Source organism: Moschus berezovskii, chromosome 8 (genome assembly GCF_049115385.1).
Source record: "Moschus berezovskii isolate FMDL1 chromosome 8, NW_MosBer_1.0, whole genome shotgun sequence".
Lineage (NCBI taxonomy): Eukaryota > Metazoa > Chordata > Mammalia > Artiodactyla > Moschidae > Moschus > Moschus berezovskii.
The window spans coordinates 15,275,855-15,420,033 of record NC_142467.1 but is presented as its reverse complement, the minus strand read 5'-3'; the positions used below and the strand labels follow the sequence as shown (position 1 = coordinate 15,420,033).

The following is a 144,179-nucleotide window of genomic DNA, read 5'->3' as shown; positions in this document are numbered from 1 at the left end:
GTACTGGGATTGGAGAAAATGAAAGGATTCACATTCTTTCTGAGTGTGTGTGTGTGTGAATTTTATGTATGTATTTTATGTGAGAGGGGGGGAAATGCCCACTGACACTTGGCTAAGTAATAGGTTATAATTGACCCCAGTACATCAGGGCGGTAGAGAGCAGTAAGGCCACATACACACGTACATGCACACACACAGGTTGTCTATTCTGCGTGATTTTGGAAATGGGGAAATGGAAATTCCTAGAGAACTTAAGTGAATCTCTCAAGACCGTAGTATGTCAGAGGTGCAACTGAGTCTTCCAGTTCACGTCTTTAAACTTCTGTCTTTGGTCCTTTGTGAGGTGCCTGGGGGTGACCAGGTGCCTGTCTGATGCGTGCCACATTCCGTTTTCAGAGGAGCTGTGATCAGGTACCCCTGCCAGTCCATCCTAAAGGAGATCAGTCCTGAATATTCACTGAAAGGACTGATGCTGAAGCTGAAGCCCCAATACTTTGGCCACCTGATGCAAAGAACTGACTCACTTGAAAAGACCCTGATTGGGAAAGATTGAAGGCAGGAGGAGAAGGGGACAACAGAGGATGAGATGGTTGGATGGCATCACCGACTCTATGGACATGAGTTTGAGCAAGCCCTAGGAGTTGGTGATGGACAGGGAAGCCTGGCGTGCTGCAGTCCATGGAGTCGCAAAGAGTCGGACACGACTGAGCAACTGAACTGAACTGAACTGACAATTCGAGAAGGCTTGAAGGGACCACCATTCCCCAGCACGCTGGTGAGTATCCTTCTCAGGAAGATGGCGCCTGAGGAGCCTGGCATTCGTGAGGTATGTGGGCTGGTGTGTTGCTCAGTCTTCTCAGGTTGACAGCATTGGTTTTCTGTAATTTGAGAGGAGTGTGGCGTGTCAGCTTGGCTTTTATCATGCACCCCTCTTCTCTTCCTGAGCATTGCTGGCCTTGTGGAGACTTCCTGGCGACATTTTTAGAGTCTGAGCCTCTGTGGTTGCTCAGGTATCTGGGGCCGTGGTTTAGCGACTTGCACAGATGCACCTGATAGAACCGATGACTGGAAAGCCCAGGAATTGTCCGACAGCTCGCCCTATTGCTTTCAGCTGAGTTACCACAAGTTTTCTGATAACTGGCCTTCCAGAATTACAGGGTTTCATTAGCTACCCATCTTCATGCTGAATCAAGAAAAAAAAAAAGAAAAAAGGATATGTTTTGGGGTAAAGCAAAGGGGATGGATGCAATGAACATTCATGCACCATTTTTTGCCTTGGTCCCCTCTCCCTGTCTTTTTTTTTCGTGCCGGCTGGACTTCCCCAAGCCTTGCGTCTGTGGGCAAGGCTGCCTGGGGAAACAGCTGAGTCACAGCTTTGCTGCTTCTCTGTAATTACAAATTTTATCACCTCATCTGACATAGAAAGGGTGTTGGTTGGAAATGAAATACACATTAGGAATAAGCTCTTTAGAAACAGAAAAAAAAAAAAAGCCTTTCATAATACGAAGGCTATTTTTTTAAGAGTCTGGAGCTAAGGTTATGACGAGACAGAGGAGTCATCTCTCCTTCCTACCCCTACAATCATGGAGCCCAGAACATTCAAATCAACAACACTGTACGTTTTCCATTCTGTCAACTCATCTTTTGCTTCATGTCCTTAGCACACGGGTCCAGCTAATGCACCATACCAGCCACCACCACCCCCCCATCTCTTCTCACATCTTCTTTGCTGTCCTGTCACTCAAGACTCTTCAAGATCACCTTCACTATGAAATCTTCTTGTTCCCCGCTTCCGTCCCCACCCCCAATGTAGACACTCCTTCACGCTGTATTGTTTTGCTCCAGGAATTTAAAAAGCAATGTTCTTGGGTCATTCTCTGTGTCCATCACATCTCCAAAAGGTTTGTTGTTTTGTCGCTCAGTCATGTCTGACTCTTTGTGGCCCGATGGACTGTAGCCCCCCAGGCTCCTCTGTCCATGGGGATTCTCTAGGCAAGAATACTGGAGTGGGTTGCCATGCCCTCCTCCAGGGGACCTTCCCAGTCCAGGGATTGAACCTGTGTCTCTTGTATCTCCTGCACTGGCAGGCAGATTCTTTACCACTAGCCGCACCAGCGAAGCACCTTTTTATTCTCCTCGTGGTTCTTCCTTCCACGGGGCAGTCTTCAGTATGATCTGATCTCAGATCACCCTCGTTTCCAACTTAGATCAACCAGGTGCCTTCCCAGCCAAGCTAAGAACAAGGCCCCCCGTCTACATGTGAACCTTCCCCTGTATAGCCAGGGCCTGCCTGCTAGTGATGTTTCCTCTTCCTCCTCTGCCCAAATGTGACCTTGCTGATACCATCTCCTGTTAGACGAACGATCCGGATGTTTCTGTTGCCTGGCTGCTATTTTGCCACATGCTTCCTGGACAGGTTTCCAGGTAACCTTAATGGCTGTGCTTCTGGGGAAGGAGGAGTAGAAAATAACTCACCTCTCCAGTAAGTGGCTTTCAAAATATAACAGCATTTAAAAGCTTTCAAAGAGCAGCTCTCTTCTTCCGGCTGCCCGGGCCCTGTTTGCTTTGTGATAGGAGCCCCCCGTAAGGCTCCGTGCTTGGCAACCTCTGACTCGGACAGAAGGCAGATTTAAAGGCCAGGGGAATGATTTTTCTCTGGAGGGCTTTTCCATGAGGGGCGTGGAGGGGAGTCTCTCAGGGAAGAGGAGGTCAGTGAGACTTGCCTCTCCGTCTGCTGTGTGAGGCTGAACACACTCTTTGTCTCCATGAGCCCACCCCAAACCACAGAGAGGGGCAGTTTGTCCCAGAGAGGCTGAGAGGACCTGGACCCGGAGGGCAAGAGGTCGGGGCCATCACAGCCTCTCCTCCCACTCGCGTTTCCATCTGAAACTTGCAGGGGAGACGGCCCCAAAGTTGTCTGGTGTTTTGCTTTGATGTGGCCACAGTGTGGCCATCCAGGCTTACTGTGGTGCGGCTGGGTCCCTGGGCTCAAACATGGCCTGACTGTCCACTTTTGGAAACTGGGAGGCGTTTTGGCCTCTGCCAGGGCTTGAGTTTCCTGTCTCTAGAGCCTTGAGCAAGACTCTCAAGTTTACCAAATCCTAGCCTCATGGTTTCCTCCTGTCAGGGCTGGAGGAGAAGTAGGCTCATCACATCAACTCGACTTGCAGCTTCCATCCCTTCCTCTGCCCAGCATAAAGTCATGAGGGGGAGACTAGGTGGAGAGGTGGGGTGTCAGGGGTGAGGGGATGGATTGGTCATGTGAGCTCTGAAAATACCGTCTGGAAATTCTCACTGCAAATCACATCATTACATCTTCTGTATATAGTTTTTTTTTCAAAAGTGAAAGAAAGTGAAAGTGAAGTCACTCAGTCGAGTCAGACTCTTTGCGACCCCATGGACTGTGGCCCACTAGTCTCCTCCGTCCATGGAATTTTCCAGGCAAGAGTACTGGATTGAGTTGCCATTTTCTTCTCCAGGGTATCTTCCCTACCCAGGGATCGAACCCAGGTCTCTCTCATTGTAGGCAGATGCTTTACCATCTGAGCCATGGGGAAACCCAAACTATTATTTAGTTCAAATTAAAAACCTACACTGGTTTTTAAATGCTCCAGACAATGTAGTGGATTTTTTGTGGTTGTTTAAGAAATGCTGTTTTGAGTCCTCTGAAAGAGGTGCAGTCTCCACTTGGTTTATTTTCTGTGCAAATTTATATATTGACATACCATATCCAAGCATTCCAAAATCAAACGCTCACAAGTATTTAATGGTATCTGCTGCTGCTAAGTCACTTCAGTAGTGTCCGACTCTGTGTGACCCCATAGATGGCAGCCCACCAGGCTCCCCTGTCCCTGGGATTCTCCAGGCAAGGACACTGGAGTGGGTTGCCATTCCCTTCTCCAATGTGTGAAAGTGAAAAGTGAAAGTGAATAGCTGCTAAATCAAGCCCAGATCTTCTCCAGATTTATTTCATCCTTTGGTGTTGCGTTGAGCAGAGAGCGACTTAAGAACAGCAGCTGCTGCCCATCCAAGTTCATGCTCATGGACACAGAGGTGGTGGGCTTTTCCACTTTGGTGTATGAACTGCTTTTCAAGGTTTAGGGAGAGCTTGGTTACATAACGTCTCCTAGGTCTTAAAATTAAAAAAAAAAAATCAATGTCCATTTTATGTGTTGGGTCTTGGGGGACCTAATTAAAATATGCACATAAGTCTTTCAGGAGACAGGAGAGAAGAGTCATGCACCGTTTTACATGTGTGAAGAGATAACCTGATTAATTTTGGTGTTCATCAACTCCTCGCAGATAGATTGCAGACCACCATCGCTAAAAGTATCATTTGGCTTTAAAGACTGAATGTACTGCAGTTTCCTTGTGTTGTTGGCATGGAAAGGTGGAACCAGAGGAGCTAAATAGTTCATCTTAAGACAGATTGAGGCTCAACAAGTCCCTGTTTCCAGCAGGATTAACTCCCTGGGTCACATAAGCTTTGGATGGAAGATTCACTGGGGGGTGAAAACCAGTCTGTCAGACATTAGAGAGCAGGGCATGATGATGACTGTGGAGTTCCCACAAATCAAAAATATTAAGATTCATTCTCCTCTAGCATAAATAATTCAAAGCAAAGCCTGTGCAAAGCTACAATGTAAATATAAAAGATTCTCCTATGGTAACTTCCCGATTGATTCAAATACTTTGAATTTTTACTTGCTCTTTGGAGTGCTACCGTCCCAAGCACATGCTCAGTCTTCCTGTTATCTTGGCATACCTGGCAAGGTGGGAAAGGGCAGCTATGGAGATGGTCATTTGAGAGAGCGTAGGTGCGCGGAGAGAGCAGGGTCCCAGCCCAGTCACAGGGCAAACAGAGGAAAGAGAAGACCCGGCGTGGCTCTGGAGTGGGTGGGTTTCAAAATGTATAGAACAGCTCCTTGTAGGTCCCGAGCACTGGGGACTCAGTGTATGATCTGCACACATTCATTTTCTGGCTGGGAGGCTGGAGGCAAACAGACAGCTCATTAGGAAAATAACCGAAGAGCTAAATATAATGGAGGAAGTAGGCAGCGGGTCCCAGACAGATGAGCGTGGCTCACCATCCTTCATGGGAGAGCAGAGACCAACGTGTCTGTCCCTCAAAGGTCAGTCATCTAGGGCTCTGTCAGACTGGGAAAGGAAAGGAGTTTTTTCAAAGGACCTTTTGTGGAACACACACAGCTCTGGCCCCTGAGAATCAAATCAAGATCTGGAAACCTGTGTAGCAACCGCTTGTATGCATGATGCTTAGAAACCAACCCAGGGCCTGCCATCCTTTTTCATTTTTTTCTCCCCTTTTCTTTTTCTGAGTGCTAAGATCTCCCTGTCCTTGGGAAAGAGATCATGGAAAAAAAAAAAAAAACAGATTAAAAATCACCCAAAGCTGAAGTTATTCCCTTAGTTTTGAATAAAATCAAAGACTGTCACAATATTTTTGTTAGAAGAGATTATTCAGAAAACTCTGTAGGAAGTACATTTTACAAATTCGAGACATTATTATTATTTGTGTCATAGATCAGACTGTTTAGCGGGTAATGTGATATAATGTTTCAGCCTGTATATTGAAATAAACCAAACTTAGGAATAGATCAGCAATAACCTTGTTAAAAAATTGAAATGTAACTTAAAGTAGAGCCTCGATTGTCTCTGATGTCTGGTTTCTCTTATTGGATCCCATCTTCCACGTTTATTATTGTTTCTTTCTTTTGCTCAGCGTGGTCAAGAGTTCTTCTCTGTCCTTTTCTGTCTGCAGTCAGTCATGTTATAAACATTAGGAACTTCCTCTCTCAAGAAAATGTGGTATTTCTGCCTGTATTTGCAGTTTTACCACCCCCACCCCCCCACCCCCCCCACCCCCTCCCCACCCCCCGCACAGTGTCATTTAGTTTTCAGCCAGCACACAGTACTCGTTTGTTTTGTTTACTTAGTTTTCCTAGATCTGCACCCTCAAGGGCTCTGGGCTCTTCAGATTTTGTGTTGCGAGAAGCCCACGCCCCAAGGGCAGAAAGCTTAGTTCCCTGCACTGGCTGGGGTCCTGCTTTCTAGTCTAGGGCCTATGGCTGATCCTTCAGATTTTCTGAGCTTCAGCTTCTGTAACTGTTTACAGAGTTGTTCTGGACACTGAACAAAATAATGACTATAAAAGCACTACTCAGATGCAAATTATGCATTGTTATTAGTAAAGTTTCTATTTTATTCCGAGACAGAGGAGCGGTGGGAGTCATTCATCTGGTATTTCTTTTATTCCTGTCCCTCCTTTTACATGCTTTCCTCTTCTATTCCTGTCCCTGGTTCTCTTCAAATTTCATGAGCTGAAAATGATGTCATCATCATTGAGTCATGACGCTGAGTCAGGCGTTGAGAATATGAATCAGCTGAAATTAAGGGAAGAGTCATCTCAAGTCCAGAAGGACCTAACACCGTGGAGTCAACTTCTGTGGAAGACAGAGAACTGTCTTTCATTGTAAAGTTCTAAGTGAAACCATAAGTCAGAGTAATAAGCTAAAGCTTCTAGGGCAAAGAACTGGGGAACTCAATAGGCAATGAATAAAGAGTCAGAGGAATTGACAAATAGCTGCAGAGGGCAGTTTTGAACCTGTAGGCCTAGTAACCTATAATCATCCTTGAAGACAGGAATATCATCATCTCAGCAAGCTGAATAAAGGCGTCCAACCAGTGAATCAAGGCAGTAGTTATGCAATGGCTTGCCTTGCAGTTCCAAAGCTTGCTGACAATAGGTTCTCTTTCTCTCCACCCTTTCATTGAAGTTTCTTGACCCAAGAGGGTTGAACACCTGGTCGGAGCCCATGCCTAAATCAGATTCCTTAAGCACTGGTTGTTATCATCCACCATGTTTCAGTTGTGATTGATGTATTTATAAGTCAGCAATTCAAGTTTATCTTTGACACTGTAGTGCACAGAGTCTCAATCTTTGATTTTATGCCATAGCCCCTTCCTAAGTCTGGTAGGGCCTCTGGATCACTTCTCAGAATGATTCTTAAAAGTATAAAACAGAATACATAGGAACTAAGGAAACCAATTATATTGAAGAAGTGATAAAGTAACATAGATGCTTCTTAGTACATTAAGTAAGATGTATTGGTGGGTTTAGTAAGTGTTGTAGTTTCAAAGTAGTGATGAATGTTAATGATATTTCAAGATATTGACAACAATGGTTGGTGACTGTAACTCTTATGGTTTGTTACCTATTTCATAATTGAAAGAAATACTAAATTTCAGTATCAGGTTAGTGAAAATAAATGAGTCTTTCCCCAATCCAAATATATAGATCCCTGGAATACCATATAGACACCCCATTGGATGTCTGTGGACCCAAGGTAAGCATCCTACTGGAGTGGCCTGATTACCTCTGGCCCAAAGGACAGGCCCATGGACTGAGATGAATAGCATTACTTGTATCTTCTTGGTGTATCTGTGTATAAACCCAACTTTCACAGCTCCTCTCCAAACGGCATTCATCTGTTTAATGGCAAGAAGAAAATGTAAAATGCATTTGGGAACTAGAGGCAATGTGTACCTGCTTTATGCTTTTGTTCAGGTGAGCAGGTATCCTTACAACAGGTAGTCAGGGTTTTAGCTTACTTGTCAAAATAAACTTCTGGAATCATCTTGACTTTAGGTGAGGGTTTCCAGGGCCTTCAGGAAATCCAAGAAGGCTCGTACAAAAGTGGGCTAACATCAGGATCAAGAAAAGCTAAGGCCCACACTGGCGTGATGTGAGTGGGAGCAGGAAGAGGCAAGGAGTGTTTGGGCTCGGGCATTGGAGTAAGCCCAGGTTGGGCAGAGTTTAGCACAGCTTCAGGCCTGGGGTCTGGGGCAGCCGCAGAGCGTGGGCCGAACAAGCTGTTTATTTTACCAGTTTCACAGGAAACACATTTTTCAGTGATTCCCCAACATAAGTAGACACAGAAGCAACACCCACTATTTTGGTTTGGGGGAACTAGTTTTGTTTTAGAGGCTTAAAGAGGCAAAGAATGTACTGATGTCCACAGTTAGGCAATCTTGATATAGAATGTGTGCTCCAGGAAGCAAGAGGATTAAAAGAGCTTAGAAGTAATATGCTTTAATCTTTCAGTGACATAGATCTTTATTTTGGCATCTTTTTTTTTTTTAAGGGGAAGATGTTGCTACAGTGTTTTTCTTTTAACATGTACAACTTTTGCAGTAAATTGCATTGGCGTGAGCCAGATTTTATACACATACATGTGTTCAGTTCAGTTCAGTCGCTCAGTCGTGTCTGACTTTCTGCGACCCCATGAATCACAGCACGCCAGGCCTCCCTGTCCATCACCAACTCCCGGAGTTCACTCAGACTCATGTCCATAGAGTCGGTGATGCCATCCAGCCATCTCATTCTCTGTCGTCCCCGTCTCCTCCTGCCCTCAATCCCTCCCGCATCAGAGTCTTTTCCAATGAGTCAACTCGTCGCATGAGGTGGCCAAAGTATTGGAGTTTCAGCTTTAGCATCAGTCCTTCCAATGAACACCCAGGATTGATCTCCTCTAGAATGGACTGGTTGGATCTCCTTGCAATCCAAGGGACTCTCAAGAGTCTTCTCCAGCACCACAGTTCAAAAGCATCAATTCTTCGGCGATCAGCTTTCTTCACAGTCCAACTCTCACATCCATACGTGACCATGGGAAAAAACCACAGCCTTGACTAGACGGACCTTTGTTGGCAAAGTAATGTCTCTGCTTTTTAATATACTATCTAGGTTGGTCATAACTTTCCTTCCAAGGAGTAAGCGTCTTTTAATTTCATGGCTGCAGTCAGCATCTGCAGTGATTTTAGATGTGTATGTGTATGTAGAAACTCCAATACTTTGGCCACCTCATGCGAAGAGCTGAGGAAAAGACCCTGATGCTGGGAGGGATTGGGGGCAGGAGGAGAAGGGGATGACAGAAGATGAGATGGCTGGATGGCATCACTGACGTGATGGACATGGGTTTGGCAGTTGGTGATGGACAGGGAGGCCTGGCGTGCTGCGGTTTATGGGGATGCAAAGAGTCGGACACAACTGAGTGACGGAACTGAACTGAAGTCTAGTTTTATTTTTGTACGTGTTGTTGTCTGTTACCTGGAGAAAGAAGCATTTGGAAAACAGAGGGAGAGTGAATCAAAGGGCTGATGCCTGCATGCTCATTTACGTACTTCTTTGTTCCTGAGTCACAGGCACAGTATTTCCAAACAAATGTCAGAGGGAGCGATGCCTGCCCTGATAAAGGTTGCGTCAAAACTGGATGAGGGAACTGCTACGAATAGAAAAATGGACTTCAAGCTGTATGGTCGGTTAAGAAATGAAGACATGAAGCCATACTCAGAGAACGACAGATTTACTGATGACAATGCCCGTGTTTCTGAAGCGCATGTGGTCTGTCGGTGGATGGTCCTCAGGCTGACGGAGGAACTGCTGGTGTGTCTGGCAGATGGACCGGGTTGGCTGAAGGTGGAGATCTGGGAGCAGCTGCTGCTCCTTTTAAGCAGTGGGAATGCCAAGAGGGCAAGGGGCAGCTCTCCAGCTTAGCCTCGCAGGTATCTGTGCCCTTTGCTTGGGGGCACATACTTCACGGCAGCCTGAAGCTGCCCCAGCGCATCTGCAGACTTCCTTTTGGTTTCTGTGTTTTCTGAGCAGCAGCATTGTCTCCCTTCGACCCCAGCTCAGAAACTCTCAGGCCATGCTACTGCCGTTCTCTGCGCTTGTGTGTGGTGACCCTGGCCCACGGAGTCCTCTCCATTTTCCATCCCCTTTCTCAAAAGGATGATGGTGAAAGTCCCAGCCAAGGTTCTATCCAGGGATGTGGTCTCAGAATTTAACTATAGGAAAAACACCACCTTGAATTTTCCCCAGAACTCATCTTTGCAGGGTTTTAAATGGAATTGTGAACCACTTGGGGGTCCTTTGCACTCAAGAGAAAAAATGTGTTCCCTGGTTTTCTTTATGGAAGCCATTTCCTTCCTGGAATTTTTTTTTTTAAACAAAACAAAACTTTGCACACTGCATTCTGGGAGCTGCTGGAGGATTAAGAGTGACCTTTAGATGAGGAACCAGGCAGCACAACTACAGAAGATTCTGACCTATTTTCTTTTTATGTGTATAATAGTGCACCTCTGTGGAAAACACTGGCAAGGTTCTAAGCCAGCCTCAAGCAGATGCTAAATATTCTCAGAGAGATGACCTTGAATTAGTAGAGAAATTGTCTAAGTACACACCAGGGTAAACCCAGTTCAAATCTGTTACAGGCACCTCCCTCTCAAAGGAGGGGTTAGGATTTCTGTTTATAAGACAGGATAAAAGGTAAAGTGTACATTGTGGTAATACCATTTCCTTATACCAGCTTTGTATTACTTGAAAGCTGGTGGCTCAAACCAGGTAAAGAATCTGCCTGAAATGCAGGAAATCTGGGCTGTATCCCTGGGGTGGGACGATACCCTGGAAAAGGGAATGGCTACCCACTCCAATATTCTTTCTTGTCTGGAGAATTCCATAGACAGAGGAGCCTGGTGGGCTATAGTCCATTGGGTTGCAAAGAGTTGGACTAATACTTTTAGAGATAAGGTTCATAGAGCAGTGATATAGTTGAGTTATACAATTACATAACAGCTGTAATAAACACAGGTTGATAAGAACATTCGTCTTTAAAACAAAATCTTCCTTTGTATTAAATAGTTAATACTATAGAATAAATACGGCAATCAAAGGATGAAGCGTAATAAACAAGTAGAGTTAATTCAGAAAGAAAATAAACTTTTATGAAATAGCTACTATGAGCTGGGCACTGTGTAGGGACTTTGGCCTGCATTATTCCACTTGATTCAGACAACAGACTGGAAATATTAAGTATTTGAACAAACAGAAAACTGACGGTCAGAGAGGAGTGATTTCATTGAGGGCATAAAGTAATTGTACCATCTGAGAGGTGAGCCCATATCTGTATTGAAGAGCCCACTGTCTTGTCATCCTAATCCTGTACCTCAGGTTACTTAGGATAAATGTGGTTCATCATTTCTTTTCTTTCCTTTTAACTTTTAACATGACTTCAAAGGGAATGGTCACACTCTCCATAGTGCTTTTTTTTTTTAAAAAAAAAAAAGATTTATTTGGGTACACTGGGTCTCAGCTGTAGCATGCAGGATCTTTTTAGTTGGGGTGTGTGAACTCTTAGTTGCAGCTTGTGGGACCTGGTTCCCTGACCAGGGATCAAACCCAGGCCCCCTGCATTGGGAGTGTGGAGTCTTAGCCACTGGACCATCAGGGAAGTCCCTCCATAGTGACTTTCATCATCGCTATCACCATCATGATAATGGTGACCATTCACCGACCCCATTTAATGCCTTTAATTAATACTGTTGTTGCTTAGAGATATCTCAACTTACCCATGTTATACTATATGTTTCTTGAAAGTTGATCTGGAGTCTGGCTCATTTTTATATCTTAAGCAGCCTGTTACATACTGTTCTGCATCTCATATCTACTCAATAAAAAAGTTTGAATGAAACTAAAGCAAAATGCTCATAATCCAGGAAGACTATGAAGTTAAGAGTTCGAAAAAATAATGTTCTAGCTAAAGAATAGTAAAGTTGTGTATTCTTTACCCACTTCCATGAAACCTACAAAAGGGATGCTATGTAAAAGGATGAAATTTTGAAAAAGTCCATTTGCAATGAAACTGGGAAGTAGCCAAAATCTCAGACTCACATTATCTGCCAAAGTTAGTGAATCAGGACTGAGTCAAGGGAGGCTGCAGAGAGCTGAGACGCACCTTCTGGGTTCCAGTGAGGATTCAGACTCCTCTCAAAGCTTGAAGGGGTCCAGGTGATGCTCTTTTCCTCAGAGCAAGGGCTGAAGGTGGGGTTGGGACAAAAGGAAAATGAACCCTTTGGTGGGGTTGTTCTTCATAGTAGAGAAGAGATGGTGAGGCAGATGGAAAGACACTATTGGGCAAAACATATTTATTTCCCCCTTAATAGAATTCCTATTGAGAAGGCGACGCAGAGAGGATGAATCAGTGGTAATGGCAGCCAGTTTTGCAGTGGCTGATGAGAGTCAAACAAGGAACTACAAATAGATGTAAACAACCAAACAAAAGATTCACGGGCCACAGTCTCTCACGATCCTTCCTGACGTCGGGTTTCGGGGACCCACTTACAAGGGAGGTCACAGAATACGATGACTGTGGCCAAATTACTCTTGAGTCTGTTGAATCAGACCCAGTTTGAAAACTGCAGCTGCCCTAGCTTACCCAGGACTCCACTCCATATTCACCCTCTTCTCCAGGCCTGACAGAACAGCATTCCCTTCAGAGCAAAGTCCGTGTTTCCATGTAGACAGAGGCATACTAGTAAGACCAAGAACGAATTTAAAAAGAAGCAAAAAGGAGGAAAGAAACTCAACGATCAAGGCTGCTGTTCAAAAGAATTATCCCAGTGAACCACAGACTCTCAGATGCACATTTATCCCTTCTCCCAAAGAAATAAAAGAAAAATACATCTTTCAAAAACAATTTGAGAATAAAAAAGAGATCAAAGAAGAATAAGGAGAAGTATATTCAGAAAACTAAGATCATGGCATCTGGTCCCATCACTTCATGGCAGATAGATGGGGAAACAATGGAAACAGTGACAGACTTTATTTTTTTGGGCTCCAAAGTTACTGCAGATGGTGACTGCAACCATGAAATTGAAAGATGCTTGCTCCTTGGAAGAAAAGCTATGACCAATCTAGATAGCATATTAAAAAGCAGAGACATTATTTTGTCAACAAAGGTCCGTCTAGTCAAGGCTATGGTTTTTCCAGTGGTCATGTATGGATGTGAGAGTTGGACTATAAAGAAAGCTGAGTGCCAAAGAATTGATGCTTTTGAACTGTGGTGTTGGAGAAGACTCTTGAGAGTCCCTTGGACTGCAAGGAGATCCAATTAGTCCATCCTAAAGGAAATCAGTCTTGAATATTCATTGGAAGGACTGATGTTGAAGCTGAAACTCCAATACTTTGGCCATCTGATGCAAAGAACTGACTCATTTGAAAAGACTTTGATGCTGGGAAAGATTGAAGTCGGGAGGAGAAGGGGATGACAGAGTATGAGATGGTTGGATGGCATCACCGACCCAGTGGACATGTTTGAGTAAGCTCTGGGAGTTGGCGATGGACAGGGAGGCCTGGCGTGCTGCACTTCATGGGGTTGCAAAGAGTTGGACACAATTGAGTGACTGAACTGAATTGAAAGTAAGAGTCATGAAAGAAATTGAAGATAATGAAGACATCCTCGAAATGAGAACCACAGTAGAACAGATGTTGAAAACATATTCAGCAGTGCAGAGGTCAGACTAGAGAGAACAAGATAGCTTTTACAGGACTGAAAAAAAAGCACGCCCAAATAAATGAAATTAAGTAGAAGAAAGATAGCAGTTATTAAAGACAGCCAACAGCCAGTCAGCATCTGGGGTAGCGGTATCCCAGAAGTAGAGGACAGAACAAATGCAGCAGGAAATAAAAATGCCAAAAATAAAGAAAACCCCACGGATACAAAGTATGATCTGATTCTGCCCATGAAGAAATTCCAGAGGAAAAAAGCCGACAACAGAATAATCAACCCAATGACAGAGTGAGTCAAGCCACTGAAATCTAAGGACAATGCAAGAATTCCTAGGCATCTAGGCAGAAAAAGCAAATTTCCTATAAGGAGGGAAGAGTAGGCTGACCTCAGATTTCTCCACAGGGATACTCAGTTATAGAGAAAAGTGGACAGCACAATCTGGTTAGCCACAAGATGAATCAAAATTAAGTCTCAGGAAGGTGTAGTGTCAGAGAACTGAGATGGAATCTTAAATCCATTTAGTAGAGCTAAACCAGATGCGTGCAAAATTATGGTTCAAGAACAGAATTTAATAACTATTTTAAATGCTAAACATACATTGTAGCATATTATATGATGTTCACTTCACTTCAGTCGCTCAGTCGTGTCCGACTCTCCGCGACCCCATGAATCACAGCACGCCAGGCCTCCCTGTCCATCACCAACTCCCGGAGTACACTCAAACTCATGCCCACAGAGTCGGTGATGCCATCCAGCCATCTCATTCTCGGTCTTCCCCCTCTCCTCCCGCCCCCAACCTTTCCCAGCATCAGAGTCTTTTCCAGTGAGTCAACTCGTCGCATGAGGTGGCCAAAGTATTGCAGTTTCAGCTTTAGCATCAGTCCCTCCAATGAACATCCAGGATTGATCTCCTTTAGAATGGACTGGTTGGATCTCCTTGCAGTATAAGGGACTCTCAAGAGTCTTCTCCAACACCACAGTTCAAAAGCATCAATTCTTCGGCGATCAGCCGCCTTCACAGTCCAACTCTCACATCCATACATGACCACGGGAAAAACCATTGCCTTGACTAGACGGACCTTGGTAGGCAAAGTAATGTTTCTGCTTTTTAATATACCATCAAGGTTGGTCATAACTTTCCTTCCAAGGAGTAAGCATCTTTTAATTTCATGGCTGCAATCAGCATCTGCAGTGATTTTGGAGCCCAAAAAAATAAAGTCTGACACTGTTTCCACTGTTTTTCCATCTATTTCCCATGAAGTGATGAGACCAGATGCCATGATCTTTGTGCCCAAAATTGTCAGTAGGGAAATTAGCATTTTTCTTCTCTCCTCATTCACAGCATCCAAGGTTGCTGAAATTGAGAAACCAAATATCCTTGATTTTTAGAAATTGATGCACAATATTTAAAAGTTTTACATTTGTAAATTATTTCTGAACATCCTGTAAACAGTCTTTATATTTTATTGCTTTCTCATGCTTTAAGAGCATTTAGTGAGTGGGGCAAGGTGGAATTTTGTCAGCAGGGATACTGACCAGTTGAAAAGAGAATTTATCTGGCTATTGTTGCTGATGATTTTAGTTTTTAAACTACTAGGAATAATCTGAATCTCAACCAGGAGTGATTAAATTATAAAATCATGATAAAACAGTGGAATACCATGCAACTGTTAAAAAGAATGAAAGACTTCAACAGGGACTAACTAACATGGAATGATGTTCAAGTCATGTTGTTAAGTAGAAAAAAAGTTGCAGGCCTCCGGTTTGATATCCTATTTGAACAGAAGGAAAAACTATGTATGAATATGTACCCTTTGCAGCACCTTTTGGGGCTTAAAGTAGGGGAGTGAGAACAGGGGTCTTCTACTTTGTACTTTATTTACTAGGTGCTGTTTGAAATTTTTGCAATAGTATAAATAACTCCACTTAGGTGGGCACTTGGCCTGACTCTGGTGGAGTGCACCCCACCTCTGGGCAGAATACAGGTGGAGGGGATGGTTGATATAGTGGAGGAAGCCGGGGGCACCATCAGTGATCTGTGGAACGGCCTGAACTCAAGGGTGGTGTTAACAGAGCAGAGGGCTGGGTTTCAGAGAGCAGGCTGAGGCGTTTGCCTGGTTGAAGGGGCCCAGGCAATGGAAGATAGCTGGCCCAGAGCTCAGCTAGGGAAATGGATATCTTACGTCCTATAGAATGAGGTTTACTCCAGGACTTTTAGAGGAAAAACAGTTCCAAGGAGACCTGGGGCGCCTGTGTCACCAGGTAAATTTGGGGGGTCAGCACAAGTCTGGGAGGGCAAGGAGCACTGGCAGGGGTGGGGGCACTAGGGGTGTCAGCTGGGAGAGGCAGGAGCTGAGTTCTTGTCCTAGACATGATGCCCCCTGACCCTCTGGCCTGTTCTTGGTGGGATGTCCCGCTTCATGCTTTAAAGGGTTTAAGGGGAGGACCCATTGAGGACACCTGTGAAAGAGCCTGGAGAAGGCCCAAAGCGCTGTCCACTGTAAAGTGGGCTTTAAGCAAATAGCCCCCTCGCCTCCCTGCTCTACCTCACTTTATTGCCAGAAGTGCTTTTTGCAGCTTGCCTGACCTTTTGGGATCTCTCTCCACTCTTGTTTAGTATCCTGCTTGCCCACCAATTGCCTTGTTAGAGTCACACCACGGATGCTTTCCCTGACTGCTGACAGCAGAGGGAATGGGCTGGCAGCTTTGGTAGTAAGGATGTTATTTCTTTTTTTCCACAGAGAAACTGCTTCTGGCTGATAAGGCTCTGTCATCATGGCCAAGACTTCTTGCCGTCACCCCAGATGCCTCCCCCCGGTGGCGGGCACCTACCGGCCTTGGCTCCCTGTGTGCTTGTTCTGCTCCAGCCTCGGGGAGACGGTGGGCCCCCTGATTACTGGGAAAGGCGGTCACTGTCCTTCCCCAGCCCACACCTTCCCCTGTGAAAGCTCATGGACCGCTTGGGGAGCCACTGGCCACTCAACCAGTATCTCTCAATTTTGGAAACTTTTCTCAGACCTTAGTAGCAGAGGGAGGAGGCCACCAGGAAGGAAGGTCAAGTACTCAGACGCCTCTGAGAGGCAATAAACTCCAGTGGCTGCACCTCTGGAGGGAATCATGTCCGGGCCTCTCTGGGTGTCATCTCCCCAGAATTGCTGAGCATGGGCAAAGCTGCAATGGAGAGAACCAAGTTCAGCAACAGAAAGTTTAGTTCAGTTCAGTCACTCAGTCGTGTCCGACTCTTTGCGACCCCATGGACTGCAGCACGCCAGGCTTCCCTGTCCACTACCAACTCCCGGAGTTTACTCAAACTCATGTCCATTGCGTCGGTGATGCCATCCAACCATCTCATCCTCTGTTGTCCCCTCCTCCTCCTGCCTTCAATCTTTCCCAGCATCAGGGTCTTTCCCAATGAGTCAGTTCTTCGCATCAGGTGGCCAAAGTATTGGAGTTTCAGCCTCAACATCAGTCCTTCCAATGAATATTCAGGACTGATCTCCCTTAGAATGGACTGGTTGGATCTCCTTGCAGTCCAAGGGACTCTCAAGAGTCTTCTCCAGCACTGCAGTTCAAAAGCATCAATTCTTCAGTGCTCAGCTTTCTTTATAGTCCAACTCTCACATTCATACATGACCACAGGAAAAACCATAGCCTTGACTAGACGGACCTTGCTGGCAAAATAATGTCTCTGCTTCTTAATATGCTGTCTAGGTTGGTCATGACTTTCCTTCCAAGGAGTAAGCGTCTTTTAATTTCATGGCTGCAATCACCATCTGCAGTGATTTTGGAGCCCCCGAAAATAAAGTCTCTCACTGTTTCCATTATTTCCCCATCTATTTGCCATGAAGTGATGGGACCAGATGCCATGATCTTAGTTTTCTGAATGTTGAGCTTTAAGCCAACATTCAGAATATCGTGGCTTAAAGCAATTTTCAAAAGTTACTGAAATATCAATAAACCTCAAATATGCAGATGACACCACCGTTATGGCAGAAAGTGAAGAAGAACTAAAGAGCCTCTTGATGAAAGTGAAAGAGGAGAGTGAAAAAGTTGGCTTCAAACTCAACATTCAGCAGCAGAAAAGCAAGACCCTAAATGGTGGCACTTGTTAATGAGAAGTGATTTGCATGGACATGCAATCCATTGGGCGATGCTGAAGGCCTTCTTCTTGGGGCCTTTCAGACACGTTCTCTCTTCCTGGTGCCTTCTCCCCCTCACCCTTAATGGCAGCTCCCCAGAAGGCCTTCCCCCTTCCCTCACTGCCCCCTGTCCCCTTATCCCTCACTCTCAGAGATCCCCTTTTATTTTGCAGCCTTTACCACATTGGCATGAAATAATTCGTGTAGTTCCCATTTGTCCTGTTCAGTAGTACCTTCTCACCACCTAGCACCGTGCCCAGGCGCACATAACTTTGTTGGATGAAAGCGTGAGTTCTATGGTGGAGGAGCTCCTGTGTGTATATAACAGGGTTTAACACAGGAGTCATTATGACAGCGTGGGATGAAGTCACGAGATGAGAGACGGCATCTACCCCCATGGCATAAAGCAACATGCTGGGTTTGCAGAGGAGGTTATCAGAAAACCCAGTCTTGTTCCCTGTAGCTCCTGGCCCCTCACTGGTGGAAGAGGTTGACGCTGAGAAGTCAGCCGGCACGGGAAATCAGAGGCTTTCTGTGAAGAGTTGAGAGTATGCTTCCCCTCCCCATGGGCTGAGACTGGCTTTGTGGAGATCACTTAGATGTTGGCAAAGATACAGAGAAAAGGGAACCTGGTACACTGTTGCTGGGAATGCAACTTAGTGTCGCCACTATGGAAAACTGAAGTTCCTTCAGTTCAGTTCAGTCGCTCAGTCGTGTCTGACTCTCTGCGACCCCATGAACCACAGCACGCCAGGCCTCCCTGTCCATCACCAACTCCCGGAGTTCACCCAAACTCATGTCCATCGAGTCGGTGACGCCATCCAGCCATCTCATTCTCTGTCGTCCCCATCTCCTCCCACCCCCAATCCCTCCTAGCATCAGACTCTTTTCACAATTATAAATAGAACTACCATATGACCTGGCAATCCCACTTCTGGATGTTTGCCCAAAGGGATGGAAATTATTAAAGAGTTCACAGAGACACCTGCACTCCTGTGTTCATTGCAGCACATTCGCGATAGCTGAGATAGGGAAACAACCTGAATGCTCACCGGTGAACGAATGGGTGAAGAGGATGTGTATACACACGGGGGAACGTTAGTCGGCCTTAAACAAGAAGTCTCTCCATTTGTGAGAGTGTGAGTGGACCTGGAGGCCATTATGTGAAATGAAATCAGTCAGACAGCGGAAGACAGAGTCTTTGCTTTCTCACTTGTCTGTGCCATCTACGACAGTCAGACTCATAGAGGCAGAGCAGAATGGTGGTTTCCAGGGCCTGGGAAGGCGTGGAGGTGCAGAGGTGATGGTCAGAGGTAACATGGCTTCGGCGATGCAACATGAGTTCTGAGATCCACTACACAGCAGAGTGCCTATAGCTAACGGTACTTTATTATACACTTAAAATTTGCTAAGAGGGCAGATACCATATTCAGTTCAGTCGCTCAGTCGTGTCCGACTCTTTGTGACCCCATGAATCACAGCACGCCAGGCCTCCCTGTCCATCACCAACTCCCGGAGTTCACTCAAACTCTTTCCATCGAGTCGGTGATGCCATTCCTATTCCATGCAGGCACACACACAAATGACTGTAATAAAGGGGGCAAGAGGAGACTTTGGGAGGTGGTGGATGTGTTTGTGGCCTTGATGGCTTCACCAGTGTATACATTTATCCTCAAACTCACTGAGTTGTACGCATTAAATATGTACAGCTTTTTACATGTAATCACACTCCAGTAAAGTTAAGAAAGAAACTTGATTTGTGACTCTGCAAGCCTAGGGGACACAGAGGGGTTTGGAAACTGATTTATGTCTGAAAACTCCCCCGGACCAACAGCAGAGGGGAGCCATGCATTTGGAAGTCACTGTGCTTGTGAAGGTCGCAGGGCCCAAAGTGCTGATCTGTGTGGGGCTGGGCTGGGAGGGCGATGAGAGACCAAACACGGCACCTCTAGGTTGCATGTCGGTGTGGGTCTTCGAAAGGGGCTCTAAACTGCTGGCTTCCTGCCTGAAGCGGTGGGCAGGGGCTGTGCTCCCGGAGGGCCGGCAGAGGAGATGCTGTGAGAGCACCCGGAGAGGATGGAAGGCCCAGTGGGGCGCTGACCCAGGCCCCTGGGCCTGGCTCTGACAGTGCCTAGAGCAAGCCAAGGACAAATAGGTTCCCCCTTACACTTCCCCCCTGCCCTCTGCTTCTTCAACCCTGGGGATGGGGGGCGGGCACCGAGAGGTGGGAGGAAGGGGACAGGTGGCAAGAAGCATTTGGCTTCCCCCCTAAAGCTGGCATGAGCTAGCAGAGGGGAGAAGCGTTCATGTTAAGCGTATTGCAGAATTTTGGCTGTGATAGCAGACTGGACTTCCTAGTTACCAACATGAAACCTATGCTGAAAGTGACCCCAGGGCTTCTCGTCTAAGATGCGCTGTCCTAGAGGAATTAGATCTGCCAGAGCTTTCATCTCTGGGGACAGAGAAACAGCCATGAAAGTAGGTACGTGGGACCGGCCCACCAGTCCTTCTAGTTGGAGGCAACAATCTCTTATGTCATTCTGAATACACCATGGTTAGTTAGTTAGTTAGTTCAGTCGCTCAGTAGTGTCTGGCTCTTTGCATAACCTTATATAACCGTCCTTACGTAACCATTTCAGCCTTACATAACCGGGGTATCTAACCAAGTTAGATACTGTCCTAACTCACCGGAGATGATGGAAGGAAGATTCAGGACTGTAGGCGAGTTGCCCTGGGCGAGATGGGTAAATGTCAGAACAGGGTAGGGACTCCATGTGCCACGCTGCTGTCTATACTGCAAGGAACTTTAACTTCCAGAGTCTGCGTGTCTTGCTTGTCGGTTTGGAACTTCTATCGGTAAGCCGAGATGTCTTTCACCAAAGAGATAGGACGTGCAGGTTAGCAGAAGGGAGGAGCCATGACAGATCACTGGGATGAGAACAGTGAGTTAAGGGAAGAGCAGATGGGTGGTGATAATTGGCTATGGCAGCATAAAGCCTCGTCAACAGGGGCAGGAGGGGAAGGGAAAATGGGGGGAGATGGGAGGCGCTTTGCCAGCAGTCCCCAGTGCCCCCTTACAGCTGTTCTCAGCTGCAGAGTCTGTAGCTCAGGTGGCTGCGAGAGCCCTGGAGACCCTCTTGGCAACCCCTTTGACAAAGCTGCCTTAAATGAACTCTATTCCTTGAGAGGGGAAGGGCAAATCTGCAGGCCTGAGAGAGTCATTTTCTCAGAAGCCTTTTCCCCAAAGCCTCGTAACCGAAATGAACCATGTCAACCCCCTCTGGTAACTAGCTGATGAGACGCACTTAGACTTGTACACAAGGCTCTTTTTAAAAACTCTCCCTGATGAAAACACGTGGAAAAGAAAATTAATAGAGAGGACGTTAAACGTGAAGATTTCGTTTGGAATACACGCATCCGCATCGCATCTGAGTGACTGGTAGTCGGGATGTGAAGAGAAGCTAACGTGGTGCTTGGAAAGGTTCAATGAGAAAGCTTATTTTGCAGGGCACTCAGGAGCAGAGACTTTGAAATGCTTTAGGCTGTGTTTCTCTACCACAGGGGCTCAGTCACTGTTATGCAAAAATCTAAGAGGGTTTTCAGTTCTGGCTGGCTGCTGGTTTGTCAGGTACGTTGCTATAAGACCACCGCCCCCGCCCAGGTCAAAATAAAAGATGGAAAGAAACAATAAGAAAATAGGTGTTAGTCGCTTCAGTCGTGTCCGACTCTTTGAGACCCCGTGGACTGTAGCCCGCCAGGCTCCTCTGCCCGTGTTATTTTCCCAGCAAGAATACTGGAGTGGGTTGCCATTCCCTTCTCCAGGGGATCTTCCTGACCCAGGGCTCGAACCCGCATCTCTTGCGTCTTCTGTATTGCTAGGCAGGTTATCGGCTGAGTCACTGGGGAGGCAATTAGAAAATAAACAGCAAAAAAAAAAAAAAACAACCCAAAAAACCAACCAGAAAACTTGCAGCTGCCGAGCACAGCTCTAGGTATATGTTATCACAACCCTCTGAGGCAGGTACTGTTACACTCAGTGGGAAGCTGAGTAAGGCTGGACGGCTTTGCAGACTGGCCCGTGCTCTGCAGCCAGACTCCGTGCTCTGGACTGCAGGTTCTATGGCTTCTTGTTTGGCAGTTTCCCCTCCTCCCTGTCTTCCTGTCACTTCCCAGCAGTGGATGCTCAGCTGTTCTTGGCCTCCCCAGGAAGAATGTGAGCTCCCAGGGTCTCCTGCTCTGGTGGCTGCCAGTTAAAATCTTCATCATCTACAAAATGAAGATGGTTGTTTGTTCTAGGTGCTGTTGACAGGCCCGGCTAGCTCTGTCCTTATAGGAATCCCAAAGTCCTTTGATTATCTTCAAAATGTCTACTGCGTGGAAAGTTATGTTAGTGCCAGGCATTAAAAAGGCCAATAAAAAGCACATGTCAAATTTCAAGAAACATCAGTCTAGAGATGCTCAGACTGCCGCCCTCTCCCTGAGAAGTGGGAGAAAAGCTATTGAAATTTGGAAGTGAAGCCAGAACCTGCCAGTTATGATAAACAATAAAGGTAACTTTCTAAACCATCTCATTTTATGTTCCTAACGAGTATAGGCCATTGAGATGTTCAGATTCCAGAGGTGACTAGAGGTATGAATGCCAGTGTTGGAAAGAGCTGTACCCTTTGAAGGTGTCCAGTTCGTTAATCATGGCAAAGGGATTCCCAAAGTAAAATCAGTCTGCCATCAGCAACTCATTCCTAAATCATGACTTTGGGACGATGTAGTGGCAAGGCACACAAACCTGAATGATACAGCAGGCTTTCGCAGTAATCCAAGTCACATGAATTTTAAATGACATATATGAATAGCCTGCCTTATTGATTCTTTCAGTTAATTTCTATTAATTAATGTCTATATGCCAGGCTGGAGAAGGCAATGGCAAGCCACTCCAGTACTCTTGCCTAGAAAATCCCATGGATGGAGGAGCCTGGTAGGCTGCAGTCCGTGGGGTCGCTAAGGTTCGAACGTGATTGGGTGACTTCATTTTCACTTTTCACTTTCACACATTGGAGAAGGAAATGGAAACCCACTCCAGTGTTCTTGCCTGGAGAATCCCAGGGATGGGGGAGCCTGGTGGGCTTCCGTCTATGGGGTCACACGGAGTCGGACATGACTGAAGTGACTTAGCAGCAGCAGCAGCAGCATATGCCAAGCATCAGGCTGGGAGCTGGAGACACACCCGTGAACAAGACAGTCTCTACTCTCATGGAACTTGTTTAATTAATAACATAGTTCAGTTCAGTTGCTCAGTCATGTCCGGCTCTTTGCGACTCCGTGGACTGCAGCACGCCAGTGTCCATCACCAACTCCTGGAGCCTACTCAAACTCATGTCCATTGAACTGGTGATGCCATCCAACCACCTCATCCTCTGTCGTCCCCTTCTCCTCCCGCCTTCAATCTTTCCTAGCATCAGAGTCTTTTCCAGTGAGTCAATTCTTTGCATGAGGTGGCCAAAGTATTGGAGTTTCAGCTTTAGCATCAGTCCTTCTGATGAATATTCAGGACTGATTCCCTTTAGGATGGACTGGTTGGATCTCCTTGCAGTCCAAGGGACTCTCAAGAGTCTTCTCCAACACCACAGTGGAACAGCTTCAATTCTTCAGGACTCAGCTTTCTTTTATAGTCCAACTCTCACATCCATATATGGCTACTGGAAAAACCATAGCTTTTACTAGACGGACCTTTGTTGGTAATGTCTCTGCTTTTTAATACGCTGCCTAGGTTGATCATAGCTTTTCTTCCAAGGAGCAAGAGTCTTTTAATTACTGTAGTCACCATCTGTAGTGATTTTGGAGCCCCCCCAAAATCAAGTCTCTCACTGTTTCATAATTGTGATAAATGCCACAAAGAAGTATAAGATGAAAGAAAACGTATACCAGGATGACCCAAGTTAGTCTGAGAAGTCAGAGAATGCATCCTGGAGGAAGTGACGTTTAAGGGGCAACACACGGACAGAGGAGCCCGGCGGGCTGCAGTCCATGGGGTCTCGAAGAGTCGGACGCGACCAAGCGACTGCGCACATGCACACATAGGCACTTTAAGGGTGGGGAGGACACAGCTAAGTGAGGGAGCGGGGGTGGAGGTGGGAGTGCAGAATGCACCCCAAGTACTAAGTCAAGGCTTGGGTGGGAGGGGCAGGGGTTCCTGGAGAACTGAAGGCAGGCCGGTGTGCCTGGCATGGAGCAGATGAGACTGCTAGATCACGTGGCCTATTTCCACCACAGTGGATTCTGTCAGCCCCCTGGAGTCCATGAAGTATAGGAAAGTGGTCAGTCTTTTTTTCAGAAGCCCCAACTTTCCAGTTCAAACCTGGTGACCAATTATGTGGGCTCATCCTGGGTGTTCATTGGAAGGACTGATGCTAAAGCTGAAACTCCAATACTTTGGCCACCTCATGCGACGAGTTGACTCACTGGAAAAGACTCTGATACTGGGAAAGGTTGGGGGCAGGAGGAGACGGGGACAACAGAGAATGAGATGGCTGGATGGCATCACCAACTCGATGGATATGAGGTTGAGTGAACTCCGGGAGTTGATGATGGACAGGGAGGCCTGGTGTGCTGTGATTCACGGGGTCGCAAAGAGTCGGACACGACTGAGCGACTGAACTGAACTGAACTGAATCTTTAGCAAGAACTCTCCTTTATTTCACAGAAGAGAGAACGAATTCTTACCACTCATCTCCAGATGCCCAAATCGTCCCAAGTATCGAATTACAATAAGACAAACCAGCCCGGCCACTCCCATGGAATAAACCGGGCAGGAGGTGTCAGTAATAACATCTCCCCCATCGCACAGCAGATTCATCTAACCCCAACTTGAGAATGAGGCAATCACAAAATATCAGAGCCACCTACTGCCATGGTCCGCCTCCCGTCCCAGTCTCAGGAAAGTAAAACCAGTGGAGCAGGTCCATGTAGGTTGCCATTTAATAAAACCTCAAACGCTCCACCTTGAAACCTTAAGCTTCTCTCAACCTTTGTCCCCTTTGCAATCAGAACAGACTCACCCTGGTCTAGAAAAATACTCTTCAAACAAACTCTCCCCTGTTGCATTCAGCAGATTGTTGTTTTTCGGAACTCCCAAGTGCTTTGCAAACGATAACTGAGCCTCTTCCATACTCTGGTAAGAAGGTGTATTTTCACTCTGTAGCTGAGGAAAAAAGTTGAACTCAAAGACAAGTACAGTGTCCAGTGTCCAGTGGGGGAGGGAGGGCTGTTGAAATAATTATTCCATTGGGAACCTCATTCCTCCCTGGGGCCCCTCGTAAACCAACCAGAATCATGGCCGGCAGGGGCCACTCTGGGTGTTTAATACGAGTGCTCAATGGACGCTTGCTTCCCTTCCTCCTCCATTTCCTTCAGAAAACCTGGAGAAACTGCATGTTAAGGCTCCAACTAGAAGGTTCTTATGTCTGATTCACACTGGATGCCCCTTAGAGCCGGAGCCTGTTATGTCTCTGAGACAGCCTTTTAATACGAAGAAAAAATGATGTGATTCTAAGACGGTAGCCCCGTTTCTTCCTTCTGCATGCACTGCGGCCAGGCTCTTTCCAATAGCCCACTGTGAAGACGGCTAACAAAGAAAACGTTTCCTCAAAAAGTATTCTGGCCTTCTTTCAAATTTATCATTTCTGACAGAATTAACTCCCTGAGAATCACCCATTAGGTATCAACCCAACACGCACGTTCTAGTCTCCTTTGAATTAAGAGTCTAGCCTGTGGGGTATTACTGGAATTGTCACTTTGAGACAGTGACCCTACCCTCAATAGGTACTGACATACGGGGGGCAGTATGGAAATATGGCTAAGAACACAGACTCTGCAGTCAGGCACCATCGTTTACTGGCTGTTCGTCCTACAGGCAAGTATCTTAACTTCTCTAAGCCTCGGTTTGTTGTTGTTGGTTAGTTGCTAAGTCCTATCTGACTCTTGCTACCCCATGGACTGTAGCCCGTCAGGCTCCTCTGTCCATGGGATTTCCCAAACAAGAATACTGGAGCCGGCTGCCATTTCCTCCTCTAGGGGATCTTCCCGACCCAGGGATCGAAGCCGTTGTCTCCTGCCTTGCAGGTGGACTCTTTACCACTGAGCCACCTGGGAAACCCAAAGCCTCAGTTTTCTCGCCTATAAAATAGGGGTAGCAGGGTTGTGGTGAGGAGAGACGGGACAATACATACAAAGTGGATAACCAACGGAAGATCCTCCATAAAAGGTAACTGTTGATATTGTTCCCTTAGTAGATGCTGTCTTTGGAGGGCATATCCTCCACTCGTAAAACAGGCGCCAGGGGCTCCTGAACCAAATACTCTGTGTTCCCACTTCCTAGAGTCACCAGCAAGTAACATCTCTGTCCCAGGAAGATCAGTTACCTTAGGGCATCAGAGAGAACTGTTGTGGGATTTCTTTTTTTTTTTTAAAGACAGATAAGAGCTTTGAAATGAGACAAAGGAAAGACGAACTCCAGAACTGCAAAGTTAACATTTTTATTGAACTGAAATTGGTGTAGAACAACAGGGGCCACCACAGCTGCTGAGCTCAGTTAACAACTGGAGAGTCCCTGCAACAGCTTACCTTCCTAGAACGGTTTGGGTGGAACAACCAAAAACAGCGTAGATGTATGTATATATTTTTTAACACTTCTTCAAAATATTTTGAAATGAGCCTCATAGCCTTGTTCAGTTTTCAGGTTGCAGAGGACATTGATAACATCTTCTGTTGCCTTCATTTACTTGTGTCAGTTAATATCTTTTCCCAAGAGGTTCCTCTCAAAGCTGGCTGTTGATTTTTCCCCATCCAGTACACAAGAGAAGGATATAGTAACACTTAGGCAAGTGATACACTGTAAGAACCTTAAAGCAGTAAAGGCAAAAACCACACATACGTGACTCAACACTCACCGGGCCAGCAGGACAAGGAAACTGGTGGAAGAGTTTCAGTCCAGTTCCAGAAGCAAAGAACGCACTAGTGGAAGGGGCAAGGCAACCAGGCAGAGGGTCGGAACCGATGGACCATTTGTGTCTAGACCTCATCTCAACACCTTGCTTCAGACATGAAAATATGCATTTGTTTGACAGAATAAGGTGAACTATTTTAAGGGGAAAGAAAACTCCTATAAAGGTTAAAACATCAGTCAGAGATGAAGGACGGTTAATACTGGATTTTTATAATCAATGCACACAGCAATGACATCGACTGACAATAGCAGTTACTTCTGTGAGAGCAAGTTCTGAACATTCATCTTTACTGAGAGTATTAACCCCTCAAGTATTCCAAGGGAGATATATAACCAACAAGGTAGGAAGTGAAATCCTCACATAAAACAAAAAAACCACATCTAGTTGATGCTATTTTTGGTTTGTATTAAATCAGCTGCTCATTCATTCTGGAGTTAATTTATGGGTGTTGGTAAAAGTCTTTAAGAGTGCTTCAAATTATTTTAGGTGAAATGTGATGAACAAATAATAACTTATTGTCTCATCTTGACAATGCTATTTTACACTTAGCTATTTCTGTCAAAAAACAAAACAAAATTGAACCGAAACAAAACCTAAATAAATTCTACCAGAGTAACTACGTGGCCACCCATTCCTGCAGCAATTATTTGAGAGAATCTAAAAATCTTGCAGTAGGAGATTAAGGATGATTATAAATATAAATATTTAATAGGCCCATGCCTATCTTTAAAAGAGATGCAGTCTCAGGTAACAGCAGATTCAGAGATTTACAACTCTCAAAATTTGCAACAGACAGACAGATAGACGTTTTGCAAGGATCTGCCCAATGTACACAACAAACATCTAAATTAAGGCTTTTATAGGTAGGTGGTGGAGTCTGTGGGCATGCAATCCTGGATTTTCAGAAAGCATCTCCAGCTTCCATTGTTACCCAATTTGTAAACCAGAAGACATGCTGATGGAGGTGGGTAGGAGCTCCAAGGGCCAACAATTAACCAACTGGAAGGCTTGCCTTATTTGTAAACAAGTTCTAAAGTAAGAGCTGGCAGTGAAACAATTGAGGGTGCCTCAAATGATGTTGAGTGGAAAACTGATTTGCACCTGCTGAGAGATGGGCTTTAAAAAAAAAACAAACAGCTGAGTTTCAGTTCAAGACCTTGAGATTTAGGACCTAAATGTTTAGAGTCGCTTCCAAGCCAAAGGTTCTCACACTTTAGCTTGCAGAAGTCACTTGGAGGATACTTATGAAAATGTGGCTATGTGGGCCCCATCTCCAGAGATTCTAATTTGGGGGATGCAAGTGGCCGGAGCACCTTGCTTTTGAGAAAAACCATTCATAGCAAGTAGCAGCACATGATCTTTGATTAAAAGGCCACGATGTCTAAGAAATGACCTCTATGAGGTCATTACCTATGGAAGAATCCTCAGGAGACTCCACCATAATGGTGTGAGGACCAAGTTTATCCCCAGTTAAGTTTCTTTTCCTATTTTTTTTTCCCAACTGAAAGTTTGATATCGATGAACACAATGATTGTACCAATTCTGAGGTAAAACGAAGAGCACCAGGGATCTCAATGTTTAAAAAAAAAAAAAATCAAACTCCCTGGGAGGCCCCTGCTGTGCAGCGATCAGATTTCTGCCGCAGTGCACTAGAGCCACAGCGCACAGGGCCCTGTCTCAGTGTCTGTGCGGTGCACTTCCACCATGTTATTTACTCTTCCCTGCTAATGTTTTGGAACTCCAGAGACAAAATTCCATCTACATGCTCTCTCAGGATTTTTTTGGATACCAGCATTTTCTGGTTTACAACGATACACAACGAAGTTATATATTTTTTTGGATGCTGGAGACAAACATCTTTATTAAAGATACCACCAAAATTTTGGCAAACATTTCAAAACATATTTGTAAACATAATGCTTCCCTTTTAAAACTGGCAGCACTTTGAAAAACAATACAATAAGACAACACAACTTGTATCAACATTAGTTCAAAATCCTTATATTTTTGACCACATAACTTATGTTCCCACATGATAAAACAAATGATAGTTTAAATCAACGTCAACAGATAAACTCCATGAAATGAAAGTTTGTGCTGTTTGATGAATCACAGTATGTTATGGTTAAATATATCCGCTCTGTTTTATATTCCTGGTACCCAGGATGAAAAAAAAAAAAAAACAACTTTAAATATACATTTCATGTAGGTAATAGCTTCTTTGCATATCTCTCTTCAAAAAATACTTTATAGCAGTATATAAATAGGTTACCTACACATTTCATGTTATAATTTTGCCCCAAAACTATAGATCTGTTTCATTTTCATAACATATCAATTTTGCCCAACATTAATAAAGCTGACAAACTGTTGAAATGGAAATGCTTTTTGTCTTCCATGACAGAAGTAGCAATTTGACAGAAAAAAAAAAAAAAAGCCTACAGTAACACTCGTCAGTTGTTTCACCTGAGCGTTTGGCCTACTGAGAGTAGCAGCTTTTTTCCTCCACGCACGCTCACATCCACACCACCTCTGCACACACACAGGTCGAGCACACGCGTTCAGACGCTGGTAGGCCACAGTGTGCTTCCCACTGCTCTAGTCAAGTGGGAAGCAGTGTAGCTAATGAGTAACCACACTAGGTACACAACTAGCAAACACCTTAAGGCAACCATTGCAATGGGGGGTTAACTTGCAGGGTGAATTTACTGTTCTAGATCAAGTCAGCATATATATACACGTGTGTATATAGATCTATACACGGACTCACACACCTTTCTATTTCTTAACCCTCCAAAACAATGTTTTAACTTTTTTTTTTGTATTTTGTGCAAATTTCTAAATGTTCTACCATTTAAGGCAAAGAGTTCGCATTAAGAAAGGTCAGAAAATAGGCTTATGTTTATCCAAAAGCATTTCACCTTGCATGTTACTGCTTTTTTTTTTTTTAAAACATACGTAACTTTGAAGTGTGGACACTGGATCCCCAATATCTAAAAAAAAAAAAAAAAAATCATTGCTAATGACACAGTTTTTAAGGAAAAAAGTTGATTTGAAGTACAGACACTGGATCCCCAATATCTAAAAAAAAATTATTTCTATTGACAAACACAAGTCTTAAAGGTGAAGAAAGGACCAAAAAAAGCAGCTTCAAAAATGCAAGGAAGCAAAGTAAAATGGGAAAACAAGGGGAAAAAAAAAAGGTAACTCAAGTTTACTAATACTGAAACTTTCAACAGGCAAAGTTTCATTTTTTAGAATTTTGAGAGCAACTCATTTGGAATTTTAAATAAATAAGCTTAAGTTTATTCACATCTTCTGGTCCAAGCAGAGCTCTAGTGCCATGACTCTGCTTGCTGTTGGTCAAATTCACCTATTAGTCTTTTGATGTGAGCTAGCTTGTTATGAAGATACTCGCATCGGTATTTTTCTTCGTGGTAATTGGGACTAGACTGTAGATGAAAAAAACAAAACAGGAGTAAGACTATGGAATTTGTAATACTTTCTCAATGAGGTCAGAAAACTAATAGTGATGATACCTACCTGCTTTATCTTCTGATATTCTTGTAAGACTTCTTCATGAACATTCTAGAAAAGTAATAATTAGAAATCAGAAGAGAACTTTTTTTCTTTGTGGTATAAACAGATAACTCACAATTGGCAAGGGTATGGGAAATATTAATGATGGAATGTAATTTGGTATAGTCTTAAAGGAAGGCAGTTTAGCAATTGCCATTAAGATTGCAAATACAAAACTGACTCAGCATTTATACTTCTTTCAGATTACTTGAACCTGAATGAAATGACACATGTTCAGGGCTACTTGCTGCAGCGCTGTTTGTAAAGCAGAAGAAAGTAAACATGATCTAAATGTCCATTAGTCCATACAAAGGAATACTAAGAGGCCATTAAAAATGAGGGAAGTGCTGTATGTGCTTACATAAAAAAATTCTTTAAGATATATGTTGTTCAGTGAAAGAAGTAAAGCACAAACAGTTTTATATAGTTTAGTATCATTTGTTTATAAGGGGGAAACAAAATATTATGTTCTGAGAATTTTTAATGAAATCAGATAATAAAATATCTCAACTTACGGGAATATAAGACAACTGCATCTTATCGATGATGAAATCTTAGGTTCAGTTAAATATGGTGTATTTGTGAATTTACTTGTGTATATCTTATAATCACACAGCCTTCTGAAAGAATACACTGGGAACTGGTAATACTGATTTCCTCTAGGGAGAAGAATTGAGTTGCAAGGGAAGAGCTAACCCTTATGTACCATATGACCTGATATACTATGGATCTAAGCAGTTTCCAAATGCTTACATTTGTTCTGCACAGCTCTAATCATCTCACTCTATGGATGGGATTTTGAGTATTTTCAGGAAACTAAGTAATCTTCTTAAGGTCACATAAGGAGAGTAGAGGCAGGTACCAAATGCAAGCCGCCTGGCTTCGGAGCTTGCTCCTAACCACCAAGCAATTCTTAGAATTACATTTTAGTTTAAATATAATTGTGGTACCCATTGGAAAAGGAAATGGCAACCCACTCCAGTGTTCTTGCCTGGAGAATCTCAGGGACAGGAGAGCCTGGTGGGCTGCTGTCTATGGGGTCGCACAGAGTCAGACACGATTGAAGCGACTTAGCAGCAGCAGTAACTAACTATATAAAAAAAAAAAAAACCAACTCCTAACCACTGTATCGGAGAAGGCAATGGCAAGCCACTCCAGTACTCTTGCCTAGAAAATCCCATGGATGGAGGGAGCCTGGTAGGCTGCAGTCCGTGGGGTGGCTAACGGTCAGACACGACTGACCGACTTCACTTTCACTTTTCACTTTCACACATTGGAGAAGGAAATGGCAGCCCACTCCAGTGTTTTTGCCTGGAGAGTCCCAGGGACAGGGGAGCCTGGTGGGCTTCCGTCTATGGGGTCACACAGAGTTGGACACGACTGAAGTGACTTAGCAGCAGCAGCAACCACTGTATCACTAACTTCTTGCACTCCCAACCCCCGACTCCTCTGGCAAAGTCTTCTATAACTTTAGGTAGCTTGTTTAAAAGATGAAGGCCCACTAATAGAAGACACAGTGAATCTCTAAGGCTTCCTTGATGGCTCAGCTAGTGAAGAATCTGCCTGCAATGCGAGAAACCTGGGTTTGATCCCTGGGTTGGGAAGATCCCCTGGAGAAGGGAAAGGATACCCACTCCAGTATTTTGGCCTGGAGAATTCCATGGACTGAAGAGTCCATGGGGTTGCAAAGAGTTGGACACAACTGAGTGACTTTCACTTTCAGGGCATAGATGCTTTTTCTCATGTAGGTTCCTGCTGGAACAACAGCGGACTACGATGGAGACACCATTTGTGGCTGTGAAGTGTGACAAACTTATCTGTCCTACACAAGGAGGGGAACTCCCATTTATACCAGTCCTTTGGCTGAGAGCTCTAAGAACACTGTGGAGACAGGTCAGGCTTCTCCTGCTCTTCTCCTGTGTCAGCTGTAATAGTATCACCACTTAAGGCAGGCAAGTGAGAACGGATTAATACCTGCTAACAAATGTCAGTAGCTAGACTAGCTGGAAGCACCCAGCTTTTCTTCACTTAAACCCCAAACCTGAGTGGTCTTAGGCTCCCTTTAATATTCTATGCCAGACTGAGGTTTAAAATAAATAAATTTACTCAAAATGGTAATTTTGGGAAATAGCATCAGATATAAGAACTATAGTTTGAGTTGAGTAGGTAACGCAGTCAAATATTTTGATGAATCCCAAATCTAGCTTTTTGTTTAATATTTAGTTACCTGTATTTTTCTCAGTACACTACATGTTATGTCACGGGAAGTATATATTATACATTTTATGTAAAAATAGTGATTTTTTTTTTACATTGGAGGAAATAGAGGCTCCTCATGTTACTTATTTTTAAGAACTATTTCAAATATTTATTTTCCTTGCTAATTCTAAGTCAAGGTCAAAAGCTGCAGAAAGGCTGGTCTGTGAAAGGACCTGCTCTGATGGCTAACAGGACGTCTGGGGATGGGCAGGGCAGAGAAAGAAAGAAGGTAAAATATGAAAGTCAGTCCATCAAGGAACACATGTGTTTACCTGATACTCTTTTGAGCCTGGAGAAAGGCGCTTTCGCTGTGCATCCAGTTTGATAAATCTTCTAGCCACAGTCTCCATCCTGGCATGCAAGGCCCTATATTCATCATACTCAGCGTTGAAGTCATCCTTGTAATTCTGGCGTTGCTCATAGGAGACGATGGCAATATATTTTCTAATAAGACAAAAGGTAAATGGAGAGGAGCTGTAGAACAAACACGACGCACAATATTTAAGCCAAATATTTGGAAACCACATCTGTGCGTTGAGTCCCACTCGACCACTGCTTGTGGCCTGCCACTCCTTTAAAGACCGTCCAAGTGAAATTACCCCACAGCAAAGTTTAAAAACCTCAGTGAAGGAGAATAAGTGTGGAAAAGAAAGAAAAACCCATGGTGGCAAAGGAATTACAGTGTAACTGGAAGACAGCATTTACACAGAGGTAGCTTCCTAAACCTTTCTGTACTCGAAATAACTGACTACCACGTTAGCGGCAGAGGCCAGCCCGTCTGTTAAGAGTCACAGCCCTCTGGAGGGGGAGGGTTGGTGGGGTGACAGGAGACCAGGAGAACGCCACACAGTCAGCACGGGCTGAAGGCAGAGCTCTCTCCAGACCTGCTGCGTTATGAGAGAGAGTCTCCGACATTCCGCCTTTCACACCTGCTGCCAGCAAGGTGCCCTCAGGCTGTGCCTCTGTGCCTTTCCTCCCATTTCTGGCGAGGCAAACAGAAAATACAAAAGGGGGATTGTTTTGCTATCGAAAAAAATATAGGAGAGTAGAAAAATAAAAAGGGGGAAAAAGGACTAATTCTCTACTTCTTTTCCAACATTTACTGTCACACTGTGTGTAACAGGAAGCCAGTTTTACATACTATCAGTTTATCTTCTTAATAGAAAGGCTACAAATGTTTTACTTCAGGGTGTGAGTATCTCTGGGGACCTAGAGAATGAAGGTCATCTTCCCAGTGTCAGCCTGTTCAGTGGTGCTAAGTAAATCAATAATATTAAAGTTAATATCATTTGTGGATCTGGGTCTTTGCAGTCTGTGCTCCTGTCATGGGATGCAAAATTCCCTTAATTTTTTTGAGATAAAAACTGAGATTTTGAAGCAATTTCAGGCCACATCTATTCTTCAGTGAAGATTTTGGGAGTTCAGTCCTCTCTAGAATGGTTTTTAGACAATCTTACCAGTTTTGTTTAAAATGCAAAATAGCACAGATATCTATTTGCAAATGTGAGAAAAGTGATGCAGTGAGCAACCTTAATGTCCTCATTAATATTTTTATTCATGCTGAGTTAGACCGTGTGGAGGTTTAATTTCCTAAGTGTAATTGAGACAGTGGTAGTATGCTGATTTAAAGCCACCCTGCTAGTTTACTTGCAATAAAAAGAACCTCACCAGCCAAGCAGGGAAGCCTTCCTAGATCTCTAGAAAGGTTCCTGGGGATAAGCATTCATAAGCAAAACAGCTTAGCTGAAACTCAGGTTCAATTTGTTATATAAAACATTTATCCCACTTTCTTCAAAATCACACCTGAGGCTACACCCTCCTTATTTAATTTAATTACTCCCTCAGGGAAAAAAGTATCAAAGTGGCCAGCAGTTGTGTTGCTATTATAGAAGATTATTTGGTTATACTGACATTTTAATGAAAAGTATTTCAATATTTTTAATAAAAATTGTTATGGTTCTGCAGTTGGCTCTTAATGTAGTGATGGAATAAAATGTTAAATACTTTGGATAAGTCACAACCACAATCTTATTAAGAAGTGTTTATATTATAAAAAAAATTAGGACTGTTGTGGTTCAGTATAAATTATTCAGAGGCTGGTCATTAAAGATTTTATAGGATGTCCTTTCAGTTTTCTTAAGAAACAGGTTTAAGTTCTATATTTTTAGTGATTTTTCGGAAATTTCATGCTTTATCACCATTTTAAGAAAATCTGCAATATTTCTATAAGATAGCTTTGGTTAAAATAAACTGCTTTTGCTTAAGTAAATTAAGCAATCATGGAGGTTATATATTTTCATGATTTTTAAAGAGCTAGAAAATGACAAACATACAGAAATGCACTGAGGCAGATATCTGCAGCAACGATCTGTAGATCAGTAAATTAAAAACAACTTATTAAGTACAGAATTAATTGCTTAAGTTGACAAAACACAGCAACACTCTGAATGCATGAGGGAAAGGTTAGAATTACTTGAGTCTCCCCACATGATTTTGTTTTATGTAACAAATATACAGCAGTATTACTATTGTATAAGAGGAATTCAAAATCCGTCGAAAGAGAATGAGAGCCCAGTACTGCAGCTGTTATTCGAGGGGGCCACCTTTCACAAGACTTGAAAGGGAATGCATTTGGAGAGGTGACCCCCCACATCAGTGGAGCCAGGCACTGTCCCCCATCCAGCCCTGACTGGGCCAACTCAGTGGCAGCAGCTTTTCCAACCCACCCCCCCAACCCCAAACACAGACTTTTAAGAGGAGGGAGTATTCAGCGTGGTTTCCTGGATTCCTTTTAGTTAAGAGATGATAACCGGCATTATCACTCCACGCTGTATCATTCCCAAGTAAGTATAGCTTTCACCACTACTGTTAAGCAAAGTAACACAGTTTTAGTGTAAAATGTTTTCTACTCTGGAAATGAACGTGTCATGGGACACGGAGCACTAAACTGCATAGTTTAACTTTGTACACCATGAGATGCTACTGATAAAGAAAAAAATGTTCATACAGCCCAGGTTCCATTTTCCAGTCTACATGCAAGCTATCTGTTAATTTTCTAAGCTACTGGTGGGTAAATCTGTATGTTCTTTCACTCTCCATTTTTCTAGGCTCTTGCAACTTATTTTCTTCTTAGAAAAGCCTTTGAGTCTGTAAAAAAAAAAAAGCTAGAATTATGTGTCCAAGTGATAATTTCTGTGATGACCAGTTATAAGAAAGTCCCCAGTTTAGCATTTAGCAACTTGTTGTCACAACAAGAAAAACATTATAACTAGTATTAGAGCGAAATGAGCAAATTTTACTGCTCTCTTCTCTTAATTTGATGGCACAGCTTTATTTAAATCAAAAGCCATCTATCTCTACTTTGTATTAACTGCAGAGGATTAAGTACTTTATCAGTAATAAACTGTCCCTTTGTTGGGGGGGGGCCCAAATGAATGACTGTGCACTGACAGACTTGTCAGCTTTGAAGAGTAAGATCTCTGAAATTTTCCATAATCAAATGCTTGGCCTGGCCTCAGAACAAAGGACAGGCTTCTCTATATTTAAAGGCCACCGAGAAGAGCTCAGGGCAGGGGCAGGCACAACCTGTTGAAGCCGACAAGAGTGGACTGGGGACGAGCAGGCTTAATGGCAGCCTTTCAATTGCAGGGGTGGCTCCAGGACTCTATTTCTGGAACTTCTTACTGTTCTGATTTGCAAATTATGGGAAAAGAGTTTGCAAACTTTCTAAAATTGAACAGTTCTCCCCCACTGGCAGACATTTGAACTTACATCAAATAATCTGGGAGTTCTATTGTTGAAGAAGGCTCCGTGGAGGCAGTGCAATCCTCTTTAACTCCTGCAAAGAAAAAAAAAATTTTTTTTCAAGCGTTCACCAAACAGTATGGTTACAAAATGCCTATAATTCTAAAATAGATCAGAAACATCTGGAACACTTTTCCTCAAATTCTATTCTTCCATCTCAATAAGCAACAGTGAGCAAGGAATACAATTGAGCACGAACAATAGAGGCCCTATGACCAGCGCCAGCAGAACCGACGCCAGGCATTGAAAGTGCCCTGGCTACTGCAGTGTCTGCACAATAAAGGAATTCCATCTTAACCCAAGGTCAATCTTCTATTCTTTCAACAACAGTTGTGGCATCTGCCCAGCAATTCAAAGACTGTGGTGGCAGATGCAGCCAGACAATGGGAGATACAAACTTTATATCAACATCTACTTTTCGTAGGATTCAAACAAGGCAGATGAGATAATGAAGTCAGGTAGCGGACTGCTTCAGTCACTGTATTTTTGCTGCTATTCTTTTTGTATGCAGACAGTGCAATTGGGCAGGAAGTCTTCCCCTCAGTTTAAAGTAATTTAAAATGTTATTAGTGAACAATTTACACTCCTCTAATCGCTAACCCTCATAGTACTCCATGGCTTTTTTCTTAAGAGGCTATATCAAGTGCCAGTCACTAAGAACTATGCTGTGAATCCCTCAGTATTCCACTTGTTTGAATGTACCATTTCCAGAGGGTATGTTTAGATTTTTTATTTGGGTAGTTTTTTTTATCATTCAAAGTAGAATTAAACTAGTAACTCAAACCCAAGCCCTGCCTGCTGGCAAAACATCCATGTTCAATATAAAACAAGAGTATTTAATAATTTCTTGGTTTAATATTTTAAAGGACAAAGTACACTAAACAAATTATGCAGACTTTGTGGACTTACTGTGTGTGCATATCTGATTCAGGCTTATGTAAAAGCTTGTTTTTACAACAGCCCGAGTCTTAAAGGAAAAGGCACTGAATGCTTGTCACCTGGCTCCTCCTTTGCCACAGACACCAGATAAATTTCAATGGGTGCAGAGCATGGAAGTCTGAATCGGTCCTCAGTTTATGATAATCTCGACTGGCTAGTCCATCCTCAGTGAAGGATTCAGAGACTAAGTCTGCGTCTCTCGGCTTCCAAGTGGGAAAACAGTCAAGCACTGCTGTAGGACTCAACGTTCTGGGATCCAGTTCTCCCAGCAAACGCCTCTGACTCAGGATTACCTTCTGATGGTGGGAAGTGTGGAGTGGAGCATACCCAGGAATCTGGCTGACTAAGCACAAAGTTTCATTATTCTCTCTTTTCTTTTCTTGATCTGGCAACTTCAAGTATGATAGCGTTTGAGGGAAAAAGCTTACAGCTGACTCTTGGGCTACTATACACCATCATGCTGATCTAAATATTTCAACAGCTATGCTTTGACGAGCAATATACTCAATCCATGTCAGTAAAGGCACTGAAAGATGATGCTGTGAAAGTGCTGCACTCAATATGCCAGCAAATTTGGAAAACTCAGAGTGGCCACAGGACTGGAAAAGGTCAGTCTTAATCCCAAAGAAAGGCAATGCCAAAGAATGCTCAAACTACCGCACAATTGCACTCATCTCACATGCTAGTAAAGTCATGCTCAAAATTCTCCAAGCCAGGATTCAGCAATATGTGAACTGTGAACTTCCAGATGTTCAAGCAGGTTTTAGAAAAGGCAGAGGAACCAGAGATCAAATAGCCAACATCCACTGGATCATGGAGAAAGCAAGAGAGTTCCAGAAAAACATCTATTTCTGCTTCATTGACTATGCCAAAGCCTTTGACTGTGTGGATCACAATAGACTGTGGAACATTCTGAAAGAGATGGGAATACCAGACCACCTGACCTGCCTCTTGAGAAACCTGTATGCAGATCAGGAAGCAACAGTTAGAACTGGACATGGAACAACAGACTGGTTCCAAATAGGAAAAGGAGTATGTCAAGGTTGTATACTGTCACCCTGCTTATTTAACTTATATGCAGAGTACATCATGAGGAATGCTGGGCTGGAAGAAGCACCAGCTGGAATCAAGATTGACGGGAGAAATATCAATAACCTCAGATATGCAGATGACACCAACCTTATGGCAGAAAGTGAAGAGGAACTCAAAAGCCTTTTGATGAAAGTGAAAGAGGAGAGTGAAAAGTTTGGCTTGAAGCTCAACATTCAGAAAACAAAGATCATGGCATCTGGTCCCATCAACTCATGGGAAATAGATGGGGAAACAGTGGAAACAGTGTCAGACTTTATTTTTTTGGGCTCCAAAATCACTGCAGATGCTGATTGCAGCCATGAAATTAAAAGACGCTTACTCCTTGGAAGGAAAGTTATGACCAACTTAGATAGCATATTAAGAAGCAGAGACATTATTTTGCCAACAAAGGTCTGTATAGTCAAGGCTATGGTTTTTCCCGTGGTCATGTATGGATGTGAGAGTTGGACTGTGAAGAAAGCTGATCACTGAAGAATTGATGCTTTTGAACTGTGGTGTTGGAGAAGACTCTTGAGAGTCCCGTGGACTGCAAGGAGATCCAACCAGTCCAATCTAGAGGAGATCAATCCTGGGTGTTCATTGGAAGGACTGATGCTAAAGCTGAAACTCCAATACTTTGGCCACCTCATGCGATGAGTTGACTCACTGGAAAAAGAGTCTGATGCTGGGAGGGATTGGGGGCGGGAGGAGAAGGGGACGACAGAGAATGAGATGGCTGGATGGCATCACCGACTCGATGGACATGAGTTTGAGTGAACTCCGGGAGTTGGTGATGGACAGGGAGGCATTCATGGGGTCGCAAAGAGTCGGACATGACTGAGCGACTGAACTGAACTGAAAGGCACTGAATCATACTATCCCCATAATCAAAGCTTCTCTCCTATGGTTAAAACCGTCAGTTAAATCTAAGTACCACAGACTTTCAGTATTATGGGCGAATCACATAAAGATAAAACTCCTTAAAGTCTAATCACTGAAGTACATTTTCTAAAGTTGTATTTTTCTGGGGAATTTTACCTTAGTTATGCTGGGTTTAAAACTGGTAGCAGTCCTAAATGATGAGCATGGATCTTCTCTATGCTGGTGTGTGAGACATTACGTTTTAAATATATGGAGTAAGAGAAATCTAATTGTGTCATTAGGTTTTAAAGATCGCCATACCTTAGGTAAGCAGTGTTTCTACCGACTAGTTGTTCTTCAGAGGTAAAGTATTATTTTAGGCTTCTTTGGGTCTCTAAATATTTGACTTTTAAAGCTTCCAGAAATTTGAAATGGTTAAATTTATTAATAACAACTGATGTTAGCTTACTCAAACAATGTTCTCAAAATTGAGGGGCGGGGGCAGAGAAAAGAACCCCAAATCTATCAAGCTAGTCACCAACAGCCTTGCACAAGACAAATTGCTTTCACTCTGAATGAAGATGATGCTATGGATCTGCACATGTAATTTTACCTTGCCTGTTTTATAAAGAATTTGACATTTCCCCTGTGCTATTATCAATTAAAGCAGGGTTGACCCTGTTTCTTTGGCAAAGGAAATGAATATTTTTATTGCTAATTGTGTGTCTGGTTAAATCAGTTCAAGAATGGCATATAATAGGTCACGCTGAGGTTGCACAATACTGTGACAGCTCTGGGGAAGAGCAACAAAGTCCACCTTCTCAAAGGGGGTCCCTGGAGGACCAAAGGTCATTTTCAGATGTCACCATCTTATTAATAAATACAGAAAACCACGGTTAATAGTTGGCTAAGAAGAGACAGAAAATGACTACTGTAAAATGGAAGAGAAAGAAACTTGCTCCAAAGGATAATACTAAGATTAATAACTAAACAGCAGGTCATTTGATAAAAAAGCATTACTAATTCTAAACAGCACACTCTTCAAACTCAGCAGTCCCCTCTTCCTGTTCATTTAACCCATGGAGTTGGGTTTTTACAAATGCAAAATACCTTCATTGGAATCCGGATTGGAGTCATTCACCTTGGCAATTTCCTCTTCTCTTTTAAGGTCCTCTTCCTTTTCCTCAATCATCTCAACGTCGTGCTTTTTTATTTGGTCCTTTTCCTTGTGTTTTTTAGACTTCTTCTTGGACTTTTTGTGAGACGAATGGTTTTCTTCCATAGGCTTTGGACACTTTAGTAGAACTGAACCAGGGGGTAAGGTTTCCAGAGAAGTCCTAGAGGTATATTTGTCTTGCTGGTCCTCATAGATACTACCATCTTGACTAAAACTGTCAACAGGTAGGTCTTGAGTCCCCCGGCCTTCTGGAGTGCTAGGGGAATTGGAGTTAGAATTTACAGTCTGAGGCGGGTTGGAGACAGGCAGGTGGGTTGAAGGCAGTGGTGGAGGCGTAGGGATGGCAGCGGCTGCAGGGGGCGGCGGGAGGCCTGCAGCGGATTTTTCACTGGTAGGATTCAAATGGCCATTTAATGTTGGTGGCACTCTGTTTGTCAGGTGAGATATTCGAGCCTTTTTATTCATTAAAGGATCAATGAAATCTGAATCCAAAAGCCGTTTCTAGGGGTGGTTGTGAGGGGGAACAGAGAAGAAAAAAAAGTAAATGAGCCAGTTTGCACTAAAAGGTAATACATGTGTCACTCGTTACCATATGAACTGAGTCATTTTATTCATACTTAAATTTATAACCAATTTAAATTAATCACCAGCATCGTGTTAACTATTCTCTGAGCTTAAGCCACAACCTACAGTAAGTTTTCATGTCTAGTGTAAAAAAACCAGAATCTGGAAAATACGGTTCTTCCTTTCTTTTAATAATTTTTTTGACTGTATTGGGTCTTAGTTAGGGCATGTGGGATCTAGTTCCCTGACCAGGGATCAAACCTGGACCCCTTGCATCGGGAGCATGGAGACTTAGCCATTGGAACACCAGGGAAGGCCCCCTAACATGTTTCTTGAAGAAATATATCAGATTATACTATCTGATCACGCAACCCCACCCTCAGGTCCTTGAGAGACTGCTGCTGCTGCTAAGTCACTTCAGTCGTGTCTGACCCTGTGTGACCCCATAGGTGGCAACCAGGCTCCCCCATCCCTGGGATTCTCCAGGCAAGAACACTAGAGTGGGTTGCCATTTCCTTCTCCAATGCATGAGAATGAAAAGTGAAAGTGAAGTTGCTCGGTTGTGTCCGACTCTTTGCGACCCCATGGACTGTAGCCTACCAGGCTCCTCTGTCCATGGTATTTTCCAGGTAAGAGTACTGGAGTGGGGTGCCACCGCCTTCTCCACTTGAGAGACTAGGCCAATTTATGTGGATTATATTCTTCTGCTGGCCACGGCTGACCTACTTATATTCAGTGAGATCCTCCTCTGAATATAACCAACCATTATTGGTTGTCAGAATCAACAGGGGGAGGAATAGGGCAACAAACCTACACTTATTTGATCTCTTTGAGTGTGCTAAGATGCTGCAGCTACAAGTATTTTGGCTGTTACTTATTATTTCCCCCGTCTTAAGATGGGAACAACCAGCACCTTCAAAATAGTTTCTCTATAAATCTCTATCATTGCTGAAATACTATCCACTTCCTCCCTGGCCCCCCTTAAATATATCTCTTCCCTGGATTAGAAGATAAGTCTTAACAACTGGTCCATAAAAATAATATAGAATTTCTGTTTCAATAAAGTAAAAAAAAAAAAATCATGCTAATATCATCCTAATCCAGCAACAACAATAACAGTATTTAAAATAAAAAGGGAAGTCAGAGAGTTGACCCTCACTTCTGTCCCATCTCCCTAAGCCTCAGGAGCGCGGTTCAGGGACAGGAGCACTCTGTCTACAGCACTGGGGAAGACAGGTCGGTCTCACCGCTAGTCCCAGAGACCTGAGAGTGTTCGAGGCGGTCTGAGAACCAGGTCGGCTTGAACTCTTACGCTGCTCATGATCGCCACACCTTCTTCCAACTGAATCTTTTGGGGAAAACTCTAAGCTGGAATGGAGTCTGACTGGAACAGTCTGATTGGGATCTAGTCAAAAAGTGCTTTGAGAAAACATATATGGAAATGGCAGAACTTTTTATCGGCTTATTTTAAAAACATTTTTCCCCAGGAATATTTTTCTAGAATGTGCTTCAGATAAATTTAAATATATTCAATTTTCTCTATAATCTAAGACTGGATATAGGACTGAATAAATATTGTCTTCTAGTTAGTGATTAAATGGAAAAGTAGATAATCTCAATAAAATGCAGACTTGAAGAACCGAATAGCAGGGTAGACATTAAGCACTTTAATGACAAATAGTGCCATGTAGTGGCAAAGAGTTCTGGGTTGGGAGCTGGGATCTGAATTCTAGAGTGAGCTCTGTCTGAGCTAGTCACAACTAGCTATGTGACTTTGGGTAGGAAGGCTATATAACTTTTTCTGGGTCTCATTTCTCTTACTTGTAAATCAAACAACCTGAAAAAAATGGTACCTAAAGTCCATTTCAGGGCTATGATTATATAAGTTTATGCAATACCTGAGGAGAAGATGCAGTGTCTCTACTAGAACATACAGGAGATTCTGAACGGCTGGTGCTGGCAGCATTCTGAGATGGGTTTAATTTTCTGTAAAGCACACACATGTCCCAGTTAGGGAGAGAGTTTTCAAATGTTCACGATAGAAAGCCTACTCTTGCTTCTTTATTTCCATCTCAACCCTAAAAACTAACAATGACTAAAACAATTACTTATTTGCATCATTTTTAAAGGCAGAAAGAAAAAAAAAAAGAACTTACCTTGAGAGCACTGACTCTAATGACCGTCTGTCTATTTCATTGTATCCAGGCCAGTCTCTTTGAAGCTCTTTAAAAACATAATCCTTTAAGGTGTATGAGAGGTCCTTAGGATTCAGATTGGCTACCTGGACATGGTGTGAAAACAGAACATTAGATCTTTTTGCAATTTCCCAGCCTAAAACAGGCAATCTTTTGGATTTATACTGAAAATAACTATACCAAATGGCTCCAAAGGGACTGCTAGCTTTGCATATGCCAGATCTCAATAAATACTATTTGACTTCACTTGGTGAATTAAATAAAACTTTATATGCATATTTAATTTTTTTTTCCTGGATGGCTGCTGTATGTTAAATAGTAATTATACCATTATGCAAAAAGTGGAGGAAAGTTTTTTTTAATAATTTTTTTTCCTAGTCAAAGGAATCTAAGACAGTTTTCTTAACAACTTCATTATTTATTTCTGGCTATAACTCCATTGGGGCTTTCCAGGTGGCTCAGTGGTAAAGAATCCATCTGCCAATGTAGGAGATGTGGTTCCATCCCTAGGTTGGAAAAATTCCCTGGAGAAGTAACTGGCAACCTGGAAATCCCATGGACAGAGGAGCCTGGCAGGCTATAGTCTGTGGGGTTGCAAAAGACTTAGGATTTAGCAACTACACAACAACATTACTTTTGAGTCACCATACAAGTCCTTGACCACTTGTGTTAAGTAGAAATCAAAACAGTGCCCTTATGCTGGTTTATAAAACTTTCCTTTCAGTAATCAACAGAAATTATCTTCATAAATAGTATCAGTTCTGATGATCCTGTGTGTCATCTTCTTGGCTTACTAAGCTTGCTCCTTATAGCTGCCAGTTCTCCTGAAGAACCACTTTTTCAAAGTCCTTGAAATTCCCCAAAACCAATAAATGGAAACAGAAACCAAAACAACCCCCAAATTACTGTTATTAGTCAGCCAGTTTATTTGCAAGTGTAATCTTTTCTTATCCCCTAACTACAATTCCTGGAGAAGGAAATGGCAACCTACTCCAGTACTCTTGCCTGGAAAACCCCATGGATGGAAGGAGCCTGGTAGGCTACAGTCCGTGGGGTCACAAAGAGTCGGACATGACTAAGCGACTTCACCTTACCTTAACTACAATTCTTTGTGCGTCCAGACCCAGGCTCCATTAACAACATAAATGTATGGATTCAGGGGCTGAACCAAGAGTCATTTCCAAGGCTGGCAGAGAGGTATTCTTTTATTTTCCTATTGGAATGGTCTTTTTAAAATAACTTTACTTCTTTCCGTGTCTTTTAAAAGTACTATAAATTATAATAGATATTTTATGCTTTTCTCACAGCTCAGCTGAATACTAACTATGTTGATATACAGTAGAAAACAACAGGCTTCTCTTAAAATTTAAAAATAAATTAAAATGAGATACAACCAGATTTCTCAAAGTGGAATAAATACAATGATTTTACAATCTGCATTCTGCTAGCTCCTAATTTATAACTCCAGCTTCAATTGATTTCTGGCCCAGACCCTTACATGTAACTACCTACTGAATACCCATCTCCATTTGGGTATGCCTAACGACACCTTCCAAAGAGAGGGCGTGTAAGAGAGGACTCCTGACTCCTCTGCACACAGGTGATCCTTTTCCTTCGATCCCCATCTCAGTCAGTGGCTCAGGATCCATTCAGGTGCTCCATTTTGTTGTTCTGGGGCAAAGTCCAGGAATTGGCATTTTAAAAAAATCTCCCTAAGGGATTCTAATCTGCAGCTAGGACTACGCTGCAGATCTAGACTATGCTCTAGATTCTATCAGATAGTCAGCAGTAATGGCACTCATGTCTCACTTGCTCAGGAAGTAAGTACACCTACATTTAAAAATTATATACACACACATGATCACATGACCACTGACACTCATCAGTAGCAGCCTCTGTGTGAACTGCCTCTGCCATCATTTGGCCCTCTCATCCTCTAACCTAGGAGGTAATTTACAACCTTTCTGAAAGTTCAGCCACGAATTATTTGGTTACTTATAACCTGAACCTCCCTCCTTCTCTAAATAAAAAACTGAACACATATAACTACACCTTCATCCTCATTCATTCCTTCATCCTGTCTCTTGAGCTCTTAAAACTGCTATGTGACAGGATTTAAATTAAGTGTTTTCAAAAAGTACTCAAATGACTTAATAAGATCTTTGAGATTGCTCAAGATATCTTGGGGACTGGCTGACCCAGAACTGCAGATGATGATTTTACTCCTTCATGACATTTGGTATCATGACATGAATATAAGAGAAAATAGATGAAAAATAAACTTAAAAAATGTTATTCCTTGAATAATAGATGGAAACCTGAAAGTGTATTTTATTTTTTAAAGAAGAAATTTAAGAACTTTGAAAATGTTACTGCTTTAGAAAAAAAGAAAGCAGACTGTGATTTATAGTGGATTTGAATGCTAACCAACATTTATGACCCAAAGGCATTCTGAAAAATACAGGAAGTTACAGCCTGAAGAACTGTTGACTTTAACAAAAGTAATGACCTACATTTATACGTAAGCTTTTTATTTTATGGTAACTGATCAGAGCTAATACTTAACACATGCATATCCTTTAATGAAGATAAGTGACTGATTTCAGCATATCCAATGGTAGAAAAAGGCCAAGTATTACAGACAGAAAGAGCATGCAGGGCAAGACATTCACAATTATTTAGTATGTAAAAATATTCTAGCTTATACCAACTAAAGACCAATAAAATACACTGTATAACTTCATCAACATAAACCAGTAAAAAGTATGGCAATAGTTTAGTACATTCAGTACTAAAAGCAGACAGCAAAAACTTATTTTTTTTTAATGGACTTTCAAGAAAAATTTGTTTAATCCAAATGAAGATTATGACTTGAAACTTTTTTTCAATCATTCAGGGGCTTCTAACTTATAAAACCTAGTATAACTGTCCACATTTCAGTTAGTTTTTCATTAAATGTTTAAACCAAGATGAATTTAAGCTAATGTTCATATACCATTGATCAAAACGATCCTGAAATTGCTCTAACTCAATAATGACAATAACAAGCCTTCTTAAATGAACTCCCCAACAAGACGGTGGGCAGACGGAAGTCTCTCCAGCTCTCCTCACCTGCTGCAGAACTGCTCCAAGGGAGTTCTTGTCTTTCTGATTGACACCGTCTTTCTGCAGTCGGGCCAGCAGCTCAGGTTTCTTATAGGCCTTCAGCGCCAGCAAGTGAATCACCCTGTCCCGATACGGCCGCTGAGAGACACTGTTGCTGCCGTGTGTCTTGCGAATCGTATTTGCAGGGTTCATGGGGGTTGACCTTTTCCTCTCAGGCACTGCATCTGAAACAGCTTGAGGAGCTTTCCGGATTTGCACTCTTTTCCCTAAAAGTTCAGCAGAAATGACATTGTTAACACACTTGCGGGTAGTAACATCACGAGCATCTCAATTTCCATGGCCCTGATTTAGGTACCTTTTCATTTCTGGAAGGAATAAAGACCTCGTGTTTCAGCTTTTGTTTTATAGAAAGATATGCAAACTGAAAGCATTCTGAATAAATGGCCTAAAATATAGATTTGGAATTTTCTGATAGAATCATTTTATTGGAATAAATAAAACTTACAGAAGCACTTTGGCCACTTTGCTACACATGGATAATAACTAGTGACACACACCATAGTAACGCACTGGACATTGTAAGGCGGTGGGCATTTGATAGGTGGAAACAATTCCCATGCTCACCTGTGCTACTTACATAACTTAAATCTACATATTGCATGTCGTTTCTTTGACAGATATGAATACAACAAACGTGCTAAAGGTGGAAAATATGTGTTTGTCTCACTAACGACATAGTCTCAACTTAGCTCAGTCATTAGCTTAATTTCAGATTCAGAAGCCACAAAGAGAAGAGGCAGTCATAATTTGGGGTCAACCTTCACCAGGGTATTCACGAGTGATATTGCTTTTCAACAGAGCACAACAAACTCTGAGTCAAAAAACAAACAAGACCAACCAACCAACGACACAGTCTCAACAGGCCAGACAATCAGATCCCTTCTCTGTGGTGCTGAGGTTACCCAGGTGAGTTAGAGGAGTGGAGCGGTAAGAGGAGGCCCTCACCCCAGTTCTGCATAGGCCAGAGCCATGCACACAGTCAACTCACTGTTTGCTTAAACTTGACAGTGACAAGTGTTTGGCAAGCGGCTGCTTCTAGAAAATACTGTGGGCTATGTGGATTCTATGTGTGAGTGAAGCCATCAGGACATGGCTGGTCACTGACAACACCTGGTGACCACTCTTTGCAGAAGAAACAGAAATGAGAATGAAACTGGACTGACCCTCACTTCCTGATTTCTGAGGTGAAATCTCAGAGTTCATTACAAAAGCCTCCAACTCTGTGCCCTTGGGTTACAGAGAAGGAAGAACCAGCAGTGACACACGACGTGGAGCAACTGCACTAGGGACGACGCTAGCAGTTAGAAATGATGGAGAAGTAAGAGCAGTCTCTTCGTGCTGTAATCTCGGGTGGAAGCAGCGTTGTGGGGCAGGAACTTCACTGAACAGCAGTCCTGTCTGTGCTGGGTCCTCAAGGCCTGGCCAGAGGGGCTGTTTATGTTCCTACCTAAAGGAAAAAGAATGATCGCACTGGCTCTTACATTTCTTTGCCATCTGGACATAACCAATTGCAAATATCAGATCAAAATACTGACCAACAAAGGAACCAGCATTAAAGGGTCACTGCCCAGGGATAAGAGAAGCTATTAAATTAAGGTACAGTTAGAGTTCTGGAGGTGGATTTAGATCTGGTTTCTGTATTTTTCTTCAGAGATACATCAGTGTCAGATGTGCAGGGAACTAGTATTTATTTTGCACCAATTACGGGATGAGGGTCGGGCACTGTGCTAAGAACTTTACACATACAATACAGTCTCACAGTTAACCTGATGAGGTAGGCTTGGTCCCATTTCACAGATGAGAAAAGTAGAGTTTCAGTGGGATAAGCTCAAAGAGTAAAGTGCTCATTTAGTATTTGGAAGTTTCTGTGATTAATACCCAAGGTTTCCCACTTGTACTTCTTTTATTGGAAAGGTTTTACGAATCAATGCCCAATGTCTGTTCTTGATTCATGTTGGGCTGCCAGCTTCCTGTAGACAAAGCTATGGCTGCTTTGTCAATCAGATTTTGATGGCTCACAAAGTGAACTGACCAGCAGAGTATCAAAGTGAATGACAGCAAGAGAACAAGCAGATGGCAGAGGTGCAGAATCAAGGTGGCCTGTCCTGTGTTTTCCCACATTACCAGGCTGCCCGAGTCTGAAGACACATTGAGATTTCCAATATAGCAACTGCAAACGTTCCAATCCACCACTTCTAAGTTGCAACAGTGTTAGCAAATAGCACTATTCCTTGAAATTTTAATAGGAATTTGTGAAAAGAAAGAATAAAGGTCACGAAAGTTTAGGAAATGATATAAATTCCACACCCCCCCTCCCCCTTGAAACCCGCTTCACTTCCACTTCCCCAAACCAAGCTGACTGTTGATCCCTTTCCCACAATCTCTGGGGAGGGGGAGGGGCAGAGGATGGTTTTTAGCTAACTCACACAAACCATGACTGGTGATTTAGAATGAATTCAGGCCAGCAAGGAAGGTAAATAGAAATAAAAACAAAAACAGGACTATCACTGTGTCGTAGGCTGCCCGACCTCTTCTGTAGGTCTGACCAACCTCTGGTCCCCGGTCTCAGGAGAGCCCCCAACGTCTCCTGAGTTTACCCCACCCTCCCTGACAGAGGGCAGCCAAATAAGGAAGGTTCACTCGCCCTTAAGAGGGGACTAAGTATGATGTCTGGCAAGAAATTAGGATCTGGTTAGGGATATGACTGCCTTGGACTCTCAGCTGGGATGGAATGCTAGACTATCATCAGTCCATGAGTCTCCTACCCGCAGAACACTCACTTCACCTTTACCTCATTTTAAATAGCCAGTTTCAGGGTAACCCATTTCTTTCAAATGATGAAAGAAGAATGGAGCCACACTGGGCCACGGGGTTTTACACAAAAGTCACTGGCTCCCTGTCTCCCCATCAATTTGTGCCAATTCAACCAGAAAGAAGTTCTCTGATTTAAGGGAAGACAGGCTGCAGACAAAGAAAACATTAGTATTGTATGTAAGCAGTTACAGAATTGAGATGCTAAAGTTAAAAAAGAAAAAATAAATAAAATAGAGCAGGACAATGTGTCAGGTTCAAACTGGGCAAAAGAAAGGCTTTATTTTATTTTCTTACATTTGCCTCAGAAAAGTCCTTTTAATAAAGCCCGTGGGAGAACCTAATTCTCTTCCCAGACCCAACTGCTAATCAATTCCCTGGGTTCCTTATATAAACAGCAGCAGCAGGTCCGACAGAGTTGGGTAATCTGGGACTAAATCTGAACCGTTTTGTTTCCTAACAAGGAGTCCACTTCCAGCTTCTCCATTTAATACGCTGGTGATAGGACTTATCCCTTTAATGACTTTGAGTAAACAATCTGAAAGGAAGTGTTAAAGCAGACCATCCGAAGGAAAGCAGGGACAGCAGCTGTCTTCTTTTCTGCAGTTGTTTTTCTGTTCTGTGGAACCTAACCAGAAACCCTGCCAACACTGACCTGCGGCTTTAATAAAAACACTGGCTGGACCTTGACAGTGGTGTGACACTGTCACGGTTAAATACATCATCTACTGCAGTGGAAACCATTTCCACTGTGCAGCATTTGGGATCCCTTCTTCAGAAGGTTTACCATTAAACATACGTAAATCTCAGTCACAGACTGCTGGAACGACAGAGGACCTTAGACGCTAACCGAAGTTCAAAACCCTTTATTTAGTATTTGAGAAAGTGAAGGTCTCCGTGTTAAATGATTTTGTCCACGGTCACTCAAACAGGTACTAACATCAAAAACAAGGAGGATGGGGGCAGAAGTTGGAAAGACTGCAAAAAGGATCTTAGAAATGACACTGGTTGGGTTATTTAATATACCTAAATAACTAGCATGCTTACAAATTTATAATTCAACAAATTTCCAGAGTTTAGATAGGAGTCAGTGAGCCGACATAAGATGCCGGTAAACCAGAGGTGATAAGTGTTTTGTTTTAAACAAAGGGGAAGGATCATATAATACAACAGTGCTCATCACTGATATACGGCATGACTACAACTGGACATACTACTGAGGAAATGATAACCATGTTTTCTAGGTTAAAGCCTCTCCTGTTCCTTTCCAGGCAAATAGGCTTTTCTTTTTTCTCTCTAGCCCACTGGAGGGTCATAGAAACTCATGTTCCTGGTTGCCTAGGCCAGCTGAACCCTAGGAGCTGAGCCTTCCTTCCCTGAAGCTGGGCTTGTGCCCTAATTCAACTGTCAGAGGCCTGGCATGATGCCATCACAACCCACAGTGACGCCAGCGTTATTTCTATTTGTCTTCTACCCGGCTGACACTATTAAAAGAAACCTTGTTCTACAGGGGCTTCTAAGCTGGCAGAGGTCAACTTCTGTTATCATCTCATAAGATAAATTCAATTATGCACTAAAGAGGTACCTCCTATTGTTTTATGAAAAAAACTACAACTTGTTAATGAGGCCAAACTCCTGGTTTTTGCTATTTGCTGATACCAACAGCTTCATATGTGAAATGGAGAGGCAATGATTACCCACCTCATAGGGTGATTGTGAGCTTTAGATAACTAACTACATGTACAGTGCTAACCAGTCCCTTGTGCATCGGAAGCACTCGTTTAAGTGCTGAGTAACGTTAGTACTGAAGGGTGACGGAAAAGCATTTTAAAGAGTGGAGTGAGTCAGTTTTGAGATACTGGAAAAAGCAGGAGGATACAAACCGAGCTGCCTGGAAGGAAAGACACATGGTAAGGGCCTGGTACTGACAGAATTAAAAGAAAAAGAGGAAAACACGCCATAATAATAAAGAAGAGATAAAAAAAAAAAAAAACCCAAATATAGCATAGCCAAGCTGGAGTCTTTTGCTCTACTGTACACAGAACTGATCAGTCCTAAGGGTAGCGTGTAGCTTTGAGTTCTGAGGTGAAAAACTGGAGGCAATCCAGAGGAGGGCAGTAAGAATAATTAAAGGGTTGGGAAGCGGGCCATATTAAGAAAAGTTAAAAGGAGCTGGGTTATTTGACCTAGAGAATAAAGGGCTGAGGAGGTTAATGACAAGACTGAAGACCAGAGCACACTGCTGTGGCGGTGTAGCCCAGGGCGCTGAGGAGAAGGCTAACAGAGCACTGGGTTGGCAGAGATCGCCGCCGGGGGGAACGTATGTGCCCTCGTCTTCACAGGGCAGAGATGTAATCCAGTTTAGAAGTTTATGTAACCTCAAATTCTATGTGGTCACTCTAAAAAATCTATATAAATTATTGGTAGTGCCAATAAGAAACCCTGCAAGTTTCAAAAGTCCTATACCATTAGGGCAAGTATGGTCTGTGTGATTCTGGGTGTTGAAAAGTCTGTTGTGTAAGCTGTGAATGAACTGTACCGACCCTACAAAACAAACGAAAAGACATGAACACAGGGTACACCCAAGGATCTTTCCCTGGAAAAGTACAGTGATCACTGCCAACTTTCAAGCTTTAGAGTAAATTAAGGTGGAGGTTTTCAACTGGTTATACTGGGAAGGAGAAATAACCATTTTGATGGCTTGAGTCTTCTATTTCTTTGTCAAACATACCAGTTTACCTCATGTTTTATAAATTGGTAGTGTTGGACAGAGTTAAAAAACACTCTCAAAGCAACAGGGACAGTAAATTCATAGCCTGCACTTAAATTTAAGTGCAGATCCTGTACATTTTAGAAACAATTTGAGATTTAGCTCAAAGGAGGTTGGAAGTTGTTACCTTATCAGGTAGGAAAGAGAAGATGAAAAATCTCATTGCTTGTAACTTACTGGGTAGGGAACTGTGCCCCGTGGGTACAGATACCTGGGGAAGCCATGAATTGTTGTTAAACCAAACTAAATGTATCTAAGCTAAGCACCAAGTCCCAGGAGCACTGGCTCTGTTCCAAAGAAATACTTATTAAGGATACTAGTGGAGCTTCTCAAAGCTGAATGTATTGTAACTGGGGTTCAGTTCAGTTCAGTCGCTCAGCCGTGTCCGACTCTCTGCGACCCCATGAATCACAGCACGCCAGGGCTCCCTGTCCATCACCAACTCCCGGAGTTCACCCAAACTCATGTCCATAGAGTCGGTGATGCCATCCAGCCATCTCATTCTCTGTCGTCCCCTTCTCCTTTCCCAGCATCAGAGTCTTTTCCAGTGAGTCAACTTGTCGCATGAGGTGGCCAAAGTATTGGAGTTTCAGCTTTAGCATCAGTCCCTCCAATGAACACCCAGGATTGACCTCCTTTAGAATGGACTGGTTGGATCTCCTGGCAGTCCAAGGGACTCACAAGAGTCTTCTCTAGTACCACAGTTCAAAAGCATCAATTCTTCGGCGATCAGCCTTCTTCATAGTCCAACTCTCACATCCATACATGACCACGGGAAAAACCATAGCCTTGACTAGACGGACCTTGGTTGGCAAAGTAATGTCTCTGCTTTTGCAATGGGCAAATACAGAAGTAGAATTACACCAAACCGTAGAAAGATGTTGATTAAGGGATTTGGTTATTCAAGAGACTTTTTGTGAGCATTTATGTTTTCAAACTAATATCCTTTCATCATTTACTATCCAGTGACTTGTGTTGTTAAACTAGCCACGGCCTCATAGAGCTTATCCTCACTCTAGGTAATTCTATTACTACTGTTAATAGTCTCGTAAAGGAGAGACTCATCTGGCTGGTCTGGTCTTCCCTTTGATCTGAGGGATACCTGAGTGAGCTGATGATAAAAATGATGGGAGTGGGGCAGTCTCTTAATTAATGAAGAGATGAGGATTCATAATTGAGATGATATCACAATTGAGGTACCAAAGAAGCATTATAGTAACTAATGCTTGGCTATAAACACATTTTATACTTTTGTAATAAAAATTCCTTGTGCAAAGATCCTTTGACTCTAATACAAAACTTGTAAGTTCTACTAACAGAATTTACTATAAAAAAATAACTCCACACAAGTGCAAAATAAGAACCATTCTGTCCACCACTGAAATTACATCATCCAGTGACAAACACAGTGGTACCACTATCACAGTCTCACATAATAAAATAACTTGACCAGATCCCCAGTATTGTAAAGTAATAATAAACAGCCAATAGAAGATTTGGGATTTATAAAAGAAGTAAAACTTCCATCTATTCCATCAGTAGTATGAAGAGGACAAATGACTTTTGACCATGTTTTTCAAAATATTCTCAGTACTAATTTCCGTGTTTTCATTAAGTTAATATTACCAATATTTACCTATAGTGATCTTGAATTATTCCAATCAATCAGCGAGAAGGAGAAATATATCTATACCAACCTACATATGGTCCACCAGGTTTGATAACTTTTGTGCTTCGGTTGCGGGATTCCTCCTCTGCCTGGGTCATTCTTTCTCGTGTCATCTGATACGAGTCATTTGTTGCACACACTGTAATTTTATCTTGTATAAATCCCAGGCAATTGAGCTGGGAGGCTCCAGAGCTGTCAGGTAAGATGGTGGCTTGTTAGAGATGTCCCACATTTTGCACAATAAAGGCAAGCAGGAATTGTACAATCCTACAATCAGCAGCTTTAATAATAACTTTAAAATTCAAAATAACTAATATTATCATTTTAAAATGTAAAGCGTATTTTAAAACTTTAAGTTTCTTTTCTTCATTTCATATCACGTATTTTTTTTTTTTCTGGATAGAATGGGTGAAATGAACTCTCAGAGACTAAATCTATGAAATTTTGGAAAAAAACAAAATGAAACAAAACAGTATTTAAAATGAAGACCAGGGTCCTGATGGGCACTGAAGTTCTACTTTCATTTTAAAAAGAATTATCTACTACTGGTGTGAGAAATGTTAAAAGCTTACTTTTAATGGAACCATAGTGTGTATGCTTTAGCACTGACTAGCTGAAACAGATCCACTGTAATAATTCCTTTATTTTTAATAAGATTAATTTTAAGGCAAAAATACTGCCAAATATCATAGTTTGTTACTATTCACCAAAATACCCTAAACATTTGTAACTTTATATTTACATTGTTAAACGTCTATAAGATAATCTGTTGATATAGCATATATGAAAAAAATACTATATATTTACATTGTTAAATGTCTATAAGATAATCTGTTGATATAGCATATATGAAAAAATACTAGACAAGAGATTTTTGCAGAAATATTTTTAAAAAAGAAACCTTTAGGTTAAACAATCACAAATATAATGCTGGCCAGGAAGACAGTTCTGTATTCAAAGTATCATGCTGTATTAGGGGATCATGGTAACAGTTATGCTAGTATTTTACAAAGAAATTACTATTGCCTTAGACTAGAATATAGAAGTAATGAAAATGTCACTATAGCCCTGATATTCTATTTTTAAACTTAACTGGAAGTAGTTTTGTTATGATGCTACGAAGTAAGGGTTGACCAAATTTTTGTAAATTGCTAATAACTGTCTGTACAAATTCTATTTTTAAAAAGTAAGTTCATTCATCTCATGAGTATTTACTGGGCAGAGACCGCATGCGAGGCAGTGTGTGAGGTACACAGGCTGTGACAAGACTGACAGAAGTGGCCCCTCCTCCGAGGCGCTCTCTAATGAGGGTGAACAAGGATGGACAAACTGGAAATTATGATGCGGAGTGACAAAGGAAGGGGGTAGGGGCCTGCAGGAAGGCACTTCACGTGGACCTGTGCACAAGGCACAGGCTTCTGAGAGGAAGCACTGCCCAAGCTGGTCTAGAGGGATGACTAGAGAGAGGTGGGGACAGGCGTGTTCTAAAGGGATAGCCAATGTGTGCCACCTCTCCCAGGGGGAGCCAGGAGGTTTTCAGTTTGACCAAAGAGAGGTGGCAAGGATAATTAATGAGACGAGACTGAAAAAGAAGTACATGACACAGGGCTTTGGAGGTCACAGTATGGATTTTGGGCTTTATCCCAAGAATAACAGAGACTGAAAACAAGGGAGAGAAAACGTCTCATTTATACTGTAGAAAGGTCGATCAGGATGAAGGACAGATTGAAAGGAAGGGGGCACTCTTGTGAAAGCTGGAGACCAGTCAGGAGGCTACTGAAGGATTACAGACAAGAAGTGATGGCTTGAGCCGGGGTAAGAGCAGTGTGAACGCAGAACAGTAAATAGATTTCAGAGACGGGGGAGGCAGCATTGATGGGATCTGGTCAGTGATTAGCCACGGGGGGTGGGCTGGAGCAGGGGTGTTCAAGAGCGTGCCCAGGTTTCTGGGGGTTACTGGAATACCATGTCTGGGAGAGAGAAAATGAGTTCAGTGCTGGACATGGTGACTTTGAAGAAGTAAGGAGCAGTCTCAGGAGGGAATGGACTGTGAATAACGCTAATATTTAAAATAATCAATAGGAAGATGAAAAGAAGACCACAAGAAACTGCAAAGGTACAGCCAGAAAGGTGGAGGGGCATCAGAAAAGCAGTGTGTCAAGTCATGGGAATAAAATGCTTCAAGAATCAGGGCGGTCCACAGGGTGAAATGCCGGCAAGTCCAGAACAATCAGTAAGCAGCTGCTGGGTTTATGGGCAAGGAGGTAAAGGCTCGCTTTGGGGAGCATAATCCAGTGGAATGGTGGGGACCGAACTAGACTTTGGGTCCACAAGTGAGTGCAAGGAAGGTGGGTTTTTTGTTTTTATTTTCTTTTTTAATGAGGCCGACTTGAGCTGAAAAACCAATGACAGAAGGGGAAGGAAGTGGGGAGAAGAGGGAGAATGAGTAGGAAGAAAAGACTGCAACAGAGAAAAGACTGTTCTGGTGGCAGGAAGCTTGGATTTCAGCATCTCCCCTTATCAATTACTAAGTAATTTCCACAGTGAGAATAAGCTGAACCTATTGCCAATCATGATGAAATTAGTTTACACCATCCAAGGTCAAGAAACAGATGTTTACATGAAAACAGAATAGGGCTGTCAACACTGGGCAAGAAGACATTCCCCACATTCTCTACTCATCCCTTTGGAACTCGGTTGCCTTAAAAGTTGAAATACTGTGACACGTGTAAAGATGTTCCTACAGTCTTTCTCTAGCCAAGCTTGCTGTTTTCCACACTTGAATATGCAGTACTTATAGAGCTGTATTATATACTTTCACTAGGACTCTGAATGGGCAGAGTTAAGAAATTTTTAAAAGGTAATTTTTGACTGTGAGAGTTCTTGCATCTTACATATAAGAAAAGTGAGGCCCAAGGAGATTTAAAAAGAAAGATAAGAAAGAGACTAGTTAATGTGTATTCTTGGAACATCTATTTGTGGAGTCAGCCAACCCTTTCAAGACTCGGAAATGGGTGTAAGAGAACCCTTGCCCTTGAAGAACTTGCACAGCTGTAGGAGAGACAAGATCCATGGAAAACCAAAATCAAATTGAATAGAAAAGGTGCAGCCAGATTATACAAAGGTATTCTTACCAGGCTGTGAACTGAAAGTTGGAGCACTTCTGTTTTTATAATGGCAGATTTCAATGTGCATTCTTACCACACACTTGGATCATACTAATGGAGTTGTGACAATTTTCTCACGGTAACAGTTTCTTTTCTGTTTGGCCCATCATGGATAGTTTTGTAAAGTGACCTTAAATCCTTCTCCAAACAAGCAAGGTAGAAATAAACACACTGGGTATTTATGAGGTTAGGGAGAAACCATATTACCTATGATGCCAGGCCTGGTTTTGAAGAGGGAATTAAGTTCCTTTAGTAAAATTCTAATTTTGGACAGAGTTCAATTTGATGTTGAAATGTTCTCTAGAAAAAAATAATTTGCTGAAGACAAGTATTATAGGTGATGGCACAATTAGAAATTGGTGTGCCCTGTGGTCTGTAAAGAACACTGGGGAGGGAGTTAGGAGAACTCAGTTCTCATTCAGTCCAGTCACTAACTAACCAGCTATGTAACATGGATAAGTCACCTGTGAAGTGACAGGGTGGAAGTACATAGTCACCAAGGACCCTTTTACTTGGGGATGCTATAATCTAACACAATGCTGTCCCGCAGACCTTTCTGCAATTTCAAATGTTCTGTATATGTGCTGTCCACCACGAGAGCCATTAGCCATGTGGTTATTTAGCCTGTAATATGTGGTTAGTATGAGTGAAGGACTAAATTTTATTTTACTTTTGTCATCTGAAATGTCAATAGCCACATGTAGCCAGTGGCTACCACAGTAAACAGTGTAGAAAAGTCTATATAACCTGAAACACACGCAACTTATAAAAAGTGTAAGTTTGGGAGAAGGCAATTTTTAGGAAGCAAAATTAACATATACTCAGGGAAAATGGCAGGTTAAGATAAAGCAAAAAGTTATTTAGTTGCCTTCAATGGGAGGAGAAACTCAGAGCCTTTCAGTGCGGTGTCCTTTTTGTATCTCTGCCTCCTGAGCTCACCGGGAACACAGCCCTCTCCTTCTCTACACAGTGAGCGCTCACGGCTTCAAGTGCTACAGGGGAGATACAGGGATGGACAGCCCTGGGGACCTCTGGGCCAGTGTCAGTGTTTCTCAGGGCGCTGGGGGCTCTAAGGCCTTGTCTTTATCCACAGCAGAACAAACCCCCCCTACTCAAGGGGCCCATTCTTTAATCAGAAACAACCACAGCAAAGAGTGAAACAAGCAGCTTACTGTTCACAGAGGACCTAAGCAGATAAGAGCTCCACGGGTGCCCTGGGCTATGGGTGTGTATTCGTGTCTTCCTCCCTCGTTTTCCCCTTAAAATCAGAAGGGACTGCTCTCCTAGGGTTAATTTCTAGTTTCCATTCTGCTGCAGAATAAAGATTTTTAAAAATCTATCTTACAACATGCCCTGACAGTGAAGGAGGAAGGGCATACATAAGACATGTGTATTTTCTTCCTTTATCCATGAGTTCAGCCTTGAGGCCTTTAGGTCACTACCACAGTGGTCCCTAACCTTTTTGGCACCAGGGACCAGTTCCATGAAAGACAGTTTTCCCACAGATCAGGGGTGGGGGTTGGGAGTGGGGGTGGGGATGGCTTTGTGATGATTCAAGCACATTAGATTTATTGTGCATTTTATTTCTAATCTAATGCCACTGGCTGATCTGACTAGAGGTACCCGGTCGTGGCCTGGAGGCTGGGGACCCCTGTAACTATAAAGTACTCTTACTTATACTCAGTGATTAAGAACTTAAAAACCCCTGAAACTTGTCTTTAATTAAAATAAAATAAATCATGTTTTATAGGTAAAAAATCTATACTTTAAAAATTCCTCGAGGGCAAGAATCTTAAATTTTTTTGATTGTATCCCACAGTGACAAATATAATTTCTAGCACATAGTATGTGCTTACTATTTCTCAAATAAATAAGCGAGCTCTGCAATTCAAGTCAATAAATATTTAAGGAATGACTACCATGTGTTTTATTCTTTAAGAAAAAAAAATACCCTCAAAGAAAAATTACTTTCCCTTCAGCATACCTTGAAACACACTTACCTGGAGAAAGTTTGCTGGATGCAGTCAAAGCTGCCCTGAGGGTTGTCTTTACCCACATTTGACAAATAGAAGTTAAAGGTATGCACTTCGTTGAGGGGATCATTTTTAGGGATTTTGACAAGCTAAAAGGGGGACAAACAGAGAAACACCTCAAGTTATTATTATTTTTTTTATTTCTAAAAAAGAATTTTATTAAAAAAGCACAAATGCAAAGAAATGAACAGAGGAAAATTTATGCGTCGAACCTGGACTGGTCACTTATGATAACATACATGCCACAACTCCATTCTCTCCAATCATTCAAGTTATAAATGTGCTATAGAATGATCTGATGACTGACTTTACTGTTTTTCAAATGACATTCATTTTTTACCCAAACCCTCTTGAGCACTTACATTTATACCATTTAAATTACTGAATCATTCAAGGAATCTGACAAGCATGCCTATAACTTACCACACTCATTTCAATTTTCTGCTCTAAAATGTCAGTAATTATGTCGGCTCAGTAATTAGTCTCTAAGAGGAACCCTCTTCTTTTCAAAGTAGAAATTGCTTACATCTCACATGGAAGAGTTATCAGTGAACTTGCTGAAAAGCTCTTCCTCTTCTGCGACACACAGGTTCTGCCTGTGGCTTCATGACCCCCTGCTAAATAGCGTCTAGATATTTAGATGGTCTCTAAGACAGTCTATATCCCAATCCTTTTCCGTCTTATTACATACACATTTCATTTTAATTCTTACTTCTTGGAGTACTACTTTTGAAGAGTAACTAGCAGCGTAAGGTGAATACCATAATTACATTCACAGCACAACGCAGCTGGGTGTTTCTCCCTCTTCCTCCCCGTGTTTACAGATCAAGATCAGCAGCCCACAGAGGTGAGCTGAGCCCCCAAGGCTGAGCTCTAGGCAACACTATGGAACAGGCGGATGTCTCCTATGCTCTTGGCTCAAGGCCTGGCTCCTTTCCTAGATGAGCGGCCCCAGAAGCAAAGGGACAGGATTGCTCTCGATTCCTGAGGCCCTGTACCAGGCGTGCTTTCCTGGCACCTAGTGGGGGCTTAATAAATACCTGTGAATACATGAACTGGAGATTTCTGTCTTTCAACTATACCACTCTTCCCAGCTCCCAAGATCTTTCTTCCCTTGGGTATACAGGGGCCACCAAGGTGTTCAGTTCAGTTCAGTCGCTCAGTCATGTCCGACTCTCTGCGACCCCATGAATCACAGCACGCCAGGCCTCCCTGTCCATCACCAACTCCCGGAGTTCACTCAAGCTCATGTCCATCGAGTCGGTGATGCCATCCAGCCATCTCATTCTCTGTCGTCCCCGTCTCCTCCCACCCCCAATCCCTCCTAGCATCAGACTCTTTTCCATTGAGTCAACTCGTCGCATGAGGTGGCCAAAGTATTGGGAGTTTCAGCTTTAGCATCAGTCCTTCCAATGAAGACCCAGGATTGATCTCCTTTAGAATGGACTGGTTGGATCTCCTTGCAGTCCAAGGGACTCTCAAGAGTCTTGGTGGTGATAATGAATGGGTTTTGTTGGAAACAATGCAAAATCCTGCTCTCCAGCCTCCAAATATGTACCCTTGGCAATTTAACAGACAAGCAAGGAGGGAGAAAGTGTTTTCTAATTCTCTTTCTTGTCCCCCAAATCTTCCCTTTCCTTACGGGAAGAGTGAGACCCAGAGCTAACTGGCTGCTGTGTGTATGTCCTCCATAAGGCCTGGGACAGCAGCAGGTGGACAGGGGATGGAGGTATGAGTGCTTGGATGTCATCCCATCCTCAGCCATAACCCACTGAACTGCCATGCACCTTCCCCCTCACCCTCCCTGCAGGTCTGCAGATCCTGGCTGGGGAGATTGTCCACAGCAGCGGCGAACTGACTTACAGGCCAGGTTCTGGCTGCAATTTAGGCCTAAGGTCTTCCTTCTTACAGGGTTCAGGTCTGGGACTGCAGAAGTACTTTACCCATCAGAGTAGGGAACACTGTTCCTTTTGGGAGATTCTAAATTGCATTTTTAAAAAGTAGAATCATACAGTTTTTTTTTTTTCTATTTTTCAGGACTGATTAGAGTTTGTACTCAAATTCTGTAAATGTTCAGTATTCTTCCACTGAAAACTTTTAATTACTGGAGTCCTTAAGTTCAGACATCTACTAAACACAGCATGGGTTTTCCTTTCTTATCATCTGAACTGTGATTCTTCTTAAGTAACATTTATACTTCTTAAGGTGAAAAATTATCTTCCTATACATTTTTTTTTCATTTTTAAGCACACACATACACAGAAAGTCTTTGTGTAAACTTGAAGGGTTTAATAACAGAAATACCTTGAATGAATTAACTGCTGTGCACACCACTCAAAGCATTAGGGTCTGGCCTGGTGGCGGGCATAGAAAGCTTTCTTATTCTTTAAAAGAATATCAAATAGAAAAAAAAAAAGCTATAGTCATTTAAAAAATATGACAATGAACAGAATAGGAAAGAATCAGGTTAAAAAGAAACAAAGTTAAAAAAATACACAACCTACATATGAACCCATTAAAGAGTTTGGCAACTTGTATGCCACAGGGATCAGGAGAGCAGTTTTTGCCAAGGGGCAGTTTTGCCCCCTCCAGGGAACACTGGCTGTGGCAGGTTGCTACTGGCATCTCTTGGATGCCAGGGACACCATCCAACACGCTACAGTTCGCAGGATGGACCCCACAACAACGAATTACGCAGTCTCTAATATGTCGCGGAGAAGGCAATGGCAAGCCACTCCAGTACTCTTGCCTAGAAAATCCCATGGATGGAGGAGCCTGGTAGGCTGCAGTCCATGGGGTCACTCAGTCGGATACGACTGAGTTCAGTAAGGCTGAAATTGAGAAGTTACGGATCAGAGACAGAGGTAGGTTAGTCTCTTAGAAAAGAAAGAGAATTCTCATTTCATTGACTTGATAATTAATGAAGAATTAGAGGGGAAATGGTATCTTTAAAGAAAGAAAAGTACCCATTAAAGAGAAAACAAAGGAGACAGTATCATGGGGAATGACAGCAGGACTTCTCAGAGCCCCCTCCTCCCTGCTGCCCCCTCATGGTGTGTGCAGAGCAGTGTGCACACGGGGGCAGGGGCAGGTGCTAGGGCAGACCATGTTTCTGATGGGCATCCTGGGTGCACATCATGGTATTTTTCTCCAGCTGAGGAGCTGGGGTGGAGTTGGAGGTTAAAGAATGATGAGTTGCCACAGAGTTTCCACAACTGAGTTTCTACATCACTCTTCCTTGGTGGTTTTCAGAGCAGGAGCAATGCAGATGGTACGTGCGTGCTAAGTTGTTCAGTCATGTCCAACTCTGTGTGACCCCATGAACTGTAGTCCACCAGGCTCCTCTATCCATGGGATTTTCCAGGCAATCTGGAGAACCCACTAGAGTGGGTTGCTATACTCTTCTCCAACAGCATGGCAAGATGGTACAGACTGACCTAATCTCAGGCTTTTGTTATAAAATATCTGAGAGCAAGATGTCAACCATGGAATCTTCTTATCTTTAAAATTTCAGAAGTCTACACTGTACAGTCTATAGATTTCGTATATCTTATTTCCTGAAGGAGATGGTACAAATCAGATATAAATTTTACGTGCATCAATATCTGAACATATTAGGAATGAAATGTAGGTACAGAGTACTTATGTTTATACCCGGTAAGTGTGCCTAACAGTTTGGCTTCTTGGGCAAAGGCTTAATGGAAAGAGCAGGCTGTGTATGGCAACTAGAGCAGGCAGGAGGGGCGGCAGAGCGGGGCGCGTCAGAACTAAACTATGGGGGCCTCAGAGTGGACCAGAACCTGTGGGACTCCTGAGGTCCACAGCTAAAATGGGATTGGAGTCCATGTCTGATCCAGGGCCATCTCAGAGACTAGACTTCAGAGGAACTTGGGGATACTCATCACTTCTCTAATATACAGGAACCTACTCCATAGCTTATCTAGATAGTGAAGTAGGAGTCGGTCTTTTCTTCCAGAATGATTATGAAGCATTTTCTTATAAACTGGCCTTTGGATTATGGACTCTGACTAGGGGGAGATGAAAATGACTGTTATGGTTGGGCCTAGGATCGGCTTTTGAGGACAGGGCTAATCACCATGGGAAAAGAAATTCCAAGGTCTGATTTAGAAACAATTTTGGAAGAGCATCCCTTTGTATGATAGGAACTTCTCAATTTTAATTATTATTTTAATTTTTATTATTTTGAGCTTTTCCTAACAAGTCAGTGGGAATACTTTTAGAACTTTAGGGACCCATGGTCTACTTGAAATTTTTAGCTAATGCCTTAAGAGTGAAATGTTATTTTAAAAGTATCAAAGACTATGATTCTAAACAGTTTCTTATTCACAATGAAAAATATAAAAATATACTACTGTGTTCTGGGCAAGCTGAAAAGTAGATTTTAATTTTCATTCCAAATATGAGGCTGAAAATCAAAGGCTTAGGACCACAATCCACATCCCTCCTCCCAAACTCCAGGCTGTCTTTGATAAAAAGCTATGAAGACAAAGTTTCAGGAAACTTTCAGACATTTATAATTAACATAAACACTGTATACCACGATGTGTAAGTCAAAGCTTCTAATTACTCCGAGACACAAGTTCAGGCATGTGGCACTGGAATACTGTCTGAAAGGTCATTTCAACATCGAGTCGCAGACCTCCGTTTTACAAAAGCATATAAGGGCAGAAGCACAGTAAGTGTACTGCTGCAAACTTCTCATACAGGCATGCTAGTATCTGCTTAAAAGCCACTGGTACTTCTACTGCAGAGGTTTCTTCACTGGACTGGACTGAGGTACACACGAGATTAAAAACAGAACCAGCAGGGTGTTTTTTTCCCCCATTTATTTAATACAAACGCTTTGTTCTGTTGTGGGTATTACAAATTATTTAGGTTTACATAAGCTTTTATTTGGCAGCAATTCTATAACTTTTATCAGCCTTTTCTACTAAGGTAACTGCAAGTGCTCAGTGAGATGTTCATGACCCAGCAACACCACAGCTTGATTATGACAATTCGTGGTCCTTAAAGCAGACCTGCTGGCAGGGCCTTGGAGATGGTTTAGTTGAATGGTTTCATCTTACAGATTTGGAGCAGAGAGAAGCTAAGTGACTTGCTCAAGGTTACATCTCTATTTAAAAGTGTAACCCCTGTACTCCTGACCTCCTGACCCTGGCCCCATGTTTGTCTAAAGTACTTAGTACCTGTACTACTTAATTTTGCTTATTGTCTTTCTCCCCTAGCTAGGCCTTCTAATCCTTAGACGGCCATGGGCTTTTGTCTGGTTTGTTCCAGGTATTGCCAGCATCTTGAATAGCACGTAGCAAAAAAGCAGTCACTCCATATGTATTTGCTAGATAAAAATGGTGATTAAAGCCTCAGCCACAGCAAGAACTGAAGCGTCTGCTTTCTTTCCACCAATATTATAAAGCGTGTTGAAATTTCCTTATATTAAAAAGGTTCTATCCTCAAATAAATTTGGGAAATGCCAGCTTAAACAAAATCATTTACTTTAAGCTAGGTTCTTTCACTCTGAATAGCAATTTCCCAGTTTTTATGACCTCAGAACCCACTTCCCTCCATTCCTATAGTATCTTAGGAGGTCAGCTTGTCTCAATATTATTGGACTAAAATAGCTATTATTTTTACTATATATAAACTATGTATCTTAGTTTGGATATAAAAAATGCTACAAACATTTAAACATTAGAATTCTCTGTGGTTCTCAAGTCCTTTCCTGACTCTTAATGATTCTGTTATTTCCTAATAATCTGGAAAATTCAGTTTAGCTAGAGAAATGTATTTGCATGGTACTGGTACGGTTCCAGAGTTTAGGGGCAGAATAAACCTAGAATCAGAACAGAAAATAGAAACCTCAACCTGAAAGCCACAAAGTCCTATTTTTCAAACTAGAGCTGCAGTTATAACTTTAGGCCTAACATTATGGGTTTAGGGATGAAAAAAAGCTTCTCAGATCAGTCCAGATGTAGAAACCAATGCTGAGGTGGGGGTGGGGGAGAAGGCAGGGGATCTTCCACTGGCAGTAGAAAAAGTTTAGGTATTAGAGAAATCAATAAGAGATGAATGTTCCCACTGACAAGGAATGACAAGGAGTGGAGTGGATCCCACACATATTATAAACATCTGAAATTTCCACATGATAGAGGCTTTACTGAGAGTAGTGAAAAATGCTAAATTTATCTGCACAAAGGGAAACGTTGGCAGTTATTAAAAAACAACTCAAGCCATATACCAATTAATATGAATAATTCAGGACAAAGTAAGTCCATTTATTTCCTTGCATTCTTCCTCTGTAGCAAGATGTATAGTATTAAAAGAAAAAAGTAGACTAGCCTTTTCTATTCTTCTTCATATAGTTCCTTAAATCCAGTATGAGGACTTAAAAAATCTCGTTGGAAGGGTACAGTATGTCAGTACTAAGTTTCTTAGTTCTGTTACTTTCATAGGATACAGTCTTTAAATAGAAAAACCATTCCTTTGAAACTACATTCTCACCCCTAATATATTCTTTTAAATTTATGGCTGTTTTTGGGGAAAACATCATTGATGACAACATACCAAAAATTAACTTCAATTGGTTACAAGTAAGCAATACCATCTACAAAAGTAAAGTGCTGATTTTTGACAGTCAAATACACCCAAGTTGCCGTATCACTGAAACTGAAAACAAACTACCTTGAGTAATTTTTGGCTCTCTTAATAAGGTTTCTCTTTAATATGAAGCCAGCCTTCTGAATGCTGGTCTATCCAGTAAGATGACACTGGCTGATCTGTTCATTTACTTCACTTATTCCACCAACATTAACTGACGGCCTACTGTGTTAGGCATGACTCTAGGTTTCTGTGACACATTAATGAATAAAACCACAATGATCTCTGCCATTGGGCACTTATGTACAGCAATTCAGAAGAGATAATGAGGACTTCGACCAGGAGATGTGGAGAAGTAGAGGGATTCAAGATATAATTTGTAGGTAGAGGTGGCAGGATTCCTAGACATACTGTGAGGAATGAAAGAAATATCAAAGTTGATGCCAAGGCATTTTCTCCTAGAAGAATGGAGTTGTTTGAAAGAGTGTGTGTGTGTATACACATATACATAGATACACATAGGTGTATATATATACTCATATGTAAATGTATATATTTACGTTTGTATATTTATTTTTGGATATGATGATGAGTACCTTAATGTAAATCTGCTAAGCACATGAAAATACAGTTGACCAATGCTGGTTTCACAGGCTAAAAAGGGGCTTCAAAATGGGTTATGACTCATTTTGTAGCTTCATGGCAAAAATTATTGAGAAGGGCCCAGGTGGTTGGGTGTAGTTGGTTGGTAGCTGGGTATTTCCAGGAAAAAGGGGGAAGGTCAGTTAGTGGCAGGGTTAAGATGCAAATAGCAGATACTAGAGAGCCAGGGAAAAGTATACAGACTATGGAGTGTGAGGGATCAGAAAATCTGTATTTAAAAATGACTGCAAAATTGAGCTAAATGCCAAAATAGCTTTTAGAAGAAAAGTGACAGAGCCACCAAGAGAATCTGAGAAGTTTGTTCAAATTTCATAGCTGGGTTAATTCATATTGCCTCTTTGGTGGCAAAAACTAAAACTTTGTGTTCAGTTTCATAATCCTTATCCTAAAATTGCTTTTCATTTTATTAACCATTCCCTTCTGAAATTTAAATATATTCCACATCATCAATGCTTCTATAGAAAAGAATTCTCACCCTATTCCTAAGTCTGCCCACCCTGTCACATAATCTATCTCTTAGTTAATAAACTACTATTCATCTATTTTACTGAGGTTATTGGCATCTTGGGGAGTCAACTTTGACTCTTCTTTCTCCCATACCACCCCACACCCCTCAGCATCCAGACACACAAGGCCTACTGCTTTTACTTCCCAAATTCTCTCTCAAATGTATGTTCTCGTGTCCTTCCTCTGTTTTGGCTCAATATCACCTGCTTGGACATCTTGTGATCTGGCCTCCACTTTTTGTCTTCTCTTGATCCCATCCTCTAATCATTCAGCTGCCAAAATTAGTTTCATAAAATGCCAGTGTGACCATGTCAATCCCAAGCATCATAATTTCTGTATGGTTCCTACTATTCATCTATTGTGGAATGTAAGCTCCTGAACAGGAAGGACACTTGCGGTTCCTTCCTAACAGACCTGGGCCTCACTCTCCACCTTGTACTTCATGTCCCCATTTCTGTCTTGACCTGTGCTAACTTATCCTTTATTTAAGCCTCAGCTCAGGAGCCTTTCCTTCCCCAGTGAAACAGGTTCCCTTTTCTGTCCCCACAGCCCCGTGGGTTCAGCTCTCCTGCTGCCCTCATTGTACTGCGTGCTGAGCACTTCTTCGTATGTCTTCCTTCCTATGAGACCAAGAGTTTTTTGGGGGCAAAGACCATGGTCTTACTTTCACACATACTGGAACATAACAGATACCTAATAAATATTTGTTGGATTCATCTAAAGAAACTTAGAACTAGATTAAATGTACTCTGAAGAAGACTTTCACCAGGAATACTAAAAAATTAGATCTATATCTGAGATAGATCGCTTAAAAGAGTCAGTGGAAAACCAGAGCAGGCAAAAATAAATAGAAAAATGAAAGGAAGAAACAAACAAACAGCAAACAGCAGGCACTGTGTGGTACAAATGTCAGGATGAAAAAATTTCTTACCTCCTTGTGCTATGTTTAGCCCCCAGCCTAGGTCAAGTGGTTGCCTGAGTTTGTAGAACTTAAATTTATAATATATATTTTTCTTTTTTAAAAAAATTATCTTCATCTTTATTAAAATATTCACATGATACTCTGGCCTTATGAAATTCCATTTGAAAATATGATCTAGCATCTTTAAGACCACTTTGCATTTTAAAGGACTAAATAATTCTAAACTCAGCAATTCTCCTGGTCAAGTAGGAAACAATTTTGTTTTTTTTAAAAAAATGGCTTGTTTCTCAGAAACAAAGCCCAAACCTGCTTTCTACAAGGAAAAACAATCTTTGATATGAATGTCAGTTTCCAAACTCATTGCTAATCTTCTCTTCTTGTTCTCCTGAAGTCTTGAAGAAAGCTTTCTGTAATATGCCAGGAGCCACTGCTGGTAAAACATGGGTGGAACGGAAGTCATGTATGGTGCTCAGCAGTGGTTGCATAAACCTGGGGAGAGCCGGGTACTTGGCAGATGTGAACACTCAAGATTAAAACAAGTTGCTAAAAGTGGCCCAGGCTCTAGATTTTGCAAAACACATGGTTTTTCCAGCTCACTCAGTGTTGCCGTGAAAACTTATCAGTTCAATAACATAAATGGTATTTAAGTCTGAAAAATATTTCCATAGATTTAAAAAGAAATTCAATTCTTAATTTTCTATTTTTCAACATCAACATATTTAAAAGCAAATTTAAGCTACAGAATGGTTTTTTCAAAATAAGTCTCGTGGGGAAACCCACCATGTACTGCAAATAGAGCCACTCTGGCTGAGGAAAGGGTGATGAGGGACTGGGACTGCTGAGACAGCCACGCTGGCAACATCACAGAACCCAGGCAGGCTCTGGGGACCAAGAACACAAATCCAGGCTCTGAGCTAAGGAAAGAGAAACAGCAACAAGATGTGCAATAGTCGGGGGATATTTTATTAATTACACTTTAGTCACATCTTAAATGACAGTTACAAAAGACTGTGTACAAGTATGATCTCTTATGTGCCATTTCTCGATGGGAATTGGAGGCAAATATTTGAAGGATACCAAAGGCAGAAATAGTGTCCTTCTGCCTTATTCCCTTTCCTTTTTAAAATGCTTTCTTTGTATTTCCAGTTCTAAGATGGATAAAATTCAATGGTTTGAGAAAAGGAAACCTGAGCACTTCTCCTTTACATACAGAGGACAGGGGAACAAGGCAAGCAGCCCTCATCTAGTATGCTAGATTACATATGCTAGAATCTGGAGCAACCATGCCCAGTTTCCAATGTGGCTCTGGAATCTACCATCTGTGCTACCCTGGGCAAGCAACTTAACCTCATTAATTCTCAGTTTCCCCTGGGTAATGATACTATTCACCTCGTAAGATTGCTGGAGTTAAAAGAGATTACTCATCTAAAGGGCTTGGTACAATGTCCAACACACAGCATATGCCCCAGAGTGCTTGCTCTGATGACGTAAAGACAGTATTGGCGAGCTCCCACTCTGATTTTGGCCTGTTCGATTCACGTGCACACACGTCTCCCTCAGCAACAGTGATGTGTTTGATTTTTAAAGTAATTAAAAAGTGGTAATGGACTGATAACAGGCACCCTGTGGATAATCAAAAGTTGATAATACTTATTCTGAATTCTTGATATTTGCAAAAGTAAGCGGCTAGAAACTTTCAAGGTCAAAATTTAAGTGTTAGCTTAAATAAAAGCCAAAGAAGCTATCTGAGAAAACAAACAACCCAAAAGACTAGCAATATTTCTAATTGTTCCAAACTCAACATACATAGAGATAAGGTACAAGAATGAATCAGTCACAACAGGTGTCCATGAAAGGCTGAAAAATCACAAATGCCTGCAGTTACTCTAGAAGGGTATTATTTTAGAACGGTGGCAAACACTGCTTCCCAAGTGCCCTATCCATTAAAAAATAAAATAAAATGCTGCCTTCAGAACCCCAGATACTAGCTACAGTGCACTGAAGAAACAAAACAGAATTAAGAGTTCTCATGAGAACCACAACTTCATGATTTTAAAGCATTCAGTCTTCATAAATGCAAACGATTGTTAAAGTTCGTGGGTTCCTTTTTGGTGTGTCAAAACTATATAGGTAGTCTTGAAAAATGAATAAAATTTATTTTAATTTGTAAAGGTCTCTTTCTAAACATCTACCTTGAAAATATATTCCTAAGGTCCATTTCATAAAATTTATTTCTATTCAGTTTTCATAAATCAAATTCACTTGCTAAAATTTCCTTCAAGCCTTCAAGAAGTAAATTATTTCTGATTTTACATGTATAAAGCTACTGATATGCACAGTGCATCAAGAACTAAATTAGAAACTGCAATTCTGATTTCTAAAAGACTCGGCAGGTCATGTAAATAAGAGGGCCTGTCAAGTCTCTTAGATCAATTGATTTATTATTATAAGAAATACAGGACTAAAATGATTCATTTCTAAGGATGGTATGCCTGGGCCATTGGTAAAGCCATCAAAGCTATCCCTTCAAATAGAGAAAGATATGTTGGCAAAGAAAGAGCTAAGATATTTCACATATGGACAACGAAGGTAATTACTGTATTTTAGTAATTCATATCATAAAACTGTATTCTAGATAGTTACTTGATTTTGCTAGGAGGCAGAAAACACAGGTCCCTCTAGAATAAAGAAAGTATATGAGGTAGCAATACATTTTATCCTCTTGACAATAATTCATTGCAGTGCCCCTTAAAAAAGATAACCATATCAGTAGGCTTCAGGAGACATTTGGCTTCTAATGACTCAATTCCCTTATACATTTTTGGAAAAAAATAGATTTTTTTTTTTTAAAAGAATCTGAAATTGTAAAGGTTAAGACTTTATCCAAAATTAATCAGGGATGCACAATTATCTTATTTTTCAAGTTCTCAAAGGAAGGAACAGAACATTACCTTCCTGAAAAAGTAAAACAAAACATCAAGCATCCCTGGTAGAAACTTTTCTTTACAGCCAAATACAAAACATTTAAACAGCTGTGGAAATACGTCAGCATAATCCTACTGTTTGGTGGAAATGGAACACCTCAAGTTCTGTTCCTCCTTCCAAATCTGTGAAAACTGATTTTAATGAATTACCAATACAAACAGATTAAGAGAAAACTAAAAAAGCATTCTGGTTATTATTAAGGAAGAATTTCTTAGTGCTGATTAGTAGAGTACTACTGCATTCATAAATATATTCTCACTCTTAAGATAACTTACTGAGTGGTTTTTAGACACTGTAAACTTTTTAAGTTCTATAAAAGACTGCCCTTTTCCTATGGCTGCTTAATTAAGTACTAACCCTTCAATACTGTGGGCCCAATTTAGTTATCTTTAATAGGTTCTCTATTGCATTCTGAGTTTTAGTGCCTGAAGTTCCGTAAGAATCTTATCTTTTGAAATTCAGCTGACTACTGCTTTCATCCCCATAATCTGTTCTTTCTAGACTGGAGCCACTGCCAGGACTCTTCACAAAACCACTGTTCTAAGATGTCTGCTGCTAATTCAGAAAGGAGAGTGGCCTCCGTCCCAAGTTCTTGATAACACCAGCCACTCTGCCTTTACCTTCCTTTCCCCGGGGAGAAAGATCACAGAAGGGAGAAAACTTTCTTTCTCAACTGATAGATGACAAAGCAAGTCATTAAGCAGTTGACTAGAAAGATATTCAGCTGGTGTCTAGGTATAGATAACTTCGAAACATGCTTTCTCTTTTCCTTGTTAACTTTTTTTTAAACCTTGAATATTCAGGCTTTCTCCTAGATTCCTGACACATTTAAGCTCAGCATCTCTAAACATTTATTTTATGCTTATAGAAAAATTAGGAAATATACATAAACAGATCTGTCTCATTAGAAAAGCAATGACATTTTGGTGTACAGCATTTCAAATTTTTTGTAGGTTTATACTTGTGTTTGTGTACTTATTTTTAAACCTTCCCAGGTTGCTGAGCAATAAAGAATCTGCCTGCCAATGCAGGAGAGGCAGGAGACGTGGGTTCAATCCCTGGGTCAGGAAGATCCCCTGGAGAAGGGAATGGCAACCCACTCCAGTATTCTTGCCTGGAGAATCCCATGGACAGAGGAGCCTAGTGAGCTATATAGTCCAGGGGGTCACAAAGAGTTGGCTACAACTGAGCACACACATTTATTTTTAAAATTAGCATAATGATATATATGACATCTTATTATTAATTAGGAAGAAGAAATGACAACTTCAAAAGCTTCTAACCTAAATCCATGGACAGACAGTCTTGCCATTTATCTGTTATATATTCTCTTATACCCATCAGGAAAGTATTACAGCTCTTTAGATAAAAAAACATGACTACATTTAACCTTTAACCTTTGCTACTTTATAATTTTTTCTTGCTACCGTTAACAAGATCATTTTTATACTGAAATTCCTAATTGTTAGTGCTTAGAGAGGCTAGTGAGTTTTAAAAATTGTATTTATTACTTAGTGGGCATTTTCCATGTGTCAAAAACTTTGCTAAGTGTGAACATTATAAGACTTTGACCTACGTGTTTTGACTTTAGTTTGGAGATGTGGCTAAAGAAATGGTTTAACAAACAATAAGAATTTCAAAGTCTACACTCTTATACATACCTTCCCACTAGCTATCATATAAGAGCTTTCTTTGCTCCTATCTAAAACCAATCTCTCCTCTGAGCAACCAGACACTATCTCTCCAACTACTTAAGGGCATTGCTCCAGCAAGTCTTCCTCTTTTGTGTATCAACTTTTGCTTTCTATTGGATGAGGCCCATCAGTTTACAAATGTTCCACTATTTCTCCCATTTTAAAAGGAACTTCTCTTCATTCCACTCTACTATGTTTAAGCCAGTGGCTTTCAAACAGTTATTTCTGAACTGACCATGTTACTAAAGGAAATCCTGTATGTATAAGTTTTTATAGTTTTTCACTTGTTTTATCTGCAGATGCAAATTTGTTCCCTCTTATCTATTATCCATGGCTTTTAATTAAAAATAGTTAATTTTCTTTTCCATTATATTAATGAGCATTCTCCAAAATATATTAAGTTCTAGAGATGAGAATGGCCATGTGTATTTTATTGTTGTTGTTCAGTAACTGGCTATTAGCTTTATAGTTTTCACCATGTTAACAAAGAATTCTTTTATTCCCACTTAAAGTTTTAATCTAGATTTAATATTGAATTCTTATCAAATGCCACCTTGGCATCTACTGAAATATGTTCTGGTTTTTCTCTTTTAATCCATGCAGATGACAGATTATAAATATACAAAGATACATATTTACATTACTATATTTAAAGTTAATGATACTGAGAACTTTATGTAACATTTGTTTCTACAGAATCAATACAGCTTGATAGTTATGAAGCCTGACAACACAGTGAACCCTGTGGATTCCCTGCCCAACATGAGAGAACACTGGCAATAACAGCTACCCACGTGCTCCTCTCCTATCCCTTCCACCTGCCTTTCTGTACCAGAGGTAAGAACTATTCTAACTTTTGTGATTACCATTCCTTTATTGTCTTTAATAATTTAATCACATGTGTACCTACACAATGCAGTTTGATTCTGTTATTTAACTTTATACAAATGGTGTCATACCATATGTAGTTTCTGCCCACTTAAGAGTTTTCACTGCTGTACTGCACAGAGCTCTAAAGTCACTGCTTTTTGCTTGTGTACTCTTTGATAATCAATATGCCACGGTTTCTCTCTATTAGCCTGTCATTGTTCTTAACTAGTGTGAACAAAATTTGCCAAAAGGAGCTTCAAATTCCATAAATGTTAAGAATTAAAAGTATCAACACTCATAAGTGTTCATAACTAAACCAGTTTGCTTAACAATTGAAAAAAAAGTAACTCTTAATAGACCTTAAAATAACAGAATTCCACCTATTAATACATCTTTTTTTCTTCTCACTACTGGACTGTCAAGTGAATTAAGCCCTATAAAATGTCTTTTCGAACTGTTTCTTGAAAAACCCGTTTCTTCCAAATCCCCCATTACCAGTGTCTCCTGGAAAGATCCATCCTGACAGGACAAGGGACAGAGTTATTATCTGAACACCTCATGGACAGCACGTCCCGAAGCAAACACTCCGTGACCCCTGCCTCAGTCTGTTCTCTCCTCTATTTTGGATCTTGAATAACAGCCATTCAAAGGAGCGCTCGTCATAAATATGACATCATCCTTGATGCCTCCCTTTCTTCCTTGCCATATATAAGCAAAGTAAGTTAAGGCAGCTACTGGACAAACAAACTAAAATGCATCCCTGTCACATGACACCCTGGCTAACATTTCTAAAATTAGAAAAAAAAAAAAGAAATGATAATTTCTTGTAGTGTTTTTTAAACGATAGACTGTGACCCATTGGAAAGTTATGACATAATTTTAGTAAGCTGCAACGAGGATTCTCTTAAACTAAAATAGAATAGAACAGGTCAGAGTATATTGGTAAAGGATAAATAGCGTGCTGTGAAACTTTTCTTAGCTGTTTGAATGTGTACACCTATATCTGTAAAGGGTCAAAAAGCAAAATGTTTTTCCTTACTGTGACTTGTTACTAAATGTGCTGAAAGCATCTACTATAGTAGTTTTCTCCTACTGGGGAGACTGGTGGTCCCCTTCAGAAAATGATGAAAGTTATGAACCTTGTCCAAAAAAGAGAATGTATGCATACCTACGTATGTGCATATTCTTTTCATATTCTTAATCACAGTGAACCTAGCTATTATAAGGAAATCTAGGGGGGTAATTTTTAAAAGCCAAATTTCCAGACCTCATCATTGACCCTTAGAGAGATTTTATAAATAAGAAGTACTGATCTCCAAGGTGAAATTCAAGCTCCTTAAGAGGGTGGGAATATTTGACACACCTCCCTACTTCTCTGAGCCCTCCCTGACTTTCTCTCTTCCTGGTTGGGGAGATACTCAACAAATGTTTCTCTGAATGTGAGAATAAAATGCTCACTGAACATTTATTATAGGCAGGCAAGGCAGTTTAGTGATGAAAACAGGCTCTGGAATCAGATGCCTAGACTGTGTGCAGGTTCCTTCACTCACTAATGGTATGAGCTTTACCAAGTAAGTGGTTTAACTTTAGAGCCAGAGTTCACACACCTGCAGGATACGAGTATGTGCTTCACGGCATCCTAGCGAGGACTAAATGAAAATAACACATGTAAAAGTGCTTAGAATAGGGGTCTTAGCACATAATAAATATTCAATAAATTTTAGTTATAAAACTACTGAAAAAAAAAAAAACAAACCCTGGAGTCTATAAACAAAATAACGGATGACTATGCATTTATGCTAAATATACTACAAATTATAAACCTAGTTAAGAGAGATTTCAAAAATTCCTAGCCTGGTAAGGGCAAATTCATTAGCCTCAAAGCATTTATATGGGCTTTTTAAGTCTTTAAGTCAGTAAAATTCTTTTCTTCTAAACTTGTTTTCAAAGCAAATTACTTTTATAAGTTAAAAATTTTAGCCTAAAAATAAGTTTGAGAACATTTTAATTTCATACTCTTGTTCCTTCCAGTTTAAATCACAATTCAAGAATTGTTATAAATATTTACCTTCCCTATAAATTCTCCAGATTATCTAACATATGGGGCTAATAAGCAAACTTGTCAAGGGTGAGGTCAGGAAAGAAAACTTTTGAAAAGATTCTAGTTAGATAAAATCTTATTGCAGAATACAGCAATTCTCTAAATACTTCTACTGCATTGCTGCAGTTAATTGAATCTAAGATGCCAGCCCAACTGTACGACTATCCATGATTTTATGTACCACTGCATAATATAAAATGCTGACAAACTATGACACATCACTAAGATGCTGTTGATGAGATACATTTCTAATTCCAAAGATCTTAAAGGTTAAGAAATGCCTTGCAATCAGTGATACATAGTAATTTTGTTGCTGTGTTAAATATTGTTTGAAATAAGATCTAAGGCTTCCACATATTCTGCTAAACTGTTTTTCCTGCTTTAAATTTTGGCTTTTCTTTTTAATAGAACAAGTTCTTATAAGGATAAGTAAGAGGTCAAAAAAGAGATTTAAATACTGCTTGTGGTTCAAATTTAGGGGTGGATTAGCTATAAGAACTGTAGGTGTTATAGGATGGTTAAAGATGATTACTTTTCAAGCTTAAATAATGAGTGCTGTTAAAGTGACTATGTCTGTAACATTGACAACTGAATTTCACAAGTTTCAGTTTTTGGTGGGAAATGAAACAAAAAGGCAAAGCCATCAGTGGCAGATTTTATTGACAAACAGGTGGGGTCAGGAACAAGAGCTGGCATTTCAAGGTCCACACCCCGTCTACCGTGGTGCCTGGTACACAGCAAATATTCACAAAAGTTTGCTGAATGAAGACTGGAAGCTTAACTAACTGCTGCTGCTGCTGCTACTGCTAAGTCACTTCAGTCGTGTCCAGCTCTGTGTGACCCCATAGACGGCAGCCCACCAGGCTCCCCCGTCCCTGGGATTCTCCAGGCAAGAGCACTGGAGTGGGTTAGAATGACATTTATGGTACCGGTTGCAAGTTCAGATTTCAATCATAGTTCCAACAGCTGCTTTCCAAAGTGACTTCAATTTGATGAAGGACAGAGCTGGATGACTTAGTTTTCAGCTCCTTTGTGATCTTTGATATATACCAAAGTGAAATATTTCTTTCAAATTGGGTAATTTATTATTGCATTAACACCTTAGTAAATTAACATATGGTTGCAGTGCGTGTGCTCAGTCATGTCTGACTCTGCAACCCCAGGCTCCTCTGTCCATGGAATTTTCCTGGCAAGGATACTGGAGTGGGTTGCCATTTCCTACTCCAGTGGATCTTTCAGATCCAGGGATAGAACCCGAATTTCCTGTGTCTCCTGCATTAGGATTCTTTACCATTGAGCCACCCGGGAAGCCCAATGTGTGGTTAATGAGGTATAATTCAATACAGACATCAAAATGTTATCTACACATGTTAACCACTGTAATATTAAAAAAAAAAAATTAAACCAGAACTGCCATTACAAAAGAATTTAATTTTAACGTTAAAATTAAATCTTTGTAGTATTAATTACATTCGGAGCTGAATGTGTAAGGGTAAGCTATTAGTCAGCAACCTTTGAGCAGACTGACTAAACACAACTGTTGGCAAAACCAGTGGACTAGCCAAACCAAAAACAGCAAGGGAAAGCAGACTGCAGGCATATCATCGAAGAAGGAATGGCAGTGCTGGGGATTTATTTTTATCTTTGCTGCTGTTTCAAGCAGATAGTTATCTTTGCTTCCCGGGTATCAAATAGATTAGAGAAGGGTAGTCTGCGGGAAGTATTTGCAGGTGGGTTGAAACTGCCTACTAATTTCAAATACTGTATAATTTAGTTTTTCAAAACCAATCTTCTCTCCAGCCCCCCCAAAAGGAAAACAAGTAATTAACAAAATATTTCTGAATGCTTTGCTAAGGTTGGAAGAAAAAAAAAATCCAACTCTGTTCTTTAGAGTTAATGGCTCTACTGCAAAAATTCTAACACCATCCAAGGCTTGAAAGTTAGCAGTTCAACGCCGATTTCATCCACAGAAGGTCACTGTGCCTTTTTGGAAGGCATACATTTAAAACCTGTTTGGCTGGCTCTTTGTTGCTCCTTCTTGGTAAAGTGCGTGTGACTCAATATTTTACAGGAAACGTGACATGGTGGTACGTACAGAAAATATTTTAAAAATTTTCAGTCATCTTAAGGTTAATTTCTAAATTACACATGCAGCTTCTACTTTCTAAAGCCTCTGGGATTGCTGAGTCTGAAGCAAGCAATTAAATTAGAGAGAATTTTGGAACAACATTCTCATAACAAATACTGAGTTAATACTGAAGTCTGGAATCCTATTTACTGTGACAAAGTTAACATTTTTCTCACCGCCCTGGGACAATCATTCCCTACACAGGAATCCCTGGTGCCACAGGCAAGTCCACTCTGCAAGGCTGCCTCAGGCCAGCAGACGTGGCCATTATTTGCTATGGAAAACCTTACCATTTCAGATTCTATCTGAATTATAAACATACCTTTTTGAGTATGAGGGTGTACACAGATTTTAATAGACCTTCTGGAATTTTACAAACCTATTTCCAGGATACAGTATTTTGTTTTTTCTGAAACCTTTGCTTTAAGATGCTGATTCATACCAATCAGAAGTATATAAGCCTTGTTCCTAAAAGTCCCTTGTTTCTACAGAAAGTCTGAGAGGAGGGTTTGGATTAAGTCCTACATTATTAATTCTTTCCTGAGTATTAGTCTGTATGTGTTTGTCATGTTCGGAGTTCCCTGAGGGCAAAGCCTATGCCTTACCCATCCCTGTATTTCTGCACACTAAGCACTTAAGCAAAGTACTTGGCACCACTAAGGACTAAAAGAATGTGTGTGCAATAAGTAAGAGACAAATGGAACAATAAAGTTATTAGTACACCCACTGATTAGGCACCTGTTTATAGTTTATTGAATAATTATGTTAGTAGATAATTGCATCAGTAACAATTCCCATTACTTGAAAATACCAAGTTAACTTGCTTCCAGCACCTCTCCTTTGAGAGCTGTGCAGTGTAGGGAGAATTCTCCTGGCAGTGTAAAGAGCTAGGCAGTACAGCTGTCTCTTTCAGCTGTGTGTCTTTAGATAAGAAATTTTCAACAAACATAAAAATACACAGTAATTAGTTTTTAAAACTTTACTGGAACAGACATTTTTGGAAAATTTTCATCTATCACATTTTCAGTATCCAGTTAAAATATGAGATAGAACTAACCTGATATGGATAAAGCTTGCTTAACAATAAGGATGCAGCTTTTGGAAACTGTGTATGTTCTACCAATACACCCCTGTGAATGTCGCAACTTGAACACTTCAGTACTATAGTGAATCTGACCAGCTTCTTTTTCTATCAATTAGAAAAGCTACCTTTTCTATCTTTTCTACAAAAATGCACAATTCTATGCATTTACTAGGCATAATTCTATGCATTTACTAGGCAATAGTAAACCTTTAGTGATGAGTATCCTAGTACTCTTGCCTGGAAAATCTCATGGACAGAGGAGCCTGGTAGGCTGCGGTCCACGGGGTCACTAAGGATCGGACACGACTGAGCAACTTCATTTTCACTTTTCACTTTCATGCATTGGAGAAGGAAATGGCACCCCACTCCAGTGTTCTTGCCTGGAGAATCCCAGGGATGGGGGAGCCTGGTGGGCTTCCGTCTATGGGGTCGCACAGAGTCGGACACGACTGAAGCGACTTAGCAGCAGCAGCAGCAGGTATGGATTAGAACCGTGAGGATAATTGGTTGAGCCATACTCTTAAAAATCAACAAGGTATTTCAGGCTGATTTATTCAGCTCCTGATATTCATGAGTTTTAAAAACACAGTCAACTGCTCCTAACAGTTATTTTGTCTCTTCAGAATTCATAAAATGTCTTCAATGACCATTCAATTTCCTGAGTTCTCTCTTCCACAGAGGGTAAAGGGTGAGATGAAGTGTGAAAGACACAATTTACATTTTTTATGCTGCCCAACTGTGATGATAAAAATCCAGGTAATCAATGATACTCAGAATGTTCCTTTTTAAGAGCATACTGCTATACTTTGTTTAATGGTCCAGTCTGCATTTTCTTTTTTTTAGAAGAAAACTGTACTCTAAGAGAACATATGCAGGCACAAAAGTAAATATGCTTAAAAGCTAACCTGCCAAGACCCAAATTCTGATTTTTTTAACAGAAGGGGTAAAATCCTATAATTAGTAACAAGAAACAGCATAACCATGCAGTGCTTAGTATCAGGGAAAGAGGAAATAATCTTGACACTAAATGTTCACTTCTAAAATGATGCACTGACATTTCATTTCTATTTCAAATATGTCTACACAGGTCACTGTCATGATAGTTAATTTACATTTTCAATCACATTTGATGTAAAGACTGTACATTTGTTAGATTTGCCACATTCTTTCTAGGAAAACTTTCAAAGCGTCTAGAACCCTGTATTAGAAGACAACTAAAATTTCTCATTAAGAAAAACCCTTTTGTGGGCAATCTAAGTTAAAACCTTCCAATTTTGAGTCCTAAACATTTTCCACATAGGAAAACTCCCTAAGGATACTTCTTTTGAGAGTTTTTAAAGCAATGTTAAATTACCATGGCTCTCAAGAAAAACAGAGGAACACTGTACAGAAGACCCTCACATTTGTGGCTCTGTGTCCTCCCTGTGGGTTGTGCCAACCCACTCCCTCCCCTGCAATGACTCTTTGTTTTTACCAAGTCCCAAAGGGACGGGGAGGGCTCTGCAAAGAGAAGAGGGGAGGGGAGGCTGGAATGCAGCTGCAGGCTCTGAAACAATGCTGAGTCCATATATTTTGTTCCCAGTTAGAATAATAAAAAGGGGACTGCGGTGGGGGATGGAGAAGACAGAGCCCAGAATGCTCAAGGTAGGACCCAGTGTCCTCCAGCTCGCCTTCTGGGGCACTCCCTCCCCCCACACACCCAGCCTCCCAACTCCAACAACCATTCATTTGGTTAAAAGCTTATCTGTTAAAATTCAAATGCCCATTAAGATTTAAAGCCATCAGTTATTTATATCTAAATTACTTTTATCAGTGAACTCTACTCAGACAATAGAATAGGAAGAGAGAATGGAGCTTGCAAAGATAAACTGGGAAAGAGCTTGGTGACAGGCAAGTTTGGGGGAGGTGGGTAGCAGATTTCAGAAAAGGAGGGCCGAAGTTTCAAACAGAAACTGCCTGCCTGGTAATGGCGCCTAGGGCCGGGGGTAACGGGTACGCCATACAAGCCATATTCCTCCTGAGACTGCCAAAACCCACATTTCTGAATCAAGAGCCTGGAAGCCTGCACACATTGGTTCCTCAGTATTCAGTCTAACTGAGTCCCTCCTAAGAAAATATCCTTCACTTTCATTTCCCTGGCCTCCACTTCCCAACTGGGAGAATTATGGGAAGAGGAAAGAAGCAGACACCAAACAAGCTGTCAGCTGCTAGGGAGGGAAAAGTTCAAACCCTCCTCTCCTCCCCAGAGTATTGCCCTCTCTTCCCAGGTAACCCTTCACTGAAATGGGCAGCCTAGCTGAGCTCAGGAATCCCTGCCTCTAGAACATCCCTTCAGATGTTATTGATGCCACTGAAATTTGTAAGAAATTTGTAAGAAGCTTTAAGTGAACAACCAAAACTAATATCTCAAGATAGAATCAGCACGCAGTAAAGACCATCTAAAAAGCCATAAAACAAAATTCAGAAGAACAATTGTTCCCATTAGGATCCCATTCATGAACACTCAGTTACTGGGGGGAAAAAGGAGGACTTCATTATAAAGCTATCATGTAGAAGCAAACCGCTGGCATCCACACACAATCTCCTTCAAGTTAGCATTTTACAAGATTTAGAAGTACTGGTGAATGATACAATTGGTGCTGAATGATACAATTAATCTCTTGACTCCTGAAATGTTTTCAAGTTATGAAGTTAAAAAAGATTGTATTTATTCACATTGAATTTTTGCATTTTGTGACATAAAAATTCTCAAGCATGTAGATTTACAATAAGCAAGAATAGGATCTTCCCCCCTCAGGCTGCCTTTTCACTACAGCTCTAAAATCCATTTACAGATAGTCCAAATCTCCATACTACAGATAGTATTAGAGACAAATTTAGAAATGCATATTAAGTGAAAGAATGATTGAGTCTACCATTTCATTAATATTAAATAGTAATAATAATAATTATGAAATAATATTGACACTACTCCTTGTGAAGTTTATCATCTATTACAAATACAAAATTCATTGGTACATTTTATTAGGGGTTATCACTTATTATACTTTTAAGTGCAGCAATAAAACAGACAATACTTTGTTTATTCTGGGTACTGGAAAAACTCAATTTTCTATATATACATTTTATTTCTTAGTATGTACAATCAAAGAAATAAAGTTCATAGGAAACAAAAGTTTGTTCATATTAACAACAATCACATAGTCATAACTTGTCTAAAATTAATGACTTTTCAGCTGCTTAATTGTGGTAAATAAATTATAATCTCTTAACACTATAATGTATGTTACACTTCAAAAAAAAGTTAAAAGATCAAGTAGCTATGACTTGGAAATAACTACTCTCAACATCTGTATCTGAATTACTTTTTTAATAAATCAAGAAGATAACTCAAGTCTTAAAAGTATCATCAATTTATATTTAGTCACAAAGTTCACAAAATATGATTGATATTATTAATATATTAAGAGGCACAGGTGAAAACAAATTGTAAGAGTTAAATATAATACTGTGTAAGATTAGATTTTTTGCTAAATAAGAGTACTCACCCCTTGGAGCCCTTGGAATTGAATTGAAGGTCGAAAAGGAGTTAAATTCTATTAAAAGAAACATAAGAAACAAACAGATCAGACTTGGTTACTAGACACAGAACTAAGTGTTTAAACTTTAAGTCTATGCATCTGATCAGTGCTATAGTTTGTGAAAACCTTTCTGTTACATAGGTTTAATTATATGTCACTAAGATGCCTTGATAAATGACACTGCACTATTATTGACAGTGCAACTGAGGTATCTTTTGGCAGTGTAGCTAATTAGGTTTTTGAAAATGACTAACATGATTTGGCAAAAAATGATTAGTGCACTAATTCAATTTTACATGAAAAAATATTCTTGCTTAGTTTCTTGATATATTTTTTAAAGAAGTGGAGGAAAGCTAGAGATAATTAAAGGGAACTTGCAAAACCTTAACAGGATGCTAGTATAAAATTAAAATATTTGAGGATGAACTTTGGTTTCCATTTTCTCACATTTTTAAAAAATTAAATTTATTTAAAATTGAAGGGTAATTGCTTTACAGTATTGTGTTGGTTTTTGCCAGACATCAACATGAATCAGCCACAGGCACACCCATGTCCCCTCCCTCTGGAACCTCTATCCCACCCCTGTAGGTTGTCCCAGAGCTCTAGTAGTTGAGTTCTGAGTCATACAGCAAATTCCATTGGCTGTCTATCTTCCATATGGTTTCCATGTTACTCTGTATGTCCCACCCTCTCCTTCCTTCATTTTCTCACAGTTTACCAGAGATGAATTTTCAGTTGAGGGTCAAACAAGTAACCAGTTCCATCATAAGCTTTTCATCGGGAGAATATAATTTCTAGAACAATGTTTTATTGTGACTTTGTCCTTTCCCTAACTTTTTATATTTTCTCATGTATTTAAAAGAAAAGCTGTAGTTGTAAATATCTACCATAGTCTCAGGCATAATTTCCTGTACCCAAAATCACCAGTATGGTTCACTACTACGGGAATGCTCTCCCAAACTGGTAACAGAAATTCATGGGGAAATCAGATTTGGATAACATTTTAATAGTAACACATCAGCTAGTCTTCAAACCCTCATTTCGAAATTCAATGCACAAAAACAAAAGCAGGGGTTTCTGGTCTCAACTCTACCTTAAATAAAAATACACAGGCACCCATGGGCCCCTCCCTCGCCCCTCCACATTAACTACTGCTATCAGTTACTTCCCAAAACTCTGAAGATTTAAAGTTTACTAATCAGTATCACAATAAACTAGAGAGAAATAAGGAAAGGATAAGTACTTTAAAAGATAGATCATCTGAATATAAAATCAATGGATAGCATTAACTGTCCAATTATTTCTAAAAATAGACAAACATCTTCTTGGAGAAAACATAATAGATACTATTACCATTGTTCTACCACCATAAAGATAATTTAACTTTAGACTTATCAGCAGAATCGAAGTACTACTGGTTGACAAAATTTATTTCTTGGTGTGGGAGATAATTTTTTGTAGTGATTCATTCTAATTTATGGTCTTTTATGAAAATATAAAATACAGATTAATGCTAATTTGAACTTCCTTAAAGGGAGAAAGTCTCACCCAAAGGTGCATTCCACAGCTAACCCTCTACCAGAAGTAATGGCAGTTTGCCTGCAGAAGCCCTGGGGAGGCTCCCTTCATGTGAGGAAGTAGGTGGTCCTCCAGTTTAGGTAACAGAGGTCCCGGTTCTAGCTTCCAGAATGCTTAAATCAGCCCTGCCTCCTGGTCTCTCTTCAAATCACAAACCCTAAACATCTCCTCTGAGCCTGCGGACACTTTCCTCCCAGACTCCTTGAAGGGAGGTTATCTTCAGCTCAGCACGGGAATTTGAACTTCTCTATCAAGTTCATCAATTCTTCTTGGTCAAACAAACGCTAACTTTCCTCAGCTTTCAAATTGCTCACTTCTCCACTGGATATCACAGCTTCTTAACACTTGGAGACACCTGTCCTCCTAGCTCTTTGATCACGCCTTTCATTTCAAAAGCTAGTGCCCTCACTTTCCTCTTGCTATATCCACTCTCTCCTGGAGGCTCACCCAGTCTGGTGATGACTCTGAATCTCTTCAGGATTCCTCAACTTGGCATCTCTCCAAAACTTGCAACTTATCACTTGCCTAGGATATTTGCATTAGAAACTCTCAGACAGTAAAATTGGCAAACACCAAACTACCCCTAGGGCTTCCCTGGTGGCTCAGTGGTGAAGAATCTGCCTGTCAAACTCTCCAGCAGACGCTGATTGGGTCCCTGGGTCGGGAAGATCCCCTGGAGGAGAAAATGGCAACCCACTGGAGTATTCTTGCCTGGGAAATCCCATGGACATAAAAGCCTGGTGGGCTATAGTCTGTGAGGTCACAAAAGAGTTGGACAGGACTGAGTGACTCAACTACAGCAAACTACCGCTGCCCCTCACCAAACTGGCGCCTCTTTCCTACTTTCTGGTCAGGGTGCTGCTTTTTGGTTCTCCAGACTCACAACCATAAATTTAACTTAAGAGTCTCTTCTCCTTCTCCTCTCACCATATTCAATTAGACAATCACACACTACTAGAATCCCAGAATTCCGAATCCAGAGATAACCCAGTTGCTGCCTACCTACCTCCCGCTATATAACCACAATGGGCCATGTGTCCCATTAATAACTAAGCTGGGACCATAATCTAGGACTCAACCTTCCTGTTTTGCCATACTATTTTTTCCTACTATCTTGGGCTCCACACACATCTGCTATAGCAGATCCAAAAGATTGGGGGCCTGCTCCTTTATGCACAGAGTTCATTTTTTTAAAGGACGAGAATCGGACCTAGTGGTCCCTGGCTAATCTCTTCTTGACCTCAAAATGTGTCTTCAGTTTTAACTTCCATCCCTACTGCATAAATAGGACAGCAATTTAAATTTCTGACCTCAGAATTTCAACGGTTTATCACCCCTGTGAACTAGCCCCACCTTAACCCCCTCCATTACTCCTTTAGGGATGGCCTTTAAGTCTTGCCTTTGACAGGGTAAATGATTGGAGGCTCTTCTGATTTTTGGAATAAGAAAGTGAGTTCCTAAAAGAAATTGCTTCAGGGAAAGTAGTTCTTTCAGTCTATCTTTCAGTAAGAAAGATAGACAGGGATGAATCTGGGCTAGGGAAAAGGATTAGATACCGGCTCCAGGGGATGTTTTATTTAGGAACACTCTGGTGATAGAGGCTTAAATTAGTATGACTTCATCTGGAGCAAACAGGAGATGGTGGAATGAGCAGACATTCCCAAGAAAGAATAAAATGTGCTGAAGGTCTGAATATCTCATACACACACACGAAGCAAAGGTGGCTCAGGGCTCTCAATCATCATTTGGGGCCAACATGCCCCAGACTCTGGAGAAGGAAATGACAACCAATTCAGCATTCTTGCCTGAAGAATCGCAAGGACAGAAGAGCCTGGAAGGCAGCAGTCCATGGGGTGGCAAAGAGTCAGACATGACTGAATGACTGAGCATGCATACACAAGCACGCCCCAGACACCCTCAAATTAAGCTCAGTTTCTACTTTGAAAGTTCCTAGCCAAAGGTCCGTCTAGTCAAGACTATGGTTTTTCCCGTGGTCATGTATGGATGTGAGAGTTGGACTGTGAAGAAAGCTGATCGCCGAAGAATTGATGCTTTTGAACTGTGGTGCTGGAGAAGACTCTTGAGAGTCCCTTGGACTGCAAGGAGATCCAACCAGTCCATTCTAAAGGAGATCAATCCTGGGTGTTCATTGGAAGGACTGATGCTAAAGCTGAAACTCAATACTTTGGCCAACTCATGCGATGAGTTGACTCACTGGAAAAGAGTCTGATGCTGGGAAAGGTTGGGGGCGGGAGGAGAAGGGGACGACGGAGAATGAGATGGCTGGATGGCATCATCGACTCGATGTACATGAGTCTGGGTGAACTCTGGGAGCTGATGATGGACAGGGAGGCCTGGAGTGCTGCGGTTCATGGGGTTTCAGAGTTGGACACGACTGGGCGACTGAACTGAATTGAACTTTAATTTCTTCTTTAAAATTTTAATTTATTTTTGGCTGTGCTGGGTCTTCGCTGTCACATGCAGGTTGTGGTGAGTGGGGGGCTCTTCTCTAGTTGCAGTGCGAGGTCCTAGTTCCTCTGGGCCTGTAGGATCTTCCCAGACCAGGAATTGAACCCATGTCCCCTGTATTGGCAGGTGGATCTTAATCACTGGATCACCAGGGCAGTCCCATTAATTTAAGTTTCTGATAGGATTCTTTTAGGGGAAGAGAGAAGAGGCAAGGCTCTGGTTTCTTTGGGGATTAAATAAAAAAAGAGTAGGGAATCCCTGGTGGCTCAGCGGTAAAGAATCCACCTGAGATGCAGGAAACATGGGTTTGATCCCTGGGTCCAGAAGATCCCCTGGAGAAGAAAATGGCAACCTATTCCAGTATTTTTGCCTGGGAAATCCCAGGGACAGAGGAACCTGGTGGGCTACAGTCCACGGGGTCGCAAAAGTCAAGACCAACTTAGTGACTAAACCACCACCACAAGAAGAGAGTTATCCTGTAAAAATTGTTATAAACATCTCTTGATTATTTACATATTACTCATCCCTCAGGACAAATCAAATCTATGGTTACTTTTACCTTATCAACCATTATTGGTTTTGTCAACATACAACCATAAGAAATAGACTTCTGGCCTAGAAAAGAGTGATTTCTCTAAGAAACACATTACAGAGGTCTAACTTTATTCTCTAAGGTTATAGAAATATACTTGAAATACCTTCAGTTTCCCTTTTGCATCCATCATGGAGCTTTGACTCAAGTTACTTCTTGAATTATTCGCTTTTTATCTGAGTATCTAAGCCGCATTATAAGTCATGAGAGAGACAGTGCAAAAAGAAAAAATTCCCAAGTCAAATATAATTTTGGAAATTTGTCAAAACCAGAAAACTTTCTATAAATGGTCACGCACCAGGTGACTGCTTTAAGTGAGATTGTTTTAGGAAATGACTATAGCTACCTAGTTACTATTTATTGAGAGCTTAAAATGTGTCAGGCCAGTGTAATCATTTTTACTATCACCTCTGGGAGTTCTCAGAATACCCTTATTGGGTAGATACTATTATTTGCACTTCTCAAGAAAATCCTGTGAAATCATATAAGGTTGCACAGCTTGAAAAAGTGACTTGGAGCTCAAACTCTGGCCTGGGTCACTTTAAGAACTGTGCTCTTGCCCACCACTCTGGACAAGTTAGGTTCTTCTACTCCTCCTTATCAACAGTTATATAAAATGTGAAATATCTGAAAGCTAGAGAATTAAGAACTGATAGGAATAAATAGCTTTTGGGGGATCACTGTTTTGGTTTTGCACTACAAATTAAGGAAAATATCACATGGCACCTGAATTTGTTTTCACTTACGCAAGTAAATAGTAAAAAGTATTTATGACTTATCCTGGGATATGATTTAAGATACATCTTTCTTTCTTTCCTAAAGAGGTCCTATACTATTTTAAGAACTTGCGGTTATAATCCTTTAAGACGTCATTTAATTCTGCTCTTCAAAACGTCACCTGATAGAATAACCAAAGACTATCCAATAATTATATTTTTAACCGTGGTAATAAAAAAGAAAAAATCCAGGCAGGGAAAAGAGAGGAAGAAAAAAAAAAGATGGAACTAAAGCAGAAAATCCCTGGAGAGGAAAATGGCAACCCACTCCAGTATTCTTGCCTGGAAAAGTTCCATGGACAGAGGAGGCTGGTAGGCTGCAGTACATGGGGTTGCAAAGAGTCGGACACGACTTAGTGACTAAACAAAAGCAGAACATACCACAGGAAATCAGATAGTTAATCCTGAAATCAAATATACTCACCTCTTGTCAAAGGTGATAATATGTTTAGAATGATAGTATGAATGTGAAATTTTGGGGTAATCCAAAGCTATTTTTACTAAATGCCCCCACCACCACCCTGCACCCAAAGAAAAAGAAAGAAAGTTTCACAAAATCTGGTATTTTGCTTTGTCAGTCAATCCAACTTTACACATAGGAAGGAGAAACTCGTTCTCTGCAGTTTTAGAACCATATTAAAGTGCATAAGGAATAAAGAATAATTTTTTTCTAGCCATTAGCGCATAGAGAAGAATGAAAGATAAAGGAGAGTATCAAAAGGGCAGTAAGAAGTAAAAAAATCTGATCTATTTAACACAAGCCTTGTTTTTACAGAGTTTCTGGAAAACTGTAGCTATCTGAGGTAGGCCAAAGTGAAAAAAAAAGTCTAAAACGTTAGTATTTCATACAACTATTTAAAGGAACATGGAAGGCAAAAATCCAAACTGAATAACTGCCTGAAAAGTTAGTTACTGTGAACCAGACCTTATAACAAAATTTGAAGCATAATATCCCATCTTTTTTTCAAAGAGAGAACTTAATGTAGACTTTATAGCTGTGTAAATAAACTTACACATCGAATCTGACTACAAATACAAATGAAGATTTGTTCCTTGTGATCCTGATCTCTAGTAAGGTATAAGGAGAAGCAGTAAAATAAACTTGGATTGGAAGATGGGTATTATTTTTAATACTAGAAATTTATAAAATGAAGCATCTAGAACAAAGGAAGTTATTAGAAACCTTGAAACTTGGAGACGACATGATCACACTTAAGTGTTTTTTAAAGGTCAGTCTGGCTGCTGCACAATGAATGGACTCCTGGAGGAAGAGCGGAAGCTTGGAGGTTAGCTGGAAGTCCATGGCACTGGTCCTCAAGAGAGATGAGGCTGGCTGGGTGTGGAGTGGTGGTGATGGATGAGGTTAGATTCAGACATTTGAAGAATGACAGAACTTACTGTAAGGATCAGTTAAGTCAAGAAAAGAGGAAATAAATCAAGGTCAACCAGTCAGTTACCAGGCAACTGAGAACAAGTGCTGCCATGTACTGAAATGGGGAACACTCATGAAGATGTAGGTCTGAGGAGTGAAATCAAGAACTGTGTTTGGGACTGTTCCGTTTGAGATAACCTCTTACACTTTGATAAAGAGATGAGATGTTGAAAATTGGTGCCTGGAAACAGAGGAAGGTTGGAGCTAGAGATAAACATTTGGAGGTCATTAACAAACAGATGACATTTAAATCCTCAGGACTAGATAAGCTCCCCTAGGGGAGGGAATAGAGAGGAGGGAACTGGGATCCTCAACTTCCACAGGCCAGTCAAGCAGAGGATAATCAGCAGAGGAGAGCGAGAACGGGCAGGACAGTGGGAAGAAAACCAGGAAAGTTTCTAACAGGAAAGAGTAGTCAACTGGACGGCGTGGTACTGAGGGAAGACAGGAACGGAGAGGTGTGACACTGGATTTGACAACAAAGGACCTAGTCGGGTGCAATCGCAGGGATGTGATAGACACAACCCAACTGGAGTGGGCTGGGCAGGGGATAGGAGATGAAAAAGTCAACATTACTTCTCAGATCCATTCACAACTAATTCTTCTCTCTTTAGGTGTCCCCTTGCACACAGACTTTAATGCACTTATTTATTTAATTTTAATGTCTGCTTGTGACTGCTAAGACATGAGTACTTTCTTAAGGCAGGGACCATCACTGACTTATCCAGTGCCTAGTTCTATGCCTGCACATGTCAGAAGATAAACATTGGCTAAATGAATATTTGATAGTTCTAGAAATAATTCCTATTCCTACCTTAGTCTTTTATTAAAGAAAAACATCTTTCAACTGAGTTTTAACCACATGGATGTGTTTTCTGGTTATCTGAGGCATCACAGTTTCAACAGTGAAAACCAAAAGCCATGATACTAAGTAAATGTCTTTTTAAAAAATATGCTAACACTTAAGTTTACAGGGAAGCATATTTAGATCCTAAGATATCTCAGAGAATCTTATTAGAAAGTTCAAGCCTAGTTCCTTCCTTGGAGCAGCTCACTGTTCATGAGAAAAGTCTTCTAGTCAAGTTTATCTCTATGGACCACGAACCAAGTGATCATAACTAGTCAATGACAATGTATATGTATAACAAAAGCTTCATGTACTCATGATTACTTTTTAGTTTGTTTTTCACAGACTGTCAAAGAGAATCAAAACACTGAAACAGAAATGAAAGTAATCTGGAAAACACTGACCCTTTCAAGGCCTTTAGGAACCATTTTAAAATGATGCTTGAAATGTAAATCCAGGAACAATATAGAGAGTTACTTAATGTTTCAATAATTACTTGCGACAGAAACCACGGAAGGGCTGATCTTCATGTAAAAATCAAATTCAATTTTCATATTATCTGTACTCTTTCACTTAAGTGAAATTTATAGAGAAGGTTACTGAATAAAGGGAGCCTACAAAAAATACAAACAAAATTTTAAAATACCTGTTCAAAACCAAAATTTCTTCTACCTAGTAATTTCAACTTCCCCCAAAACATCACCAATCCCCCAAATTTCCACCCAAATGGAAAAGTTTGAAACATGTAAATAGTACGGCATTGCTCTAGTCTAGACTTAGACCCACATATACTTCTCAGATATCCAACAGCTAATCAGACCTAAGTCTCCTCATCACCAAACAAAGGACTGAGTGAGGACCACTGTGCTTCCTCTCGCCCACCCTATCCCACCCTCCCAACTGCTTCCACTTTCCCTCTCGACTGAGGGCAGCCTCTTAGTGCTGATGGCTGGACATTCCAGTTCAGCCCTGTTCTTACAAAACCTGGTGTTACAGTCCATAGATTCTGGTCATCTACAGTATTTTGTCTCCCACTGTATTCCTAGTTCACATTCTACTCATCTCCGATCTTGACCACGTACTTCTTCCTAACTTGTCTGCTTCCTTCCAGATGCATCTTACATTCATCACGTGCACAGAGTCCAGAATAATCCTAAAGCATGAGCTTAATCACCTCAACTTTCTAATCAGTGTCTCCCCAGTTTTGACAGAATAAACTCTAATCTGCTCCAGTCTCCCTTTCCTCTCTTAAATCCAATTATACAGGGTCTTCCTTGCAATTCTCAAAGCCTGATTTAGCTTTTCTATTTTTGCCCTTTCCTTGCCTGTGCCACTCCTTCTCCTGAAGATGTGGATTCTCCCATCTAGTCTCTGCCTGTTAAAACCCTTTAAGATCCAAAGCTGTTGTTTAGACCAATAACATATAGGAACCCCAACAGGAAAGAAACTTACGTTATCTGTCTAACAACCTAGTTATTAAACTAGTAGCCAAATGCTCTGACTACTGAGTTCCATTCAAGTTGCTAATTTGATTCATGAATCTTTAAGGAGCATATGCGTGTGTGCTAAGTTGCTTCAGTCGTTTCCAACTCTGTGCGACCCTATGGATTGTAGCCCACCAGGCTCCACTGTCCATGGGATTCTCCAGGCAACAATAGTGGAGTGGATTGCCATGCCCTCCTCCAGGGGATCTTCCTGACCCAGGATGAATGCGCATCTATTATGTCTCCTGCATTGGCAGGTGGGTTCTTTATCACTAGCACCACCTGGGAAGCCCTTAAGGGGCATTCAGTCTAATTAATAAGATTTCCTCTTCTTATATCCTATATTAAACTGCTAGCTGTGAAATTCCAGGTTTGGCCTTTGCAGGCAAAGTATTAGTGGAGACCCTTAAGCCAGTTCTTCCTAAAGACTTAACATGGCTATCAAGAGCCATAATGCCACAACCAAAATTGTAGATAGGCAGATAAACTGAAAGGAGGGGAAGGGAGAGAGGTAAAGAAAAGAAAGAAATTTTCATGGTAAATCTGACCTGATTTATGCCATGTTTTTCCAGCTTAAATTTGGCTGCAGAGACAGTCATTAATTTACTGTATCCTATTCCAGACCTGCTTTTCTAGATTTCTGCATTAAGTCATGGGAAACGTCCTATGGAGCTGAGATATGCATGCAAGTCAAATGTGCTGCGGTCATACACATGCTGTTTTCTCTATTCTAAAACTCTACTCATCTTACACAAATAAATGCCCATTTCATTACATTTTAGGCACATCTTCTTAAATACTCCAAATACATTTGATCCAAGCTGGCAAACACTTGGGCTGAATACTGATGCTCGGCTCCTGATCCTCTCTGTAGTCACTGCAAATTGTTAAAAATGACCCAGCACAGCTTCCATACTTTGTTTTTTTTTTTAAAAAAAGTGCAAATAGAAAGGTTGGATCTGGTGATTGTCCTTGATAAGCTTTCCTGTAAATCATTCCAAGAATTTTATACCCCTTTCCTTTTAAATTCTCTTCTTGAACACATTCCAATCCTTCACATATGTTCTTTCTCTCTCCTCTCAATTCTGGTGCCAAGGTTCCCTGTCTATCCCTTCAGGCAATCTGGCCACTGCTTTTCACTAGGAGGAGCACCCTTCTTTGCACTGAACACCTGACCATCTGAATAAACTTTTCACTTACTGCAAAATGGGGCACAGATTTGACTTTACTTGATACAAAGCTTTTTCAGATCAAGTTCGGCCTCAAGATGGGTTTAAGTTAAAGTCAGTAAGATTAACCTATTTAAATTAAAACTGGCTATATGAAAAAACTGCAACAGAAGGAATCTGCTAAGGCAAACCTCATTGTTTCGCTTAGTAAACATGTCAGCAGCAGTGGCAGCTGTGCTGGCAGGTACAGATGCTTGAGTGGTGCCCTTAGGAACAGTTCCTTCTATATTTATAACAGCAGATTATTGAACATACACATAAACATTCAAAATTGTTTGAGAGCATGTACAAAAAGGAGGAGACAGGAAAAAGTAAGGCATGTGTCTTTTGTGCCTTAAACCACGATGAATCAAACGCTGATACCTTTACTTGGTAAAAAGAAAGGAGAGGAGAGGATATCTCCTACCCCATGACCTGTAGCATGAGTGATTTCATAAGATCATGGAACACATTAAAGGGAGCTATGATGAAGGACAGTAACTTCAGAGGTTTAAATAAGACTTTATGCTTTGACTGGAAATAACAGAATCTGGTAATACTGAACAAGACTGAATTCCTCATACAAAATTAAATGAAGTGTATTTGCACATGTTTTCAAAACACTATTTTCCTAGAAGACACTCATCAAAGCAGGAAAATTTATTTAAAGCCAATAACTGGAGTTGACAAAAGAATTCGTTAACAGAACCCTTAAAGCATCTCCTTTCTCATACTCAGGCACAGAGCATGAATGGCTCCTGCCTCGAGATTCATCTATGCAAGACTTTTACGTAATAGTTGGACAAACGTGATAGTATTATTTGAGCCACCACCTTTGAAACTTTAAGTAAACATTAAAAAAAAAATCAACAGGCTCAGCAATGGCAGATTTTGAAAACAATATTTTAATAAGGTTTTTGTTACTGTAAAATGACTTACTCAAATGTCAAAATAAAGCCAGCTACACATTACTGAAGGAATTGGCTAAAGTAAGTTTTAGAATTTTGAGGTTTGATTTAAAACACTTTTAGGATATATCTGGGAGAAATATGTAGTTACAGTAACATATAAAATGTATTTAAATGTATAGGGATTTAAAATAAAAGTAAATAATTTAAAATGTATAGGGATTATATAGACCATAAATTCAGACATGAATTTAGAATGACTATAAAGTTGTAATATGTGATTTTATTTAGTAACTTGTAACTTCATTCAAAATAAACTATGGGGGGGGAGTAGCTTTGCAATATATACTAAATATCTGTATCAGTATTCTGAGTTCATTCTGCAAACCATGAAAATAACTTTCCAGTTAATACATTTTTGTGTATAATCAACTGGAAACTGTTTCTGTATTCAACCTGAGTGAAACACAACTTTTAGGAGACATTTACTGCAACTGTAGCCCCCATTCCTGAACTCACAATGTCTCCATCCCCCACCCTAATCTCTGTTTCAAAGGTTCCCAAATAGCATTCTTCATTTCTTCTCTAAAAATAGAAAACTTGAGTAATGAAGGTCAATTAGGTTTGTTTGTCTTGAAACAGTGAGGAATTGTTTCCAATTAAAGGTTCTGTTTCCATGGACTCTAATAATTTCAGATACTTGCCCAATTACATCTAGAGAACTTCTGTATTTAGCCTAAGTCATAGTTTCCTAAAATTCCTAAATGTACCTCCCTGAAGTCTTAGGTCAAGCAGCTTAATTTAGGAAAATCCAATGGACAAAATAATCTGGATAAAAATAACTCTGATGCTTAATTTAGGAAATTAACCTCTTGAAGATTCTGGGTCTTAGAAAGTCATCACAAGAGGAGGAATAACAGTCATAACCTTGCATAGGCCAACACTTGAAAGGCCACTTGTCAAGCATCAAGCACCTTCCTATCACGTACAGGGATGGTAAAGTTTCACATGAGAGGTTAAAGCTATCCTGCCCCTCCCCAGGAGAGAACAGAATTCCAAATGCAGCTACAATTTAAAGTTAGGAGCCCTACTTTGATAAGGGTGGAAAGTGTAACAGACCAAGTATGTATCGTTTTCCTGGAGGATAAAAGCTGGGCCATCTGCCCACTGCTGGCAACTTGTGACGGGGGAGCCCCGGTCCTGCCTGAGTCAGGAGGAGAGGCCCTGAGGATACCTCTGTGGGAGGTTTGGCTGAACACACCATCTTTCAGCTGTCACAAGTTCCCAGTCTCACCCTGATTCCGGCTTTTCCCAGTCCCTTAAAGTGTTTCTGTGGCCAAAGTGACAGTCAGGCCTGGGAACGGAACTGGTTAAGTCAGAAACAAGGCTGGGACCCATTGCAGTCGTCAGATCAGCTTGTTTCTTCCTCCTTCCCCTGCATACTACCACTTTTACCACCAGCCTTCCAGAAGAAAAGGCACCCAAGGACTACACTCAGAAAGGCAGAGGGGCTTGGAAAAGTCTTCTGTGGTTCCCTTCTCTGCCTCTGTACTGACTGACCAGGCCTCTTAATTTGCCTACACAGAGATGGACACAGACAGTAATGATATTAATAGGCAATAGTAGTCAGGAGTAAGGAAAGTCATTGATTTTGGTACCTTTGCCTATAAAGTGAAAATAAATAATCAAGAACTAAGCAGTGGGATGGAAGAATTTTTTATCTATTTCTTAAGACAACGGCATATAAATGTGGGGGGTTTTAGACTCAAAGCATTCTAAACTTTAATCCCAAGCACGAAGCACTAAGGTGTAGGAGGCAGAAACCAAGGGAGGAAAACAAATAGCCCTCTCTTCTTGGGCCCCAGCAGCCATGCAGGTCAGGGAGCACGGGGGGCTCCTCTGTCACCTCACTATCCCTCGGGAGCACCCCTTCCATGTGTGGGCCCACCTCTTTCTTCCCTCTGATCCAGCGTCTGTCAATCTTGCTGTAATCAGCTGCACAGTTTGCCAGTTGTCCCCCAAGATGGCTGGCTGAACTACTGCCCCCAGAGACGCCTCTCCCCACCCCTGTGTGTCAGTCTTTATCTGCTCCCTGGGTCTGTTTCTGACTGCAGGTTGGCCTCCTCTGGCTGACTCCTTCCCCTCCGGTTTCTGAGCGTTTTCTTCTCTTTACATACCCTGACCTACCTTCTTCCCTCTGTCACTGCTTCCACGCCCTCCCCTAGGAACAGAGACAGGCTTATCTCTCCATCTCGCAGGGCTGAGTTTCTCTCCACTGTCTGCCCCTGTCCCTCTGTCGCCTACCTGGCTTCCCGCACACGGGGCCTCCCACTGCCTGCTGGTGCTGCTCTCTCCCCTGCAGATGCACCTGTCTGGGCGTAGCTACTGACACAAGCAGTTTTTCTGTCTTTATTTCCTTGCCTTCCTACTGCTGAGTGTACACTGACTTCCCAGTCATACTTGAGACCTTTTCCCCCCTTGAGATTTCACAGGTGTGTGCAAGCCTTCTCCTTGTGCATGCCCTCCTCCCTCCACTCCTGGATCTGAGGGCTTTTCACCTGTACAGTCTCTGGTGTGTAACACATATGCCGTGGAATGTACATCCATGCATCCACTCAATCTGTGAGTGCCATCTGTGGGCATGTCCCTGAGTCTCTGCTGCTGTTTACATGGAAGGTGAGTTCAGGCACTTCTCAAGCTGTGCACAGCCGCGTGTCTCCCCCTGTGTGCATCCTTAGGTATGAGGGCATCTCTGAAGGTTAAGTCTCCCTTGGTTAAGGCTCCCAGGTTCACACCTCTCCTGCCCTTTTTGCCTACTGCTCTGCGCCTGCCTTCGAAGCATTTAAAGTGCCTGGCACTAGTGGGAGCTCAACAGATGTTAATTCCTTTCTCCACTTTTATCTGAACAACTAACTGTGTGTGTCCGGGTATCCTCCTGGCCTCTGCGCCTGCTTTATGAGATCTGTTAATCTGTGCGTGTTTCCTTGCCATGGGCTCGGCTCTTTGTCGGGATGCCCTGCGGGTGCTCTCCTCCACGGATGTCTCTCTTCTCGGAGCGACTGTTAACCCGTCTCTCAGATGATCTATGCCTCCCCTTTCGCGATGCGTCCACTGCCTCCCTCAGCCACACATGGTACTGCATGGCCATAAACGGCGTCCCCAGGCACTCCGCTTATTGCGTCCCTTCGCTGTGCCTTCCACCCTCTCCTTTTTTTCCCCCTAAAACCTGCAAAAGCGTTCCTTGGTTTGTCCTCTCCAATCGCCGAGTCTGTGAGCCTTCACTCTGCTTGAGTTGTGTCTGTGTCCACGGGTCTCTCTCCGGAAGGCGGAGCGGGGTGCGACACCCGAGTCTGCCCAGAATGCAGTGTAACCACCTCCGCCCCAAGCCCCGCACCCAGACACCCCGATCCCGGTCGCTCTCTAGGTCAGTGAGTCCGGCCCAGCCGCGAGCGACGCGTCTTTGGGGGATGAGGAGCCACCGAGAATCCTTCTCTCTAGGGGACCGAGGTCCTTGCTCCCGGGTGAGCGCTGGGTGTGTGTGTGTCTGTGTGTGACTCCCCGGTTCTCTGGGAACGCGAAGCGCCCGTGTGCCCAAGTCCCTCGAAGTGTAAGGTGTGCCCACCTCCGCCCGCGTACGCGGAGCGCCCGTGTCAGCCTCTGCGAGCACACGGTGGGCACCCCCTCCCTCCACGCCCGGGGCGCGACCGCCCGTGTGTCCCCAGGTCCCTGCGGGTAACAGTGTGTGTCCCACCTTCGCACGCGGAGAGCCTGGGTCCCCGGTCTCTCCGCGGCTCTGCGGTTGGGACCACCCCTCCCTCCAAAGCGGACGGCGAGTGCCAGCCGGTCCTCTCGGTTCGGTATCTGGACGCTGCCCTCCCCCACCCACCCCCAGACGTCGTGTGGGCAGAGGAGCCGTTTCACTCGTCTCTTCCCTGGCTGCCTCTGTCCCTCGGCGGGACCGAAAAGGCTAGAAAAGCCCCGCGGGCGCCGTCGGAAAGTCCCCTCGGCGCAGGGGCTGCGGCGGCCTCGGCCCCGCCGCCAGGGGCCGCCCGCCCGCCCGCTCGCCTCGCCCGGCCACACGCCCCGGCGCCCGGCCGGCCCCGGACGGCCGCGGCCGTCAGCCACCCTCGCCCGGCCCTGCCCGGCCCGGCCCCGCCGCGGCGCGCGCGGACGGCCGCCGAGGCGAGTCAGCGGTCCGCCGGCCCCGAGCCAGGCGCAGCCGGCTCGGACAGGGGGCGGCGCGGCCGGGGACGCCCTCTCCCCGCTGCCCGAGCCCCGGGCCGGCTCAGCCGCCCGGCCTCACCTTGTGGCTCTGGTAGGTCTCGAGCGCGCGGATCGCCGTCTCGGTGAGCTTCACATGCAGTACGGTGATGTGGTCCTGTCCCAGCCGCCCGCACGACAGCCCGTAGCGCTGCTCCTCCCGCAGACCCGCCGCCCCGCCCGCCCCCCCCGCCGCCATCTTAAGCTCCCCGGGGTGCCGCCGCCGACGCCGCTCGGGCTCCAGCCTCCACTGCGGCCGCGGCTGCTCGGGCGTCTGCAGCCGCCGCCACAGCTACGGCCATCCCGTTGCTGACGTACTGTCATATACTGCGCGCAGGCCAGACCTCCGGCGGCCACCGCCGCCGCCCGCCCCGCCCCCCTGCCTCGCGCCCCGCCCCCGGCTCGTCCCATTGGCCGCCGGGGCTCCTCAGGACCGCCCTTATTGGCCGCCTCCCACTCTCACGGGGGCGGAGCCCAAAGTCGCCGGAGTTTGGCTCCCGGGACGGGACGTCCGAGAGGTGAGAGGCTGACGTCGAGGTGACGCGCCAACTTAATCACACCTGACGTCACGCCTGGTCGGCTTGCCGCACTGGCGGCCATTGGCCAGGCTGGTTTGGGGGTGTGTGTGTGTGGGAATCTCCTGCTAAGTTAGGGTGTCCAGGTTGCCTGGTCTGATTTTCCGGAGAACGAGCCCCGCCCCCTGGGGGGTACATGGAGCTGGGAGTGTAGGGGGGAGACTCTCTTCCTGCGCCGGTGGTCCTTGGAGAGGGAGATTCCCTGCCCCAAATTGGTGGCCAAGTGAGGGCTTCGTTCCCCGACGGCTGCTTCAGCCTGTGGAGTAGGATGTGTGCGCGTGAGGGAAGATCGCAGTCACTTGTGGAGAGTCGCTCCTCAGAACTCATCGCTTCGATGAGCGGCTGGAACTGGGGAGGAGGACGCTCTTCTTCGTCATCATGTCGCCCGAAAGGCGAAATAAGCGAGCCGGCCCCTGGCTTGGAAGAATTCTGCTAGCTTGTGTGAAGCCTCTTAACGAACGTGAAGCTAGCTGAGGAACCGGCGCCTGACGCTTTGGTGCGGTGGGCACAGCAGAAAACGGAAATCGAAGGGGTTTTCCCACGCCATGCCCGGGTGCCATCCCGGAGAAATGTGTTCCGTTCCCTTGGAGTTCTCTAAAGTAGGAGCAGGGCTGTGTATAGGTAGCGCACGCACGCATGGGACTCGGGGCGGCACTGAGGGTTTCCCTTTCGAAGGGCAGTAGGAGAGTTTAAGTGGCCTTCGCTTGTGTTAAGAGACGCAGCGACATCATGCCCAGGCTCTGTTTCATCTGACCGGGAGGCGTGAGAGCTGCTGCTGTCCAGCGGAGGAGACGGGCGAGTGCGGGGTGAGGCGGCCGGGCGCGCGTTCCGTTCCTCGCGACGCTCCGCGTGTGGGCGTGGCTACAGGAAGCCGCCGCATCCCGCGCGCTCCTCAGCGCGGCGTGCGGACCGGCTGGACCGGCTTCCGGTCGCGCGAGGAGTTAACCGGGGGTGAGCGACACCAGATCTTAAAAAAGCGGACTGTTCAAAGGCATGAAACTACTGCAAGGTCGTTTTTTTTTTTTTAATTAAAAAAAATTTTGAGACGCTTTTTTGTTTCCCTCAGATTATAAAACTCCGTTGTGTTTGACAGGGATTTCCCCAGAAAAAATGTGTAGCCATTTCATCAGTGTTTGCCATACTTTTAAATTGGATAGTGCCATTATTTTTTTTTCCAGACAGGTCCAAGTGGGAGTTTTCCATGATTCACCTCCCGCTTTTAATCAATCCTCTGCTGTTCATGTACACTACCTCTTGATTCAGACCCTTGAGCCTTGCAGATGACAGAACAGATTACAGATTCGTTCTGTAAACAAATTACTGAACGAATCCTCCTTCCATAGAATATGGGTTAAGTGGAAACGCCTGTATTAAGTGTTGTTACGCCACAGGAAAGCATTTTTGAAATGAACTTAATTTCAATCCACTAGATTCTGCTAGCTGTTAAGACATGATTAACACTTGTTAATCTAGTTTACTGGAGTGTTTAATTATCTTAAATTCATTAAATAAGCTAGGCAATCACAAAATAATTTAAAAAGTAATTTTATACTTGAATTATTCTTTTCTCCTGTTGGCTTTACTTTAATAGGGAAGGACATATCCAAAGCTTTAATTATTTGGGGGTGGGGGTGGGGGAGACTGACCAGAACAAGTAAAACCTGTATACCATTCCTTTTTTGGTGAAGGTGGGTAAATCCCCGCCCACATGGCATCTTAACTTGGCCTCCTCTTACTCAGAACTTCTGATGACATCCACAGGGTGGGGAAGGAGCTAGGGTGGTTTTCACTATAGATTTTAAATGTCTGACCTGCAGGCACTTAATAGAAATTGATTTTTTTTCTTAGTTGTGATAAGAAAAAGTTTTTTATGCTGTATTTTAGTGAGTAACCTAATCTTTTAGCGAGTACTGCAGTATATTATTGTAGTGAGATAATGTTTGTATTTTCTCCCTTTGAAGCATTTCAACTATGGAAGGAAGCAATGACCATGTGTTAATACAAAGTAATAGGGTAATCTAGTTGTGTGTTTCTTCACTGCAGAGTACACATTATGCCTGCCTGAATCAATTGGGCAAGTCGTGATGCTGATAAGGGTAATTCATTCTCAGGGGGCTGATGAGAGTTGCTTTTTGGGAAGTTTGCCATTTTATAGTTATTTTCAGTTTTTAGTTATTATTCAGTTTCATTAACAAACAATTATTGAATGCTAAATAAATGTAAAATGCTGTTCAGTTCAGTTTAGTCACTCAGTCGTGTCCGACTCTTTGCGACCCCATGAATCACAGCACGCCAGGCCTCCCTGTCCATCACCAACTCCTGGAGTTCACTCAAACTCATGTCCATCGAGTCGGTGATGCCATCCAGCCATCTCATTCTCTGTCGTCCCCTTCTCCTCCCACCCCCAACCTTTCCCAGCATCAGAGTCTTTTCCAGTGAGTCAACTCGTCGCATGAGGTGGCCAAAGTATTGGAGTAAAATGCTGTGGAAGATTTAAAAATTAAACAGCATAGTCTCTTATTTAAAGGGATTTTCTGTTTGAATATGGGGAAGAAACCAACAAACTCAAAGCAAAGAGATTAGAGAATTAGTAAGTGCTAAATTTGGGTGGTAAAGTTTATGAGCTTAAAGCTTCAAAGAAAGAGTCTGGACAAGTTTTGTGGAGGTGTAGACCTTGAACATTTTTTGAGGTTTTAGTAGATTCTAGATAAGTAGAGCTGGTAAGGCTACAGTCCACGGGGTCGCAAAGAGTCAGACATGACTGAGCGACGGAACGGAACGGAACAGAACAGAGCTGGTAAAGATGGGGAGGGGCCAGCTAAAAGTGATCTTAATGATGATTCTAGCTAAATTCAATCATTTTATGAATGAGGAGCCTGAGACACCATTAATTTATGAGCAAGCTGCCTAAGCTGTTACAACTAGGAGAGGCAGGGTCTGCATCAACTCTTTTAGTGTTGTTCTAGTCACTATTTACACTGAGGTAGGAGAAGGAAATGGCAACCCACTCCAGTGTTCTTGCCTGGAGAATCCCAGGGACGGCAGAGCCTGGTGGGCTGCCGTCTATGGCGTCGCACAGAGTCGGACACGACTGAAGTGACTTAGCAGCAGCAGCAGCAGCTATTGTTTAGACTTAATAACTGAGAAGAAATCTCTTATATGATAATTCAGTGCAGAAAAAAGGCTAAAAGGAAGTAACCTGGTTCAGGTCCTGCTGTATCTCTCATGTCTAGTGTGCAGTGCAGACAGAGGTTGTGTGAACATCAAGGCCATCGCTGGCCTTCAAGTGCTGGGTCACCCCTCTTTCTGAGTTGCCATGTATTTAATGAGTTTCTCACTTCTCCTTTGAAACTGAGGTCACCAATTCAGGTGCCTTCAGGGACCATTAGGTACCCAAATAAGCCAGACAGTATGCCATAGGTACTGAAGGTGCTGGACCGAGGTGAGTTATGGGTGATTAAAAGGCTCAGCGACTTTCTGGTCTAGCTGTTTGCTGCTAGGGGCCTGCAGGGGCCCAATGTTGTCTGATGTTGTAATTTTTCAAGAAAAGCTATAAATCAAGCATTTTTACATGAGCTTTCTAAGTTTATTTATTGGCACCTAACTGAAAATCTCAATAAACATTTTGTGGACATTAAAGAAGTCTCTTGGCCTGAGTTAGCTCACAACTTTCTAGTTTTCAATCTCTGCTGTAATGCTTTTCAGTGCGGAAGGCCTTTTCTGTCTTATATTGATACATGTCCTAGAACTTCTGTGAGTTATTTCTTAAAGCCACTTATAGAATAGTTCCTTCAGTTCAGTTGCTCAGTCGTGTCCAACTCTTTGCGACCCCATGAATCATAGCACGCCAGTGAGTCAACTCTTCGCATGAGGTGACTGAAGTATTGGAGTTTCAGCTTTAGCATCAGTCCTTCCAATGAACACCCAGGATTGATCTCCTTTAGAATGGACTGGTTGGATCTCCTTGCAGTCCAAGGGACTCTCAAGAGTCTTCTCCAGCACCACAGTTCAAAAACATCAATTCTTTGGCGATCACCTTTCTTCACAGTCCAACTCTCACATCCATACATGACCATAGGAAAAACCATAGCCTTGACTATACTAACCTTTGTTGGCAAAGTAATGTCTCTGCTTTTTAATATGCTACTAATGTGTTAATCCAATTTTAAGACATTAGTAGGAACTCCACTCCAGTGTTCTTGCCTGGAGAATCCCAGGGGCAGGGGAGCCTGGTGGGCTGACGTCTATGGGGTCGCACAGAGTTGGACATGACTGAAGCGACTTAGCAGCAGCATTCTATAAGTGGCTTTAAGAAATGGAAGCAGTGACAGATTATTTTCTTGGGCTCCTAAATCACTGCAGATGGTGACTTCACCCATGAATTTAAAAGATGCTTGCTCCTTGGAAGAAAAGCTGTGACTCGCCTAAATAGCATATTAAAAAGCAGAGACATTGCTGAAAAAGGTCGTCTGGTCAAAGCTATGGTTTTTCCAGTAGTCCAGTATGGTTGTGAGAGTTGGACCATAAGGAAGGCTGAAGGCTGAAGAATTGATGCTTTTGAGCTGCGGTGTTGGAGAAGACTCTTGAGTCCCTTGGATGCAAGGAGATCCAACCAATCAATCTTAAAGGAAATCAGTCCTGAATATTCATTGGAAGGACTGATGCTGAAACTGAAGCTCCAATACTTTGGTCACCTGATACCAAGAGCCAGCTCATTAGAAACCCTGATGCTGGAAAAAATTGAAGGCAGGAGGTGGAGGGGACGACAAAATTAGATGGTTGGATGACATCACTGACTCAATGGATGTGAGTTTCAGCAAGCTCTGGGAGATGGTAAAGGACAGGGAAGCCTGGCTTACTGCAGTCTATGGGGTTGAAAGGAGTTGAACACGACTGAGCAACTGAACAACAACAACATCTTAATACAAGGCAGTAATTTCTGTTACGAAAAGAGAACACAGAACCTTACAGAGTTATAGCTGAGGTCTCTGGAAGAATATCCAGGTGGGTATTCTTTCCCCTTGGAATTCTCTCTTCCTTATGCTTCTTTGCCTCCCATTGTGTTTGATCCCACATTGCACTGATCTTCCTTCAAGACTTTACCCAGTCCTGTGCAAAAATCTCCTCCTTTCCTTGGACACAACTGAAGTAGTAGTTTTATGGTTTTATAGGAACTTTACCACATGTTCGTGGAGAATATGGGTGTAGCAGCTACAGGAGGCACATAAATATTTGTTGCCTAAATACAGATTGCAATGGCAAGCCACTCCAGTACTCTTGCCTAGAAAATCCCATGGATGGAGGAGCCTGGTAGGCTGCAGTCCGTGGGGTCGCTAAGGGTCAGACACGACTGAGCGACTTTACTTTCACTTTTCACTTTCACACATTGGAGAAGGAAATGGCAACCCACTCCAGTGTTCTTGCCTGGAGAATCCCAGGGAAGGGGGAGCCTGGTGGGCTTCCGTCTATGGGGTCACACAGAGTCGGACACGACTGAAGTGACTTAGCAGCAGCAGCAGCAAATACAGATTTTAAGCTGAACAGTTGTTTGGTCGTATGTGATTATTTTTTACTCCATCCTATTCAAGAGTACCTGGAGAAGGAAATGGCAACCCACTTCAGTATTGTAGCCTGGAGAATTCCATGGACAGACGCCACAGTATAGGGGGTCGCAAAGAGTCAGACATGACTGAGCGACTAACACTTATTCAAGTATGAGAAATATCACAAGGCATTATTTATCATCATCATCATTATTATAAGCTAAATCTGGCTCTGAGTGCCCCCTTTCCCCCCATCTCACCGTGTGATAGAACAATAAATCTACAGGTCTTTGAAAGGTCCCAGAGTATATGGGGAGGGCTCTTTGGTCTCTGTCACTGATGCTGGTATAATCCTTTAGAAGCTGAAGAATTTCCCTTTAGGATGAATTTGAGTTTGGGTACAATCAGGATGGGAGGAACCATGCAGGAGACGTGGGTTTCATCCTTGGGTCAGAAAGAACCCTGGAGAAGGAAATGGCAATTCAGTATTCTTGCTTGGAAAATTCCACGGACAGAGGAGCTTGGCAGGCTACGTACGGTCCATGGGGTCGTAAAAGACTCGGCAGGACTTAAGGACTAAACAACAAAACAAATCCCAGCTCTAGACTACTCTCAGTACAGGCTCTTAGTCTCCAAAGTTCTTTCCTCCTCCTCGGGCCCTCTGGTTCTTTTCAAAAATTGTAATCTGGGAGTAAGAAAAGTATGCCCCTCTCCCCAACCCCTTTCAACCTTCTTCCCTCCAGTTCAGATACTTTCTTCCTCTCGGTGGTGCTGCGTAGAAGGTGAGGTGGTTGGTTGCTCTCTTTCATTCTCTCAGGTACAAGGGAAACACTACTCTAGCTTCCTGAGACAGGGATACCAGTCCTGATGGACACCTTTCTGGGCTTCTCTCCCTCTTTGTCCCTTGCCATTCCTCACTTGAAGAGCGGTCTCTAGGAAGTTGTATGTACTTTGAAGAAGACCTTTTCCTTCTGTATTGACTGAAAGAAATGTCCTGTCCACAGAATTGCACAGTATAGTGGCCGAAATTTCCCTTTCTCCCACATAATAGTTGGTTCTGTGGCTTTTCAGCATAGTGCAAAGTGCCCTGAAAGGTGTCAGATGAGCTTGAGAATGAGAAAGGTGGTAAAGATTGACCTCACAACTCTGTTTCCTTGTTACTTTGTACTGAAAAGGAGCACATGTGTTTCTGAAGAAACAGGAAGACTGGAGGGGGCAAAATGCCAGTTCAGCTTTTCACTTTAAAACATGGTAATAGTGGACCAAATGCCACCAACATCAACAGCAGTGCTGATAGTTTATAATAGCTGAATTCCTGATGGGACTTTGTGTTTTAAAAAGTTAAGTTCTGTTATCTCTTTGAATTTTCTCTCTTTACTCTTTGAGGTAGTCATTGCTTTTATATTCTTTTTACCTTTAAGTGATACACAGAGAGGCTGTGTGTCACCCAATTAGTAAGTGATAGAGCTTGGCCAGAACCTAAGATGTCCTTTTACAAATCTAGCACTTCTTTGAACATGGCTCTAAAGTCTGTGGGATTATACTGAATGTGTCAGGTTATCACAGTAAATTCATAAAAATGAAATGGTTGGTTCTATTTTGGGGGGCAGCTTGGGAGTTGGTTTTGTTGTTGGTCTTGAAAGACTTAAGTCATTTGAGTCACCTCTTCCACACAAACACCAAATAGTCTATTGAATAGTTAGAAGATAAATAAAATGAAGATGAAAAAAGATAAAAATAAATGATAAATGTCACCTCTTCCACACAAACACCAAATAGTCTATTGAATAGAAGATAAATAAAATAATCCACTCAGCTTTGGTTTATTATAGCTAGCATACTGACTTTAGTGAGATTTATGAAAGCTAGTAATAATTATATTTTTATGTATGGCATAATTCTTGATATATTAGAACTCTCGGTATAACAAATATGTGCCCATGTGTCCATATGAAGGTGTTCATCTTGGGAGTTCCCTGGTGGTCCAGTTGTTCGGACTCTGGACTTTCACTGCAGAGGGTGTAGTTTCAGTCCCTGGTCAGGGAACTAATAAGATCCTGCAAGCTGTACAACAAGGTCAAAAAGAAAAGAAGAAAATGCTCATCTCATACTTTTAATTTATAAGGATTTATAGTTGTTATATCTTTGCTTTTATTGCATGTTGTTCATATCCAATATGTAATAAATAATTTATTTGATAACGTGTCTCTGGTCAAAAGCACGATCCCCAAAGGCAAAATACCACTCCCTTTATAACATGGTTTCCAGACGTATTATGGCAAAAAGTAGAAAAAAATATGTATCACACATATGAACGTAGAAGCTTTTCTGTTTCTACTTAGAGAATTAGACTTGTAATTGCCCTGATCCCATTTTGTTTTCAGTCATCAGTTTATTCAAGTATCATGTTTTGATCTGTTATGGCCTACTATTTGGGAGCTTTTTATTTGGGAGATTTTGCCGTTGCTTTGGATTTTGGAAATTTAAGAACCAACATGACCATTACAGGGTAGAATATTTATAGAGTTAGAAACAGGGCAATATAGTTTAATAAGATTTAAGATATGAGAATAAGGGATCTTAGATGAGAAGCACCATTCAGGCATTAATTCAGTGGTGTAGGAGTTGTAGATTGTTGGAACATATTCACCTTGGGGTGTTGGGAAAAGCTTCATGGAAAAGTTAGTATTGATATGTCAAAGGCTTGGAGCTGTGATAATGGGAATATTGAAATACTCTAGGGATCTTAAAAGCAGCTGTTCGCTATCACAGTGTGTTTGGGGGAAAAGACAGTGATCAGGTTTAACTGCTATATGGGACATGTGAAGGTGGCTGTGACAAAGCCAGAAAGATGAGCTGGGGACAGGTTATTAAGAGCTTTCAATAATGGGTTAAGGAGTTTGAACTTTTATCTGTGAGCAATAGGGAACCTTTGGAAGCTTCTGACCAGGAAGTGGCATAATCAAATCATACGTTAGGACTCTTCAGGTGATAGCAGTGTGAGTAATGGAGTGGAGGGATACTGGAGAAAGGAAGTTGAATTAAGAGACGAAAATAATAAGCCTGGGGCAGTGGGGTGAATTGGGAGATTGAGATTGACATCTCTACACTACTCTGTATAAAATAGATGACTAATGAGAACCTACCATACAGCTCAGAGAATGCTACTCAATGCTCTGTGGTGACCTAAATGGAAAGGAAGTCTAAGAAAGGGGGGATATATGTGTTTGCATGACTGATTCACTTTTGCAGTACAATGGAAACTAACACAACCTTGTAAAGCAACTGTACCCTAATAACAAATTAATTAAAAATAAATAAAAATTAAAGCCTGTGTTGCTGCTGCTGCTGCTGCTAAGTCACTTCAGTCATGTCCAACTCTGTGTGACCCCATAGATGGAAGCCCACCAGGCTCCCCCGTCCCTGGGATTCTCCAGGCAAGAACACTGGAGTGGGTTGCCATTTCCTTCTCCAATGTGTGAAAGTGAAAAGTGAAAGTGCAGTCGCCCAGTTGTGTCTGACCCATAGTGACCCCACGGACTGCAGCCTACCAGGCTCCTCCATCCATGGGATTTTCTAGGCAAGAGTACTGGAGTGGCTTGCCATTGCCTTCTCCGAAGCCTGTGTTAGGGTATTGATAATGTGAATAGAGAAAAGGAGGAGGCTGTGAAAGGCTCTGCAAGGTAGAGTTGACTGATTTAACAGTTATATTTGGCTAAGAGGTGAGTGAGCTTGTGGAGCCAAATAACTACTTGGCTTACTATATGATAGTATGGATATGAAAATAAATAAGAAAGTTAGAAGCTGGTTTAGGTTAGAAATAGTGGTAGGATGTGTGTGTGTGTGAATGTTTGGCAGTAATTTGCAAATGTGAGTCTCAGGCCTCAGAGTCAATTCCATTGAGATAATAGTGGAAGTCATGGGATTGGATGAGTTTTGTGAGAGAGGTCATGAGGAAAGAGGAGGAGAAAGGAAAGATCAGGAAATATTCCCAAACCACGCCCCTCTGTAAGGGCTGCAAACCTCCTTCATTTAGAAGCATGGTAATGGAGGGTCACACTATTGACAGGAGTGTCTTACATCTGAGGTGTGTGTCCTTCTGTATGTTTCCATGATTTTCCAAAGAGTGACATCATGCTCAGTCACAAATATCTGTTTTGAAATGGAGAAAAAAAGGGTAGAATTAACAGCTGCCTTTTGGGCATTGCACTTATTCAGTGTACACCTCATCCATGGGGTATATTATGACAGAAAGTAGGTATTAAAGGCCATAATGGGGGAGCCTGTAGGCACTTTGATCAGCAGTGAAGAAGGAACGAGAGAACTGGGGAGAGAGTAAGCAGGAAGACCAAGGATCAGCGGAGGCTCTGTATAATTCGGGAATTCAGAATAGGGCACTATCAGTGTCAGTGGCAGGCCTCCCTGGTGGCTCCGCGGTAAAGAATCTGCCTGCTAATGCAGGAGACACAGGTTCGATCCCTGGGATTCTTGCCTGAGAAATCCCATAGACAGAGGAGCCCGGTGGGCTACAGCCCATGGGGTCTCAAAAGGGTCGAACACAACTTAATGACTAAACAACTATCTGTGGCAATAATAAATACTGTGAAGCTTAAGTGATTATTTGTAAAAAAAAAAAAAAAGCATTTAAGAAGAACAGATTGTCGTACTACTAGTAGTCACATATTTACCAAATAAAGTTTCCCAGCTGTGCATTGATTATTGTCCATCCTGAATGGATCAAAATTTCAATTCAATGGTAGGAAATAATGTACACGAGGAGAAAGAAAGAATACACTTGTCTCCAAGGACTGATATTGTTGCACAGTACTTAAAGTGGTAATGCCCTCCTTAAATTGTTATGGCTAATTAATTTTAACAATGACTAATTAACTGAAATGTGTTTATAATCTGTACTCTGATCTTGGAGACAGGACCATTTGCCGAGAATAAGGAGACTTGTCTGTTTCTGATTCTGTACCTCTTGATTCTTTTATCTTTGCCTTGAATAAATTACTTCTCACGTATAAAGTTATTTTAGGTAGTTTAAATACTCCAGTTATTTCAATTGTGATAGTTCTCTTCAATATTTCTCGACTGAGCCAACATAAAAAATATTAAAAGCATAAAGTATGGTTGGATTTACTTGCAAAAAAGTATTAGCCTCATATTGCAATATAAATATATCAAAATCAGTATGTTGTACACCTTAAGCTCACACAATTTTGTATATCATTTATAGCTCAGTTTTAAAAATTATTAGTCTCTAATAGGGATGTTCACATTTCTCAACAACAACAATCCAGAATGTTAATGATCAAGTGTAATTCTCACCCCTGGTGAAACATTTGACCTGGAGTCAGCAAATTGTATTAAAACTTCAGTAGTATAGAAAGCCAAGTTGTATGATTTAGCTTTGAAAATGTTGGCATTTCTTGTATTCTGCATGGAGCAAGAGGTCTGTCCTATGTAGATATTAATTTATGAGTATCTTTGCTTCATTTTTAGTTTCTGGACTCTTAAAAATGTTTCTGTCTTGTGGCTTTAAAATTAACCTATTTTTTACATACTAACTCTAAGCATATCAGTTTGAGTAGATTAATTGAATGTTATTTTTGACTGTTTTCCAAAACAGAACATAGCATTGGAAATTTACTGTAAAAATAGAAAATTTGAAAGCATTTTTTTGGTTTGCAACCCATGATTACAGAAGATTTACCGTAAACTATTTGTGTCAGCCCAAAACAAGCCCTTTAAAAGTGATTTTTAATTTACATACAGTAATATTTACTTGTAGTTTTATACATTTGACAAACAGAATAGTTCTATGACTTCCAACAAACTCGCTCATGCTGTTCCTTTGTAGTCAGATTCTTTTCCCTTCCCTCTTAACCCCTGGCAGCTGCTGGTTGGTTCTGTGTCTCTACAGTAGTTTTGCTTTTTCAGAATGTCACGTAAATGGAATCAATCGTACAGTGTGCTGGCTTTTTGGTCAGGCCTCTTTCACTTAGCATAATGCATTTGAGATTCACCTATGTTGTTGAGTGTATCTATTCAGTTCAGTTCAGTTCAGTCACTCAGTCGTGTCCGACTCTTAGCGACCCCATGAATCACAGCACGCCAGGCCTCCCTGTCCATCACCAACTCCCGGAGTTCACTCAAACTCATGTCCATTGAGTCGGTGATGCCATCCAGCCATCTCATTCTCTGTCGTCCCCGTCTCCTCCTACCCCCAATCTCTCCCAGCATCAGAGTCTTTTCCAGTGAGTCAACTCGTCGCATGAGGTGGCCAAAATATTGGAGTTTCAGCTTTAGCATCAGTCCTTCCAATGAACACCCAGGATTGATCTCCTTTAGAATGGACTGGTTGGATCTCCTTGCAGTCCAAGGGACTCTCAAGAGTCTTCTCCAGCACCACAGTTCAAAAGCATCAATTCTTTGGCGATCAGCTTTCTTCACAGTCCAACTCTCACATCCATACATGACCACGGGAAAAACCATAGCCTTGACTAGACGGACCTTGGTTGGCAAAGTAATGTCTCTGCTTTTTAATATGCTATCTAGGTTGGTCATAACTTTCCTTCCAAGGAGTAATTTCATGGCTGCAATCAGCATCTGCAGTGATTTTGGAGCCCCCAAAAATTAAGTCTGACACTGTTTCCACTGTTTCCCCATCTATTTCCCATGAAGTGATGGGACCAGATGCCATGATCTTCATTTTCTGAGTGTTGTTGAATGTATCTATAGTTAGATCTTTTTTGTTGCTGAATAATATTTCATTATGGCATCACCGACTCTGTGGACATGAGTTTGAGTGAACTCTGGGAGTTGGTGATGGACAGGGAAGCCTGGCGTGCTGTGATTCATGGGGTCGTGGAGAGTCGGACACGACTGAGCGACTGAACTGAACTGAATATTTCATTATGGATGCATCACAGTTGGGTTATCAGTTGAAGGATATTTGCATTTTAATTTTTGGTGATTCTGAAGAAAACCGCTATAAACATTCACAAGTGGTTTTTTTGTGAACATGAGTTTTATCTCTCTTTGACAAGTACCTAAGAGTGGGATTAACTGCATATAGTAAGTATATATTTATTAATAACTTTAAACTGTTAAACTAGTTTCCAAAGTAGCTGTCTCATTTCCATTTCTCTTTTTTGAGAGTTTGGGTTTCTCTGTGTACTTACCAACACTTTGTATTGTCAACTTTGTTTTTTGTTTTTCATTTTAGTCATTCTAGAGGATGAATAGTAGTGTCTTTTTATGGTTTTAATTTGAATTTCCTGAATGAGTAATGATGTTGGGTGCCTTTTCGTATTTGCCATTCTCATATCTTCTTCTTTGAAGGATCTTTTCAGATCTTTTGTCGGTTTTTAAAATTGGATTGTTTGTCTTCATGTTGTTGAGATTTGAAAATTCTTTGTGTAATCTGGGTACAAGTTCTTTGTCAGGTATGTGATTTGCAAATATTTCCCCCTAGTCTCTAGCTTGTTTTTTAATTCTCTTAAAGTATCTTTTGCAGAACAAAAAGTATCATTTTGTAGAGCAAAAAAAGTTTTTAATTTTGATGAAGTCCAATTTATCAATTTTTAAAAAAGCTATAGTGTTTTTGGTGTTAAATCTAAGAACTCTGCCTATCTCAAAGTCACAAATATTCTCCTTATATTTCCCCTACATTTAAGTCTGTGGCCCATTTTGACTTAATTTTTGTAAAAGATGTAAGATAAGTGTGTCGATTCATTTTTTTTCCATGTAATACGCCATTTGTTAAAAAGATGGTCTTTTCTCCACTGCATTGCCTTTGCACCTATGTCAGAAATCAGTTAGCCACAGAATTTATGTGAGTCTGTTTCTGGACTCTTTTCTTTACTGATCTATGTGTCTGTCCTTTCACTAGTACCATATATTGTCGTGATTATTGTACGTTTATAGAATTAACTTTAGACGTCTCTGCTGCTGCTGCTGCTGCTGCTAAGTCGCTTCAGTCGTGTCCAACTCTGTGCGACCCCACAGACGGAAGCCCACCAGGCTCCCCTGTCCCTGGGATTCTCCAGGCAAGAACAGTGGAGTGGGTTGCCATTTCCTTCTCCAGAGGTAAGAGCTTAAAGGAAATTGACCAGAATGCTATAATTTGTTTCTTCCTTGTTTCTTCCTCTCTGCTAGGAAGAAACAAATTATAGCATTCTGGTCAATTTCCTTTAAGCTCTTATTATTAAGCAAATGGATTATTTCTGAACAATTTCAATGTCTTCTGTCTTTATTCAGTTTATATATTGATATAAATTCAGAACGGGCTGTAGCCATACTTCTTATATCCCTTACATGGATAGAAAAAGGTCCCCATGGAGTATGATATTTAACTCAAGTTTTTTCTGCATCACAATTGTTAGTCGCTCAGTCATGTCTGACTGTTTGCGACCCCATGGCCTATATCCTGCCTGAGTCCTCTGTCCATGGGATTCTCCCGGCAAGAATACTGGAATGGGTTGCCGTGCCCTCCTCCAGGGGATCTTCCCGACCCAGGGAATCAAACCCGCGTCTCCCATATTGGAGGCAGATTCGTTACCATCTGAGCCAAAAGGGAAGACCTCTGCATCACAGTCCAAATGCAAAAATTTGCAAAACAAGCAAACAAAAGTTACTACCTGCAAAAGTTCCCTAGATGGGCTTCCCCTCCTCTCACAGGCCCCCCCACCACCCAGGCTGAGTTGCCTGGACAGTGACACCCTACCACCCGTTGCCAACCAGCTTCCTGTCTGGTGGAGTGGAAGCCAGCTGTTATGATTCATACCATTTAAGATTTCTGCCTTTTGCGAAGTGACGCTGATAGAGCCATGCTGAATGGTATCTGATTGGGAGAATTTTCTTTATGAAGGGGGCTTGATTTCCAGTGCCTTAGCAGTAGAGCTTTTTTTCGGACAGGTACATTTCAATTTCTAGTTTCTGTGTGAGCTCAGATAGATAAAGGTTTTCATCAAGTGTTTGTACTTACTGTTACTTCTCTCTGGAAAACAAACAAGCATGGAAACTTTTGTAAAAAAGGTTCTTTCCTGTTACCGAGTCTTTAATAGTTTTATTTTTCAGGTTTCTGATATTTTCCAAAAGGCAAAAAATTCTCTGCCTATGATAGGGTTACATATTGGATTTGGTGAAATAATTCTCTTATGCCTGAGGGGATAGTGTCATGTATCTTGAAGGCACAGTCTTTCTCTTAGGCTCCTGAAGTCAATTTCTTCCTGAGTTTCTTGGTTCCTTTGTTCAGATTTTTGTCATTTTGTTAGCTCAGTTAGACTTATTAATGGGGCTTCCCAGGTGGCACTAGTGGTAAAGAACCCGCCTGTCAATGCAGGTCAGATTAAGACACGCGGTTCCATCCCTGGGTCAGGAAGATACCCTGAAGGGAATGGCTACTCACTCTAGTATCCTTGCCTGGAGAAATCCCATGGACCAAGGAGCCTGGAGGGCTACAGTTCATAGGGTCGCACAGAGTCGGACATGACTTAGCAACTTAGCACGCAGCAGACATAGTTCAGTTCAGTAGCTCAGTCGTGTCCAAATCTTTGCGACCCCATGGACTGCAGCATGCCAGGCCTCTTTGTCCATCACCAGTTCCCGGAGTTCACTCAAACTCATGTCCATTGAGTCGGTGATGCCATCCAACCATCTCACCCTCTGTCATCCCCTTCTCCTCCTGCCTTCAATCTTTCCCAGCATCAGGGTCTTTTCCAATGAGTCAGTGCCTTGCATCAGGTGGCCAAAGTATTGGAGCTTCAGCTTCAGCATCAGTCCTTCCAGTGAATATTCAGGACTTATTAATATTACTTAAAAGCAAAAATATTTGTTGGGAGGTCGAAGAGTTTTGCCACCATAGGGACAAAGTTTTGTGCCATTCAGTCAGTAAATATGCTGAAAAGAACAATACAATAAACAAATTAAAAATATCATCAAGGGACAATTGCACAGGTTTTTATATGACAGCTCAAATTAACATGTCCTTACTTTAGAGAAACAGAGAGTACGATGATGAAGGAGAAAGACTGATGCAGTTTTCACTTTCAGTTCAGTCGCTCAATCGTGTCTGACTCTGTGACCCCATGAACCGCAGCACACCAGGCCTCCCTGTCCATCACCAACTTCCAGAGTCCACCCAAACCTATGTCCATTGTGTCAGTGATGCCATCCAACCTTCTCATCCTCTGTTGTCCCCTTCTCCTCCTGCCCTCAATCTTTCCCAGCATCAGGGTCTTTTCAAATTAGTCAGCTCTCTGCATCAGGTGGCCAAAGTATTGGAGTTTCAGCTTCAGCATCAGTCCTTCCAATGAACACCCAGGACTGATCTCCTTTTGGATGGACTGGTTGGATCTCCTTGCAGTCCAAGGGACTCTCAAGAGTCTTCTCCAACACCACAGTTCAAAAGCATCAATTCTTTGGCGCTCAGCTTTCTTTATAGTCCAACTCTCACATCCATACATGACTACTGGGAAAACCATAGCTTTGATTAGATGGACCTTTGTTGGCAAAGTAATGTCTCTGTTTTTTAATATGCTGTCTAGGTTGGTCATAACTTTCCTTCCAAGGAGCAAGTATCTTTTAATTTCATGGCTGCAGTCACCATCTGCAGTGATTTTGGAGCTGAGAAAAATAAAGTCAGCCACTGTTTCCACTGTTTCCCCATCTATTTGCCATGAAGTAATGGTACCGGATGCCATGATCTTAGTTTTCTGAATGTTGAGCTTTAAGCCAACTTTTCCACTCTCCTCTTTCACTTTCATCAAGAGGCTCTTTAGTTCTTCACTTTCTGCCGATGCAGTTTGGGTCATACCAATCATGGTACCAGTCTAGAGGTGGGAAGGGAGTCTGTTTGCAGCAGCCTTTCACAGGATGGACCAGATTCCTATAGTGATGTTGGTGGCATCTCAGCCACATGTCGAATCATGCCTCTATATATGAGAAAGTCAAGTTGTGACTGGAATTTTTCTAACACTAGGAGTGCTGATTTCCTGTAGCTTACTAAAGCTGTGCTAAACCTTCAACATTTCATAGCATTCAGTAGTACCCTAAGACAGAAATTCTCAAACTCTGAGGTATATAAGGATCCCCTGGGAAGCTTGTTAAAATATAGGTCCCTCGACTCCAGCCCTGAAGGGTTGAATTTAGTAGGCATGAGGAGTGGCCAAGAATCTGCATTTTAACCACAGCCTTACTTTGTTTGGCACTCTGAGTCATCTCTCAAGAAGTTACAAAATTCTCCTAATAAAACTACTGTCCCTCAACTGAATTTTTAAAATACTATTTCACTTAGAACAGATAGGTGTTATGAAACCTAATGATTGAGCTTTAGAGTTCCAAAGCTGTTAGCAATAACTAGTTTAGATTTCCTATGTGTGAACTAAGATATAACATGCTATGAGCAGCATACAGACGCTTAAGTTAGATTTCTTTCAATTAGAAGTTATTAGTTACACAATTTCCATTTCCGGGTCATCTGTGCATCCACAAATGGTATTAGATAAGAGAGATAGACCAGGTATAGATACCTAGGGAATTTCACTAGGTTCTTTATAATCATTTATTGCCTGCTGTGCCCTTAATGATGTTACTCAGGATCCCATTAAGTTAGCTGTGAATGTAGTAATTGGTCCCTGGACAATAGCCAGAGGGTGTTAAATCTACCCCATTCTGGTCATGTTGGAGACAAGAGAGAAATTGTTGCCTATAATCCTTTCTGGGGACAAGGCTGCCTGTGCTCCACAGAAGCTTTCTTAAAACACACCAGGAATCCCTAGAGAGTCTGCCTTTAAATTCAGGCTGATGACCTACTTTTAAAAGTAATTTGAAAATCCCATCAAACACAAGCAACCAGAATCGAGATTATCCACCAGGTATTCTGTAGACCTCGCACTGCCTCCTTTGCTTAGAGTTTTGTTTAGAGTTTTCCCCTCTCTTTATTGACATTTAGGTAATGTGGAGAATTTCTAGTTTCTGGATTCAGAGCAACTACACAAATGAATATGATGTGATATAGATTGATTCTTCCCATATGTAACAAAGGGAAAGGAATCAGATTGGCTGACTCAGTGTGCACATTCAGACAGAGCTCTGAATTAGAATTAGAACACCCAAACCAGAGGTTCTTTCTCCCTCCTTGGAAGCTCTGTGCTTGTGGTTTATGTAGTACCTTATGAAATTTTTCTAACTTTGGCAAACAAAACTTTGATAAGGCTAAGAGATGCATAGAATCTTCCAGACTTGAAAGATATTGTAAAGAACATCCAATCCCATCTCTAATCCTTGAATCTCATCTTGCTTCTACTTTAATTCTCCCACTTAACTGGCAGTTTCTTAAGGGAGAAATTTCTATTTTGTTATTGTTCAGTTGCTCAGTCGTGTCCGACTCTCTGTGACCCCATGGACTGCAGCACACCAGGCTTCCCAGTCCTTCGCCATCTCTTAGAGCTTGCTGAAACTCATGTCCATTGAGCTGGTGATGCCATCCAACCATCTTGTCCTCTGTCGTTCCCTTCTCCTCCTGCCTTCAATCTTTCCCATCATCCGGGTCTTTACCAATGAGTCAGCTCTTTGCATGAGGTGGCCAAAGGATTGGAGCTTCAGCCTCAGAATCAGACCTTCCAATGAATATTCAGGACTGATTTCCTTTAGGATTGACTGATTTGATCTCCTTGCAGTCCAAAGGACTCTCAAGAGTCTTCTCCAACACCACAGTTCAAAAGCATCAATTCTTCGGCCCTCAGCTTTCTTTATAGTCTAACTCTCACATCCATACATGACTATTGGAAAAACCATAGCTTTGATTAGATGAACCTTTGTCGACAAAGTAACCTCTCTGCTTTTTAATATGCTGTCTAGGTTGATCAACTTTTCTTCTAAGGAGCAAGCGTCTTTTAATTTCATGGCTGCAGTCATCATCTGCAGTGATTTTGGAGCCCAAGAAAAAGTCTGTCACTGTTTCCATTGTTCCCTCATCTATTTGCCATGAAGTGATGGGACTGGATGCCATGATCTTAGTTTTTTATTCACCATGAGATTATATGAATAATCAAGTTTATTTTCTTAAAGAAGGCTTCATTTTGCACAGTTGGCCTAAATAAATATTTGTGAGTTCGATCACGAAGTTGGCTTGTTTTTCTCATTCCCTGTTTTCCGGTTGCATGGATTTGACTGCTGCATTTCTTCAGTTCAGATCCCTGGCCTGTCACTTATTAGGGATAAGTTGTTTGATCCTGGGCAAGTTACTTAACATCTCTCTGCCTCAGTTTTCTTTTCTCTAAAATTGCATTCAATAAATGATGGCATTATCTTGGTCATCACCAGCCAGACTAGCTCCCTTAGTTTTTATTGTTTTAGGGGTGTCTTTTACGAGATTTCTGTCATCACCTTTATTTTACTGGCTCTTTTAGCTCTCCTGCAAATCGGCATGCATTTTCTACACTTATTCATTTCTGACTGTATCTTCTGGGTATGTATATTCTGGGCAAGAATGACATGGCAGTCCTCCAGTCTCTGGGAAGATAGCTTGAAGGGTTGTGATGTAAGGAGGCTGTGGTGCAGTCTGCCAGTGTCCTGGATGCCTCCTTCAGTTTACCTCATTAAACCTCAAGTCCTCAGAAGCAAAATGGAGATGGTGAGAAATAGTACCTGTGTTATGAGGTATGGTGTTAAATGATTATGTAAAAGCACGCAGAATGGTGATTAGTATATAGATCACCACGCCTAAGCGCCACTCCCAGAGTCTGATTTAATTGATCTGAGTTTGGACTCAGGCGTCTGTATATTTAAAAAAACTCTGGATGACTCTGAGTACTGAGAGCCACTGAACTGGATTTTTCTCAAAGTCTAGCTTTGTTAGCCTGTTACCACCTCAAATGCTTATGCTTCTCATCCTTCCATCTTATTAAGTTCTATCTAGAAAATACTGTGGGAAGACAGAAGTTATTTGAAAGCTGTTGAAAGTAGGACAAATTAATAGTTACAACGATTTAGTATGTACGTACTGAATATACTTTATTGTGGGAGGTTCCCCATAATTCTAAGACAAGCAGTTTTTCAACTGAAAATATAATAAGGAGTTTTCAGGCTGCCTCAACTCACTGTCCTCCAATATAATATGGAAATCACTGGTTTAAAAAAAAACAAGCTTGATGATTCAGTTAACAAAGTCAGGATATGTATGCTCATGTAGAGGAGTTAATTAATTGAGTGTTTGGAGTCTGATAAGTTGTAATGAATTGGGTTATCAGGTGGTGACTTAATTGGGCTGTTGAATGAATTAGCACCCCTTAAATGTGAGAAGTTCACACTTAGCTTTATCACTCCTGTTAGCGAACTGGTGGCTGTATCCAAAAGACCAAAGTACCTCTCTGAAAAAAAAAAATCCAAGTTGTTCCTATCAAAGAATAATGAGTGTCAGAGGCATTGGGGTCCTACCATGTAATGTTGCCAGTGTCCTCTATAATATTCATTGTAGACAAACTGGGAAAATACAGAGGAAACAGAAGAAAACTAAAATCACCTGTTTTCTATACCCTAAAACAACCATTGTGAAGAACTTGCTACAAGACAATGAAGAATGCTGCTGCTGCTGCTGCGTCACTTCAGTTGTGTCCGACTCTGTGTGACCCCATAGACAGAAGCCCACCAGGGTCCCCCATCCCTGGGATTCTCCAGGCAAGAACACTGGAGTGGGTTGCCATTTCCTTCTCCAATGTGTGAAAGTGAAAAGTGAAAGTGAAGTCGCTCAGTCGTGTCCGACCCTTAGCAACCCCACAGACTGCAGCCTACCAGGCTCCTCCATCCATGGGATTTTCTAGGCAATAGTACTGGGTTGCTTGCCATTGCCTTCTCCGCAATGAAGAATAAATGTGTGTTATTTCTGAATATCACTTTTTTATTCATAAATATTAATAGAGTATGGGTAATAATTGAAAAAGGCAAGGACTTAAGTTTATTTTTAGTGAAAGCTCTGCTGGTCTGGGACAGACATGCCTGCCACACCCCTCGCCCTGAGATGTCTCAGGAGCTATGCAAGACTTCCATCTGTGTTTGGACTCCTGCTGGGTCTGGAGGCTAGTAGCAATAGCTGGGTGAGTCCTGGGGCATTGGGGTGAGGGGTTCTGAAGTGTCAGGGCAGCTGAGAGCCCATCCCAGTGAGGCAGAGCAGTGGGCTCGTTGGTAAGCTGAGTCTCCAATCTCCGAGTGCATGTACTATTATGGTCTCACAAGACTTCACTAACCAAAGACAAAGGCAAAGGTAAAATTATTGAGACAAAGTACTAAATCTCATGGGGTAGGAGGGTCTTCTGAGCTAGTACCCTGTGTGACTAAACTGGCTGCACACCAGTGAAGCAGACCCAGGCCTCTGAAATAACCTATCTGACAATGAAAGGAAGAAACTTTTTTGAAAGAGTGAGAAATACTTGAATATTACTTTTGTTTCTTGTATAGCAGTGCTTTTAAACTTTAGTGCCCAAAGAAATCATCTGAGGTTCTTGTTAAAATGCAGATTCTAATTTAATAGGTCTAGGGTAGGGCCTGAGATTCTGTATTTCTACCATGATCACAGCTGATGCCAAAGCTGGTCTGGAAACCACTCTTTCACCCTCCCCACCCCCACCATTAAAGCATTTTATCTTGGAAAAATTGCAGACTCACAAGAAGTTGCAAAAATTCTTCATAGGCTGCTATGAAACCTTCACTCAACTTCCAATGATGACATCTTGTATGTGATACAGTAGGTAATAAGATTGTAATATAATGTAAAACCAGGTAATTAATATTGTATAATAGTGTTCACCATACTGCAGACTTGATTCCATTTTCATTATATTTTACTTGCGTATATTTGAGAGTGTGTGTGCATGTGTGCTTGGGATGCAGTTTCATTCCATGCGTATGTTTGTGTACCTGCCGCTGTAATCAAGGTATGGAACTGTTCTCACAAGAGAGAGAAACTTCTTCGTGCTACCCCTTTAATTCATGCCCCCAAAGATGTGTATAGAACATTGGAGATTCTCAGTAATTCATGTAATAATGATGCCTGTTTTCTTGTGGTGAGGATTGTCTCTAGAATGCAGCAGACCGTGAGGTGGCAGTCCCAAGTGCACTGAAGCAGTGAGGTAAGATGAAGCTAAGGGTGAAAACACAGCCCTGGCCATTGGAGAGAAATGCAGCATTCCCTGTGCTGGTGTTAATACCATCCGCTCAATCTGGACCAGCTTCAAATGCAGATTTGGGAGAACTGTTTTATTTAAAGGAGCCATGATGGAAATAAGAACCAGAGACACCCTGTAGAGCTCCAGGGCTTAGTATAGAAGTTGAAGTACAGAAGTTGACAAATGTTAATTGATAAGGATGAAGTAAGATGTTTGTCATCATGATGTTCAGAGGACTTGCTAATTGCCTTACCTGTGCATCGGACAACTTCCAGCTTCACACAAGAGATAAAGCTTGTCACCCAAGAAATACCCTGTAAAAAGGCAATATATGTCAGAACTTTGGTAAATATGACTCATAATTATCAGCCGTCCCAAGAGACTATGCCTGCTTCTCTTTGTATGTTGGTGGTATAGGCTAGTGGTTAAGCATTATTTCATTATTTGTAGTCAGGGTGTTAGTAAATAGTACCTTAAACTTGTTGTAATGATTAAATGAAATAATTCATGTAAGGTTCTTGGCACATAATTAGCACTTTATTGATATTAGCTGATTTTGTTGTTCAGTCACTCAGTCATGTCCAACTCTTTGTGACCCCTTGGACTGCAGCATGCCAGGCTTCCCTGTCCTTCACCATCTCCTGGAGCTTGCTCAAAACTCATGTCCATTGAGTTGGTGATGCCATCCAACCATCTTGTCCTCTGTTGTCCCCTTCTCCTCCTGCTGTCAATCTTTCCCAGCATCAGGGTCTTTTCCAATGAGTTGGCTGTTTGAATCAGGTGGCCAAAGTATTGGAGCTTCAGCTTCAGCATCAGTCAGTAAGTGTAGGTAGCTCATGAGTTCTAGGGGTACTTGGGAGAAGGAACATTGAGCCAAGTATAAAAGAGTGCTTCTCCAGCCCAGTGACCAGTCACACCTGAGGACGGAGGACTTGGAGCAAGTACCTAATGATGTAGATTCCCAGGTGCTGCAGAAACTACTAATTGCTACCCCTCACATCTCCATCCTCTTCTTCTTCTTAGTAATTGAACCCTGCCACTTGCCAGTGAAGAGTACACATGGCCAGGAGAACCAAAGCCACGTATTCCCAGCGTGCGTTGTAACTAGCTGTGGCCATATTTCTTCTGGCAATGGAATGTGCACAGCTTGTGCACTTCCTGACAAATGGCTTTCCCTCTACTTGTTTTTCCCTTCCCTTTGCTGAAAATGTGATAGTCCATGGACATGGTCAGGGACCAGCTTCTACCATGCCTCATAGATTAGCAGAGCAACAAAACAGCATTGATTTGTTTTGGAGTAGAGCTGCCTTCTCTACATTGGCCAGCCCATGCTGTTCTGAACTGTTAAATGAGAAGGAAGTAAATGCTTATCTTGTTGGTGCCGCTGTATTTTGTAGTCTTGGTTACAGTAGTTTAGACTGTATCCTAATTAATTCATCACGACCATCTCCAAAGATGCTGATTGCTAGGAAATGTGCATTTTAATAAGATCCTTCAGTAACTGTGATGCTAGCAATTTAGGACTATAGTTTGAAAAACACTATGCCAGTGTGCTCAAAAGATGTCTCTTTGCCTCTAAGCAAAATGTAAGTTTTGGGAGGCAGTCTAGGATTTAGAAGATAGGATCATCCCTTGTTAAAATTTTATTGTATTGCAACTGAATTTGTTCAAGAATTCTGAAATAATTAACATGGCACTTCATTTCATTTTACATGAACAGTATGATTACTTTTTGAGTGAAAGTAATTGATTTATGAAAATGAATGCCCAAGATGTTCTTTATAATGTTATTCATAATGGCCAAAAAGAATGAAAATAATTTGATATTAGGCCATTTGTTCAATTCTGTATCATGGAATTAAAAGGATGAGGTAATTCTCTACATGTTGACTAAGATTCCCAAAATATAGTAAGCTAAAAATAAATAAATATTGCAAATAAAAGAAGCAAGACAGAAAAGAATATATATGGTATGACTTCATTTGCTTAAAAATCTAAAAATAGGAAAAGTTATATTTCCTTAATGATGTGTGCTTAGGTGGTAAAATGAAAAAGAAAAACAAGGAATTGATTAAAAGTCTGGATAGTGGAAGCTTTGAAACAGATGGTGGGAGAGGGTAGTGATTAGGAGTTGGTAAAGAGGGCTTTTAAGAGGCTGGCAAGTTTTACTTTTCAGTCTGGGTGGTAATCTCAAGGAGATTCACTCTGTCATTTTGGATACTTATCTATATTGATTTCACAAATAAGTACCATATTATATATATATTTAATACATTAAACATAATGTATTCTATATATATTCATATGAATGTTGGGTATATGTATGCATGTGTGTGTGTGTGTGTGTGTGTATTCTTGTGTAGTCATAGAAAATTTCACAAAGAAAGCACACACACAAAAAGAACTGAGGGCACATTTTACTACCTTTGGGTAGAGGGAATGTGGGGTAGGGAAAATTTCACTTTGCATTTTACAGTTTACTTTTTACCGTAATTTGCATTTTCTCCAGAATCGTGTGTTACTTTGTTTTAAGATCCTCCCTCAAATATTCTATGTGAATATGATTATTCCATTTTTATATGCTTCTCTGTTATTTGAATTTTCCTCATAATCATGTGTTAATTTAAAATACTTTCTCAAAATTTGCGAATGTGTATACATCTGTGTATATGTATTTATATATGCTTGGAGAATTCTGGCATAAAATTCTGTAAGTGGTCACCTCTGAGCGGTCCACCTGGGAATAATGCATTAAGAGAGAGGAGAACTTTCATTTTTTACTTTCTATACTTCTGAGTTGTTCGAATATCTTCTTTTACAATGAATATGTACTATTTTTAAATTTATAGCACACACTCAAAGTCCTAATATAGTGTATTTCAGCATATTTTGTTTTATAGGCAGAATAGACTTGTAGAGATAAGAAGGATTCTGTTTAAAAATGTGTCTGATTTGGGGATGGAGTGCATGTTTGTCTGTAGGAAAAGATACCCAGGGATACAAAATTATACCCTTACTCCAATACATAAATTCCAGAACCTCTAATAATGGGTTACTCTGATGGAATCTTTGAAATTAAACCACCAAGATAGGAATCCTCAAAACCAAGCCCAGGTCCTGGCCTAAGAAAGGTAATCAAGAGTTATTTGTTGAGTTTATTAAAAAACAGTACAGTGATTGATATTTCACTTACTAAACTTTCATTGCTTGGTAATGCTATATGCTTTGTAATATGTTAGATTTTTTTTTTTTAGTGAGAGAATTGAGAAGTGGAGAACATTATTGATAGGATACAAGTGAGTGATTTAATCTCCTTTTAAAAGCTTGGAATACTTTTCAAATGGTTAATTAACAATGATACATATCCTAATCATTCTGGGTAGCTTGGGATAAATGATCTAAAATTCAGTAGAAATGACTCAGCCAGACAAGAAAAATTCACTTGAAGACTAAATGTATTATAGGAAAATAGCACTGATATTAATGAAAACTCTGATACTGAAACTCTATGAGTAGTCTAAATAGATTCAGCACTTAGTTGTTGATAACTAGATATTGCTAACAAATGATAATCAACAATAATGTTTTGTTGACAACAGAGTCAATCAAGTATAGAGATGCAGAAGTGAGTTACACAGTGAAATAGAGCTTTTCTTCAGATAGTGACCGGCACTGATATAAAACGTTCCTGCTCAAAACACTAGCAATTATTCACATGTGGCTCCTGAACACTTGAAATGTAGCTAATCTGAATGAAAAAAATTTTTTTTGTCAAATACACACTAGATTTTGAAGACTTCGTTTGAAAAATAGAATATAAACTATTAATGTTCAATTTTAATGTTTTAATATTGATTATAGAAAGCATGGTGGCTCAGTGGTAAAGAATCCTCCTGCCAGTGCAAGAGACTTGGGTTCAGTCCCTGGGTCTGGAAGATCACCTGGAGAAGGAAATGGCAACCCACTCCAGTTTTCTTGCCTGGAAAATCCCATGGACAGAGGAGCCTGGTGCACTAAAGTCCATGGGGTCTCAAAAGAGTGGGACATGACTTAGTGACTAAACAACAAACAACAACAAAGCAAATGTTGATTGCATGTTGAGATGATAATATTTTGACTATGTTGGGATGAAAATATTATAATTGCCTTCACCTTCTTTTAAAATATGGTTATTAAAAAGTTTAAAATTATGAATGTGGCTCACATTTGTAGCTCAGTTGTGTTTCTATTAGACAGTGCTAGTACAGGAAGATTTGAATTCAGAGTGAACCAGGAACCAGCATTCTCACCTTCTTTACTTTTTAGACAAGGAAAAACTTTGCTGAAAGGTGCAAAAATTGTGGGGAAGAAGTGAGCAGCAGAGCCTCCATCTTTTGATTCTCTGTCTCCTGTTTTCTAGCTTATACAACCAGCCCCTAATAGAAAATATGAGGCCAGGGAAGCCAAGTTATGTACACTGGACACAGTGTTTCTTTAACGTTTTAAGAGCTGCTGCTGCTGCTAAATCGCTTCAGTTGTACCCCATAGATGGCAGCCCACCAGGCTTTGCCGTCCCTGGGATTCTCCAGGCAAGAACACTGGAGTGGGTTGCCATTGCCTTCTCCAATGCATGAAAGTGAAAAGTGAAAGTGAAGTCGCTCAGTTGTGTCCAACTCTTAGCGACCCCATGGACTGTAGCCTACCAGGCTCCTCCATCCATGGGATTTTACAGGCAAGAGTACTGGAGTAGGTTGCCGTTGCTTTCTCCGTTTTAAGAGCTAGACAATGATTTTTTAAAAAATTTTAGGAATTTTTAATGCTTCCCTGGTGGCTCAGCTGGTAAAGAATTTTCCTGCAATGTGGGAGACCTGCGTTCGATCTCTGGGTTGGGAAGATCCACTGGAGAAGGGAATGGCTACCCACTCCAGTATTCTGGCCTGGAGATTTCCATGGACTGTATATCCATGGGGTTGCAAAGAGTCATGACTTTCACTTTCAGGGATTTTTAATAGGATTAAGAGCAGAAAAAGGTTAGAAGGTTTTAACATTTTATTTTACATACCTCTGTGTTCTTTTTAAGCCTTGGGCATATATTACTATTATAAGAAAGGTGGGGGAAGGCCTGGGGTAAGGACAGGGAGTGAAGTAGACAGATAAGATTCAAAAGAAACTTTGGCTTGTAATTACAGTCTGGAGATGTTTGAAATGACTTTTTCCTATCATTAGCTTCTTTCACATCTCTAACATCCTTAGCTAATTCTTTCTGCTCTTTTTGGGGTGTTTTGCTTTTTACATTACTAAAGCAAAATCTACTGGTCCTAATTTTTGAATCTGCAGCTGTAGCTCAAAAAACCCTGTTTTCTTTACTTTTGTAAGCAGTGGGCCACAAGAATGATTGGTAATTTTGCTTCAAGAGAATTCAAGTCCTGCCTTCCAAAAAGCACTTGCCAACAGTCTAGATGTTTCTGTTTGAAGCCATTTGCTACAATAATCCTTGAGATTTTTTGCTCCTGGCTTTCAGAGCTGTTACTTCTAAAGGCAGATTCTTAGAACACAAGTTCATTTAGCTGCAGAATATACCCAGCCTCCTTATTGGCGCAGCTGTGCTGAGTTCCTAAATAGAGAGATGATTTCCATAGTGCATTTTATAGCACATACCATTGCTGAGGATAATCTAAATCATGAATTATTTTTATTGGTATTTATTGTAAGAGAGAGAGAGAGGCATACTTGGCTAGTCTGAAAGGTAATGTTGACAGCAGCATTTTCTAATTTTGTGGCAATTTCCTTCTCATCGTTGACTTTCTTTTCAACCCCCAGAGCTTGATTTAGTGGTTTCCTAACCTAGGATAACGGAGAAGGCAATGGCAAGCCACTCCAGTACTCTTGCCTAGAAAATCCCATGGACAGAGGAGCCTGGTGGGCTACAGTCCATGGGGTCGCTACTAGTCGGACAAGACTGAGCAACTTCACTTTCATTTTTCACTTTCACACGTTGGAGAAGGAAATGGCAACCCACTCCAGTGTTCTTGCCTGGAGAATCCCAGGGATGGCAGAGCCTAGTGGGCTGCCGTCCATGGGGTCGCACAGAGTCGGACACGACTGAAGTGACTTAGCAGCAGCAGCAACCTAGGATAAGGATAAATACAGGTTTCCAGTGCTTATCTGGACTCTTGGAATACATGAGTATGGTATCAATTCCTCTGCTTAACTTTTGGTCAGTATTCTCATTTTTTCTTCTTATTTTATCATATTCAAGCCTTTATAACCCCTGAAACAAAAAATACAGGCATACCAAAGAGATAGCACAGGTTTGTTTCCAGATGACCACAATGAAAGGCTTCCCAGTGGCACTAGTGGTGATGAACTGGCCTGCCAATGTAGGAGATATAAGACATGAGTTCGATCCCTGGGTAGGGAAGATACCCTAGAGGAGGGCATGGCCACCCACTCCAGTATTCTTGCCTGGAGAAACCCACAGACAGAGGAGCCTGGCAGGCTACAGTCCATAGGGCTGCAAAGAGTTGGACATGACTGAAGTGACTTAGCATGCATGCATGACCACAATGTAACAGATGGAGTCACATGAATTTTTTGGTTTTCCGGAGCGTATAAACACTATGTTTACACTATATTGTAGGTTAAGTATACAATAGCATTATATCTAAAAAAAAAAAGCAAGGTAGATACTTTAATTTAAAAATTCCATATCACTAAAAAAAAAAAAATACTAGCTATCATCTGAGCCTTCAGCAAGTTGTAATCTTCTTGCTGGTGGAGGGTCTTGCCTTGAAGTTGATTGTTATTCACTTGCGGAATCGTGTCCCAACTCTTTGCGACCCCATGGACTGTAGCCTGCCAGGCTCCTCCGTCCATGGGATTCACCAGGCAAGAATACTGGAGTAGGTTGCTATTTCCTTCTCCAGGGGATCTTCTCAACCCAGGGATCAAACCCAGGTCTCCTGCATCTCTTTCATTGGCAGGCAGATTCTTTACCACTGATCCACCTAGGAATATGATGCCTGTCTTAAAATAAGACAGTGATGAAGTCTGCCACATCAATTGACTCTTCCTTTCACGAATGAGTTCTCTATAGCATGCAGTACTGTTTGATAGCTTTTTACCCACCATTTTACCCTTTGAAAAAGTAGAACTTTTTCAAAATTGGAGTTAATCCTGGCAAACCATGTCTGTTTTTTTATGAACTAAGTTTAGGTAATATTCTAAATTCTTTGCTGTCCTTTCAGCAGTTATCTCGACAACTTCTTCTACCAGTACTTACTTCTACTACAGAATCTTTGCGACCCCATGAACTGTAGCCCACCAGGCTCCTCCATCCATGGAATTTTCCAGGCAAGAGTATTGGAGTGGGTTGCCATTTCCTTCTCCAGAGGATCTTCCCCACCCAGGGATTGAACCTGGGTCTCCCACAGTGCAAGCAGATGCTTTTACCATCTGAGCCACTAGGGAAGCTAATCTACCTCTATCAGAGTAGAATTCATCTCAAGACGCCACTTTCTTGGGGAAGTTCCCTGGTGGCCTAGTGGTTAGGATTCAGCACTTTAACTACAGAAGCCTAATTCGATCCCTGGTAGGGGAACCATTGCACAGGCTGCAACAGTGTGGCCAAAGTACAAAAAGACGAAAGAGAGAAAGTAACCACTTTCCTTGCTCATCCAGAAAAAGCAGCTCCTCATTTGTTCAAGTTTTTTCCATTGCAACAGTTAGTCATATATTCAGTCCCCAATTGTAATCTTAGTTTCTTCCTATTTTCACCACCTCTACAGTCACTTTCTACACTGAAGTTTTGAACCCCTCAAAATCATTTATGGAGGTTGGAATCAACTTCCTGCAAACTCCTGTTAAGTTGATATTCTGACTTAACCTATGAGTTACAGATGTTCTTAATGGAATCTAGAATGGTGAATCCATTAATGTATTTAGCTAGTTTTTCTGGATAATTTGCTACAGTGTCTGCATTAGCACTTGCTGTTTCACCTTGCACTTTGATGTCACGGAGATGGCTTCTCTTCTTTTAAACCTCATGAACCAACCTCTGCCAACTTGAAACTTTTCTTCAACAGCTTTCTCACCTCTCACAGCCTTCACAGAATTGAAGAGAGTTGGGTGTTTGCTGTGGATTAGAGTTTGACTTAAGAGAATGCTGTGTCTGGTTTGATCTTCTATCCAGACCACTAAAGCTGTCTCCATATCAGCAATAAGTCTGTTTTGCTCTCTTATCACTTGTGTGTTCATTGGAGTAGCATTTTTAATTTCCTTCAAGAACTTTTCATTTACAACTTGTCAGAACTTTTCATTTACAACTTGGCTAACTGTTTTATGCAAAAGGCCTAACTTTCAGCCTGTCACAGCTTTCAACATGCCTTCCTCACTGAGCTTAATCATTTCTAGCTTTTGACTTAAAGTGAGAAATATTCATCCCTTCCTTTCCTTTGAACACTTGGAGGCCATCGTATGGTTATTAATCGGCCTCATTTCAGCCTTGCTGTGTCTCAGGAAGTTGAGGGCTTGAGGACAGGGAGAGAGAGTGGGGCACTTTGGGTCTGTGGAGAAGTCGGGACACACACAGCGTTATCAGTTGGGCTTTCCTTTTTGAATAGGCATGGTTTACGATGTCCCCAAATAATTACAGTAGTAACATCAAAGATCACTGATCCCAGGTCACCAAAACAATTGCAGTAATAGGGAAAAGGTTTGAAATATTGTGAGAATTACCAAAATGTGACAGAGAGAGACCTGCAGTGAGCACATGCTGTTGGGAAAATGTTTGCCAATAGACTTGTGTGACACAGAGTTACCACAAACCTCTGGTTTCCATAAAATACATTTTCTGCATAGTACAGTACAGTAAGAGGAGTATATGCCTGTAACCCTGTCCTGGAGACTGACATCATCTTCTCCACCTACTTTTGTGAGTAATGTGTAAAGGGACTGAAGGGACTTTTTAATTTCCTTTTTTAAAAAGTTACTTACCAAACACATAGTCGGATATCTGAATCTATCCAGAAGCTGTGTAATCTGTCTCTTGAATTGCAAAACCTGCTTCATTCATTTCATAGTCATAGTTTTAAGCACATACTATGGGCCAAAGGTAAAATTATGTCTGTTAAATATAGCGTTGACAGTTCATCACATGGTAAGGAAAAAATTCTTGTAGCTATTAATATGTTTGGTGGTCATCTTGTAATATAATGCAAATAGTGAATCACATTATAACATTCTTTGTCAATTTTATCTCAATAAAACAACAAAAAAAAGTATCTGAGAGAGTGAAAAATACTGCATAGAAGCCCTTGGATCACTCCTGAGGACTTTGGAGCAGTGGAAAGAGGGGATAAGAGAAGGTGATGCTGACGAATCTGGAAGAGCCAGACATTCCCACCACTAGAAATAGTCAAATGTCACACACTCCTAGCCTGTGCTGCCTTGGGCTTCTCAGTTGCTGCTTAAGACTTTAAATCCCTTAGTTGAACTTTCCTGTCCTTTGCTTATTTGCTGTCCCCAGGGAACCAAAAACAGCAGCATTTACATATAAACTCATACTTGGGTCCTTGTCTCAGCTGCATCAAAACACCAGCTATGTGACCTCACCCTAGCTCAGAGCAACTGCTCTTAGTCATTTACTTTGACCTGCAAAAGGAAGGAGCGGGACTCTTTTTAGCATTAAACTGTTGACCCTGTTTAAGAGGAGAGATAGATGTAGAATTTCATTGCAGCTTCCTTTTGGAAATGGTGGTTTCCTACTAGGAGGCCTTGGTCACACTGGTGATGTTGCATAGTGGAAATTTCAGAGGTATGCATGTGCCTGAACCCTGCCTCTAATTAAATAACAATTACTGGGTTATGGAACTTCAGTTCAGTCAGTTCAGTCGCTCAGTCATGTCCAACTCTTTGCAACACCATGGTCTGCAGCATGCCAGGCTTCCCTGTCCATTACCAACTCCTGGAGCCTGCTCAAACTCATGTCCATCAAGTCGGTGATGCCATCCAACTATCTCATCCTCTGTCATCCCCTTCTCCTCCTGCCTTCAATCTTTCCCAGCATCAGGGTCTTTTTAAATGAGTCAGCTCTTCGCATCAGATAGCCAAAGTATTAGAGCTTCAGCTTCAGCATCAGTCCTTTCAATGAATATTCAGGACTGATTTTGTTTAGGATTGACTGGTTTGATCTCCTTACAGTCCAAGGGACTCTCAAGAGTCTCCTCCAACACCACAATTCAAAAGCATCAATTCTTCAGTGCTCAGCTTTCTTTATGGTCCAACTCTCACATCCATACGTGACCATTGGAAAAACCATAGCTTTGACTACACGGACCTTTATTGACAAAGTAATGTCTCTGCTTTTTACTATGTTGTCTGGTTTGGTCATAGCTTTTCTTTCAAGGAGCAAGTGTCTTTTAATTTCATGGCTGCAGTCACCATCTGCAGTGATTTTGGAGCCCAAGAAAAGAAAGTCTCTCTCTGTTTCCACTGTTTCTCCATCCATTTGCCATGAAGTGATGGGACTGGATGCCATGATCCTAGTTTTTTTGAATGTTGAGTTTTAAGCCAGCTTTTTCACCGTCCTCTTTCACCTTCATCAAGAGGCTCCTCAGTTCCTCTTTGCTTTCTGCCATAAGGGTGCTATCGTGGAACTTGGGGGTGAGTATTTCTGAAAAGCACACCAGCTGATAGGTAGCCAGTGTTGGGAACCGTTGATAGCGAAAGCATCAGGCATTGAGAGGGACAGACATGGGAATAAAATCCAGAATTTACCACTTACTAGTTGTAAAGCAATGAGCAAGTCACTTTTTCTCTCTTAGCTTCAATTTCCTTTCTGAAAAATGGGGACAAAATTGGACCTTCCTCCAATGTAGTTTTGTAGCACATAGTAGATACTCAGTGAATGGTAGTTACTGAGATGTGTCTGGAGCTATTCTGTCCAAATGATAGTCATTAGCTGTATGTGATGGTTTAAAATGAGAAAGTTAGAAAGTTTGTTCCCAGGTTGCACTAGCCACCTTCCAAGTGCTCAGCAGACACCTGTGGCTAGTGGCTGCTGTATCAGACTAGGATGTTTAACGTCCTATCCTTCATCCCTGAAAGTCCCTGAGACTGGAAAATGATAGCCTACAGGGTCTGTTTCACTACAAGCCTAGTTTACTTGAGAGAATTCATTTTTAATTCTGTTCTGGAAAGCCCACTACATTTGTTTCTGTTGGGTATGCAGCAGGCCTTTTGGCTTGAGCAGAGATGTGAGGGAAATCCATGAACCAGCTGTTCTGTGGAGACTTTTTCTCTTATTCCTATATACCTGTAAATGAGTTTACCTAGAAGTAAACAGACAAGTGGGAGAAGATCTAATCGATTGTCAAATAAGAATCTCTCTGGCCCTCCCTACCCCAAAAGCTCTGAGGCCACACTTAGCATTTAGTCCATTTTTTAAATTAGAGTATTACTTTTTCCTCCCCTATTTTTAAGTACCATGGATACTATTAGTGAAGCTGTGTATGTGTGTGTATGTCTGTGCATGCATGCATGTGTGTTATGGAAGAGAAAGGGGCCAAGGGGGAAGAGTTAGCACTGGTAAGAGACGTCACTAAACATCTGTCAGTGGGAAAGAAAGGCCATAGATGGTATGTGTTTTGTGATTTTATTATCAGTCATGTTTATTTCGGGCTTTCCTTGTGGCTCAGTGGTGAAGAATCTGCCTGCCAATTGAGGAGACACAGCTTGGATCCTTGGGTAGGGAAGATCCCCTGGAGAAGGATATGGCAACCCACTCCAGTATTGTTGCCTGGAAAATCCCATAGAAGAAACCGGGAGGCCACAGCCCATGGTGCCACAAGAGGCTGACTTAGCGACTAAGTAACAAGAACAATGTTTATTTCAGGTATTTTTGTAATCTCTTCCATTCTAGAAATTCTTTGGTGTCATTTTGATTTGCCCACAATGGGTCAGAGCCACAGACTCTGAAGGCAGACCTCATGAGTCCAAACCATACTCCAGTATTTAATCACTGAATGACCTCAAGTCTCAGTTTCTCCATTTACAAAATGAATATAAATTCATCTACACTTCATAGGATTATTTCAAGGATTAAAGGAAAGAATACATGTAAAATTCTTAGTACAGTGTCTAACGCTGGATAGATGCTAAGGGAATTAAAAAAATTATTTAGAGAAAAGAAGGATATTTTATTGTCAGTAAACAAATGATATGATGCTTTTAACTTCAACAAGTTTAAGATGTATCTTCCTCAACAGGAGTTTTAAAAGGTAATGTTCTCAGCCCTTAGTCTTATCTTCTAGAATGAGTAGGCCTCTTTGTTTCTCAAAGAACATTTATAGTTTCTGTGTTACATAAATGTTCTACTTGTTCTACTGTACTTGTTTAGTTAAGCCCAGCCTAGCAGCTTGGAAAGTGTCAAAGTATGAAGAGCAAATGAGTTGTTGATTTGAGCTACTGTGTGTTAAAAATTGCTAATAAAACCAAGCAGTCTTACAAACAAGGGAAGTAGTGGTTCTTGAAGGAAAAGGGACCACAATCTACCCCTTAAATTCATTTTGTATTTGTTTTGTCTTCCTGCAATGATGTTTTTGTTGGCAAAGTTACTTTATTATTTTTTTAAATCTGAAAACATGGCATGTCTTTTGGGTTTTTTATTACTTAGATATTTCACACTCTTTGGTTTTGTTATGCAGTGTGACATACTTTAAAAACTAACTCCCCAGGGAGTGGAAAGTGTTATCATTTATTTTTAGTAAGGAAGCTGTATTGGTTCATATAGCTGCTTTCCCAGCTGAAATAATACTGCAGATTGGTGCTGTTTGAATATTGTCAATTGCTTAAAGTTCTTAAACTAAGCCTGATTAGCTAGACTCCAAACAGTAACCCAAAGAGACCAGACTTTTGATAAGATAAACACTCTACTAACCTTATACATTCCCTTTGGATTATCTTCCAATGGTATGAAATGTTACACTAAAAATGTTTTTTATATTGAGAAAGACTTTAGGAAAAATTATTTGGGGTATTTGAAACCAAGTTAAAGGTTGTTATGTCCAATATATGATTAATAGATAATTATCAGTAATTTTGGCCTTACATCATTTAGTTCATGAGAGTTTAACAGTAAAAGTGAACCAGTTCATAACAGAAAGTCCTCATTTATAAAATCACACTGTACCCTGTCGTTTCTGTTTGAGCAACTACAAACAAACAGGAGTAACTCGAACAAGGGAATAATGAGCTCTTAATAAATAAAATGTAGTGCATGCTCTTTATTAGGCATCTTAAATTTCAAAACTAAAAAGCTTTCTAGGGTAAAACTCCACTTTTACTCAGCATTTGATATAATCATTGGAAAAAACAACATTAAAATTTCTTCCATTGCCCAGATTCTAGGGCCTCTATATTAAAATTAACCTTGCTTGTGGTGTTTTATATAATAAATTTTAAACTGTTTTAAGTAAATATTGTTCATGTGAACTATGCCATCCCCTTAACCATAGCAATGGAGTCTGGGACACAACAAAAATGATCAGTATGTAGTATCATATCCAACGAGTCAGAATACAATCTGACTATACAATAGAGTACTAACAACATACTTTGTGTACTTAGACAAATATTTTAACTCTCTGTGACGTCTGTTGTTAAGGAACTTTTCTTATCAATGAAGTACAGGGGGTCAGCTAGTTTTCTAAAGTTTTTTCCAGCTCAGAAATTTAATAATAAGGTAAATTTTTATAAAATTAAAATGTTTTTGTTGTTTTCTTGCCTCACTATTAAAAAATAAAAAGTAGGAAAATGAAGAAGAAAACAACTCCAGTCTCACAATAAGATTATGGCATATTAACTTCTAGTCTTCTGTATTTAAAAAATAAAGTTGAACTCATACAGCATATACAAATACTTAGTATTATCATAGGGCTTCCCAGTTGGCACGCTGGTAAAGAATCTGCCTGCCAGTGCAGGAGACACAGGAGACATTGGTTTTGATCCATGGGTGGGGAAGATCCCCTGGATAAGAAAATGGCAACCCACTCCAGTATTCATGCCTGGAAAGCCCCATGGACAGAGGAACTTGGCAGACTGCAGTCCGTGGGGTTGAGAAGAGTTGGACACGACTTAGCAACTAAACAAGCCCACCACCAACATCAATATTATAATACTAAAAGCTTTTCATGAAATCATTTTTGTTTATTTAATTAATATATTTATTTTTGAAGTATAGTTGATTTGTTGTTGTTGTTATTTAGTTGCTAAGTCCTACTCTTCTGTGACCCCAGGGACTGTAGCCTGCCAGAGTCTTCTGGCCATGGGATTTCCCAGGCAAGAATCCTGGAATGGGTTACCATTTCCTTCTCCAGGGGATATTCTGGACCCAGGAATCAAACCCATGTCTTCTGCATTGCAGGTGGGTTCTTTGCTGCTGAGCCACCGGGGAAGCCTGATAGTTGATTTACAATATTGTATTAATGTCAGGTGTGCAGCACAGTGATTCAGTATTTTTTACAGGTTATACTGCATTAAACGTTGTTACAAGATAATGGTTATAATTCCCTGTGCTGTATAATACATCCTGTTTTTAAATATATTTTATGCATATTAATTTTTCTGTTTTAATTCCACACCCCTAGTTTGCACCAGCCCCTTCCTCTCTCTGCTGTAGCTGCTTATTTGTTCTCCATACCTGTTACTCTGGTTTTGCTCTGCATATGCATTCATTGTCATTCAGATTCCACCTGGAAGTGATATTATATACTATCTGTCTTTCTCTGTGCTTGTTTCATCAAGCACAGTATTCTCTAGATCCATCCACACTGAGATAAATGGCAAAATTTCATTCTTTTTTGTGACTAATATTCCATTGTTTGTTTATGTACCACATCTTTTCTCTATTGTATATTTTTGCCTCCTTTGTTGTAGAATAATTGCATAAACATCCTCTTTAAGTGGCTGTGTGGTTCCTATTGGGCATTTAAGTAGTATTTTCTTTACATTATAAAATAGTGCCATAGTAAAAATATTTGATTAAAGGGTAATTCTTCCCTCTGACTCCATTTAGCATTGTTTTTATTGGATAGAGTGTCAGAAGTGGAATTAATGGGTCAAGATAATAATTTTGATGCTCTTGTGCATTTGTGTTCCAAAAATATTAGCAGAATGTATTTCCATTTAAAATCTATTCTTCTACAGAGTTATGCCCATTTTACCACAATGTGGACAACACTGAACAATTTTGTTAAGATTTGAATATAATTCTCATATGTTTGATCTTTTAGGATTTGAAATTTTAACCATATATAAAGTCATAAATTTCATATAGTCAAATTCACTGACTCACAGAAAAAGTCTGTTTCTATTCAAACTGTGTATTCATTGTTGATGAATTTTAAGATTGCAGGTTGGCTCAGCACAGATAGTAGTTATGATTCTATTTTAAGGGTATTTTAAGGATAATAATATAAATTTGTCTGTCTACATTTCCCTGTCCACCTTTAAAATTACTGAGGCAGTGTTAGGTTCTGTTTTCAGTAGTGTCTGAGTTAGATCTTACTGAAGTGACCTTCCCCAGATAACAACTGTACACTCTGGAACATACGAATAATAATAATAACAATAATAATAATGTCACTCCTTGAAGGTATAGGGCAGTGAACTGAAATACATGCTTAGAGGAGGTGAGAGAAATTAAAGAAGACCTAAATAAGTAAAGAGATAAACAATATTTATGGGTTGAAAAACTCCATGTTATTAAGATCACAGTTTTCCCCATATTGACATGTGGAATCATTGCAGTCCCAATCAGTGTCAAAAAGGCTTTTGAAAAGAAACTTGACTTAAAGGTTAACATCATTAATGATGCCATTCTTAAAGAGTTGGGAATACCAGAGCACCTGACCTGCCACTTGAGAAATCTGTATGCAGGTCAGGAAGCAGCAGTTAGAAGCAGACATGGAACAACAGACTGGTTCCAAATTAGGAAAGGAGTGTGTCAAGGCTGTATATTGTCACCCTGCTTATTTAACTTATATGCAGAGTACACCATGAGAAATGCTGGGCTGGAGGAAGCACAAGCTGGAATCAAGATTGCCAGGAGAAATATCAATAACCTCAGATATACAGATGACACCAGCCTTATGACAGAAAGTGAAGAAGAACTAAAGACCCTCTTGATGAAAGTGAAAGAGGAGAGTGAAAAAGTTGGCTTAAAGCTCAACATTCAGAAAACTAAGATCATGGCATCTGGTCCCATCACTTCATGGGAAATAGATGGGGAAACAGTGGAAACAGTGGCTGACTTTATTTTGGGGGGCTCCAAAATCACTGCAGATGGTGATTGCAGCCATGAAATTAAAAGACGCTTACTCCTTGGAAGGAAAGTTATGACCAACCTAGACAGCATATTGAAAAACAGAGACATTACTTTGCCAACCAAGGTCCATCTAGTCAAGGCTATGGCTTTTCCATCAGTCATGTATGGATGTGAGAGTTGGACTATAAAGAAAGCTGAGCACCAAAGAATTGATGCTTTTGAACTGTGGTGTTGGAGAAGACTCTTGAGAGTCCCTTGGACTGCAAGGAGATCCAGCCAGTCCATCCTAAAGGAGACCAGTCCTGGGTGTTCATTGGAAGGACTGATGTTGAAGCTGAAACTCCAATACTTTGGCCACCTGATGGACAGAACTGACTTATTGGAAAAGACACTGATGGTGGGAAAGATTGAGGGCAGGAGGAGAAGGGGACGACAGAGGATGAGATGATTGGATGGCATCACCAACCTAATGGACATGTCCTGGGTGGACTCTGGGAGTTGGTGATGGACAGGGAGGCCTGGCGTGCTGCGGTTCATGGGGTCACAAAGAGACACGACTGAGTGACTGAACTGAACTGAACTGTAGATAGTAGGTCTCCCCTGATATTATGTGATGAGAAGTGTGATGCCAGGCATTAGTCTGGCATGATCCCAGTCTAATCATGAGAAAAACAATTTGGGGGACATTTTACAGAATACCTGACCAGTACTCCTCAAGACTGTAAGATCATATGTGAAAAACAAAGAAAGTCTGGGAAGAGAGAGGGGAAACATGATGATTAAAAGCAATGTGGTATTCTAGATTGGATCCTGAGACAGAAAGAGGATATTCATTAAAAAACCAATGAAATTAAAGTCTTTAGTTAATAGCAATGTACCAGTGTTGGATTTTTAGCATTAACAGACTTACTGCAATCAACCCTGAATATTCACTGGAAGGACTGATGCTGAAGCTGAAGCTCTAATTCTTTGGTCGCCTGATGTGAAGAGCCAGCTCACTGGAAAAGACCCTGACGCTGGGAAAGACTGAGGGCAGGAGGAGAAGTGGGCAACAGAGGATGAGATGGTTGGATGGCATCACTGACTCAATGGACGTGAGTTTGAGGAAGCTCTGGGAGGTGGTGAAGGACAAGGAAGCCTGGCGTGCTGCAGTCCATGTGGTGGCAAAGAGTCAGACATGACTGACTGAACAAGAACATCTGGAAACAGAAACTGGGTGAGGGATAAATGGGAAGCACCCCATAGTATCTTCGCAACTTTTTGAAAATCTGAAATTATTCAAAAAAGAAAGTTTATTAAAGAAAAAAGAAATGGACACACTTGTTATAAGATGTGTGGAAAGGCAAAGGACCTAGATTAGCTGAAACAATTTTGAAAAAGAAGAATGAGGTAATTAGACTACCTAATTTCGTGATTTATTATAAAACTACAGTACTCAAGACTGTGTGTTATTGGCATAAGGCTAGAAATATGGTAGAATGTAATAGAGAGCTCAGTAATAGATCTCCATTTATAAGATCAAATGATTTTTGAATAATGTCCCAAAGTAGTGCAATGGGGGTAAGGATAGTCTTTTTAACAAATGGAGCTAAAACAATGGGGCTTCCCAGGTGGCACCAGAGGTAAAGAATCTGCCTGCCAGTGCAGGAGACGAAAAAGACAAAGACTCAATCTCGGTTGAGAAGATCCCCTGGAGGAGGAAATGGCAACCCAACGGCTGGAACAATGATTATCTGTTTGGAAAAAATGAATTTTGATTCTTACATCAGCCTCACACAGGAATTGACATGAATTGTAAACCTAATTATAGGCGCTAAAGCTATAAGACTTTGAAAAAAAAAAAAAAGTTGTGACATTGGTTTCACCCAGGGGCAACTTGTCCTTCAAGGGACATTTGTCAAAGTATAGAGACATTTTTGATTGTCACAATTGGTGGGGGGGATCCTGCTATTGGTATTTAATGAGTAGAGTTCAGACCTGTTAATAAATATCCTATGATGTACAAGACCACCTATGCAACAAAGAATTATCTGGTCCAAAATATCGGTAGTACAGAGGTTGAAAAAGCTTGGATTAATCAAAGAGTTCTCAAATAAATCACACAAAAAATCTGAATCATGAGAGGAAACATTTTACAAAGTTGACTTTGTGAAAATTGAAGACTTTTGTTCCATGAATGACACAGTTTAGAAAATGAAAAGGCATCACAGACTGGTTGGAGGTATTTGCGAAACATGTATCTGACAAAATGCTTGAGTTTAGAAGATATAAATATCTCATAATCAATAATAAGAAAACAAGCAACTTAATAAAAATTGGCAAATAATTTGAATAGATACTTCAAAAAAGAATTTAAGAGCATGACAAATAAGCACCTGAAAAGATACTCAGCATCACTGGTCAGCAGGGAAATGCAGATTACTACAAACTTGGTGGAATGGCTAAAATTTAAAAGCCTGCCAACATGAAGTGTTGATAAAGATGTGGAGTAACTGGAACTCTTTCATATATTGCTGGTGGGATTGCAAAATGGCTCAGCTACTTTGGAAAAGAACTTGACATTGTCTTATACAATATGTGTAAACTTACCATAGGACTCAGCAGTCCTACTTCCTAAGTATTTACCCATGAGAAATGAAAACATATGTCCATACAAAACTTGTATGTGAATGTTTATAACCACGGTATTCATAATAGTCTCAAATGAAACAATGCACTTGTCCATCAACTGGTTAATGGATAAACAAGTTGTGGTATAACCATACCATGAAATTCTATTTGGTAATTAAAAATGTAATGAAATATTGACACACAACAACATGAATGTATTTCAAAAATCTTATGCTAAGTAAAAGAAGTCACATAATTACATTCTGTGTGATCCCACTCATTTGAAATTCTAGAAGGGATGAAACTATAATGACAGTAAGTAGATCAGGAGTTGCCTGAGGCTTGGTGTCAAGGGAAGCGATCAACTGCAGAAAGGAAATTTTTTAGGGTGCTGGAAATGAGACAGGCTGGGCCTGGGACCTGGGACTCCTTGCTGCAGTGCTTGCACCTGAACAGATCCTACTGGAGCAACAAAATGGAAAGAAAAGAACTAAAAAAGAAAACAAACAACAACAAAACCAAAACAAAATGAAAACTGTGTGCATGGGCAGTTCGGGCAAATTAGGGACAAAAGGATATAGAAAGATCAAAACAATCCAAATGCCACTTCTGAAGAGTCAGTAGCAAAAACAGACTCAAGAGCAAAAACACATGCGATTTGCGCTCTACACCAGCAAAGGGATGGGTAAACCACCTAAGCCACCCCTCTAGCTAAGCACCCGGACACACCCCACATAAGGAATCAGCTTGCACGCATCTCAGGAAGCAAACAAGGGAAACTATTACTTGTTTTCACTCCTCGCTGCAACAATAGGGGCCCAAATAAAGCCTTTTCTGAATTTCTTGTCTGGCCTCTTATCAATTTTTATTGATTGGGGAAGCCCAAAAACCCTGATCAGTATCAGAAATATTCTATAATTTGATTGTGGTGACAATCCATAACTGATTATATACAATTGTGAAACTCATCAAACTGTACATTTAAAGGGACTGAATTTTATATTTAACCTATGGAAATATAAATTGAAAAAATAACTTGAGACTTTAGACTTAATGACTGTTAAGAGACTATCAACCAAATAATAAAGGAAAAATTTAATTATATCAAAAAAACAGCTAGAGGTAATTATTGCAGTTGAGCTGTAAATTTAGCTTCAAGGTTCCCGGTAGATAATAAAAAAATAAAAACTGCATGTGCTATATACTTTTCATTATATGTCATAAATGGAAGGGTACTTGCCTGTCAGAAGACAACACATTTTTACAAGTAGGAGAGTAATTTTCTGTGAAAATCTTCACTTAAGAAGGTTAACTACCACAATGGATAATATTTTCTAAAGGACTTTAAAAAGTTGGACATATTCTTTGTGTGGTTTACTTTTATAATGACCATGAAGAAACCTTTTTTTTTCTTTTTCTGGAAACAGAAGTAAAGTACATAGCTTCCCATTGTTCTACCCCTCAGACCAGCTTTTTGGTTGTCAGTGCAATGGCAAGTCCCTCCAGTACTCTTGCCTGGAAAATCCCATGGACAGAGGAGCCTGGTAGACTGCAGTCCATGGGGTCGCTACAAGTCAGACACGACTGAGCGACTTCACTTTCACTTTTCACTTTCACACATTGGAGAAGGAAATGGCAACCCACTCCAGTGTTCTTGCCTGGAGAATCCCAGGGACGGGGGAGCCTGGTGGGCTGCCGTCTATGGGGTCGCACAGAGTCGGACACGACTGGAGTGACTTAGCAGCAGCAGCAGCAACCTGACCAAGACAGTTGAGATGAGCTCAAGAACAAAGGAGGTGTGGTTTCAGTGCATGGAGAAAGAGTGAGGTAGGAGCTAAAAATGAAGCCTTGTAGGTGTTGATGATTTTTTAAGAATAGAACACCCACCCCGGTGGAACTCATCCCATCCCACATAGGGTTTTATATGCTTAAATGTTTGGACAAGCATTGTGTTGAATTCCTTAAATTTTATATCACAAGCAGAAAAAAACAAGTTCCATTGATAAATATCAGTGGTTACCAGCTGCTTCTATAGAACTGTAATATGAATCATGTACAATGTTTTAATTTGAGCTGATCTGCAGCCTGATCAGCCTACCAAGTTATCTTCAAGATATAACCTCAGATAATTACATTAGTTGACCTGTTGAATGATTTAATATTTGCTATCTGAGTGCTGCTAAAATCTGTAAGTGGAAAATGAATATTTGGTCTTGGCATACGTATTGGATTATTCATTTCTGAAGCAACTGATCAACAGACTCAGTTATTTCTTGTGATCTTAGGCCATTAACAGAGGGGAGGATTTTTGCATTACTTTTTACTGTGCCAGTTCAGTTGCCTTCAGTTCAGTTCAGTTCAGTTCAGTCGCTCAGTCGTGTCCGACTCTTTGTGACCCCATGAATCACAGCACGCCAGGCCTCCCTGTCCATCACCAACTCCCGGAGTTCACTCAAACTCATGTCCATCGAGTCGGTGATGCCATCTAGCCATCTCATTCTCGGTCGTCCCCTTCTCCTCCTGCCCCCAATCCTTCCCAGCATCAGAGTCTTTTCCAATGAGTCAGCTCGTCGCATGAGGTGGCCAAAGTATTGGAGTTTCAGCTTTAGCATCAGTCCTTCCTATGAACACCTAGGACTGATCTCCTTTAGAATGGACTGGTTGGATCTCCTTGCAGTCCAAGGGACTCTCAAGAGTCTTCTCCAGCACCACAGTTCAAAAGCATCAGTTCTTCGGCGCTCAGCTTTCTTCACAGTCCAACTCTCACATCCATACATGACCACGGGAAAAACCATAGCCTTGACTAGACAGACCTTGGTTGGCAAAGTAATGTCTCTGCTTTTTAGTATGCTATCTAGGTTGGTCATAACTTTCCTTCCAAGGAGTAAGCGTCTTTTAATTTCATGGCTGCAATCAGCATCCGCAGTGATTTTGGAGCCCAAAAAATTAAAGTCAGCCACTGTTTCCACTGTTTTTCCATCTATTTCCCATGAAGTGATGGGACCAGATGCCATGATCTTCGTTTTCTGAATGTTGAGCTTCAAGCCAACCTTTTCACTCTCCTCTTTCACTTTCATCAAGAGGCTTTTGAGTTCCTCTTCACTTTCTGCCATAAGGGTGGTGTCATCTGCATATCTGAGGTTATTTCTCCCAGCAATCTCGATTCCAACTTGTGCTTCTTCCAGCCCAGTTAGGTATGATTAAAGGAGAAGGGACTTTGGAATAGCTATATTAAGTCCATTTGGGGGATAGAATATCTGCTGTGAAGTGCTCATCCCTTCCTACTGCAAACACTTCTGCAATGGACTGAATGTTTATGTCTCTCCAAAATTCATATGTTGAAATGCTAATCCCCAAGGTGATAGTATTGCCAGGTGAGGCCTTTGGCAGATGATGAGGGCAGAGTCTACTTGAATGGGATTGGTGCCCTTATGACAGAGACCACAGAGAGATCCCTCAGCTGTGTGAGGAAACAGGGCAAAGACAATCTGGGAGCCAAGAAGTGGGCACTCACTAGCTGCCACATCCGCTGGGGCCTTCCTGTTGGACACAGCATCCAGAGCTGTGAAAAATATAGTGTATCTGTTGTTAGTAAATCACCCAGTTTATATTTTCATTATAGCAATCAGAACAGATGAAGACAACCTCTTACATTCTATGCAAGACTCAGAACTGGACAATAAGAGTACGGCACAGCCCTGGTGACAGTATAGCAGAGTGGCTAAAACCTTAGGTTCTGTAGTTAGGCATATGACATTCATAGCAGCTTAAAATCTCTTCACCATCCATCCACTTCATGTTTTGAGAGTTCCCTTCATTATGAATTTCACTTTCCAAAGGTAGCATAAAAACAAAACCATAAAGCTATATTTCCTGTTCTCCCCTGCAGCTAGTGTCTAGATACGTGGCTTGAATGATACCAGTTTGCTGCATCCAGGAAGACCCTGACTCAGAAGTGAGCCAAAGGAGGACACAGGCTGGTTCCAAAGTATCTTTCTGCTGGTTCCAGAGTGAATGGCAGAAGCCAACTGTTTTTAGGATCAGCAGTGGCAACAACAGCTTGATTTATCCAGTTCTTGAGTGTGATGCTTAGAAAATCATGACTCAGACAAAGCTTCAAAAGTGGCTGACCCAGCTTTAAGGTCTGGCTATAAGACCTAACTCAGGTGTTTCCTCTATGATACTTTTCCTGACTCTGGTGGATCAATTTCATCCTCCTTTCTGTCCTCCTTTAACAGTGATCATTATTTTCATGATACTGATTATTTTATACTGGTTATAAGCTTATATATAAACATTATCAGCACTGAGAATATTATATACAAGGGGACTCTGACACATAATTGGCAATAAATCTAATGGAGGTATCTTTTATTCTGCTATATTTGTTTATGATGCAGATCTCTCTAGGAGCACAAACTCAGTGTATGTAAGAATTCCCTGTAGAACTTGTTGTAGTATATATTCCGGAGCTCTGCTCAGAGATTCTGTTTCATTTTGGCTGAGGGGGTGCCCAGGAATCTGCATTTAAATAGCCCTTCAGGTTATTCTGAGTGCAAGTGGTTCACTGGCCATACTTTAATAAACACTGAGCTATACTTGAACTCCTTACACATCTTTCATCCTTATTTATTTCATTCATCATGTTAGCCCAGTGCCTCGTATATGGTATGTACTATGTTTTCGTTGTTCAGTTGCTAAGTCGTATTCAACTCTTTGTAACCCCACAGACTACAGCACACCGGGCTTCCCTGACCTTCACTGTCTCCCGGAGTTTGCTCAGATTCATGTGCCTTGAGTTGATGATGCTATTTAACCACCTCATCCTCTGCCACCCTCTTCTCCTTTTGCCTTCAATCTTTCCCATGATCATGGTCTTTTCCAATGAGTTGGCTCTTTGCATCAGGTGGCCAGAGTATTGGAGCTTCAGCTTCAGCATCAGTCCTTCCAATGAATATTCAGTCTTGACTTCCTTTAGGATTAATTGGTTTGATCTCCTTGCTGTCCTAGGGGCTCTCAAGAGTCTTCTCCAGCATCACAATTCAAAAGCATCAGTTCTTTGGTGCTTGCCCTTCTTTATGGTCTAACTCTCACATTCGTACATGACTACTGGAAAAACCGTTGGCAAAGCAATGTCACTGCTTTTGAAGATGCTGTCTAGGTTTGTTATAGTTTTCCTTCCAAGAAGGAAGCATCTTTAAATTTCATGACTGCAGTCAACGTCCACAGTGATTTTGGAGCCCAAGAAAATAAACTCTGTCACTGTTTCTACTTTTTCCCCTGTTTGCCATGAAGTGATGGAACCAGATGCCAAGATCTTAGTTTCTTGAATGTTGAGTTTTAAGCCAGATTTTCACTCTCTTCTTTCACCTTCATCAAGAAGTTCTTTAGTTCCTCTTCACTTTCTGCCATAAGGGTGGTGTCATCTGCATATCTGAGGTTGTTGATATTTCTCCTGGCAATCTTGATTCCTGTTTGTGATTCATCCAGCCTGGCATTTCTCATGATGTATTCTGTATATAAGTTAAATAAACAGGTTGACAATATACAGCTTTGTTGTACTCCTTTCCCAATTTTGAACTGGTCCATTGTTCCATGTAGGTTCTAACTGCTGCTTTTTGACCTACATACAGATTTCTCAGGAGACAAGATGGTCTGGTATTCCCATCTCCTTAAGAATTTTCCACAGTTTGTTGTAATTCACAGTCAAAG

The 144,179-nt window shown here is 41.5% G+C and overlaps 1 protein-coding gene across 2 annotated transcripts; it reads right to left on the bottom strand.

Annotated features, from left to right (window-relative positions):
- Positions 1-26,012: 26,012 nt before the first annotated feature.
- On the bottom strand, positions 26,013-97,600 carry ELL2 (elongation factor for RNA polymerase II 2). 2 transcript variants are annotated; one of them, XR_008686404.2, is made up of 13 exons: positions 97,311-97,600; positions 81,681-81,728; positions 58,531-58,652; positions 53,392-53,555; positions 46,060-46,319; positions 42,910-43,034; positions 42,652-42,739; positions 40,123-40,690; positions 36,109-36,175; positions 32,610-32,781; positions 30,043-30,087; positions 26,443-29,951; positions 26,013-26,320 (listed from the first exon to the last, which is right to left on the bottom strand). XR_008686404.2 is itself a non-coding variant. In XM_055429428.2 (12 exons), the coding sequence occupies exons 1-12, from the start codon at positions 97,464-97,466 to the stop codon at positions 29,835-29,837; spliced, it is 1,932 nt and encodes a 643-aa protein (XP_055285403.2). In that variant the 5' UTR covers positions 97,467-97,600; the 3' UTR covers positions 26,013-29,834. The 2 variants fall into 2 exon arrangements, 1 of the variants encoding a protein (XP_055285403.2); XM_055429428.2 differs by having other exon boundaries at positions 26,013-29,951.
- Positions 97,601-144,179: the final 46,579 nt, after the last annotated feature.

Coding starts and splice junctions, on each gene's coding strand:
- ELL2 (XM_055429428.2), bottom strand. CDS start 97,466: ATGGCGGCGGGGGGGGCGGGCGGGGCGGCGGGTCTGCGGGAGGAGCAG. Junction 30,088..32,609: donor CAGGCTCAAAAGAGTATCAG/GTAAACACATGT, acceptor TTACTTTTCTAG/AATGTTCATGAAGAAGTCTT. Junction 29,952..30,042: donor AATATCAGAAGATAAAGCAG/GTAGGTATCATC, acceptor TTTCATCTACAG/TCTAGTCCCAATTACCACGA.